The sequence below is a fragment of the Rattus norvegicus genome, chromosome 15, assembly GCF_021556685.1.
Source record: "Rattus norvegicus strain SHRSP/BbbUtx chromosome 15, alternate assembly SHRSP_T2T, whole genome shotgun sequence".
Taxonomy (NCBI): domain Eukaryota; kingdom Metazoa; phylum Chordata; class Mammalia; order Rodentia; family Muridae; genus Rattus; species Rattus norvegicus.
This window is the reverse complement of record NC_141548.1, coordinates 43732112-43876290: the sequence shown is the minus strand read 5'-3', so window position 1 is coordinate 43876290 and position 144179 is coordinate 43732112. Positions and strand designations below refer to the sequence as shown.

The following is a 144179-nucleotide window of genomic DNA, read 5'->3' as shown; positions in this document are numbered from 1 at the left end:
AGATAGGCACTTCAGGCTTGTGGTTCGGCTTCCAGGGCTGTGACGATAAGCCTCCTCCATGCTGTAATCCCACCACCTGTCAGCTGTCAGAGGGCTCCACTTGCTCCACCGGAAGTTGCTGCGACGCTTCGTGCAATGTAAGAGCCTTTTCCTTTCTTTATTTTTTCGTTTTTAAAACCACGTTTTCTCCATTCTTATGTGTATGGGTGTTTTGTCAGAGGCCAGAAGGCAGTGTCAGATCCCTTAAGACAGGAGTTACAGACAGTCGTAGAGTGTGCCATGTGGGTGCCGACACTAAGCTTGGGTTCTCTAAACAACCAGTGCTTGTAGCCACAACCACTGGGCCAAAGAGTACTGACATGTCTACTCTTTTTTTTCACATTTGTCAGTGATTTATTTTGATATCACAAGTATTACTACATTGTCCTTTTCAAAATTAATGTGTAATTCCTTTTTCCAAATTTATTATATTATATTATTATATTTCTTCCTTTTAAATTTTTCTCTATACAGTACATCCTAACCACAGTTTTTCCTCCCTCCACTCCTCCCAGTGTGTTGACACCCCCTCCATACACACACACACACACACACACACACACACACACACACACACATGCACGCATGCACGCACGCACACAGAAAAGAGCAGGCTTCCCAGGGATATGAACCAAAGGCAGTGTAACAGGATACAACAAAATTAAGGACAAACCCTCTTATCGGGGTTGGACAAGGCAGCCCTGTTGGAAGGAAAAGGGTCTTAAGAATAGACGAAAGAGTCAGAGACACCCACTCCCACTGTTGGGAGTCCCACAGAACCACTGTGCTACTCAACCATAACCTATATGGGCGGACCTAGTGCAGACCCATGCAGACTCTGTGATCGCTGCTTCAGTCTCTATGAGCTCTGCTTAGTTGATTCTGTGGGCTGAGCTTTCCTAGTGTCCTCTAACCCTCTGGCTCCTACAGTCACCCTCCCCTCACACACACACCTCTTCCAAGGGCTCCATAAGCTCCAAGGGGAGGGATCCAATGGAGGTTTTCAGACATTTCTACTCTTAAGAAAATAATTTGGGGCTGAAGAGATGACTCATTGGTTAAGAGCATTGACTGCTTTTCCAGAGGTCCTGAGTTCAAATCCCAGCAACCACATGGTAGCTCACAACCATCTGTAATGGGATCTGATGCCCTCTTCTGGTGTGTCTGAACAGCTACAGTGTACTCATATACATAAAACAAATATATTTTAAAGATATATTTATCTTTAAAAAAAGAAAAGAATTTAAAAATCTTTCAATCTACATCTTCTACCTAAAATATCAGAGTGTTATTGACAAAAGTCTCTCAGCCATGAAACTTTAATTTTCTTCAGCATTTTTATAATATTCCCAAAATTCCTTCCTTAAAAGTTGAAACAAGAATATATGGGCTGTGTGAATGGCTGAAATGAAAATATTGTTCCTATTACATGCCATATAAAGATAAAATGTGCTACAAGCAACACATATTTTCATTTAATAATATATTTTGTTTTAATATAATTTTGTTTAAGTTGTATATATGTACAAGATATGTTGATTATTTCATCATCCTCCCTCCAACTCCTCCCACAACCCTTCCACTCTCTTTCTAATCCATGGCTTCTTTTTAATTATTATTCACTCACACACACACACACACACATACACACACACACACACACACATACACACACACACACTTACATTAGGCTGACCCCTTCGGATGAAACTGCATAACCTATCAGGGGGCTCACCCATTGGGAGACTCATTCTCCCTCTCTCAACAGTCATTAATTACCTGTAGCTCTCATCTGGGGTGGGGCCTTGTGAGATTACCAGTCCCAACTGGCATAGGTCAGAGTGTTTGTTTCTATATGACCTCCTATACAGTGCCCTTCAGGGACAAATATCCCTACTTCTCTGCTGCCTTATTCACTGTGATTCACTTTACCCACCAGCTGAAGGCAAAAGGGGAACTTTGCAGGCCTGCCAATCAGGAATGTGACGTCACAGAGTACTGCAACGGCACTTCCGAAGTGTGTGAAGAAGACTTCTTTGTTCAAGACGGTCACCCATGTGCAGAACAGAAGTGGATCTGTATTAATGGCACCTGTCAGAGTGGAGCACAGCAGTGCCGGGATCTGTTTGGCACTGGTACTTTAATCATGTTTTCCATATGGGTGCAGATATAAATAGACAGATCTGTTTGGTTCAGTACTGAGAATCGATCCAAGGCCACGCCTTACACACACACACACACACACACACACACACACACACACACACACACGCCTGAAGGATGGATGAGAGGTAGAGATGGAGAGAGGAAAACAGCTGTTCAGGGTCAGTCTCAGAGGTTTAATCCTTGTCCCCTGTCCCTGATACTTTCAGCACACCATGGGTGGGTGAAATGACAATGGCATTGTAAGATTAGGTGGTAGAGGAAACTGCCCATACTTAATGTTAGCCAGGAAGCAGAGGAACAAGTAGGCCAGGGGTCTGAGTGTCCCCTTAAAGAGCACCTCTCACCTCACGCCTCCTACCTCACACCTCACACCTCACACCTCACACCTCACACCTCACACCTCACACCTCACACCTCACACCTCACACCTCACGACTCACGACTCACGACTCACGACTCACGACTCATGACTCACGACTCACACCTCACACCTCACACCTCACACCTCACACCTCACACCTCACACCTCACACCTCACGACTCACGACTCACGACTCATGACTCATGACTCACACCTCACACCTCACACCTCACGACTCACACCTCACACCTCACACCTCACGACTCACGACTCACGACTCACGACTCACGACTCATGACTCACGACTCACACCTCACACCTCACACCTCACGCCTCCTACCTCACACCTCACACCTCACACCTCACGACTCACGACTCACGACTCACGACTCACACCTCACACCTCACGACTCACGACTCACACCTCACACCTCACGACTCACGACTCACACCTCACACCTCACGACTCACACCTCACACCTCACACCTCACACCTCACACCTCATGACTCACGACTCACACCTCTCACCTCACACCTCTCACCTCACACCTTCCACCTCACACCTCACACCTCATGACTCACACCTCACACCTCACACCTCACACCTCACACCTCACACCTCTCACCTCACACCTTCCACCTCCCACCCCACACTCCACATTCCCCCACCATGGCTATACTTCCATGAAAACCAAACGTTTAGTCCAGCACCAAGCATTTAACACTGAGTCTTTGGGAATATTCAGAATCCAAACAATAGCTCTGAGTGCTTACTTCTTTTTTTTCTTTTTAAGTGTATTTATTATTGTTATTGGTGTGTGAGCCTGTGTGTGTGTGTGTGTGTGTGTGTGTGTGTATGAGAGAGAGAGAGAGAGAGAGAGAGAGAGAGAGAGAGAGAGAGATGCATCATGTGCACAGGTGTGTACATATCATGGCACATGTGTAGAGGTCAGAGGTCAGCTTTCAAGACCCTTTTCCCTCCTCCCCCTGGAGGTTCCCAGGACTGAGAATGAATCTGGTTTGCATGGGAATCACCTTTAACTGCTGAGCCATCATGCCGGCCCAACTGTGAACTTCTGCTTAGAGTTCTCTGAGTTTCTTGCAACATGAACTATGTGTTACAGTATCACGCAAACCTCAAAAAAATCAAATATAAATTTATACCTAATCATCTACTTCCATTTCTATTTTTTATATGATTGGGAATTTATTTTATTTTTATTTTATGACTGTGGGTGTTGGGAATCAAACTGGGTTCCTCTGATAGAGCAGTCAAAATTCTTAACCATCTCTCCAACCCACCTATTTCTGATAGTTTTTCTTTCTTGTAGATTGTGTCCTTTTGGGATTTTTTTCCATGAAAATGTTAAGATACTTGTTCAGTCATTTTAACTCAGCTGACAAACTTCATTCTGTTTAATCCTGAGTGAAACTACAGATAGAGGCACAGCTTTAGTTAGAAGTTGTTGCCCCATCTTCCCTCTTCCGTGGTTGATGTTAACGAGGCCTGTGTGTAGACTGTGCATCCTGCAGACCCTGCCAGTCAGTGTTCTGTCGAACCTAAAGATCGAGGGCAGTCGTCTGGATTCATTTGACATTTGTTGATAGCTGATATCCATCGGGCATCAGTTAGAATTTGAAGGTTGTTTCTGTGGTGTGATCCACCAGCGGGTCTCCAGGGCTTCCAGTCCATGCTTGGATGGATACTTACGCAAACAGGGAGCTGGCGCAATCGAAGCCGCCTTTTGGACTCCATAGCCTATTCTGCCCCTGTTTACTCTCCAGAGGAAGCTGGAAAAGAGCCAACAGTGTCTGAGGGATCAAACATTGTCCTGGAGGCTATGAAATACCCCGATTCTGCCTGGTGTTTTTCTGGTCCACAAAGAACAGTTTGATGTCCTCGCTGAGCTCAAAATCTTTACTTCTTACCCACAACCAATTTGGCAAATGGTTTCCGAGACATAATGAACCATTACCTTTGGGTTTGCTGGTGTCTCTAGGCAACTTAACTGGGCACCTGGTGTCTGTACAGGGATGCTGTTGTGACAGGTCACTTTCCTCCAGTTCAGCAATGTAGGTGCCAAATGTCCCCGTCAGAGGCTTCAACAAGAGTAGAATGGATGGAGGTTGAAAACAGAAACTGTTCTCTAAGTAGTTTGGATCTTGGAAAAACTGAAGCTAGGAAAAATCAGAGACAAAACAAAATTGGTAATGGTTTGATTAAGAAGACAGGTATGCAAAAAATAAAAGCCCATCTTTATTCACCAGAACATCAATTATTGTTTTTAAAAACTAGCTTTTTGTTAGTCATGGGGATTATTGACATTACATATTGGGCACTGTGGCAGATACATGAAGTTGGAGGTCAATCACTGAGGTGGGTTGAGTCATCAATTTTCAGTTCTATGTGATGCTTGCCTTTTGTGCAAACCATTTCAGAACTGTATAGGTCTTCATTCCTTATTTTAATTCCAGGTATTAAAACCCTCAGCACAACTGACACTGTTTCATTTGCCTGACTTCCAGATGCAGACTATGGTACAAAAGAATGTTACGCGGAGCTGAATTCCAAAAGTGACATATCTGGGAGCTGCGGTATCACTCCTACGGGGTACAAGGACTGCGCACCTAAGTATGCCTTAGGAAATGTGACCAGACTCTGTCACTTTACACTTGAAAATGTCACCAGTCACTTTCATACTTCAGCAAACTAACCCCCTACCATGAAGCCTGACGTTAAATCAAGTGGTAGATGTCAGAGGTGCAGAAAGGGATTCCCTGTCATTTCCAACACACCTGGGCTGTTGTCCCACTTGAACTACTTTGGCCTGAATTTTTAGCCTGTCTTTTTCCACTCGGGGTTTTATTTCAACAAAGGTGTACTTGTCACCCATAAGCATTCAATTTTAAAAATTCTGTATGCTATCTCCATAATTTAACGAAGAATGAGCAATCCTGACTTGGGAAAATGGCTCAGTGTGTGAAGCACTTCCTGCTTAGCCACAAGGACCTGAATTCAGATCCCTAGTACCCACATAAAAGCCAGATGTGCTGGCATAGTTTGGTAGCCCTGCTAGGGAGAACAGTGGCAGGTGAGCCCAGGAACTCCTGACCAGCCAGTCTAGCTGAAATGGTGAGCCCCAGGTTCATTGGGTGCCCCTGTCTTAAAAAAATAAGGTGGAGAGGAATAGAAAAATACCTGTCATTGACCTACGGTCTGATACACATGTGCACAAGCAAATAGACTCTCATATGCACCTTGCCACAAAGGCTTACACAAGGGGTTGGGGATTTAGCTCAGTGGTAGAGTGCTTGCCTAGGAAGCTCAAGGCCCTGGGTTCGGTCCCCAGCTCTGAAAAAAAAAAAAAAAAGGCTTATACAACACACATACACACACGAAGAGTGGATATTCTTTTTTTGTGAATTTCTGTTTATTTGTTCTATTTGTATGGATTTTTGCCTGAATACATGTCTGTGCACCACTTGCATGTCTGATGCCCGAGGAGGCTAGACGAAGGTGTCCCAGCCTCTGTGGCAGGGGTTGTGTGCTACCCACCTGGGTGATGGGAATCAAACTTGGGTCTTCTGCAAGAGCAGCCAGTGCTCTTAGAGGTCAATTCTCCAGCCCCAAGAGTGGACATTCTTTATAGAGTACAAGAAATATACTATACCTGGGACAAATATAATAATGAAAGACCTATAAGGCCGTGACCCAGGGTGCATCAGCCCTTACACACATGGCATTTCTGACATATGGCAGTGAGCTGTAGACATACTTCAAGCACCTGAGTTTTGGTTCCTAGAATTTGGGCTTGTGTTGGGGGCTCTTTGCAAGTGTTCCAGAAGACCTTTGCTGTAAAAATGTTTTCATGAGGCAGCGTGTTTCAATAAATACATGAAGAGAGAATATGAAAGTGTTAAGGCGAAGAGGCTATGGGTAGCAGAAAAGCAGCAGTCTGTCACACTAGCTGTGTGATGGTGTGATTGTTGAATGTGTGGCATAGACATACTGTGTGTGTGTATGTGTGTGTGTGTGTGTGTGTGTGTGTGTGTGTGCGTGCATATGCATGTGTGTAGTTTGCAGTAACAGTTTGCTGAAGGTGCCAGTGTTCTGTCTGCGTCTTTTGTGGTTACAGAAATCTACTCTGTAGACCCCATGTCTCACCAGCCTCTCTAGCATAGTTGTGCTTCTCCCTGAGGAACCTCCCCTGGGTCGTTTGGGTGACTCCCTTCAGTCATTATCATCTGCCTCACTGAGGCTGCTGGTCTCAGTGTTACACACTGAGGGATGTTTGCAATGTACTTCAAAGAAAGGAAGGCATCCGGGTTACTGGTTCTCATCCCTCCGAGGCTAAAAGAATAAATAACCATTAGCTAAAGAAGGGACCAACAGCACGCCCAAGAGACAGAACCTCCCAGGTTTTTTCTTTTCTGGGTCTTCATTCTTCTTGTGACTAAATGTGAATCTGTCTACTGTTCACGGCCCCAGTCCCATCATACACAGAAGTCAGCTAGTTCAGAGACAAAGAGATGCGAGAAAGTGAGCCTCTATGATGAGGAGCTAGCTGCCTGGAGAGTGGAAGGACCATCTTGCCAGGAAGTTGGTTAGAAAGACATTTATACAGGAGATGACCTTTCACACTGTCAAGTAGTCTCTGCATGTGGACCAGGGAGAAGGCACACTTCTTTCCCCTATTGACCAGACCATTCCCAAGTTTTCTGGTCTACATTCCTGTTGTCTGCCCATCAGTCTTCATTTTCACTATGTTCTTCTGCAGCTAATGTCCCTTTACTGTCTGGCTGTGCTTATGCTTTTGGGGTTTTTTTTTCTATATTTTTCTGCACTCGCATTTAGAGTATATATGGTTTATTGTTTTAATAATATGCATGGTGTATGATGACCTTTTAATATGGAATTCAATATCTTATCAGTTGTTAAACTCAAAAAGGAAACCCAGTGGAGCTGGCAACAAGGCCAAGTGCCCATTTATAAAGTTGGAATAAGCTTAGATTTGATTGTGACCAAATACAAGTGAAAAAGTCACAAACAGTAATCCAGCTAATGGAGGAGCCCATAGTTAAGTAGTTCATTATTGTGAGCGATTCAGGAGGGACTCTGTATGCATTATTCAAAACCAATTGTCTATATCTTATTTGCCAACTCCAATGTTTAAATCTATTTGTTTTTGGAAATTATATTCAAATACTTCTCTGTTAAAATAATGGCTTACATTTATTTGTAAATTATAGTGACCGGATGTGTGGAAAACTAATATGTATATACCAAAGTGAAGACATACTTAAAATGAGGTCTGCCATTGTTATCTATGCCAATATAAGCGGGCAAATCTGCATCTCCCTGGAATACCCCCCAGGTCACAAAGAGAGCAAGAAGATGTGGGTGAGAGATGGAACTGTCTGCGGGTCAGGGAAGGTAGGTCACCTCCTCTCCCCTAACTCCCCAGGGCCCTGTCCTGTGCCCTCCTCTCCCAGTAACTCCCAGTGTTGTGCCTTATGTCCTTATTGGTACACATGCCTATGGAGAGCATTAGCTGCTTTATACTTTTTGTGGAAGTTGCACAAATCCTCCAAAGAAACAATCTTACGGTTCACCCATTGCATTTTGTTACATTTTCAGAATGTGTGTGTGAGAGAGAGAGAAAGCCAGCCTTCTGATGTGGTGAATTATCTTTTGATGTAATTATTCTTAAATAATAGTGAAAATTAAAGAGGTCACAGAGTAAGGCAAAATCAATTATATTCAAAATTTTCTCTATTAAAATAATGGCTTACATGTATTTGGAATGGTTAGTTTTAGCTGTCAACTTGCTACCTGGGAAGAAAGTCTCAACTGAGGAATTATCTAGATCAGGTTGGTCCAAGAGCAGGGAGGTCGTTCTTTTGATTGTTAATTGATGTAGGAAGGCACAACAGCCCCTTGTGGGAAGCACCATTCCCTAGCAGGGGATCCTGAATATTATAAAGTGGAGAAACCTAGCTGAGTAGAGAAGCAATTAAGCACATGGGCCTGCATGGGTTAATTTCTCTCTGCTTGTGCTTATGAATGAGATGAGACCAGCTGCATCCTCAGTCATTGATCATAACAGGGAAATGTAAGCCTGACAACTTCTCCCTGTCCTGAGTTGTTTCTGGTCAAGGCATTTTAATCACAACAACAGAAATGAAATTAGTACACCATGTGTCTGATACATGCCTGTGATTCCCATTCTCGAGAACATTAATTACCCTAGTGCATATGGTATGGCAAACACCTCAGGCCTGTTCTCTCGTCACACTTTAGGCACACACTATCAACTGCCATCCCCATGCTGTTGGTCATATTCCTAGATGTACTCATCCTCCGTCATCCTTCACAACTGCAATATTACATGACTTCTCTGCATTCTCTTCTGTCACCGCTGGCCTTCTGACAGTTTCTACAGGCCTCCCAGGTTCCATACATAACTAAGGTCATGACATATGTGTCCTTCTGTGTCTGTGTGATGTCACTCAATATGTAGTTCGGCCATCTCTCTGAAGTCAGAATTGCCTTCCTTTAAAGGCTTGAATAATATTCCATTTCATGGGTAGAAGGAAGATAACATATACATGGATAGAACCACAACTTTGTTTTCCAGATGAACTGTTTAAAATTCCACCTGTACACCAAAACAGTATATGCATACAAGATGAAGATTAAACCATTAACTTCGAGTAAAACCCAAGAGAAAGAAATCTGACAAAAGTGGCTCAGTGGCCGCTCAGTTTGCTTGTGACAATGGGCTGGTGTCACTGGTACTGCCTGGATCATGAACTCTGCAGTTGCACAGTCCGGTTAGAATCTTTAGGTTTATGTCATAGCTTTTTTTATGGCAGTATCTGAAGAAATGAGAGGACAGGGTCTTCCCTGTCTGTGAGTACATTAACACAGTGAGTGGGTATGAGGATGTGAGTCCCCTCATGTAATAGCAAAGATGAGATAAACAAACAAAAAACTCATTGTGCACAATCACAGCCCAAACCTTGGCCAGCTTGAGGGTGATCCTTCCATTCACTTCTCTGGAAGTCCACCCCATAGACTCTTCCACTTCAAACACCCGTCTTCAGCTTCCTCCATGCCTTTCTCCCATGCCCACACCTGCTGTTCTGCCCATGCATGAAGCTTAGGAATCATTGTCTAGAACGGGAATCTCCGTGTGGTGCCCTTTACAATCAATTAATCGATCAATAAATCGATCAATGTTCTTTACATGCTCTCATTCTTACGCCACCGTCCCAGTATGCTCCAGCTTTTCATGTGTGCCGCTTCCTGAAAGGGATTTTTGAGGATGTTAACTGTGGCCACCTAAAGTTAAATAACAATGCTGTTCATCTGTCCCTTTATCCCTGGTCAGTTTAACTAGGATGAGGTGATACTTCAGGGTGGTTTTGATCTTAAGAGGGTACGGATTGGTTTTAATTAAGGGATGAGTCTGGCTAGCATCTCAGTTACCTTTTCTGTTCTAGGTTTGCTTGAATCAAGAGTGTGTAGAAGATACTTTCTTGAACTATGATTGCACCCCAGAAAAATGCAACCACCATGGGGTAAGTAGCAGACCTGTGAGTGAAAAAAGGGAAAGCCACTGAACCTGCTCTGGAGAGCAAGGCTTAAGTCCCTCTCCTTTCTCCTCCTCCCCTTCCCTCTCCTCCTCCCCCTCCCTGCCTCCCCCACCCCTTCCCAATAATGGATGTGATCTTAAATAGTCATTACTCTACAGACTTCTTGGGTGTGACTGAGGCCGGCTGCCTGTCTCAGCCTGTGACTTTATGGTGTTTTCAGGTATGTAATAACAAGAAGCATTGCCACTGTGAGCCCACATACTTACCTCCGGATTGTAAAAATACGGAGGATACATGGCCTGGTGGGAGCGTTGACAGTGGCAACCAGCAACGGGCTGAATCCATCCCTGGTAAGTCTTACTAACAAGTAGAAAACGTAACTAGAGTGATGTGGAATAGGGGAAGTGAAATGTTTGCCTCACAAATGTGACGACCTGAGTTTGATTCACACAAACACACACACACACACATACACACACACACACACACACATACACACACATATACACACACACACACACACACTAACAAAAACTGAGGGGGGCTACTAAGAATGTTAAGTAGGTCCATCTACAGTAGCCACAGCAAGGTCCAAAAGAGAGAAAAGTTTCTGCTGAAGAGATCCATGACTGTGACCTTACTAGATTTTTTTTAAATCCAACACTCGGAAACACATATTGAAAGTATCCTGTCCTTGTGAACTGGATGTGGTCGGGAGAAGTGTGTATAGTTTGAGCTCCTGTCCACTACCAACAAGAAACAGGCTGACAAAGCCACCCAGCTGTGATGAGGAATTGTCAACCAAAAGGTAGAGCCAAGAAGCTAGAGTCAAAAATTCTCTTATTTGTGATTTGTGGCTAAGAAAGCTACCAGAAAAAAAGAAAAGAAGGAAGGAAGGAAGGAAGGAAGGAAGGAAGGAAGGAAGGAAGGAAGGAGGGAGGGAGGGAGGGAGGGAGGGAGGGAAGGAGGGAGGGAGAGAGGGAGGGAGGGAGGGAGGAAAGAAGGAAGGAAGGAAGGAAGGAAGGAAGGAAGGAAGGAAGGAAGGAAGGAAGGAAGGAAGGGGAAGAAACAATTTTTTTGCCAGGAAGAAGTAGCACTTAAAGAAGAGTGGTAGGCTAAGCCCTCCCAACTAATTTATCATTGGAGGAAAACTTGCCCCTGATGCCACATGTGCAAACTAACAAACAAAATTTGCAAAGCAGCATTCTTAAAAACGCACAAGTAAAATTTTTTAACACGCTACTAGCTCATAGTATATCCTTATCTGTATTAAAGTTTAAAATTTCATATCGGGTAGGGAGCTTAGACAGCACATACCAGGCCCTGAGTTCAAACCCAGGTACCACCACGAAGGGAAGAAAAAGAATCCATACAATGGGTGTCTCCTGTAAGACTGCGATCCGCACAAAATACACCAAACGAAATTCAACACCCACTCCTGAGCAGCTCATCACTCTTACTGCTGTTTTGTCTTGAGGCACTCTTTATTCCAGAAGGATATGTTTGAAGGCATGATTTCCTCATGGCTCCTGCCTTCCCTGTGAAAAGTGTGGTATCTTTTCCAATAAACTCTGTGCGTGACAGTTGTACAACAGGACCATAGTTCAGATTTCCCTCTCATTTTTTCAGTTTGTTTGCTGCAGTTTTAGGGACTGCTGTGGGTCACTGAGTTCTCAAATGGAGACTCACAGATGCCTGATCTTTCTAGAATGACTCATACTCCCTCCAAAGTGAGGCCCTTGTCCTGATGTTTTCACGGAGTTACATAAAGGCCAACAACAGCATTGGAGAAGTTTCTGAAGGTGTCCAAACCCACTTTTAGAAAGACACAGCACCCTACACTAGCCATGTGAAGGAAACATACAATGTAAATCACATACTTTGAAGACCAAATCACCCCCCAATAAAGCCAATTTTCTGACTAAAACATAGGAAGGGTTCTTCCTGTAACCACACTAACCTGACCTAGAGGTTAGCACAGCCAGTGTTTCCATGAGGGCCGCCTGGCAGCCTTTTCCATGACACACAGAGATCAAGATCCCTTGTCTCCAAGATCCCTTGTTATTCCTAATCATTTTGTCCCTTCAACAGCACCTTGCCAGGTGCTCTATCATTGACTTTGGCCCTTTAGTCACAGACCTCAGCCTCTCAGACTAAGAACCCTTATCAGCAATGGGGACCCACAAAAGAAGGTCAATACCCCACCCCAATAGACAGAATGCTTGACCACCAATAAAAACCTGAGGGATTTGTTACCTCAAGGACAGCAGTCATTGCCTCTGTCCAAGTTCAGGGCCCAGAGTTATGTGTGGACCAGGAGCTGGGAGCAGAAATACAGAGGAGTCAAAATGCCTGACTCTGTTACCGCAGACAGCTAGTACCATTCCATAGACCCTGAGGAGATACCGGCAGTAAAGAGACACCCCAGGCCTCAAGAGGAAGTAAGATGGGACAAGATGAGGGAAAGGCCTTTTCTCTGTAGGTCCAAGAGAAAGAGCAGAGAACCCAGGCTGTCTGCCCTCCCCCCACTCATCAGAAAAGGAATGGCCTCATCTTTTGTGCCTGGACCTGGGAAAGCGAAAGCAGCTTGAAGGTGTACGTCCTGTTGGAAGAGTGCATGGCTTGTCTGCCTCCGAGTGTGGGATTGCAGATGTCCTCCAACATCAACCAGTCCAGTGCAGCACTTGGAACCGAAAAAATAAAATCAAAGGAGAGAGAGAGATTGAGGCTCCTCACCCACCACAAAGTAGCCACAGACAAAGAAAGGATGACCTGGCCAGATTGAAAAAGGAGGTCAAGTATTGGAACCAGCACATCATGGGATAAGCAATATCTATTTCCCCAAAAAATTAGGAGCAAAACTGAAGCTGAAGAGGTGGCCCAACAGTTAAGACCACTGACTGCTCTTCCAGAGGACCTGGTTTCAGTTCCCAACACCTACATAACAGCTCACTCTAGACTGCCATCTGTAACTACAGCTCCAAGGGATCCTCATACAGACATGCATGTAGACCAAACACCAATACACATAAAACAAGCAAACAAAGACACATAACAAGAAAAGCCAAGACAGGATGCACAAGGATTCAAAGAGCTTGAGGGCAGGGACTCCAGTGCCATTGTGGTAGCTACACCATATGCAAATGTGTTACACAGTTTTTAAATAGTATAATGTGTGTCTCAAAAGTCACAACAAGCACACAACAGTATCACTGTTCTATTCCTGGTGATTGTGTCCTAACCCCTGGTACTTTCCTTTGCTAGCACGGTCCTATGTTGCAAGTGCCTACCGCTCCAAGTCTGCACGGTGGCCATTTTTCCTGATCATCCCTTTCTACGTGGTGATCCTTGTCCTGATCGGCATGCTGGTAAAAGTCTATTCCCAAAGAAAAAAATGGAGAATGGATGACTTCTCAAGTGAAGAGTGAGTAAACTTCATACTAGCTTTCTTTCATAATTAGTCAGCGCAATGGGTTATTAACAACATCAAGACAGACACAGTTCATGACTCAGACTTAACAGTTTTTTTTATATAGAAATTGAGTGGTTAATATATTGATTAATTTAGTTGGTATGAAAATACCACATCAAGATCTGGGTTTTTTGTTTGTTTGTTTTTTGGGGGTTTTTTTTTGTTTGGTTTTTTTTGGGGGGGGTGGTGCTGCTAAGAAAAAATCGGCGGGGGTTGGGAGGAGGTGTGAGGACCAAAAACTCCTTGGTCTTCCTTAGGGGTAAAAGTCAATGTAAGTTGCTATCTTCTGATTATTAATTTTAATTGTTAAATATGTATTAAGCACTCCTTATTCTTTACTGTTTCCCCATTGTAGAGTTTTGATATGCTGTTTTGAAAAAGATGACTGAGGCTGAGGAAATTCACTTTTCCTTTTATTCAGTGTTTCAGTTAGGGTTTTCCTGCTGTGAACAAACAGCCATGACCAAGGCAACTCTTTTAAAGATAGCATTTAATTGGGGCTGGTTTACAGGTTCAGAGCTTCAGTCCATTGTCATCAAGGCAGGAGCATGGAAGCATCCAGGCAGGCCTGGTGCAGGCAGAGCTGAGAGTTCTGTCTTCATCTGAAGGCTGATAACAGAACACTGGCTCCCAGGCAGCTAGGATGAGGGTCTTAAAGCCCACACTCACAGTGACACACCCACTCCAACAGAGCCACACCCACTCCAACAAGGCCACACCCACTCCAACAGAGCCATGCTTTCTAATGGTGCCACTTCTGGGCTGAGCATACACAAACCATCACATTCAGTTTTACCTCTTTTTTTTAAACAAAATTGGGAGCTAAGCAGCCAAAGGTAAGACTAAAAGACATGGCCACAGCACGGGACTGCACATTTGTGGCAGTCAGATTATGAGTTCAGGCCAGCCAGGTAGCAAGTCCCAGCCCAGCTCTGAGCTACACAGTGAGACTCTGTCTCAGAAAGGAAACACTTGATGCTGCAGCTCCGGGATAGAGACTGGCTCACTCTAGTTAGCTGACTTTCTTACTCAGCCCAGGCCCAGGGGCCCAGAGCTGCCTTTCACAGTGGGCTGGCCCCTCCCACATCAATCCAGCTGCTCTCTCACAGGCTATAGGCCAATCTGATACAGGCAGTTCTTCAAGTGGGATTCCCTTTCCTTAGGTGACTCCGGGTTATTTCAAGTTGACAATAGAAACCAAGCTGGCCAAACGATGGGGTTGGGGTGGGAGGAGAATCTATGAAATTTACAGCAATGGATAGAGCCCCTGGAAGTCGAGCTTCCTCTTAAAGCAATGGGTAAAGGTGAAGGTGAATGGTCTCAAAACCTTAAAGGCAGTTTAAGCCAAAAATGCTAAGAATCTGGGAATGCGCTCAACCTTGCACCACTGTCTCTAAGGAATTGCCTCTGTCTCTATCCAGACAATTTGAAAGTGAAAGTGAATCCAAAGACTAGTCTGGACAGCAAAGATTCCAGTGTCATGGTGAGCCTCCAATATTCCAAGGGAAAGGGAGGGAGGAAGGGAAATGTATGAGACATAATATAACGTATGATGGTCATAGAGTTCTATATAATACAAACGACTACTGAATAATTCGCAGTATTCTCATATCGATAACATGAGAGTGTTACAAATGATACCACAATTTGTCATTGAATTACATCAGTCTCAAAGAAATCATTCTGCTTTCAATTACACCCTTTTAGAATTATTGAGTTCAAATGTTGGTTAACGCTAAGTAAAGAGCCTTGAGTTGCCCTTCCCCATGAGGTTCTCCCAGGGTCTTCGTTGCAGCCAGCATGGTTTAGCCTGGCTCACTCTACAAGTGACGCTTCTCCTTTGTGTGCTCTTTTACAGTAATTCTCTTCAGTGGACAGAAAAAAAAGTGGAAAAGAAAAACCTATGCATCATCTGTTTGCCTGAAAGTCAAGCCTGCATATTGTGGTTTCCATCTGGCCAGAAATCATATCTCTCCATACACATGTGTGATACATATATGTGTATATAATTCCATAAATGATTTACTTGTAAGAAATGAATGATTATGAATTTTATATTATGCTTTGATATTTTACCCTACTTCTGGTAGTCGGTAGGCACAAATTGTATTATCTAGTAGGCACATTACAGGAGAGGCTGTAAGAAAATAAATGTGGTACCATGACTCAAGTACAATGGATATTCTGTCATGCTATAGTCAAATAGTTCATAACCAGCCAGAAGACAATGAGTCTAGGACTCAGAAGATGCTCTAACACGTGGTGTTATAATACATGGTGTTTATAAAAGGTACACATTTAAGAACACGCAGACTCAAAGTGAAGGATGAGAACACACACACACACACACACACACACACACACACACACACACAGAGGAACCTATGCAAGAGAAGAGAATGGGCTCAAACCTAGAAGCCTGCATGGAGGTGAAAGACAAAAATTCAATATTTCCTGGCTGTTCTCACAATCCTGGGATTGAAGCCCAAGGCGCTTCCTATGTGCAAGGCAAATACTGTGCCACCCAGCCCTTGTTGGTTTTAATCTACCTTTGCCATACACAAAGCACATTTTAGCCAGATAATTAGGAAAATCACTATATTTAGTAAGGGATTCAAACCATGTAATTAACAAATGTAGTCTACTTGACCTATGGGACTCTTGACAAAGCATGAAAACTTATACTACAAATTATGTATGTGTCTAGGTATATATGCAGGAATGTATATGTATATGTGTATATGTATTACAAAGAAATAAGGTTTGATTATCATGTAGAATATTCTAGATTATGTTTTTAAGCTAAACTCCTGGGGGTACCAGTCAATTGACAGGAGCTAGTCTATCATGCCCTTGTCTGAGCTCTGAAATTACTGGGCATAGCCACACTTTCCCATGGTCCAAGCACCAGGGAAGTGGAAGCAGGAGGATTAGAAGTTCTAGGCCATTTTTGGTGAGTTTGAGGCTACCCTGGGCTACGTGAAATCCTATTCCCTCATGGAGGTGGGGGGAGAAAGAGAGAGTGTGGGAGATTTAAAGTAAATATATGGTAAAATGCTTAAATCTCCTAAGTATTTGATCCAGGCAATACATTTATAAATGTATGAATTAAGAAATACTTAGTGGGACTTTACACATATTTTGAATTATGTCTTTTTAAATATTATTGGGAAATGTGTGATACAGTTAGGTCTTAAGCTTAGAAAGTATCTAAGCTATTTGAAGATACTAGAAGAAAAGTTTTAAAGACTACTATTTTGTGTGCTTGTAAATGTGCACTATGCACCCATATATGTATGTGCACCTTTGTGGACATGTGTATTCAGGTACACATGCACATGCTGTCCACATGTGTACGGAAGCCAGAGACTGACAGAGGTGGGTATCTTCTTTGACTGCTTTCTGCATTATTTGCTGAGGCAGGGTCTCTCATAGGAGCTGGAGTCCTGGGACTACAGGTGAGCTGTCATATATACCCACCTGGCTTGTTTGTGGAGGCTGGGGATCCAGATTCCAGTCTCCACCTGCCGAAACTCATTCCTGGTCCCTAGTTTACTTTTTTTCTTTTTTTGGTAGGAAACAATGTAGAAATTAACAGAAAAGATTGGACCAAAAAATAGAAGAAATTACAATATTGAAAGTAAAGCCAAAATGGCTTATTAAAAAATGATAAAAATAATTAATTACCTTGTTTTTCTGAAGAGAGAGGAAGATTTTGAAGACAGATATTAGCATTATGTAGAATAAGACTCGTGCATCATAACAAATAAGAAAGCTATAATTTTTAGGTGAAATGGAAATCTTTTACTTAAAACAACACCTTGCAAAACTGATCAAAGCAGAATTTTAATATCTGCAAAGGACTACCATATTTTTCAAAGCAATCATAACCATAAGGAAAAGAAACATGAAATCGCAATCTGGACAGCTTCCCCCAAAGCCTCACATACCCTGGTGGCTTTCAGTAGGTCAGCAAACACTGATAGCAAAAGCACTCAAACTGTGGAATATCGTTTTCACCAAGTGCATAGGCTCTGAGCTACAAGGGTAGGCATGTAACTGAGTCAAGGTACCAACCCAAGCTCATTGACTCCAACCTGCACGATCCAGCCAAAACATGCTAAGAGAAGTGTGGGCTTTATTCCAAGTACTGCCAAGGAGAAAAGAGAGGCTGGCAAGACCAGTTCCCAGCCCACTTTGAAAAGTGACCTTAGAGAAGAGATGCTTGCTAATAACAGCCCTGAGAAGGACAAAGATCCTGTTGGAGGTAGTTACAATCAGTGTGAAAGAATCAGAGCGTCTATTGTCCTGGTGCAGCCGCTGAACTTTATCTGGGAGAAGATCTGGGTGATGGCTTTGTTCTCAAGCACAATGCTTCTTGGCAGAGACTGTGTTTGATACTCAAATGAGTAGACTGACTGCAGAAACGAGACTGGAGTGAATCCAGCCCCCAGCTGAGAATGGTCCTCGCAGCCTTGAACTGGACTGGGGAAGCTCACCCACAAGGCTTACTGCTGGTCTGCCCACTATCCTATCACTGAAGAGGTCAATAGAGGCTTGTCTTTCCTAACCTGCAAAAGCTCAGTGCCCTAGCATAGTCTGACTGATAAGAATCAACTATCAGCTGAGTTGACGTCACTAAATAACCCAGCCAGGTCCCCAGAACTCTCCCCTCCCGACAAGATGAAGTTGTGTTGAAACCCAAAGATGGAGAATTCCATCTGCAGATCCTGCTGTGGTTTGCTGGGACAAGAGTAAGATCAGACTTGAGCACAGCTCAGTAATTGCCCTTGTAGCCCTTGACCAGAGAATTTACTGTCTTAGACTACAAAGTCACTTCATCGATAAACACAAAAATGGGACTGTTTTTCTTGTCGGGAAGAGAAAAACTTTATACACATACAGTGTCGGGAAGGGAAGCAGCAGAGGGGTTTGTATCTGCAAAACAAGTAAAATGCCTTTTTTTGAAAAAGCATAGCTGGTTCCATGACAACCGTTAGGATGTTTAATGTCCTTACTTGGCCTGGGATAGTTGCGAGTCCTTTGGAAGCCTGTCCTCTTCTGCCTCCCAACACCGCCCCTTCTTTATGCTTCAGATATGAGTATTTTTATTTCTGGGGGAGGAATGGGTACGCATGTTCAAGTGTGTGCATGTGTGTGGGTGCATGTGTCTGTGGATGTAGATGTCTGCAGCGTGTGTGTGTGTGTGTGTGTGTGTGTGTGTGAGAGAGAGAGAGAGAGAGAGAGAGAGAGAGAGAGAGAGAGAAGTCACATGGCACTTAAGGCATATTCTAAGCCTTGTAAGCCCACTTTTGTTTCCAAATTTAACCAGAAACTAAAGAATAGAGAAACAACTCAGGAAAGATTGTAGGCAGAGGCCACAGCAGAAAGCTTTACCTAACTGAAGGGAATCCCAACACCGGAAAGTGATTCCTTCTGTCTGGAAATGGCAAACCTTTTCTAATCTATGGAGCACAGCAGCTCCTTCAGGCTGCGTGGTTAGGTGGAAGAAGGGAGGGAGGGAAAAAGGGAGGGAGGGAGGGAGGGAGGGAGAGGGAGGGAGCTGAGCTTCCAAAGGGACAAGGTTAAATCTCTTCCCACCCGCCCAGGAGCTCTTCACAGATAGCTGCTAGCAATAGTTTGGGTGTTTTCCAGCATTTTCTCAAATTTGCTTTTAATTGAATATGTATGCCAATTAGATGAACGTGCATCTCTTTAACTATGATGCAATTTGGCTCACAAGGCTTTCTCATTTGATGGCTCTTGAGCAAACTTCTTTATAGGAGTACAGCTTTATCTTGTTCTTTTTAAAAGTTCATTAGCGTTTCCAGACAGATGAACATGATCTACTGTGTTGACCTTCTGCTGAGGTCATTTATTTCTACTGTACAGTACAGTTAAGACACGCCGTGCTGCTTGGTGCTCCCTACTCATCGTGCTGTATGTCTGTCTTACTCTCATAGTTTTAACTGTGGTGCAGGTACATTCCAGAGAAGGGAACCAAATATTGTGAGCTTGAAATCTGGTATTTTCACATCCATTTATACTCTACCTGACCTTGATAGGGGCACTTGACATATCTCAGTTTGAAAGTCTTTGCCTGGGAAATGGTCTGGTCAGCTCAGTTCTACTTCGAGGAGCAAGAGGCAATGCAGTCTGGAAGGGTAGGCAGCACCTGAGCACCTTGGGTACTCTCAGAGCCACTCTGAGCCTGTCTCTCCATGTCTCTTCCTCTGATTGGCTGAACAGCAGAGAGTCATGAGGGCCCACAAATACTGAGACCTCCACTGGATGGTATCACCTCAGCTGTGCCAGAGAAGTTCCAGAAAGGTAGTGCCACAGAGGTAGGAGAGCACACTCCTTGTGGGCAACACCATTCCCTAAGCTTGGGTGCTGGACTGTATACAGTAGAGAAGTCCAACAGAGCTCTAGAAAGCATGCAAGTGTTCGTGGGTCTCTGTTCTTGGCTCCAAGGTGATTAGCTGCTTCAAGTTACTGCTGCCTTGACTTCTGTGCAATGATGGGCTGTAACCTGGAATTGTGAGCCAAATAAACTTCTCTCCATTAATCCAGCTGCTCTCATTGGTGTTTTATCACAATAATAAGGAAACAAAACGTGACAAGACATATCCTTTTGAAGTCTGATTTCAGGTTGAAGAGAGGGCAAGAAGCAGGGGGGTGATCTGGATGTGCTGCATTCTGATGAGTCTATGGAGGGCTCCCGTCACACCGCCTCCATCTGAAGTTCTACCGTAGGGACTCTCGTTCCTCCAACACTTAAGAGAACATAGTGATGCCCCAACAAGCTTGGAATCCTTCCATGTACCCCCTGGAATGTCTTTGGGTACATGGATACAGCCGAGCAGATCTATTCCACAGGCTGTGAGCCAATGCTCAGTTCTCAGCTCATTTCAGAAGGGAATCTGCTGGGCTGGTGAGTGTGTGCCCTCACTGTGGGCAGAAAATTAAGTCCCTGATCCATGTGGTCATTCAGAGGCATGCTGCAGCCTTCACTACAGATTTCCTCCTCCTCCTCCTCCTCCTCCTCCTCCTCTTCCTCCTCCTCCTCCTTCCCCCCTTCCTCCTTCCCCCCTTCCTCCTCCTCCTCTTCCTCCCTTCCTCTTCCTCCTCCTCCTCCTCCTCCTCCTCCTCCTCCTCCTCCTCCTCCTCCCTTTCTCCTCTACATCTATCCAGCCTTGCTGAGTACCTTTGTTCACCCTGATTTGGCAGTAGGAACGAAAATAGAAACGGGATACAATATGAGTCTTTGAGGTGCTCACAGGATAGTGAGGGCTCCAGACCAGAACTAGACAATTATAGTGCAATGTGACGACAATGACGATGACCATCACCAGGGGTTGGCATGCCTAATGACAATCAAAAAAGAATGAACCATGGGAAAAAGCACGCAGAAGCCCTTTGAGTCCTCACATATCATCCTGTGGCAGATGATGAATCAACCCAGACCATGGAGAGCTAAGGTCAAGAGTCAGTACTGGAGCCTGAGCCATGTTGTGCTGGGTTCTAAAGGGCATCCTTTAGCTCTGGCTCAGGAGCACAGAAGGAGTGTCAGGAGACGTGTCATTGTGAAACGCAGCCTTCCCCTTGGCTAACGAGTCAGATAGCACAGCTGGCAGGCACCCAGGAGCACAGGCCCTTTCATCTTCGCCCACTCTGGCCCTCACCTTTATACCCTCTCCCTGGCGGCAGGATGGACTTTCATACAAGCAGGCAGAACTATTTACCAGTGTACACTCTCTGAGTCTCACCGACTGTTTACTCTTCTAAACACCATGTGAGATCAGAGCTCTGTGGAGGCCTCTGCATGGCCCAGACACTGACATGTGTCCCTGTGCTGCTGCTGAAGTGAACTCAGTTCTCCATAAATACGAATACGAATCCTGACTGAGGTCAACTCACAGGCTGGGCAGGCTCTCATCCATCAGTGTGGATCTACAGCCTTTCGCTGCTATTTTCTGCCTGGCATTCATCACCTTGCAGAAGGCGTCCATTGATTCTCCACTGTAACTGCATCCTACAAATGAGTGGCTCATAATTAACAGGCCCACATGGCTTTCATAAAAATCTCTAACTGCAGAGTCAGCAGGAACAATGATCAATGCCCCCACTCCTTCCCTGCTCCCATGGCACCAATCCCGAACTCTCAAGAGGCATGAGGTACAGACCTAAACAAGGTGACCTCTCTAGGTGCCCAAGACCTCAATCACTGTCACTGAACAGCTTTACCTATGTGGCTATAGTTTGCCTCTTAAATGTCTCCGCATGTTAAAGGCTTGGTTTCTACATTGGTATCATTTGGAGGTGGTGGAAAATTGAGATGTGGGCCCTAGTGGAAGTTCTCCTGGTCACAGGGGACAGGTTCTTAACATCAACCTACCCCTAGCACCTTGCATCATATCACCACCAACTCCTGAAGCAAAGGGACCAATTGATTATGAAGCAACTGAGTCTTACAACCTCCAAAGCTGTGAGCTGGAATGAACCTTTGTTCTTTTTAGGTTGATTATCTGGTCTATTTGTTATAGCAGTAGAATGCCAACACAATGTAGCTTCTATAGGATCCCCTCTCTATCCCAGGACCAGCTGAGATACTTGCCTTAAAATCCCCTACCTTTCAAGACCGTAATTATCCTTCTCCCATCAGGAGCATGGCTGGAGCATCTATAACAAAGGGCAGTCTAATAAGAGACAAAGTATGGTAGGTTTGTTTTATAAATTGTCAATACAATAAAAACACAACTACCACCTCAAAGAAAGAAAGCAAGAGGTCTATTCAGAAGTTAAATATGGGTGGCCCTAGCCTGGGAATATAAATTCAAGTTACCTTAAATACCAAATTCCAAATGCTTATAGTTTTGTTTTGGTTTTTGCTTGGGGCTGTTTTGTTTGGAATTTCTTGGCTGGCTGGCTGGCTGGCTGGCTGGCTGGCTGGCTGGCTGGCTGGCTGTCTTGACAGTGCTGATATGTAGCCTTGGATGGCCTAGAACTCACCACATCAACTGAGCTGGCTTAGAACTCATAGAGATTCTTCTGCCTCTATGTCCTGTACAAATACATATGACACATTGTGACATTCCAACTCTGTCATCAGTTAGAAAACCTTGTAGAATGTTTAAAAACAGGTATTATTTCTGGGAATGTCAATTCATGGTATCATGCTAGTCTTAAAGACCCACCACAGGGGCCCCAGCTGTTACGCTTAGACTCTCGGTATAGAATAGCAGTGCAGTAGAAATATGGTTGAACAGAAGGAACTGTGTAGAGGGCAGGAGGGCCTTGTACTCACAGAGAAGTGCTAAAAGAACCAGGAATGTTAATCATGACGTGGTGTCTTCTCAATGGAGGAGATAAAATCAAATACCTGCATTCCATCCAGAAAGCTGAGAGTTGGAGGTTGCTAACAACCTGGTGACCTTTGCTGTTTGAAGGGACAGACCTCACCCAAATTCTAATGATTATTCAAGTCTCTTCCCTCCCTAACGTTTTACTCTTACTTAGGAGAGATGTCACCATGCACTTTATGGCCTGCTGACCTCTATGCTATCAGTCAGGGACCACATTTGAGTCTAGGTCTTTTAGCTATAGAACCCACATGTAGATTGTAAAAGTTGCTATGCAATTGCACTTTAAGCTTTACTGTGCATACAGAACTGGAATTATAGGAATTATTGTTGCCTGGAGACCCTTTTCCAAATCCTGTTGTATTTAAATATGCCTACAATAAACTGGCTGGCGTCAGACTCCCAAAGTCTGATGCAAGTCAAGGAAGTCAATCTGCACTGAGTTTTCATTCCTCACACAGTTTGCTCCCTGCCTGGATACCTCAGGCAACCAACTGAGCAAGGTGGGAAGCCAGCAGATGTGTTTCTTCAGTCTTCTGCGCCATCCTTCCAGGATGGAGCTGGCATCTCTGGAGTGGAGGCTTTCCAGAGAGAAAGCGGAAGCGAGGCCTTTCCTATGGCTGCTTTGGAATAAGTGGGTTTCAGTGACAGAAAGGGAATTGTGGTTGTCATAACTCAGTAAGAGGCAGAGAGAAAGGATCAGTACGGGCGAGAGAGCCTTCATATCTGAGCTGTTTTCCATCAGTTCAAAGGGTTCATGCCAAGGATGGAATTCTGTGTCCTGAACCTCAAGAGCAGCAAACTTATCTTCTAATTAAGTAAAAACTAATGTTTTGTTTTTAGAGTTACTGGGTTAGGATTCAAATCCCTTTTCCTGAAGGAGCACTGTTTCCCTGACATTGCTAGTAAAGTAGGAGGGCAAAATCCATCAGCTTGCCATGGGGCTATTTTGAAATTCTCTTAGAATTTCAAAGAAGTGATTCTTTGTCCCTGGGATTCACAGGAAGCATTTCTGGGAAGCTCCATGTGTGCTCGTTACAATTTGGTGGCTCGGTGAGTGTGCATGTGTGCACGTGGTCTTCATCTGGCGTCCTAGATTCCGATGGAAATCAACTCTGAATGACACAGAATACTGTAGGAATCTCTTTCCTACTTCAGCCTGAGACCCAGGCAACCCAGAGCCTTACAACACAGTAAAGAGGATGATCTGACTGATGGAGGACAAGGAAGCAATAGTCAGACAATGCCAGGGTTGTTGAGGTCAAAGCTCCGGTTCTGGCAGATAGAGCAAGTCAGACTCTGCCACTTCCTCAAGAAGCCAATTAAAGAGACAGGGTAACAGTAAAAGGCAAGGGAACGAGATTTATTTAATATCACCACACTGGGACAAAACAAAAAACAAATAAAGATATTCACTGACCTCCCAAACCTGTCTTCTGGGTACTGACATAAGGAATTAAGTTTAGATAGAAGGCAAGAAGTCACATAACTAAGCCATCCTAGTCAAAGTGTATAGACCCTGCATAGCTTGGTCTCTCATAAGGTTGTCAATACACACCATGGTAGGAGGATACACAAACGTGTTAGTGTCTTTCCACAATGTCATAACACATAGAGTAACAATCAGGTCACAAGGAATATCACTTTGGTTGGCAGTCATTTTCTTTCTCTTAGTTGCAAATGCTAACTCACAGATTGTACATTTCATATTGCACAAATAGATAAATAGATAGGTGGATGCATAGATAGATAGATAGATATATAGATAGATAGAGACAGACAGACAGACAGACAGACAGACAATATCTGTACCTGTATAAATACACATATACTTAGTCTATTATGGCTATGGAGGGCTAAAAAGGCCCTAGTAGAGCCCAAGGAGTTTCAAAGAGGCCTGAGGATGCAGAAACTGATAGGAATGCCCAGAGTAAAAGGTAAAAAAAAAAAAAAAAAAAAAACAGACTTCAGGTCTGTGGTTGGAAGGTCAGAGTTGACCTGCAGAAACAGTGTGTGCTAGAGACTATAGAAGTAACAGACAGTGTTGAGGCCATATTAATGAACAGACAGCAAAGCAATTTGGCCATATCTTGGTGGGTACTGATCCAAGCTGAAGCCCTAGAACAGAGAGGAGTTGTGTGCCTATTAGTCCCTTGATGCATGCACTGGACCATCAGATGACAAGTCACTGGGGCTTGGCACCATGCCTGTGTTAAGTGTCCAGCTCCTTCCAGGCTCCAGGAAAACTACACCCTGTTCTCAGTCTGTTGTATTCTAAGGGCTCTTGGACTTACTTTTTCTAATTTGACTTCAAGAAACCCATGTGCTCAGCTGGTGCCAATCGACTTGGGAAAAAATGTTTAAGATGACAGCATTTCTGCTTTTAGGAATAAGTCGTGTCTGATGCTCCACCAGACCCAGACCCTTGGTGTTGTTTATAAGTCCACCATGGCACAGCCATCCTCCCCTCTCAAAATGGAGCCAACTGCTACTTACACAGCAGTGTCACTGAGGGCCAGGCACAACCCAAAAATCTACTGTGTCAGATGGTGTGGAGTAACAGCCCAATTTCAAGAAAGGCGGACTGACAAGCTGTCGGAGTGTGAAATCCCATTCTGGGAGACAAGTTCCCCTCTGGCTGGAACCTGAACTTTTCAGCCTTTCCTTTTCCCAAGCTTGGGATTCCTGGGGGATTCCAGTTCCTTGGGGCCCACTGAACCAATGACTTGATGGTCAAAAGGACAATAAAAGGATTTTTTTTTTAGAATAGTCTCATTCCTGCTGGGAATGCTACACATAGACATCCCAAAGCACCAAACTCCCTTCAGAATGTGCATGATGCAGGCATGGCTGTTCCAACAAGATGTGTTTGGACAGAGAGTACATATGGATTGAAAGATGCTGTTCTCTTGGGTAAGCAAGTCTAAGAGAGAGACATCATGACCCCAGATCTCTAGTAAACTCCGGATCATCAACATTGATTTTCTTGTCAATGAATATTTGGGAAGAATTAAGAATCATCAGCTATTATCGAGCTGAGTCCTACAGGAAGAAATAAACAATAAACCCTGGTTCTCAAGTACATGATGAGAACAACACGGATCGATTAAATAATGTATGCCATTTTTTGGCTGATCTTTATTTCTTCCAGTGCACTTTTATTTTATTTTTCAATAAAGGAAATGTATAGCATTGACGCGCTTGGCATCAGTTAGGGAGAGAGTGTCCCACTGTAGAGCATTAGCAATAAAGCCTCTGACCAAAGTCAGCTCCCGAGAGCCTAGGCAGAGGAGTCAAGAAGCCTGCAAACAGGTCTAGGCTGTGGGATTTCCCAGGCCTATGCCATCATAGTACCAGACTACAAAAACGCACAGTTCATCAAAAAGACGAATTAGACCTAACTCCAGCTGAACGGGAAATTGTGGAAGAGGAGGAAGGGCAGAATTGGCTTGAAGTTGGAGGAACCGGGTTTGGAGGGTAAATGATGTAACATGGGCTTTCAGAAACAACATCCTAGGATTGATTGTCTCTCCATCTTCAGGATTCCCCTCCCTCAGCAGCAGCCTACAAACCAAACTGCAGGGCTTTGATAACTGATCAAAAGAACGGAGCGTGAGTGTCTCTCTGGCTCTAGGTGGAAACACAACATTCCAAACCACCTGAAAGGTCATGAGAAGCCCATCTTCTCAGGGATTCCTAGTAAAGAACAAAGGTGTACCATTGCCTCTAACCTTAAGATTTGGTCCAGACGGGCCTGTCAATCAGTTGGGCAGAAAACCTTCTCTCAGGAAAGTTGTCTATCTTAGAAATCTTAAGAAATCATATCAACTACTGTCTTAGTCAGGGTTTCTATTCCTGCACAAACATCATGACCAAGAAGCAGATTGGGGAGGAAAGGGTTTATTCAGCTTACACTTCCACATTGCTGTTCATCACCAAAGGAAGTCAGGACTGGAACTGAAGCAGGTCAGGAAGCAGGAACTGATGCAGAGGCCATGGAGGGATGTTAATTACTGGCTTGCTTCCCCTGGCTTGCTCAGCTTGCTTTCTTATAGAACCTAAGACCACCAGCCCATGTACAGCACCACCCACAATGGGCTGGGTCCTCCCAACTCGATCATTAGTTGAGAAAATGCCTTACAGCTGGATCTCATGGAGGCATTTCCACAACTGAGGCTCCTTTTCTGTGATAACTCCAACTTGGGTCAAGTTGACACGCAAAACCAGTCAGTACAACTACCTAAGTAGTCAGCTCAATGGTGCCTTTGGCCACTGTTCATCACCCTAAGAGCATTTTCCTCATCTGCAATATGTCCTTGGCCATTGCCCGATCTCACCACATCATGTGATTTCTGCCTGTCTTCTGCGTTTTGTTCTGTGAGTCTTGTCTGAATTCACTTAACAGAAATCATGAAGATTGGGGATCCTTAGGCTAGAGTAAGATCCTGGTGTCATAGGGGTTCCAAGTCTGTCTTTTGGGGAACCTTGAAAACATATAGAATGCCAACAATTGTCTTTTTAAATGACTCGTGTTTGTACTTAGTATGACGACAAACTTAGTTTTGAGCACATCAAACAATTTGATCATCTGTAAGGACCATTAATTTGCATGTCTTAATTACCTTTAACAGTTTACAAGTTGGCAGCTTTTATAAGGTTAGGATTTTATAGTAGTAGACATACATACTAAGTCAATTTTTTTTTTGGTTCTTTTTTTCGAAGCTGGGGACCGAACCCAGGGCCTTGCGCTTCCTAGGCAAGCGCTCTACTACTGAGGTAAATCCCCAACCCCTCTAAGTCAATTTTTTAAAAAAGATTTATTTATTATATATAAGTACACTGTAGCTGTCTTTGGACACACCAGAAGAGGCCATCAGATCTCATTACAGATGGTTGTGAGCCACCATGTGGTTGCTGGGATTTGAACTCAGGATCTCTGGAAGAGCAGTCAGTGCTCTTAACCACTGAGCTCTCTCCAGCCCTCTAAGTTAATTTTTGTTAACCTGAGTTATACTTTTATAACCTTTAGGATTTATCAGACAAAAATCCATTCTAATCCAAAATATCTTGGAGACTTGCCGCTGTCTCTTGAGTCTAAAAAGAAGATAAAATAATAAACAGCAGGTTCGGGCTGGAGAGATGGCTCAGCGGTTAAGAGCACTGACTGCTCTTCCAAAGGGCCTGAGTTCAAATCCCAGCAACCACATGGTGGCTCACAACCATCTGTAATGGGATCCAATGCCCTCTTCTGGTGTGTCTGAGGACAGCTACAGTGTACTCACATACATAAAATAAATAAATCTTTAAAAAAAAGAAAGAAACTGCAAAACTATTTTAAAAAGTAAATAAATAAACAGCAGGCTCCTTGGGACTAAGAAATATTCCAGGTGCTGCCTTTTACCAACAACAGCCACAGCTGTCCCTGGCTTTCCTCCTAGGCAGATTTCTCTGGGTAGTGTTTTCTACAGACAGGAATGCCAGCAGTTTAGTATTACTGACATGTTTCAATATGATTGGATCGATTGATTAATTAGTCAATTAATTAGTTGCAAGGAAACGGAGCCGAAGAAGCCTATTAGGCCTTTCTTCCATTTTTGTCTCCTCTCCATGTCTATCTCCAAACTACTCCCATTGTCTGCTCCATTCCAACTTTGTGTACCCGGACTCCTTCCAGGGATTTCCTTCCGCCCCAGCCTTTCTACCTTCACAATCCTCCACACAGTTCTTTTTCTCTCGTCAGGTTAATTTCCATTCTCAGTGCACCTCCAGCCCCCCCCCCCCCATGCTAATTCTGTGTGTGAGGTGAGTTCCCGTTGGGCCTCCATCTTCCTTAGGATACCCATTTTGGGTGAATGTGTGCAAACTGGGTATCCCTCATGATGGGAAAACTGATCCTTTTTAACCCACCCAGTAAACTGCCATCCGCATTTAAATAAACAGCAGAGTCATTAAAACATCCAATAGCTGAGAAACATCCAGTACAAGCTGCCTGACCGTATATAGCAAGCTGGGGCTTTAGAGTTGTAGCATCTGGCATGGGCACCATCTTTGGAGACCACGTGGAATTTGTATAGAGAATATACGCTCCTTGTCCTTTCTATAAAAACATTAAAAACAATCTCTGCTACATTTTAAAATCAAACATCTATAGGATGTTTTAGATGTAATTTTAGGCAATACCCCTGGGGTATCTTTAAAAATCTTAGGAGGGAATATTTTGGATTATTATCTATACTGACACACTAATGCAACCTGCCAATTATAACCAGTGTGAAGCAAATAACAGATGTTTTATTTAATGGCACAATAATTTCTATATGCTCTTACCAGTGAGGGACTATTTCTGTGAGTTACCACCGCAACAGCTGTGCTATTTAATAAACTGATAACTGGCCCCCACCCCCGCTTTAGATGGTTCGTTTCTTGTAGAATTTAACTAAAAGTTTCCAAAAAGCAACTTAAAGCGCAGAGCCAAATCCTGGGCCATGGTAAACAGATAAGAGAACATCTGGTGGTGTGACCTAAAACTTTCAGTCAAGGTTAAGCATTTATTTAAGCATTGATTAGACACGCAGCAGAAAAGAACACACTCTACAGAATGAGTGGTTAATACCTCTGGCTTCATGCCCTGATTGCAATTGTTTCTGTACTAGAACTCGGACTTGCTTTAACTTTTCCCCCTGTGAAGGAACCATTGATATTGAGTTAGTCTCCATATTAGAGGGGAAAATTTTTCCCATAAAGGGACCTTCAATATTGAGTTATTCCCTCTATGGAGGAAAAGCAAAAACATTTAAACAAAAATCAAGCAAAACAAAAAAGGAAAAGTTAGTGCATGTTGCGATGGTGGAGTTCCACCGGTCATTCTTTGGACCGCTGCAAGCACTAGATCTGGTGCTCAAAAGAAGCTGCAAGCTAGAGGGCAGATCGCTCAGGAGCGTGAGAGCCTCAAAGTGGCTCTGTGACTCAGGGAAGCCTGAGCCACTGGTGTCCCGTACCCTGCCAAGACCTGCCAAGAAGTGTAGCGAAAAATATTCTCTCTCTCTCTCTCTCTCTCTCTCTCTCTCTCTCTCTCTCTCTCTCTCTCTCTCTCTCTCTCTCTCTCTCGTCCAGTCGATACATCACTGTACCCTGCTTCTAAAATAATTAACAGAGATTTTCATCCACCTTGAATGGGCTATAATGTTGCAGAGCTGCAGCTCTGAATATTTTGCTCCTTTGGATCTTAACAAGTTTCTCAATAATTGTACAAAATGCTGTGTATCAAAGGACTGAGAAGAGTCAACCTTTTATGGTTTGAAGGGCCGATGAGGCAGACTGTCCCAAAGCCAGACACGTAGGCAGCTAGCCTAGTTCTGAGCCTGAAAATAGGGCTTTAGCTCTGGACTCCCAAGGCTGGGCTCAGAACCCCAGCAATGGGTTTCAGAAGCACAGCAGCTGCTGTTGAATCTCCATCTTTCAAGCTTCCTTGGTGCTCACAGACAGAGGGCAGGGGGCGGGACCCAGCTCCTGTTTACAGGGATTGCCTGGGTCTTGCAGGGGGAGGAGCCTGTTCGACACTGTTTTCCTGCCTTTGTCCCAATGCCTTAGTATGGGTGGCTAAACACCCAGTCCTGTTCTGGCTGAGGTAACCCAGAGCTGAGGTTGCCTGACCACTGCTACCCAGGGCTTTGTCCGACTTTCCGTGGGAACGCTTCAAGTCAAGTCGTCTGATCCTCCTGATCACTGGAATCATGGTAGGAATGCTAGGGGTCCGTGAGACCGCCAGTGGATACAGTCAGCTGTGTCCAGGCTGAACCTGTGGGCCAAATGTGGGAGGGTAAAGTCAGGCCAAAGCTGGGGCCATCGGAGGGACCATAGGAGTTCCCCCAAATGAACTTGGAGAACCATTGGGGTGTTAGAAGAGGTATAAAAGAGGAAGGCCCAGGCTGAACTCTTAACACCTTCATTGGGCCTCTGTGAAAGCTTGGGGCAGACCCTTACTGCTCCAAGCCTTAACTTTGGGAGCTGAAAGAAGGCTAATGTCTTCTGATTCATGACATTAATTAAGATCTAATAAGATAGGACACACAGAAGACCCACGGTGTCTGGCTGGCTATACAGTGGTGCACAGGAGAAACAATGCTGATGCCCAGGCTGGAACACCTAAGAGATAACCCCTTCCTGCCTGGGAAGCCAGACCCCAACCCTTGCCTGCAGGGCTGTTTCCTCCAGCTCTTTCTCAGACCGCCCTACTGGGCTTATCTGCTGGGCCATCAACAATGTACCTGGAGCAGCGATTGACCTGAGCCCTGGCTTATCAGGATTCATGCTTATCTTTGATCCCCTCTATCCCTTTGGCCTCAGAATGGGCAGAATTCCCTTCAGTCTGACCAGGACTGATCAAAGATAACATTAGGAGGCAGGGTGTGGCCTGCCAGTTTCACAGCAGCCGGTCCTGTTTGATCTTCTAGTGGCCCTGACCTAAGAATTCTAGTGGCCAAAGAGAGCTGGGGCTCTGTGCTGTGGCCATGTCCTCTCCTCTTTGTGACTATGGGGTGTGGGGTTGGCATTGTGACATACAGTGAGGACAGTGACTGCTAGCCTGCTGAGACCTGGTTTTCTTCCTGGTACAGGTCCATGGGTACAAAGGGGTCCAGTTCCAAAATTGGGCAAAGACCTATGGTTGCAGTCCAGAGGTGTACTACCAGCCCACCTCCGTGGAGGAGGTCAGAGAGGTAGGTGTCCATGAACACCCCATGGCCTGCCCAGCCTGCAGCCACAGCCCTGGCTCTGGAAGAGGCCAGATGTGGGGCTTTCTGCTGGCCTGGTCAGGTAAATGCAAAGCACTTCTTCCTGCTTTCCCCAGCTCCAGGTCTGCTCAGCAGCCTGCTGTAATGTTCTATGCTCACTCCAAGCCTGTACAGCTGTATGCCAGGGGCAGCCATATCTATGCATATTTGTGCACATGCAGATGCATAGACATACATGCCTGCAGACCTATGCACAGACACACTCATGTACGCACCCATGTATATATGCATACACATTCACACATGCACATATACCTATGCACAGGTGCATTTATAGGCCAGAGTGCTCAGATACCTGTGCAAATACACATCTATGCACACACACACACACACACACACACACACACACTTAAAGCCTGTGCACTTGCTCACATAAGCCTGTGCACACACATATGTACACAGACTTGTGCACAACTACATAGATGCCTGAATGTTTATGCACACATGCACAGACATACTCATGCTTACATCTGAGAAGAATCAGAGCTGCTGGGGAAGGAAATCGTGAGTGTAGAGACTGAGGACTATACTCTAAGAGACAAGAAAGAAGCATCAGGAGAAGGTGAGAAGCTGGAAGGCAAAATGGCTTTGATGGAGCTGGGGCTATTAGTGGATAAGGGAAGGAGCCAGGAGTGTGCTTCTGGTAGCGCTACCCTACAGTTTTTGGGATGTCCTGGTGAAAGATCCCCGAAGGAAGACCCTTACTCAAGTCTTGGGAAGTCTCGGACCCCAGACACATGAGAGACCATCTTGATGTAATACACAAAGGCAGGGTTTATTACGGAGATCTCCGGGCTGACACATATCCCATGCAGGGGACAGAGGTGTCAACCCTGAGCAGCTGGAAGAAGGGCTATTTAAAGGAAGAAGTCACAAGCTCCAGGAGATGAGGGGATGTCAAAAAGAAATACCAAAAATGTCACAAGGGGAAACTCTCAAAGTCACAAGATTGTTCTTAAGACTCTAGGGTTTAAATCCAGGGAAAGGTCAAGCCCTCATTTTTCTGAGAACAGATCTTGATTCCTGTCCTTTAGGGTAAATGTTTGTCAGAGTTGACAAGGCATCTGCATCTGAAACACATCTGGTTAGGCTTCGGCCCGGTTTCCTGGAATACTATCTGCAGGACACAATGGCTGGAACATTATCTGTAGGGCACAATGGGGGCTTGAACAAACTTCACAGGGGCAGACCAGAACCCGTTACTCATTTACTCACATCCGGTGACATGTGGAGGGTCCATGAGTCTGTACCAGTCCTCCTGCATTTTTAACAATCTGTCTTCCTGCGTCAGATCCTGTTGCTGAGTTTTGAGCTAATTTAAAACTCTATCTCTCACTGGCAGCCCATGGGACCTTGTGGTACTAACACGGTAAGGCATAGTGTTTCCATGGAGAACCAGCAGAATCCACTGAAGATTAAAAAAATAATAATAATTGTGTGACCAAGCAGCACCAGGATTGTGGTAGGACACAATGTCTTGCTTAGCCTCAGAGAAAAGTGTACTGTGTGGGGAGCAGGCGGTGCAGCCAGCATTGCCAATGGAACACTTTGTGATACGTTTGTAAACTGCGTCCCGAGGGACCTGGATGAGGGTGCTTGACACGAAGGGGAAAGGAAGTGGATTCCTTGAGGCAACGTCATGGATCCACATGTTTTCTGCCAAGTATCTCTAGACACAATCTACATGAGCCAGCCCTCGGGTCCCAGCCATGCGTCCTGTCCTCTAGGAGCCTTTACTGCAGCGTGGGGGTAGAGTAAGACTTCTTGCAGTCAAGATGAAGCACTTGGGGGTTTATCCTTCATCACTAGGATGGTGTTGGAAGGTTTTGTATGGTCAAGGAGTGCAGTAGGGCTTGTCTTTTTAAAACCTTTAAGCTGGGGTTGGAGATACAGCTCAGTCAGGAGAGTGCTTGCCTATCATGCACAAAAGGCCTGGTTCCATCCCTAACACTGCACACACTGGTGTGGTGATATACACTGTAATCCCAGCACTTAGGAGGCAGAAAGATCAGGAGTTCAAGGCCAGCCTTGGCTACTTGGTGAATATGAGGCCAGCCTGGGCTACGTGAGTCTCAAAAGAGAAGGGCTTTCAAACTAGCTCATGTGGAGGCTCAGATTCCAGCATTAGGGAGGCAAGAAGACCACTAATTAGGGAACGGACTGGGCTACATATCAAGACCTTGGCTCAAAACACCAGAACCAAATAGAAAGGATGCCCGGGGCTGGAGAGATGACTCAGTGGGTAAGAGCACTGGCTACTTTTCCAGAAGTCCTGAGTTCAAATCCCAGCAACCACGGGGTGGCTCACAACCATCTGTAATGAGATCCAATGCCCTCTTCTGGTGTGTCTGAACAGCTACAGTGTACTTACATGTACTAAATCTTTAGAAAGAAAGAAAAAAAGAAAGCCAGGCAGCCAGCCAGCCTGGGGCTATAGAGGGAAGAGGGGCAAGAGCTGCAAACTAACAGTGACTCTGTCCTAGCTTACCTCACTTACCTCGCACCCCATCTCTCTGGCTCTCTTTCTAGTGTCAGGCAGGGTCCACTAATGCCAAAGGCACTGCCTCCTCCCCCAACAATCTTTGCAGACTACCCCAGGCCCTGAAAGCCCCCTGGCTTGCTCTCTGAACAGGACCTTACTGGTATTGTCATGGCAGGTGCTGGCCCTGGCCCGGGAGCAGAAGAAGAAAGTGAAGGTGGTGGGTGGTGGCCACTCGCCTTCAGACATTGCCTGCACTGACGGTTTCATGATCCACATGGGCAAGATGAACCGGGTTCTCCAGGTACTGGGGCCCCTAGTGCCCTCCCCAGCTCATTCCCAAGTTGAAGAGATTCAGTCTATGTCCCAGAACCCATGCATGAAATCTCCAACCTTTGCCTCAGTCCTCAGCTTCTCCCTTTTCTGTGTCCTCAGGGTGACACCCTGATCCCTGGCCTTCCTCCTGAACAACTGTCACCTGAGCCTTCCCTTGGATTTCCCAGGCCACTTGTCAAGTCTACCTGATCCATTGGGGCCACAGAGAGGATGTCCCCAATCTCCTGCTGTAGCTTCCATTCCTCCTCATTTAAAGAGTTATGGAGAGATAGGCTCCCAAAGAGTAAACTAATCCAGCAGAACCCAAAGTGGCACTGAGCTAGGCTTACAAATAGGGAAATGAAGATCAGAGATAGGCAGTGACTTGCCTGTGGTCACACAGCAAACAACAACAAAGCTGGCCCCAGACTCAGGATTGCCACTAGCTTCCTATTGGAATACTATTCATGCAGTTCAGCCAGCACCCGCTTGCCTACCAGGAACTCAGGAACCCCGAGATGTGTGCTTAGGACTCCAGCCCTCACCTTCAGGGGCTGGCTCCCCTAAGCTGAGTTACATAGAATGCTCTCCCCTCCCCGCAGCCAACTAGCAATACCTAGGTTGCTCTACTGTGCCGGTGTTTACTCAAACTGACAGGCTGCTTCTTAGCAAGCATGGGTCATGGCAGTAATTAACTCTGATAGCTAATTAGTGAGGACTGGGCTCTGGCAATTGATTTTCCAAGCTCTGTGCCCCAGGTGGCTGAATGAACTAGTGCTTTGTACTCAGGTGGATGTGGCTTCTGGTCTCAGCTTTGCCACCGACTTCTCTGTTTACATGACCTTGACCTTGGCATAGCCCCTGTGCTGAGGTCAGATCTCAGGGTACAGTATCTGTATTCAACACAGACACCCAGCAGAAAGTTGTGCTTAGACATGTCTCCTCCCTTCCCAGTTCATAGCCTTTGCTCAGGTCTTGAGGGTGAGAGCAGGCAGAGAATCTCCTCCAAATAGCAAGGCCAGGCCGTGTGGCAACAGAGTCTATCCCACTTTCCCAATGTGGATAGGGTGCAGAAGCATGGGTGTGACCTAGTCCCCATCCTAGCCCAAGTGTCCCTGGGCAAAGCTGTTTACTTTCTCTGACTCTCATTTCCTTCCCCTGGGAAAAGAGATATTGCATGGAATATTCTGAAGGGCTCAGTAGAGAGATTTGCTCAATAGGTGAGAAGACCCGGGTTCATTTATAGTACTAAAGAACTGACTTGATGAGACAGTAACCAAGGAGCTGAGACACACTTCTGTAACCCCTCCACTTGGAAGGTGGATGCAGAAGGGATTGTGCATTTGAGGCTAGTCTGGGCTACATACTCAAACTCTGTTTCAACCCCTGCAACATCCCTGCATCCCTGGGCTCTCTGTTCCCCTCTAGACTGAAAAGTACCTCAGGCTGTCCACGGGCTGATAAAGCTGTACTCACATCCCAGAGAGGGGGGCTGGGAAGCAGGGACCCAGGTGTGGCCTCTTCCCAGCCTGTGCTGACTCTTCCAGGTGGACAAGGAGAAGAAGCAGGTAACAGTGGAAGCCGGTATCCTCCTGGCTGACCTGCACCCACAGCTGGATGAGCATGGCCTGGCCATGTCCAAGTAAGAGTCCCTCCACCAGTCCCACCTGGGGAAGCAGCCACCTCTTCCCTCCTTGCTCTGTGCTATACTCTCAAGGACCTGTCACACTTCTTGGTGTCCATCCCTTCTTCAGAGCTCTGCCTTTCCTACTCAGGTTGCCTTCCTTATCATGCCCCATGGATTAAGGGGGAAACAGAGCCAAGTTTAACAGAGTTATAAGCAGTGGTCTTGAACAAGGATGAGACAATTTTAAGGACAGAGTCTTTCCAAAAGGACTCAGCTTGTACTGGGTAATATACATCTCCAGAGCCTGACACACGAACATAAGCAAAAACAGCTCCGTATGGGGTGGAAGAGCAAGGTGGTCCTTCCTGCGATGATTTTCTTGTCCCTCCATCCAAGTGCATTTGTCATTGCCCACCTTAGTGCTAGGGTCTACCATCCACAAAACAGTCAAGGGCAGCTAACGAGGTGACTCTGTCTGGATTTTACCCAGAAGAAAGTGCTACCTGATGTTTGAACCTGGGTGTAGAAATCTCACTGCTGCTGGAGTTAACTCTGGAATTCTATGATTTGAGTGTAGATGCTTGGCCTGCCTCAGCCTGCCTAGCATAAGCCCCACAATTCTGCACTATGAGGACCATTGTCCCTACCTCTCTGAAGATGAGAATGACATGTATAGACCTTGCTCAGGTACTGGAGAAGGCAAGGACAAACAAAACCCCACCTTCATGGAGCTCCAGCAGGGGGCAGGTGGATACAGACACTGACCAGCACCAAGCAGGAAACAGGTTCAACCTCAGTGACAGGTTGAGTGTACCAAAAGGTTTCAGAGGACCCCAAGTTCAACATTATTCATTCTGGGCTTGGTCCCCGTCTAAGGAGCTTAGCTTTCTCCTAGGGCCCTGAGGAAGCTGTCCAAGTGGGACAGCTCTCTCTCTCTCTCTCTCTCTCTCTCTCTCTCTCTCTCTCCCTCCCTCCCTCCCTCCCTCCCTCCCTCCCTCTCTTCTAGCTCAGGGAGGGTCACCTACAGACCTGTGCTGGGATATTTGTGTGTTTAGGACCAGGACAGTACCATGAGTCTTGGTGGCTTGGGAGCAGAGGAATTTCAGCCAGACCATGTGGCTGTGTTTGGAGAAGATGCCTTCGGTAGAGAGAAAAAAGGTGGGGGTGGGGAGGTGGAGGAGTAGAGGGGTAGGGGAGTGGGGGGTAGGGGAGGCTGTTAAGTTGTAGAAACCTCAAAGATTAAACATATAGGCCCCTCTGCAAACTTGCCTATGTCCCAACCAACTAATCTGATGATCCATGGAGATCAGAAAACAGGGACCAAAAGACATGGGCTGATCACAAGCTAAGCTATCAAAGGTAAAGGGGAATTCTCAGACAGAAAGAGAGCCTTTTGCCCCTAGGAGCACCTATGTCATCTTTGGTTCCCATTGTCCTGAGAAGCCTAACTGATCTGTGATGTCCCTTTTGCTCCATCTGTGAGCCCAGTCTGGGAGCAGTGTCTGATGTGACAGTTGCTGGTGTCATTGGATCCGGAACACATAACACAGGGATCAAGCACGGCATCCTGGCCACTCAGGTAAGTCTCCTATGTTCATGTTGGGTAGGTACAACTCCATAGAGGTCTCAGATAGATGCCCCCAGAAATACCACTTCCTTCCCTAAACCTTATCAGGCCCGAAGGAGCCCCAGGTTTATCAATGCTTTAGCTATTCCAAGGGACACCATCATCCCCACCTCTGCATATCCTTATAGACAGCACAAGGCAAGGGGTAGGCAGGTTCAACACCATTGGAAGTTATAACCAGAAACCAGGTGGGAGATGAGACAACCCCAGAGTAGCAGAGGGGGCAGAGCCTAGAGAAGGCATAGGGGCAATCTGTGGCAGAGTCTACATGTCCTTCAACAAAAATCACATCTTAAACTTTGTTCCATGAGAATCCAGTTTGGGGGACTGTTTAAGAGTACTAATTTGAAGATTCAATTCCTGAATCTTAACCTATATCCCACTCCTTGGGTATGTGCACACACCAGTAGACTCCCTTAGCTTCTGGGTGCATTGCTGTCAAAATCCTCAGATAAAATGAAGAATTTCAGCCCAATCCACAGGGAGAGAACATAAAGAGTTAAGGTCACAAATTAGCACTCATTAAATGGCTTCTGGCCACATGGCAATTCAGAGGCACCTTCATGAGGAACAGCCTGGCATTGGCAGTTGGCACTGGTAACTTGGAGGCCTTCAGGGCTTTTGCCATCTCAAAGCTGTGCTTACTGCCCAAGGGGCCCAGTGGTAACTGGGGATAGAGAGAGCCTAACAGTACCCCTAAGATATGAGAACCCAGCTCTTCCCGCTGTCTAGGACTGATGTTCAGCTGGTCATGTCAGTTGCTACACACTGGTCATCAGGGAATAAAATTAAATTGGCCACCCATAAAAATGCACATGGGGGTTTGGGGATTTAGCTCAGTGGTAGAGTGCTTGCCTAGCAAGCGCAAGGTCCTGGGTTCGGTCCCCAGCTCTGGAAAAAAAGAAAAGAAAAAAAATGCACATAGGATTTACTGGTTACTTTTCTTTGGACTCCCCATTGAGCAGGCCTAGAAATGCAGGGGAGGGCTTATTCTGTTATGGCCATGCAGGTGACAATTATAGTGACCATTTTTTGGCCCTGTAACAAAATGTCTGAGGAAATCAGCTTCAAAAAGGAAAAGTATATTTTTACTCATGGTTTAAGAGGTTTTGGAAGAAGACATTTCTTCCAGCAAAGTCACTTACCACATAGCAGCCAGGAAAGGACCACAGACATGAGAGGTCTTTCCGGGGCATGTCCCCAAAAGTATATTTATTCCAGTTAGATCCCAAATCTTGATTTTTCACAACCTCCATCAAATTATAGTCCACCCATAGGTCAGGTGTTAGGTGTGTTGTGAGCTAATGGCTTCCCCCAGACCCATCTGCTGACAACCAACACAAGTACCTTGGGGAGACATTTCAGATTCAGGCGAACTGCAGAAGCAAAGTGAAAAGGGGTGGACAGCTTTCAAATCAGCTTACAGCAGGAGGCTAATCACAGGCTTCACACTCCATTCATCTACGATCATCTGTCAAGGTCACATGAGCAGTTAATACAGCGCCCGCCCTTCACAGGCCTTTAGCTGCCTATGAAGTGTCTCACAGGCAAGCTATCTTTCAAGATCCTGAATCTTCAGCAGGGTCCAGGCTTCCGGAACAATCACCCTCTCACCACAGCTGACCACAGTGTCCCATTTCTGTCAGTTTCTCCTCTCTGCTCTCTGGTCACTGTTAATCAGGATTAGTTCAGCTGTAGCTGCCCTCTCTCCCTGAGCAACCAACCACCAACTGCCCATGTCAGAAGCAATTTCCATCCAAATTAGCAGGTAGCTAGTCTTCAACAGCCATGAGAGAGAGCCCTTCTGCAAGTGGGTACCATGGAGACCCTTGCAACCGAGCACCTCAGTACCTCAGTACACTCAGAAACCCTACGTTTCTGGTTAGATGAGGCTAGCCAGGATTTCCTGGGGTGTGGGATGGAGAAGACTACACATGGGGAAGGCTGTTGGAACCCCACTCCATCCACTGTCCCATCTCAGGGCACACGTCTACTCACTTTGCCTTGTCAGGCATCTTCCCTGGGGATCTGTGCCCTCAAAGCATCTCCAGGCAGAGGAGGCTAGCTGCTTCTTGACTGTGAGGTCAGAGAATGAGGTAGGACATGCCGAACCAGCAGCATCCCCATTGGACATCACAAGACCATGGACTCTGCTCTACGAAGAGCTGATGCCAGATGTGGTTCTCCTCTCACCCATTCTTCCCCACCACTACCCCCATTCCCAAAATGCCCTCTAGGTAGACCTGGTTAGGAAGCTCTGTGGTTGGCCATGGTGGTCCCTGGTGGTAGATGTTATCTGGCTTCTATCGTAAGGACAAGCCAGAAAGTGGGGTGATGACTGAACAGGCTCTAAAGTGTGACACCTCTCCATGGCTAGGTGGTGGCCCTGACCCTGATGACAGCTGATGGAGAAGTTCTGGAATGTTCTGAGTCAAGAAATGCAGATGTGTTCCAGGCTGCACGGGTGCACCTGGGTTGCCTGGGCATCATCCTCACCGTCACCCTGCAGTGTGTGCCTCAGTTTCACCTTCAGGAGACATCCTTCCCTTCGACCCTCAAAGAGGTAGTCATGTTTGGCTCTCCATGGACCAGCCTCAGAAAACAAATCCTGACAAAGGACCCCAGCCCTCAGTTACCACAGACCTCTGGTGCCCTGAGGGGGTGGGGATCAGGGGCATAGATCTTACTTCACCAGACCTTCCTTGGCCCAAGAGAGACTGTGGTCAGAACCCTGGTGGGCTGTAAAACCCAGAACATCTCAGAGCTTACTGACATGTGCGTGTGGAAGAGTTTGGGTAGAGAACTGCTTCAGGAAAAGTGTGGATTGGCTGCTCTTAGGGCATTGACTCCCACCTGTCTGGTAAAGAATGTTCCTTACCATGGAAGGCACCAACAGGCTTAGGTCTGGTCCTAATCTCTAAATAGGAACATGTTTTAAGGAAAACTGGCAGAGTTTTCCTTAAACTTAAATCTTTAACTCCCTAGGCAGTTGATCTCCCACTCCATTACCCCCAAATGGTGGGCTTTTGTAAAAGAAATGGGCCTTTGAAGACAGGGCATTTGGATGTCAAGAGAACACAGAGAGGCCTCAAGGCAAACAGAGGGGTTAGCTAGGCAGGAATGAAGATGGGGAGGAGAGAGTGGTGTTCCCAAAACAATAGGTAATGGGTACCAGTGGTCATTACCCAGGTCATATCCATCTCAGGAGGTCACTGCTGGCCTCCATGAGGACAGCTGTAAAGGAGGTCTTATAGATTAAGGAGGAAGGGTCATCATAGTCTCGGAAGGGATGGGCAGCTAGGACCATGTTCCATCAGAAAGAGGTGATCTTGCACACTGCACTGTTCAGTCTTTTGTCTTGCTGACAACATACTGATGCTCAAGCTGGAGCTTTTGATCAACAGATAAAAGGTTTGATTCTTCCTGCCAAAGAAGGCTTTAGCTCCCATGTTTCCACTAGAGAACCGGATCTGGGTGGACAGATTGTCTCCTGACTACTGCCTGTTCCATCTCCTTTGACCTAATTCAGTAGCACTAAAGTCAATTACAGACAAGTCTTAGGTCTATTAGAGCTTCATTTTAGGCTGTCTCCCCGACTCCGACATGCACACAAATGCACGCATGTTGCACTATATACATACTGATGCACACGTAGGCATGCCCATTCACCCTTGCGTGTGAAATGTACACGTGATCATACAGAAGCACAAATATACATATGCACACTCATATCAACAGATACACACAAATCAGTGTCAAAGACCAGCTCCGATAGATAATGTGCTCAGCAATCCAGGGAGGGGAGTAAAGCAGGCACACACACATTCACACACTTGGTAGATGAAGTGAGCTTCAACAAGCTCCAACCATTTTACCAACAATATATACATACATACACATATTTGGTGGATAGAGCAAAGCTCCAATAACTTTATTTTTTTTCTCCAATGGCTTATATATACCAGAAAAAATTTTCAAGTCGCATAAAAATTACAATGTGGGGTTGGGGGTTTAGCTCAGTGGTAGAGCGCTTGCCTAGCAAGCACAAGGCCCTGGGTTCGGTCCCCAGCTCCAAAAAAAAAAAAAAAAAAAGAAAAGAAAAAAATTACAATGTGATTATATTCTATTTTTCTTCTAGTGAATGATTATAATGACTAAATGTAAGAAAAAGACACGTTTCCCAATTTCCTCCCATGAATAAACCTTTTTACATGTTACAAGCAGAAAGGAAAAAAAAAAAAAACAAGTTATTCCTAAGAACCCACGTACATTCGTAACTAAGCAACTTGTTATACATTAACAAAGTGTAAGCAAGCAAGGGGGTTTTCTCAGCCAGTTGCTCCTACTGGCAGGCTGCAATCTATGGGTACAAAGAAAGGATCGATTATTTTATTATTTATCTTAAAAACTAAACTTTTAAAAATCTTAAAAGAATCGCAAATCCAAGCTTTTATGTGAAAACCAATTAGTCATATCTACTGTAAATCATCAGGGTGCTCACCTAATCAGTAACAATTTTTTTTATTAAATTATATCAGGAAACTGAGGGCAAAAATGGGTACAAGAAGTTATTCACGGGGGATGTTTGCCTGGAAACTGGGAAAGGTAATAACAATTGAAATGTAAATAAGAAATACCCAATTTAATAAAGATGGAGAAGAAAAAAAAAGAAGTTATCCACAACAACCTTGTTTATCAGCCCATCTTTAGCAAGAGAGGCCTTTCAGAGCTGATCAGGCTGCCATTGTTCCTGTGCCCCTAACTTCAAAAAGATCCCTGGCTCAACTATGGAAAGTGTGACTTTCTGAATTTCAAGTTGTTCCCTTAGATTTTCTGCATCAAAGTCACTAGCGAACACATCTTAACCTAACTTTACTAACCATCCACATCTCCAAATTCTTTCTAGGGGTGGTGGACATCACTAACATCTCCATCTCTAAGTTCTCTCTGGGGGTGGTGGTTCAATCATAAACCTATTGCAGCAGTCATGCTGGAAAAAGACCAATCACTGTTATTGTAAGTGCCAACGACACTGCCCAGGAGGGACCAGAGACCCCCTTAGAGTTTTCATACAACTCATCGATTAGGAAGGACATGATGACTCGGGTGCGGGGGGTTGGGGGAGGCAACAAGCAGAGTGAAACTCCACAACAGCTCTAAGTCCTCAGCACCCTGCCTCTCTGAGGTGCATTGTGGTTGTACTGACTGGTGGGCCATGTTCCATGAATCCTAAAGCTGTTTGCTGTTCTTCTTGCATGACCCCCAAGAAGTCAGACCATCACATTCCGTACAAGACAGTCTGTGAGCCTGGATGGGAGAGGGCTGTCTTCCTAATGGTTCCATTCGGCAACCATTCAGTGTCATGAAGGGCACCGCCTGGTACCATTTTAAGTACTTTGTGGTCATATCTCATTTGATCTTAATAACAATCCCACTTGCTGCTGACATTGACCCCAGTTTCTCCACACCATTATAATTCTTTAAGCTAGGATAAGAAGTCACTCATCTAAACTACTTGGGGAAGTCAAAAAGTACATGAGCAATTTTAACACCCAGCATATTTTAAGACCTAAACCATGCTATTGGGTAATATTAAGGCAACTTAAATATTTTCTCCTATTGGAAACAAGCCAAGGCACAACTAAGCCTTGACTTCCAGGCTTTCCTGACTTCTTCCTGAGACTAACAGCCTCTCCCTAAAGGGTTTCTTTGAGTTCACGGTTTCAGGACATTCTGCCCATCATGGGAGAACTCGGGAGACAGAGCAGGAAACAGAAGAAAGGAAGTACAGGGAGGGGCCAGGGCAAATTATCTGCTTCCTTCAACTGTGCCCTACCTTTGACCTACTACCACTTCCAACAATGCCTTCACAGTATGAGTCCATCAAGAGATTGGCTTGCTGATTCGGTCAGAGCCCTCATGATGTCATGGTCTCTGGAGACATGCCCACAGACCCACCCAGGCAGGCTTCACTAACCTAGGTGTTAAATTAGGTTGGCAGTCAACATCACTCTCCTGCTTCCCTTCCCTCTTGTACCAGGTCCTTGACAACCTAGACAGCCACCTGAAGAGGTCTGAGTACTTCCGCTTCCTCTGGTTTCCTCACACTGAGAACGTCAGCATCATCTACCAAGACCACACCAACAAGGTAACTGCAGTGTGGTCTCAACCTTGCCAGCATGCTGGAGCAGGGGGCTGCCAGTCACTAGCACACACTCTCCATCCTCACTGCATCCCAAACACACCACCCATCCCAGAGTGGCTGACATTTGTCGTACTGATGGCCAGGGACATGGGATTGATCAAACGATTACAGTTTTGACGCAGCAGCAGAAATAATGTTATGGTTGGGGGTCACCACAACATGAGGAACTGTATTAAGGGGTCACAGCGCTGGGAAGCTTGAGAAAGACAGGTGTAGAATGACTTTGTAGGGTTTGTGAAGGGTGGCTGATGGACATCTAGACCACAGGATCTCAGAAGGAGGGACAGATGACATCTTTGTCTTGTGACAAGTAAATGCAGGCCAGAAACCTAGCTCACCTGGAAAGGGGATTTACTGCCAACCTTGATGACCTAAGTTCAGTTCCTCAAACCCACATGGTGGAAATTATATCCACCATGCAGAAATAAGGCTTCAAACTGTCCCGATAGGTGGGTCATCTCACTTTTCTCCCTCCTCATCTAATGTGTCACTCCTGGGACATTCCTTCTAATCAGACATTATCATAAACAAGTCAGAATGCAGTTGAGCCCCAGGTATCTAACTCATGATGCATTATCCTTCCCAGGCCCCCTCCTCTGCATCTAACTGGTTTTGGGACTATGCCATCGGGTTCTACCTACTGGAGTTCTTGCTCTGGACCAGGTAGGAATGTCACGGTGCCTCTGTCCTTTCTCTGTGCTGTGGAGGATGCAGGCCATCAGAAGTGTCCTGCCTTTACACCTGCAATTGGGTCTGTCTCCTGGGTCTATCCCTGACTGCATGTTAGAATCACCTGAAGAGCTTGGGGTCATTCTAAGAGTGAGGAAAATCATTAGAAGGGTTTGAAGGAGTATTTTTATTTATTTTTTTTTTTGGTTCTTTTTTTTCGGAGCTGGGGACCGAACCCAGGGCCTTGTGCTTCCTAGGTAAGCGCTCTACCACTGAGCTAAATCCCCAGCCCCGAAGGAGTATTTTTAATAAGGCAGCTCAGGGGCTGTGAGCCAGTGGACTGGGAGAGTCAAGGGGAATGTGTATGGGTGTGGGTGTGGGTGTGGGTGTGGGTAAGTCCCCATGAGTCAGGAGTAGAGGAAAGAAAAGTGGATGAGTGGTTTGGTGGATGAGTGGTTTGGTGGATGGGTGGTTTGGTGGATGGGTGGTTTGGTGGGTGGGTGTTTTAGCGAATGGGTGGTTTGGTGGGTGGGTGTTTTAGCGAATGGGTGGTTTGGTGGGTGGATGGTTTGGTGGATGGGTGGTTTGGTGGATGTGTGATTTAGTGGATGGGTGGTTTGGTGGATGTGTGATTTAGTGGATGGGTGGTTTGGCGGGTGAGTGGTTTGGTGGATGGGTGGTTTGGTGGATGTGTGATTTAGTGGATGGGTGGTTTGGTGGGTGGGTGTTTTAATGGGTGGGTGGTTTGGTGGGTGGATGGTTTAGTAGATGGGTGGTTTGGCGGGTGAGTGGTTTGGTGGATGGGTGGTTTGGTGGATGTGTGATTTAGTGGATGGGTGGTTTGGTGGGTGGGTGTTTTAATGGGTGGGTGGTTTGGTGGGTGGATGGTTTAGTGGATGGGTGGTTTGGTGGGTGGATGGTTTAGTGGATGGGTGGTTTGGTGGATGGGTGGTTTGGTGGACATGTAGATGGACTCATTTATATTGCTGTGACAAAACACATGAGAAAGTCATTTTAAAGGGAGAAAGGGATATTTTGGTTCATGAGCTCAGAGGTTCCAGTCCACAGTCATTGATGCCTCTGCTGTGGGATGGAGGCAGAGACCCATGACAGTGAGGCACAGTGGTGAGGAACTGATCACCTCACAGTGAGAAGGGAGTAGAGAGACAGGAAAGGTCTGAGGATAGGTAGACATTCAGAGGCACACCACCAGTGACCTAATTCCTCCAACCAAGTCCTACTTCAAGTACCACCTGCTAAAGACTAAGCCTCTGTGTGTGTGTGTGTGTACATATATGTCTGTGTGTGTGCACGTGTACATGTGTGTGCATGTGTGTATGAATGTGTGCATGTGTGTATACATGTGCATGTGTTCATTGTACATATGTATACATGTGTGTATGTACATGTGTGTGTATGAATGTGTTCATGTGTGTATACATATGTATATATATGTGTGTGTGTGCGCGCACATACCTGTATGTGTGCTGTCAACACCAGGCATCCATTTTCCTCTAAGTTTTTAAGACAGGGTCTCACTGAGCTTATCGATTTAACTAGACTCTGGCCAACAAGCCCCAGGATATACTTGTCTCTACCTTACCAGCACAGAGTTACAGGCTAACACTGCTATCCTGGCTTTTTTTTTTTTCTTTCTACGTGGGTTCTAGAGAGTTGAACTTAGACCTTCATTCCTACCCAGAAAGATCCCTGAGCCATCTCCCTAGTCCCTGGGGTGAAGCTCTTAACACATGGGCTTTGGAGGGGAACACCACACCCAAACCATATCACTGGCTATCTCTGAGAGTAAAAAGTGTCAACCAAGAATGAATAGCAGGCATAGACTAAATGGCTCTGAGTACCTGCGGCTGGCCAGGTAGCCACTGTCAGAGTGAGTGTCCCAGCAGTCCTGAGACTGTAGATGCACCCATGGCATGCTGTTGGAAGTGGAGAGACATTGTCATTGACGGGGACACCCTTGAGTGGCCGGCCAGGTACTTTGTTCTGGGCCGACCTCCCAGTGGAAGGAGATGGAGAACAAGGATTTCCCCTCCCAGAAGTCTTTCTCATTGCTTTCCAGATCAGCTATAGAGCTTGCTCTCTGGCAAGTTTGTAACCTCTCCATGCCTCGGTTTCCTTGTCTGAGGAGAGAAGGCAGTGATGGCTTCTGTGTCAGGGCATACCGAGATGGTTCAAGCCCTTCACTCAACCATCGGAAGGAGGATAGTGTGTAAGGCAGGCTATCACCCTTTGCTTTTCACACGTCTCTCATTCTGCACTCTTGACGCTCCAAGTCTCCTGTCTCGGGGAAGCTCTGCCTGGGGGCTACAGGCCCAGGTGGGACATGATGGAACGCTGGTTGGTTCTGGTCCAGCCTGACCACTGGGCCACCCTCAGCTGCATTAATTCTCTTCTTTCCTGTTCCATGCTGGCTCCTTCCTCTCAGCACCACTGCAGCTAACTCTGTCCCAAGCCTTCCACCCCCCAGCCCTCCACCCCCCACCCTTCATCCCCCACCCCCCACCCCCTACCCTCCTCCCTCTACCCCTCACCAAGCAGTCAAGTTTACCACTATAAATGATAAAAACCACTCTGTTACTTCTGACCAATGGTAAATGAGACCTTCTTTAAGGTGTAATTTATATTTCAGGCAGTGTACCTTTAAGTGAACCATCAACTGGCTCTTGTGTGTCCAGTCTCCCACAACTGTCCCCTCCTCTATGCCTTAACCAGGCCAAGAAAGCCACCATTAAGATGGAGCCTTATTTCTGTGAGCCGTCAGTGGGAGATGTTAAGAACCAAGTCAGCTAAGGGGGATTCTGAAGTTTTCTTCATTCTGGTGACCAACTTGGTCCAGGGTCCAGAGTCCCAATACACTTCGGTATTTAAGCCCCAGAGCCTGGCTCCAGCCAGGACTCTGGAGCTGCCCCTGCTGATGCTGTTTACTCCTTGCAACCAAGGTTCCCAAAAGGCACAGTTTTGCATCCATCACCTCCTGGAGTAGATCCCCAGCCTTTCCAGGTCCTTGAGCCATCAGTGAGATGTCACAGTGGGATACCCTCAGCTCTGGGGCCTCAGACAGACCCAGCTGTGATGTGTGCCCTGGAGGCCCAGCCACAGAGGGCACACAGGAATGTCCGTTGGATATATAGCATGTGACTTTGTCCCTTCCAGGCAGGCACCACCAGTGTTGGGGCCATCCTGCACTACCCTGAGCAATCCTGTGTTTTTGACTCTGCAGTATGCCTACAAGAACAACTATGGTTTTCATAAAGAAAAAGAATCCTGTGACTACTTGTGTGTGTGCACATGCATGTATATGAATGTCTCTGCATGCTTATGTAAATGCCTATGCATTTGCATGTGTATCTATGTGTATGTATGTCTATGCATGTTTCTATGTGTATTGTGTGTATGCAAGTACGTTCATGGATGTACGCGTGTGTGTGTGTGTAGATTTTTAAAACAATGGCATGGTGAACATTTTAGAGCAAAAGCGAGGAGGCAGCTGTGTCTTGGCCCAAGAAGCACTGAGCTCTCTTTTCATAGTTCCCCAGGGAGCTCCCAGCATTGTTTCTAGGGACAAGAGTCTAAACCAAGACCCTCTCCCAGGACACTGGACCATTTAGCTGTTTACTCTTGGAAGCATTGAATCAAGGATGTAGAAGATATCTTAGTTAGGGTTTTACTGCTATGAACAGACACTGTGATCAAGGCAACTCTTTTTAAAGATAACATTTAATTGGGGCTGGCTTACAGGTTCAGAGGTTCAGTCCATTATCATCAAAGTGGGAACATGGTGGCATCCAGGCAGGCGTGGTACAGGAGGAGCTAAAAGTTCTACATCTTCAGTGAAGGCTGCTAGCAGAATACTGGCTTTCAGGCATCAAGGATAAGGGTCTTAAAGCCCACACCCACACCTACTCCAAAAAGGCCACACGTTCTAATAGTGCCACTCCCCGGGCCAAGAATATACAAACCATCCCAGAAGGAGAGTGAATGGCATGTTTCTTTATGGAGCTAAACCTGGCAGGCACCTGCTCAAATTAAAATTCCACTGACCCTTGCCCTAGCTAGCCAGTAAGGTCTTGAGACATGGACATGTGTTTCTGTGTAGTGTGAAGTGACAAGACACTGCGTAGAGTCTTAAGGGCTTTTGGTAAAAAAAAAAAAGTGAGATGTGGGACAGGGGTGGGGGGGTGGGAGGGGGCTGTCCCTACCTAGACCAACACCACACTGGCCCAGCCTGGATAGGAGACAAGGAGTGAGGAGTGAGGGCCTGGTTCGAAAAGAACTCACTCCACGCCTGCACACAGCCGGCACAGTAAATGCTGGGTCCCCTAAACCCTCTTCCTTGTCACCGGCAGCACCTACCTGCCATGCCTCGTGGGCTGGATCAACCGCTTCTTCTTCTGGATGCTGTTCAACTGCAAGAAGGAGAGCAGCAACCTCAGTCACAAGATCTTCACCTACGAGTGTCGCTTCAAGCAGCATGTACAAGACTGGGCCATCCCTAGGTAGGAGCACCCCCCAGGTAGGACATTCCCCAGATAGGGCCACCCCCAGGTAAATAGGGCACTCCCCCAGACCTACCATGAAAAAATGTGTTCCTCTAGAGCTGGGAGTCCCTGATGCCATGAGCATCCCAGGCTCAGTTCTCTTGAGGCTAGGAGCCCTATATAAACCCATGGTGGAGGATTGGGGTAGTCCCTTCATACTCTGAAGTCTCTCCTGGGCTGAGGGCAGGGAGAAGACCAAGGAGGCCCTACTGGAGCTAAAGGCCATGCTGGAGGCCCACCCCAAAGTGGTAGCCCACTACCCCGTAGAGGTGCGCTTCACCCGAGGCGATGACATTCTGCTGAGCCCCTGCTTCCAGAGGGACAGCTGCTACATGAACATCATTATGTACAGGTAAAAGCTCACCACAGGGTTGCGGTGTAGGGAGCAAAGGGATTCCCAACCTTCCAGTGCCATTTTCTGAGGCCACCTTCTCTATTGGGAGATTACACAGACCTTAGCCAGGGACGGCATCTCACTCCTTTGAATTCTTAGAATGCTTCCTCCTGTAGAATCTTGGGACATATACCACTTATAGGCTATGCTCCATCACTATATTCTAGTGTCAATAGTGAATTAATGCCAATGAGGAATATTTGCTATTTGTGAGGATTATATAATGAAATGAGCAATGTATTCTTGCTCAGGTGCCCAGCCCAGTGACATGTCCGCTGGCCTGGAAGCCATGCTATGCTGGCATGGGTTCCAAGGCTAGTTTAAGTTCAGTGGAAGAGGGGGTGGACACCTGATGTTGGGTCCCTGCCTGTGTCGATTAGCTTGTCAATCCCAGGGACTGAACCCAAGCCTGTGGCTGGCCTTCTTTTCTCTCTTTTCAGCCTTCATGGGTCACCTGAAGGAGTCAGTCTTTTCTGGTTTCTTGCTAAGATGCATCCCTCATCTACCACCCAACCCATCTCCAGTCTCCATTCATGCTCCATGAGGCACAGGCTTTCTCTGGCTTTAAAAAAAAAAGTGGTCACCTTGATCCTTCTAGGGCATTCCTCCCCCATGTGTAAGGCCCCAAATCCTTGCAAAGCCAGGGACAACTGAATTCAGTTTTTAGGGGGGTGCTCAAAGAGCCACAAACATTTTTCTGAAAGCCTAGTCACCTCGTTCACAGAGGGGTAGCTATGGTGAGGCTCGTGTGTCAGCTGTCTGCATGTCTCAGCTTCTCGCTCCTCCAATGCAAATGAAGAAGTAAGAGTTGCCACCAGATGCATCTGAACATGTTTGAAATGTTAGCATTGACGTCATCTTTGGCGATCAGTTGCTTTGAGGCTGAGTAGCTAGGCAAGAGACCGACTGGAAACCTCCATTAGGTTACACAGCCTTGCTTTCTAGACATGAATGAAGTCATCTGCAGATTCCACAGCCAAAGTACTATATGTGTGTGATACATGTAAGGACTGTATGTGATTAGTATGTGTGGGTGTAATGCAAATTTCATGTGCATTATATATGCATATCATGTGTGAATACTAGATGGGCAACTATTGTGTGTGTTGTATTTATATATTAAGTATTGTATATAATTATTATTTAAGAATTTGTGTGTTATGTGTATATTATATGAATACTGTATGAATGAACAGTGTGTGTGTGTATATTGTGTGACAGTCATGAATTGCTTGCAGAGGGGAATTATTCTACCAAACACACCATTAGCAATTTTATCACAATGAGCATCATCCTGTACAGATCTTGGTGGCACACCCTTCTGCACACCCCTGCTCTTCCTAGGCTGCATGGCTGTGCAATACATTGCATCTGTTGTATACTATTGTATACTATTGTATACTATTGTGGCTAACCTGTGTAAAGCAATGGCCTGGGCAAGAGAACTTTTCAGTTCCATTACCCTAGGGTCAGTCTTTGGCCAAGATTAAACTCACAGTCATGTCCAGGTACCAACTGATGAATACAAGAGGGGACAAAGTCTTGGGGAACCCGTGGGGATGCGCAGTGAGCAGGCACCTGTCCTGGCTGTGCTGTTCTGCAGGGAGCCAGCCTGATGTCCAGTCACCTGCCAGATTAGGGGCAGGTCAGAGAAGGCACCTGAGACAGTGGTAGCACATCATGGGACAGAGCCAGATAACCACCTTCTTCCTCTCTACGCTAGGCCCTATGGAAAGGACGTGCCTCGGCTAGACTACTGGCTGGCCTATGAGACCATCATGAAGAAGTTTGGAGGAAGACCCCACTGGGCAAAGGTAAACATTCAGACATTTCCCCTACAACCAAAGCCAACTACTATGTGCCTTGTGTCCACAAGAGGGCGCACTCCTCCTGTTATCTGAGGAATCCTAGCCTCTTAACCTGCTAGTGAAAGGGCACCAGAATATGCCTCTCATGCACTCTGGCTCCTGAAGTCCAGACCCCTTGGGAATCTTCCTAGAAACTTCTTTCCTTTTATTCGATTTTCCTATGGAGCTTGGCAGCAGGATAAGGTAGACATCAGCGTGCCCACTTAACAAATAGAAAGTGAAGGCCTGTGTAGTGGTGGGACCTGAGCTGGACCCTCATTGGTATCACAGGGTGCATTCCAAGGCCTTTTAGCTTTGCTTTCCAGACCTTTGTCTGAGAGTCTGATTGTGTGAAGTGGTACGGAGCAGTGCCAGTGTAGGCTCAAGGCCTGCAGCCTCGCTTAACTTAGCCCTGTGAGGACAAAACCCGGTGCTTCTGATTGCTTCCACAGGCCCACAATTGCACCCAGAAGGACTTTGAGGAAATGTACCCCACCTTTCACAAGTTCTGTGACATCCGTGAGAAGCTGGACCCCACTGGAATGTTCTTGAATTCGTACCTGGAGAAAGTCTTCTACTAAAGCAGGAGTGGAAACAAACCACCCTGACCCCTCACACTTCTGCTGCCCCCGGGGGTCTGGGGAGCAGAGAAGTGCCTCACAAGCACAATGGGAACTGACCTCTCCTCCTGACCACAAAGAAAGGCTGGGCTCTGGGCGGGTCCTCTCTGCCTTCGGCATCATTTCCCTTACATCCAGGCAAGAAGTGGCCTCTCACTCAAATTCCTGTTAGCATTTCCATGGGTCACACATAAACTGCAATCCTCTCAGGAGAAGGGGGATCCCTGATACATCATATCTATCCAGACTAAGGATGTGGTTCTTCCTAGATTCTATGGCTCCACCAGGTATAGAGAGATTCCTGGGGCCTGCAGTTCTCCATCCCTCTTCAGAAGGGAGGGATCCCTTGGCGAGAGTTTGGCTCAGAGGTGGCATGAAGCATGCTCTGCTCTCTCTTACCCTTGAAGGTCCTTCGGATGCCCAGAGATGTCTGCTGGTCCTGGGCAAGCCATCATTCAAACGGGTCCAACCTGGCCTTCTGTCTGCCATGGCCTGACCCTCGCAGTGTCTCTTCCAGAGGTGTTTAGAGTGGAACTCGCTTCAACCTCTTAACCAGTTGCTGATCCCTGTGTTTCTCTCCCTTCTCCTTGGAGACTACTCTTGGAGGGGGATCCCACCATGTCCTTGGCTTTCCCTGGGTATTGTTCTCCTCTTCCTCTTCACAAATATGATTTCAGTTTGATTTGTGGCCTTTCTGGAGTGTTCCTTGGAGAACCAAGATGTTCCAGCTACTTTGTAAGAATTAAAAGGCACTGAAGATGTTTTTCTGCCCTTGAGAAATTCATATTTTAATTCTTTATCTCATAGAGAGTTAAAGTGCAAAATGTACTTACCAACAGAATTGCCAGATCAGCATAGGGGCAAAGGACTTGGATAGATATTTCTCTACAGCAGAGAGAAATGAACAAGGCCAGTGAACACATAAAGACACGTTCAATATCATTGCATCTTAGGGAATGATCAGTGCATCAATGATCAATATCATTGCATTAAGGAAGGGCAAATAAAGCCACCACAATGACACAGTACTATTAGCACCAAGAATAACGAACAGTTAAGTGTAGACGCTTAAAATATGAAGAGTTTTGAAATTAGTTTTATAACTCAACTGCCTATTTCTTGTGTGTGAACTTTTGTAGATAGCAGTGCCATGTTGACAAGCCAAAAGTTTAGACATGCCCACTGGGAGAAGCTTTGGGGCCACAAGAGTCCACACTGACTCCAGCCAGAGTTTGCAGCCTTCGGGCTGCCTTGCAGACTGGGGCTTGTGAAATCACAAGTACCTAAGTCCAACACTGAATCCCTTGCTGTAGATGTAGCCATTGGTTGTTTTTCTCTAGGGCACTCTGAAACAGATTGGTGCAGCTAACAAGAGTAAATGTGTGGCTGGAGAGAGGGCTCAGACGTAAGAGTATGTGTTACTCTTGTAGAGGACATGTGTTTGATTCCCAGCACAGGATCAGAAGGTTTACAGCCACTGAAACTCTAGCTATCTCTTCTAGACTCTGAGTGTCTGCACTTATGTGCACAAACCCATAGGCATGCATACATACACAATAAATCTTTGGTGTGTTGAGGGGGGATAATAGCAAACTAAACCCCAAAGCATTGAAAGTCTCCAGGTCTAACTTACCCCACCCCTGACCTTCCACACAAGAAGAAATTGAGGCCCAGGGAAGTAAAGAAATGTGTCAATATCTCAAAGCGAGCTACCAAAGCAAATGTCTTTAAACTCTTCAACCAGAGTGAGGGGGGAGATGAGACAGGCTGCATAGCATGGGGAGAAAGGTTGACTACTTGCTGCTTAAAGAAAAGGGAAACCACAGAGCTGTCTGATATCAGGATGTTGTGTATCATTCAATCAGTGAAGAACTTGGCCACCCAAACCCAGCTAGGACCAGCATACCTCCTGACTGTCCTTAGCTTCGTTATAATGGTACCTTCCACCACTGGGCTTGTAAGACTGCCTTTCCCATTATCCATCTGATGCCATAACATATCTGGAAAATCCCGTAAAAGGACAAAAAGAGGTGACCCCTATTCTGGGAAAATCCACACATGGGACCGCCCACCCCGTTTTAACTCACGAATAACCTCCATTCCATTAAGTTTGCTCATAAAGGGATTATCCAAAGTGACTCCACTCTTGAAAAGTCCTCCCTTCCTCAAATATCCTTTTGTCCTTTCCTTGACTGTGTGTCTCTCCCATGCTTAAACAAGCATGGATTTTTCTTTTTTAATTAATTATTTTATTTATTTACATCCCAAATGTTGCAATCCCCCTCCTAGTCCCCCCTCGCTTCTTAACAAGCCCTGGACTTTCCTTCTATACTTACTGGACTCCACTTCACTTCATACTGACTCATCCTGAAAGAAAATGGTAGTTTTGCAGCAGAAGGCTGGACCTGAGCAGCAGCCTGGGAAGGGCATCTCCTACTGCTGGAGACAGAGCTCCTCTTCCAGTGTTTATTTTAGATCTACATTTCAATTCTTAAATGCCACCAACAGAGCACACTATGGAAGACATATAGGCAGTAAGGGACTTGGTCCAATGACAGATCTAAAACTTCCAAGTTCCTTAATTCTTCAATTCCTAGATTTCTTGGCCAACCCAGTGTTCTGGAAATACACATTCTGATTGCCAGAATACCTGTGTGTCCTTAGGGGTTTTGGCTTCTGATGAATGTGATTTATTCTTTCTTTGGACTGGTGTCCTGACGACTCTCATGGTGCCACCCTTTTGACCCCGAGTGATATGTGCTGAGCCCCTACATTGTGCTCTGGAGGGCATTGTTCATCTAAATCCATCTTCTCTCCTTCCTTCCATTTTTCTCCTCTTACTCCTGTACCAAGTTCCCATTGGCTAGTCTCCATCTTGGCGGCAGCTTCCCAATCAGCTGAACCTGAAACCTGAGGAACCAGCTCTTCTACCTCCTGGTGGCAAACACTAGCCTCCTCTCTAGCTGTGGGAACTTGTGGGTATTGAGGTGTGTGCCTGTCTGCCAAGCCTGGACTCTAATAAAGTGGGCAGTAATCCTTAGAGCATGCAAGAATTTAAAATTAAATTGACCGATGAGGCCCAGTGGGTGCTCCACCATGGATGGAGAAGGGAAGGGAGAGTTACCAGAATCACAGTACAGCATCAGCTCTCCAAGCTGAATTTGGTTAAGAAGTAACCAACTACACTTCTCTCCAGATGCCCACTGGTCCCCATACTCCTCAGGCAGGTCTGCAGATGAGGAAAAGAGGGACCAGGTGAGCTCTGAGCCTCCCACGGGATGCAGTCACCTGTTCCTCACTCTGAGGTTTCTACCAAACCTGAACACAGGAGCACTGAGAGGCTGAAGACATTTGGTCCTTATGCCCTGGAGTACTGGCTCAAGATAGGACAAACTTAGACAAACTGACCAGGCCACCTATTTGGTGGCCCAAATGTGCATGTCCCCACAGGCTCACGGGCCTGACCATTTGGTCTCCAGGTGGTGGAGATGTTTGGGGGAGGTTGTGGAACTATTAGGGGACGAAGCTCTCGGGGATGTGTCTGGAACTACCAACCAGAATAAGATCTTTTCTCCCTTCAGTTGCTTTCATTAGGGTCTTTTTGTCACAGCAATAGGAGATAACCAAAACCAGAGAATGGATTAACTGTCACCTGGGAGCCTTAACTAAGACATTGTATGTGACCTTCCAGGAAGGCAGACTGGTAGAGGTGACTGGTGAAAGTCACTGAAACTCACCAACAGAGGGAAGGAACACAGTAGTCAGGGGATGGGATCTCTCTAGTCATTCCATGGTAGCCTCTTACAGATCTCTGAACTAGGCCTCAAGCTGTCCCCTAGAGGGGGACAAGCTATACACAGGAGAAAATCTAACCCTAATGTATGCCTACCATGGTCCAGACAATAAACTGACCTTGAATATCTCAGAGAAGGGAGCAGACACTGAACTCAACAGACCATGGCTGGCTTCAGATTTGCAAGTGAGGTCCCCTGGTCCTTGCAAGGTCCCTGCCTGTGGTTTTGCCCAAGACAAATTCTATCATAAGAATGGGAGATTGGGGGGCTGGGGATTTAGCTCAGTGGTAGAGCGCTTACCTAGGAAGCGCAAGGCCCTGGGTTCGGTCCCCAGCTCCGAAAAAAAGAACCAAAAAAAAAAAAAAAAAAAAAGAATGGGAGATTGGAAGCTAGAAATAAAATTCCAAAGAGACTAATCACACAGGCCAAGGGGGGCTTGGAAAGGGAATCCACAAAGAGACATGACATCACCAGGCAATGGGACGCAGAGGTCACTAAAAGCTGATGATGTCTTCTCTATGAGACAAGGCCTTTTAGAGACTAAGAAAAGTCCAGACATTTCCAGAAATTTTCAAAAAGGAGCCACCTATGTGTGTTGTTGGTTTCATGTCCTTGACATTATAGACATAAGATATCTTTACGTAGCCAGAGAAAGGCAGTAGCGTGTTATGGTGAAGGCCTTCAAGTGTCAAAGAACTAAGTCTTTCTATCTTTAGGACCTGTTGGTCGCTGTGGCCTTACACATATGACATCATTGGCAAAGTTGTCATGGCACCTAGTGAGTGTGAGCTGGGAAAAAATGGCCCTTCAGTCACCCCCACCTGTGATGTGCCCTTGGACACTCAGAAAAGCTAGAGACAAAATGGAGTCACAGAGGGCGCCCAGTGCCAACTCACGACATAGTCTTTGTTCCCTTGAGTACTGTTCAAGTGAGGGCAGTCAGATCGTGGTCCCCAACCTATAGTAACTCCATTCCGAGCCTAGATGAATCCTTATCCACTTCAACGCGGGTCAGAGATGGTCAGAGCCGCTGCTGGACCATCAGTCACTGAGCCTGGGCAACATCTGTGCAAACACTGACGCTGCTTGGCCATCATGGAGTAAAGTCAGTGAGGAGCATAACAGGAATATGAGGATCAGAGGTGAAACGGAACCTCTGCAGAGGCAAACCGTTCATTCTGAACCTTGAGCCTCTCACTGACAGGCTCGGTGCTCACTGGTTCTACACTGTCTCTTCATTTTCCTCGTGAATACCGGATTGACCAAGCTCTTCCAGAAAATACCTGGCAAGACTAGGTCTGGAGAGGACACTGAGCTAGAAGCCTTGGCCTCTATAAGGCCACGGTGAATTCCTTGGGTTTTCTGGATCTGTTATTTACTAGCTTCATGACTAGCCAATAAATGGCCTCTGTCATTTCTGCAGTGTCACTCACCATGGCTCCTCTCAACTCCTGCAGATAACACATTAGATGTGCTCAAAAGAGATGTAGACTACGGCCTGTCACCGTCACCTGCTGGCAGCACCTGGTACTGCAGCTAAGCCAACAGCTCTGACTGATCAATGGATGAATGAACTTAAAACCATGTGAGCAGAGAAATAAACAACCAACAGAGAAGTAAAGATTGTATGGAGGGACAGTGATGGGAGACGCCATGGTCCGGAAGGTGTCCCAGGTTCCCATGTTCTTACAAACAACAAGAAAACTGCCTCTTCATTTGGCTTCTGCTGAGCAGTTTCCACAGGAAATTGTCAGTTACACATTAACCCATGTGTCCCACTAGCAGCTCTTCCTGCCTTAATTTCAGTGCATTCTCTGGGAGACTGCCCCACTTTGTCAGAACTCGTGGACAGTGTTGTGGTGGGAGGGAAAAGTTTCTGGCTTCAGGAACTTGCCTCAGCAGCTTATTGGAACAAACCTCTCCCCCAAAGCCAGAGGTCCCCCCAGTTGTCATGAGTACTCTTTACTCTCCAGTATATGGAGACTCTTACACAGTCTCAGCTGTTAACTTCGAGATTTCTTCTACATGTGTGGCCTTGTGTCATTCTTTGGTCTCCTCATACCTGTGTTCTGAGACAAGATCTCTCACTGGGGCCTGACGCTCACCGACCACCCACCAGCTCCAGGGACCCTCTGCTCTGAGAGCGCTGAGGTGCCGAGATTAAGTTACAAGAGGGTGCCACCATGCCTGACTTTACCAAACTCATGTCTATGTGGCAAGTGCTTTAGCAACTGACCCAGCTACTTCCTTGTTTTCTCTCCATATCAAATGAAGATGTGCGGCCTGCAGGAGAATCAAGTATGAAAATATGAAAGCGGGCCCAAGGCACACATATCGCAAGGTGGCTTTATTGGATTAGTTGCGTGGGGGAAGCAGTTCTTCCCGAGAGCATCAAGTGCAGGCATTAGAGTACAGAACCCAGAGGAAGGAGAGGCTGCTGGGGTGGAGGCCTAGGCGCTGGAGACATGTGGAGTTCTCTAGGGGTCTGCAGCAACCTCGGAAAGCTGGGAGATTCCCTCCTTGAGACTCCTACATATAGAAAACTGATGCTTCTGTCTCATTCCATGCTGGAAAAAAAAAGGAGAGTAGAGAAGAGAATCAATATCCCCCAAGAAGCAGCCACCAACACCCACATCCTTGCCACTGAGGAAAAATATTTCCCAGAGCAAAGAAAATAAAATCCCCAGGGGGTTTTCCTAGCTCACCCGTGGGGTCTGGCCTCAGGGATAGGCCCTGCATCCAGAATGCATATTTTGCTCCTTCTCTGGGCTCCTTCGGACTTTCCAGTCCTCCAGGGTCTTGTTTAGAAAGACTTGTTTATCAGCCCTCAGGGTCACAGAAAGGCTGCCCGCTTACCGGCTTTTCCTGCGGTATTCCTGTAGCGCTTTCTCTGCCACTGTGTCCATAAACTTAGGGTTATCCTTGGAGACTTCTTCTGGTAACACCACTGTGATGGGGTCAGAGTCAAACAGCTTCACCACCACCTCAGTGACACGAGAGGGGACTTCTGAGTCAGAAGAATGGGTTGTCACCTAGAAGAAGGCAGGAGAAGTGTCTCTGCACAATGTCTACAGAGCGTGCCCTTCTCTTTGCCCCTGCAACCGAGTATGGAGCTCCAGGTTACCTGTTGCTACTCAAGATGTTCAGAGAATTCTGAGCAAAACTATCTCGATTTGAAGGGACAGATGTTATTTGAAAACTGACTAGCCAAGTAGGCACCCCAGAAACTTGAAATGATTGTCAAATGTTTTCTTCTTGTTTTGCCTTGTTTGAGAGAGGCCTTCACTGTATAGTCCAGCCCGGGCTCAAGATCTCCACTTTCCTGCCTCAGTTTCTTTGGTGCCGGCTTACAGACACTCACCACAACACCTGACCCCAACATTTGCTTTGTACAAATGCTAGCCAGTCTATGGTGGAAAGAGGACGAGGGGGGCTGTGAGCACTAAAGGAAGCCGATCTCACTGGCTAACACTAATTCATGCGGCACTCAGCATGGCCCTGGGCAGAAAGCAGCAGCTGACAGGCTGACTCAGGGAAGCTGCCCAAAGTTCCGTCTACTTAGCAAGCCACAGAACCTCTCTCTTTCCTCATCTTGGAAATAAGACTTGGATATCTGACCTCGAGGGGTGAAGGCATTTCAATGCTACAACGCGAGTATGGTTTTCCCAGTTCCTGATGGTGTAAACCTTTGTCCCACGGCACCTCTAAGAGGCATCCATCACCTCTGGATCACACGTGGGCCTTAGCCTCATCAAATAACTGGGATACTACTCACTGTGGAGACCCGAAGGTACTGGTCATCGCCCTGTGTGAGGTTAGCCAGCTGGGACACCCAGCTGAACTGGTCGTTCAGCTGTTCCAGCAGGGATGAGGTGTTGAGCATCTTGGACTGGAGGGAATGAAGCAGCTCGTTGTACTGCTGGGTCAGCCTCTCAGCCACCTGGAGCGAGTCGTTTAGCTCCTGGCGCAGGTTAGCCTGGGCAGGATTGTTGGTCGAACAGTCTGGCCAGGGAAGAAAGAAGCAGAAGGCAGAAGCATGAGAGAGATGTTAAGGGGGATGGCTCCAGCCTCTGGGATCTGAAGCAGAGGAGCTCTTCAATGGAAGTCTACAAACCAGTTCTTACAGTTCCCACAGAACAGTCCCCCTGACATGGAAATCAAGGGGCTGCTCCCTTCACGCTTTGGGAGGCAATAGTGCCCATGCTAGGCTGTGTTGGAGCAGTGTGGTTGAATCCTCTCTGGGTGGTAGGCATGACCAATCTCGATGACCTGTCACAATGCCACTGACCATGTTCTGGAGAGTACTGACACCAACTACTCCATGTTCTCAGACCTGGAGTTATTCTCATTCCCTTAGCTCCCCACTTAGCTCATTTCCAAGTAGAAGGAAGCTACTGTTGCACTGGACACTCCACAGAGAAGAGGAGCATTATTCCCTTAGGTGGACCTACTGTGTGCCTCAAAGTATGCTGGGCTTGACACAAGCATCAACACTCCTGATTTACCAGTCATGAAACAGGGTTTTGGAAGTAAGGAACTTGCCCAGATCTAGAGGGGAAGCAATCTCTGGAACCAGGACTGAACCCGCATCTTCAGCTCCTCAACCTGAGCTCTTCCTCCCCTGAGACCATGGTTCTAGAACATTCTCCAAGCTTATTTTGGAACATATTTGAGAAATTCCACAATACCATTTTCCCAGAACCCAAGCTGCAGAAGAGACAGCCAGGTTCCTAGGCTACAAAACACAGGCATCCGGTGCCTGAGGGTCGGTCCTTGCCTGCCCTTGTCCACCCACAGCTGGCCAGGAAGGCTCCTACAGAAAACAGGAAAACTGGTGTCTTCCCTCTGGTCCATGAGTACATTGCAGGTATCAGGCATCTGGGTCCTACAAAATGCCCATGTTTTCTGAAAACCATTTTTTCTGAAAACCCCCTCCTCTACTATTTTTAAAACATCTAGGAGAGTCTGTGTATCAAAACTAAGCAAGACAAGGGAGCCTCTGTGCCCCACGTGACAGCTGCAATCATTCATACTAAATAAGATAAAATGTTGCATGGGGCAAGAAAGAGGATTAAAGACAAGCAGCACAGATGAGAAGAAATCTTTGAGGAATAGCCTGAGTACCCTTACTCTTAGCCCAAACAAGGAAGAGTCCTGGAGGGGACCGATGGTGTAGAACTGTGGTTCTCAACCTGGGACCACACTACCCACCAGGGGACATTCCACACGTTCTGAAGATATTTCTGATTGTCACTTGGCACATGGCAGGTAGAAGCCAAAAACGTTAAATGCTCAGCCATGTTCGGGTCCACCCGCAGGGCTGAGTCAAGTTGTCCCAGATGAGAGGTCCCTGTGGAGCCTCCCTGTCATTGTAAGCACCGTACACAGGAGCTAGCAGGTGACAGAAACGGTGACTGTTGAGAGGGTCACTAAGCCTGATGGAAGAGATCCCTGACGGTTTCCTGGGGGTCGGCCTGCTGGTGTGGGTACATATTTGTTTATAATTTCACACTATAACCTTTGAAAGCAGTAATGTATCTTTCCTGGGCTCCTAACATTGCAGGAGTGAGGCTGGGAATATTTAACCAGACTCTGAACGTCTGTCCCTGCCAACTACACATATGACAAAACAACAAAGAGGACGATTAACTCCTTGTGATCTGAGCAGGAAGCGCTGTATACCGTGAGCCACTGTGAAGACCGGACTGAAAGCAGAAACATTTGATTGACCGCCAGACCTGACAAATCTGTGGGGAACGGTTCTGGGTTTGCTGTACTTTGTTTTCACTGAGACAGAACCTTGCTATGCAGCCAAGACTGGCCTCAGATTCACCACCCTCCTTCCTCAGCCTCCCAGATGTTGGTACTATAGGGATGTGCCGCCGCCATACCCAGACTGCCTGGGAAGCCGATGAAGGAAAACAGTTCCTTTCTGAGGGACTAATCAACCAAAAGGAATGTGGCCAGGATATCAAGGACCACCATCGCAAGGACATAGCTCAGGGTTCCCAGGGAGAAACCCCAGCAGGCTGTTCCTGAGCACAGCCTAAGTGAGATGTCTCATGTCATGTAATCTTAGATAAGTCATGTAGCCATTCTGCAAAATGTAAAGAAAGCTGAACCAGGCTCACAAGATCATTCTGAGAACAAACACCTGTGACATGTTCGCAACAGTGCCAGGCATGTGGAACACTGATTAAACAAAATGCATGCTGTCAAAGATTTCATAATCTAAAGTTAAAAAGCAGGGTCTACTGTACTTGGCACTGTGGAACAAAGCAACCAGGGGAATGAGCTGCAGATTGCTGGTGGCTACGGTTAAATTCTATGGAGATATCCACCGCGGGTTGCAGGTTTGCCATGAGCCACCAGGGTGGTGGTGGGTGCTTTAGACAGACCTCATCTACTTGAGAAAAATCTGCCCCTGGATTTGATTCTAAGTAAAATTGGCGTGGCTCAACGGTAGAGCACTCACCCAGCATGCATGAGGCACGGGTTCTACCCCAGCTCCCAAATAACGAAGCTGTAGGTATGAGCATAGTAAGCTATGCACCAGGGAGGAGTCTCCCAGGGACTACAGATCACAGGCAGAGAACTAGTCTCTGAAGGACAGTACCAGTTAGTCACTGGTGACCCTTAGTCAGATGCCCAGATTATAGACTGGTTCCCGACTCACCCACAGACAAGATCTCTTGGCACTTCTCACACTGGCCCTTCATCTTCAGGCATCCTGTGGAGTTATGGCGGATCTCCTTGCACACTGTGCGGTCATCTTCACCTTCTGGACACATGAGGAGAAAGGGGCGCAGAATGAGGCACGTGTCACATTGGAAAGACACCCACCCCCGAGTCCCCACACCTCTGCTCAGCGCTGTGGTCAGGCAAGACGAAGCTTAGTCGTTCGCTTGCAGACATGCGATTTCCCTGGGGCTCCCTAGCCATATTCCCATGGCTCTTAGCAGGTACTGCCTGCCTTCTCACCATCTCCCTCTGAGAGATCTCACACATTCCCTCAGCTGTGTGCCTTCTGGCATCGTGGCTGTTCTTCATTCTCCTTGGCTGGCGGTACTCCCTAACTGGCCATCAAGCCCCAGAAAGCACAAGTGTGTCCTGACAACATACACCATCCTTAGATAACAGAGCTACAAGAGACGTGAATTGGGTGCCAGGCCTTCCTATGTTTCTCGTGCAAACCATACCGTGAAGGACACGGCATTAGGACACACACTGATGAAGAAAATCACTCCTCAGACACGGGTTTCTCGTGTCCACATCACATTTCATCCTTACAGGTGTTACATGCTTAGGCCGCAGTCATGACCATCTTCTTTAAGATGACGCAGACCTGTTGCCTGGAAAGGCAGGCCTCCAACACCACATCCTCAAAAGTTCCCAAGAAAGAAAAGCCAGGGTCCTAGAGGAGGTACAGCTGGATCACACCCTGAGCTGGCTGTAAAGAACACAGGCTCCAAGCTCTACAAGTGTGAGATTGAACTGGGTCCCAGTTTGCCTTCTGCATTGCTTTACCCCCATCCTAGCTCCTTTACCCTGCAAATGGGGGAAAATACCAGCCTCAGGGGCTGCTGGGAACATAAAACACATGTCAAGCCCTAGCAGAGCCTAAACATCTTGGAGACTCCCATTCCGTCTTGGAAAGACAACGAATGCTTTCTGACCTTTTAAGAAATCCACATCCGGGAACTGTAAAGCTGGGCTATGGAGCTGGACGTCCATGGCCTGTTGAGCCTGGTGTATCATATCAAAGAAAGGCTGGAACATGTTGTGGAAGCTCAGAGGCCCGTAGTGGGAGAGAGGCATGAGGCTGCGGACCAAGCGGGACTTGGGGTACAAGAAATGAGGCCGCTTGTGTGGGAAGCCCATGGGGGAGAAATGGTGGATGTCCTGGGGCTCATGGGTGAAGAACCGGTCCTGGAAAAGCGTATCTATGATGCCAGACGCCCGAGTGAAGCTGTCCTGCATAGCATCTAGGACTTGGCTCTGCTGCCGGTCACTCTCCAGCAGGGAGTCGATGCGGTCCCCGTTCATCCAGAAGTAGAAGGGTGAGCTCTGGTTCAGAAACTCCTCTAGCTGGGACCCAGAGAAGTACAGTAAGGCCTTGTGCACCCCAGCCTGCCTCACCCTGTGACCACACAGCAGCTCACCCAAGTTCCCGCTGTTCTGCCTCCTGAATACCCTGTCAGGCCCTGCAGCCACCTCTCACGGTGAAACTCAGAGGGCTCATCTTTGGTCATGAAGGACAGCGGCTCCCACTTGGCTGCTCAGCCTTCAGGAAACAGTGAGTTTCACTGAGTCCCAACCAGTGAAGCTCACAGGTAGGGATAGAATTGATGCAAATATACTAAATATTCTTAGCCCCCCTTTCCTATATGAGCATGGGGTTCTACCATACCATGAGGCCATTTTACCCAGCTGGTTAAAGGTCTTGTAAGACTGTCATGCATACCCATGATGATTGGCTACATGTGTACTCGTGTCAGACATCACCAATCGACCACGACACTAGAAAGGCATGCAGTCAAGCAACGCTAATCAACTGTACCCAGTATATGGAGTGAGGCCTATTTCGTGGATTCTCCACACTCCCCATCCAGAACCCAGGCCATGGACATGTCTCCTTCTCACCTGGCGACCAACCAGCCCCGAGCCGCTCCTGCAGACGCGTGCGTAGAACTTCATGCAGGTGTGCTTCAGGCAGGGCTTACACTCTTCCCAGAGGGCCATCATGGTCTCGTTACACACTTCCGGGAAAGCCTTCAGCTTCATTTCAGAATCCCTGGTGTCATCTAGAGCACCCTTCATGGAGATGACAAGGTGAGGTGACCCACACAGAGACCCAGCCGATCTCTCCCATCTGTGTACAAGGTGCTACTCAGCCCACAGCTTTGCTCTAGCCCATCCGTCATGGCGTCCCCACACCGCTCACAGGGGCCTCTCATCCTTCAAGGCCCAGCTGTTCTCTAAGTTTTCCCTGTCCGCTCTGATTTGCTGCTCTGACTGTCTCTTCTTCAGGACCCATCTCTCCCTTATGCCACCTCACTGTCTCTTCTCATCTCCCCAAAGAGGCCAGTCTTCTCTTTCTATTAGAACCGTGGCCCCTGATGTGCAAATCAAAGCTATCCAACCTGAAGTCAAATCGACCACAACCTCATTACCATGCCCCCTGACCCAATTATTGGCTCCAGGGATCACCAAAATAAAAAATTTAAATTCTCCACCTGAAGAGATATTAGTTTACAGCAAATGTGTACGTCTACATAAAGATATGGAAAATAAATGAGTGGATGGATCTGTGTATAAGTTCTAGTATGTGTGTTCGTGTGTGTGTGTGTGTGTGTGTGTGTGTGTGTGTGTGTGTGTGTGTGTACCAGGGTCAACATAGACGTCCACATGTAGAAAAGGCAAGTTAAACAAATGGTAACAGGGCAGTCCCCTGTTATCAGTTCTCAGCTACCCATGGTCAACCACAGTCTAAAAATAGTGTTGCTGAGGCTGAGGAACTGAGATATTCTGAGAGTGGGAGAAATTGCATCTGCATAACCTTTTGTTTGGTGTAACATTGTAACTATTCTACGTCATCGTTGCTGCTCCTACCCTACTGTCTGTAATTTATAAAGTAAGCATTATCACAGGTAGGGACAATCTATAGAGGGCCTGGTTCTACCCATAACCTCAGCCTCTGCTAAGGGCTTTGAAAACGGTCCCCAACCCCACACCCGAAGCTGAGTGGGGATGAATGGATGTCTAAGGATAGATCATGAGGATTTTACGTTAACTTTAAAATATTGCCATTCATGTTAAAAATAAGCACATTCATGTTAAGAGCCACTTTGAATACAGAAGAAAAGAGTGGTGGGAAGTGGCCAGGTGCTGCCATGACCCCTCTCCCGAGTCCTGCACCATGCCCTGCACACAGCAAGGGTTAGAAAAACCTATTGAAATGAATCTTGGCTTCAGGCCCTGGGCCAGACTTGCAAGGAAACCAGATCCAAGACCTCAGCCCTGAGGCTCCACAAGCGAATGTGCTTTTCCTGGCTCCTTAGTCTGGCCCAGTATTAGCAAAGCCCTGCAAAGACTGCACCAGGACACCATGGCAACCCAGCAAGGCACCTGCCCACCGTGTTCCAGCAGGGAGAGCCAGGGCTCAGTCAAGGCTGGGCCCTACCTCTTTCTTCTTCTTGGCTTCCTCTAAACTGTTGAGCAGGGACTTGCGCTCTGCGTTGGTTTTTTCTATGAGGGTCTTTATGTGCTTCACCCCCTGGACGGCGTTCTGAATCTCCTTATTAACATACCTACTTCCTTGAGTGGACAGTTCTGTGAGAGACAGGAAGGTACAGTGAGTTGAGAAGGGAAGAAATGGCTGGAGAAATAGCCTGGAAGCCGGCGGGACGGTGAGAAAGCCATGCTCTGATGGGAGTGCTGGAGGCTGTCAAGCTGAGATGCTGTCACTACTACCCCCAGCCTGTGGCAGTCCTGTGGCCTCAGTCCTGTCCCTTGGTCTCATCAAAGGGTCCATGGTAGACCCTGCGTCACAGCTCAGAAGCACAGGAGTGGTGCAAAGAGGGCAGCCATACTATGTATGACTGACCCCACCATGCCACCCTGGGGAGCCAACAGCCACAGAGGATATTTCAAGGAAAACAGAAAAAAAAAGATAGTTAACCTAAGCATCAAAATATAATAAAAGTGCCATTTTGGACACGATCTTTGTGACATTCAGGTTAACCCAGTCTTGGCACTTCTTTGCTGCAATGCACAGTGTCAGGTGATGGTGACCGGAAGATGAGTGACTTGGCACCAAACACCATGGAGACGGGGAGATAAATGAAGAGCTGCATTCACCATAGAGACCGTAACCAAGACTCAGCCCTGGTGACAAGGCAGTGACACATTATGTCACGGGGTACCACTTACTTATCCTGTGTCAAGTGCCATTTCCCACACCTCTGCTGTGTTCTACCTGATGCCACTGCCAAACACTTCCAAACAGAAGGGCATGGGGGCGGGGGGGGCTGCCGAGCCAAGGGCAAGAGTCTCAATGCATGACTAAGCCTGAAGGTCCACGGTCCAAGCAGAGCTCGTGGTTGATAATGTGTTCTACCCTTGAAGTGCGCTAAGTCGGGTTGGGGATTTAGCTCAGTGGTAGAACGCTTGCCTAGCAAGCACAAGGCCCTGGGTTCGGTCCCCAGCTCCAAAAAAAAAAAAAAAAAAGTGCACTAAGTGAATAATGCATCTCACGTGTCTGAACCCAACAATAAGTTGAGGTGATGGGCAGCTAAGCGCTTGACCACAGCAGTCATTTCACCAAGCATATCCATATCAGAGAGTCAGATCATATTATTTTTAATGAAATTCTCACAGAACTGGTCAGCTATGAGCGGGAGATTAGGAGAGAAGGAGGGAGGAAAGGCGGGTTTCCAGAAAAGCATTAGAAGATGGGGAGGAAGGGAGAGAACGCTCTCAGTTGACTACTTCATGTTGAACTGTGCTGCCCTTTTCCAGAGAAGGAAACTGGTAGAGCAAGGTTTCCAGGGGGAAATCAGCTTGGAGACACATTGGTAAGAACTCTGGTTGTCACACAAAGGGGAGACTGACAAACTTTCAAAGGGTCCGGACACAGCTTTGAGAGAAGAATAGGAGAGCCAGGTAAGGGGACCTAGAGGAAACAAAGGTATGGCATGCAGCCAACAGAGAAGCTTGAGACAGAGGCCAATGTCTAGAAGGCATCTGACCACAAAAACACCAAGGCAAGAGCTAGAGCTTAGAGACTCTGAGAGTGCAGAGGACATGGACAGTCCCAGGTGCAGTATGCAAACAGCCCTCAGCACTTAGGGACTGAACTTTGAGGGGTGGCTCTGCCCAGACCCACCAGAGGGACAGCAGTTTAGTCTACCTTGGAGCTCATTGTCAGAGAACTCCTGCTCTCCCAGGACCATGCCATTGTCCCAGGTCAGCAGCAGTGCCACACACAGCAGGAGAATCTTCATGGTGTGGCCTCTTTGGAGTCTGGAGTCCTGCAAAGAACAGCAGAATGTCATGGTAACCTCTGGGCAGCTTAGGGGTTTTCTGCTCCTGAGAGGGGAGGTGGGATGGGATTGGAACTCATGGCCCTCATCTGTTTCCCCATCTGGCATCACTGCAGTTTACTTCTGAAGAACGTGGGGACAAAAACAAGATTAAATTCATGCCTTCAAAAGACAATGGAAGCAGTGGGGCCCTGGGAAGAACCATGGTTCAGCCGCACAGAGGACCCAGGCTATCTGGAGTTGGAAGGGACAAGCTCCAAGCAGAGTCCTTTCTTCCCATAAATCCCCGAGGCAGGGCAGATAAGTTTCCTGCATCCAGACCTCTTTGTCTCCAAAGCATATTTAACATGCCAAATGCTAAAGATGCCTCTCCTGAAGCGTGCAAACATGCCTCGCCAATCCCTTCCATGGGACTGAACCTCACTCACAACACAGTCCTGGGCTCCCCTTAGGGGAGCCCTCAGCCTCCCGAGGCTGTCTAAGTGTGCTTTTCAGGAGTCCGTGGTAATATGCACGCCCTTCCATCAGCACAGGAAATTCAACCCAATGCACCATCTCTGGGTGAAGCTTGTGCCAGGCTGAGTATGGACTGGGGAGGGGAGTTGGGTAAAATCAAAAAGGGAAGGGAGGGACTGTTTAGGACTGTAGAGAAGGCAGCACTAGAAAAGGGAAGGACAAAGCCAGAGATTAGCAGTGAGCCCCCAGGAAAGCCCCTTCAGGAGGACAAGCCCATTGGCTCCAGCAAATCCCTTTCACATGCCTGCTCCCTCTAAGCCTGAACTAGCATGCTCTGCCAAGGTGCCCCAGCCACCACTGGGCCGGCTGCCCTGAGCCAGGGGACACAGGCCGAAGCCCCAGTATTACACAATGGATCCTTTCCCAGAAGCTGGATTGGTTGCATAAAGAGCACACACACACACACACACACACACACACACACCCATCTTGCATCTCTAACCCTGCCCAGAATGGCTTATCTGGGCTCACCAGCTTCCTACAGCCACAAGAACAGGGAAAGGGGAGCGATCTGTCTTCCTGAAATGCCTTGCTCTTAAAACCTGCTCCCAGCTAGGCAGGCCCATCAGGACACTGGGCAGATCATTAATAGGCAAGGCCTTTCCTGAGGCATAATTATGCACACAGAGCAGAGGAGTGGTGTGGGAGAAGAGACAAGCACTTTCCCAGAGATGGGTGGGTGGCTGGGCCACCCTGGTTCATGATCCACCAGGATGGCCCTGATCTCATAGACCTCCCAGGTGCTCACTGAGGCCTGAAATGCCCCAGGCAGGGACAGACCCCTTGCCACATCAGAGACAAAGCCACAGAGATATCTGTAGGTGGGAGAGGCCTTAAGTGTGACCATTTTTGGAAAAACCATTTAACTGCCTTGGAAATAACTTCTGATGTGAGGACAGTACAATGCCCAGAAGAGGAAGCAGGCAGCAAGGAAGGTCACTGAATGGGAGGGGAAGCAGTAGCAAGATGAGCTGTAAGGAGCCTGGGGTCTAGAGAGACAGCCTCAGCACTTCTAAGACACCTGTTGGGCTTCTCAAGACACACTGCAAGCCAGTGGTCACCCCAGGAAAGAATGCAGCCCTCCAAAACCTCATTTTAATATTCTTTCTTTGACAACAAAAGTCATTCGCCTCCCAGGTTATTTCCTTGACAACAAAAGTCTCACAGCTTCTGTTTCTTTATCTGTAAAATGGGCCTGATATCTCAAAGAAGCGATCCTCTATTCTGTAAATCTAAGAATAGACTCCCCTGAGGTCTGCCAGTAATACTGTCTCTGGTCAGAATCTGTTTGTCTCCCAAGCTTCTAGGTGCTGTGGTGCTGTTGGTCCGAGGACAACACAGCTCAGCCTGCTGCCTTTCCTCTACACTGACTCACTTCCTGTCATCATTTGGAGGCTGGCCTACTGCCTGGCTGCCAACTACCCTGGTACAACAGCCCCACCAGGGCCAAGGACCACCTTATCTAGTAAGAAAACACAGTCTCTTCCATTGTGGCATATTTTCTCCTTTTCTTTCAATGCATTTTTATAAACAATGCCATCATAGGTCCTGTTTTCAAATATTTTTAAAGTCACACATTTGCTGCTGCCTAATATTCCACCAACTACCATTTGTGGTTTGTTTTCTTATTCTCACAAGGTCAGGCACTAAATGGTATTGTCCCAAGACCTTCCTGTTAGAGAACTTGTATGAACTCTTGAATTCCTAACTTTGTCCTTTAAAAACAGCACCAGCACCGTTTTTTAAAACTGGGTCTAGAAATTCTGGAAAGCCAAAGGGCTTCAGTTTCTCATTCATAGAACGTTTGGAGGCTGAACCTCTTATCGTCTCCAGTCCTCAGATTACCATCTATAAAATGATCCGGTAGGATCAGACATCTCAGGCCTGGGGAAGCATTTCTCTAAAGAACTGAATGCATGCATTCTGTTCAGTAAAGCAGGTCTCGATGGCTGCAGCACGTCCTTTTAAATACACAACATCTTATTTATTATGCGCTGTCCCAGGAGCTGGAGGGAAGGTCCAAATGCAATGACTCATGCCGGTAAGACAACAGCCACTACAGAGATCCGCACCTACTCGCGGCGTTCAGCCACTAGCGCCCTGCGCCATCCGCATCTCACTGCAGGCTTCACGTCTCAGTTTCCCCATTTTTGCAAAAGGAAGATCTTTGCATGTGGCCTATTGAACAGCCTTGGAATTGTGATGCGGGTTAAAGAACACGGGGCGGGGGGGTGGCTCCTGAATCTGAGCCAGCGTGCACCCCCTACCCCAAGCTCGACTGCCTGGTGATGGGGCTCTAGCCACCTCCCACTTACCCACGGCAGCTCTCTACCTGGCTCCTACCCTTGCCCTCCCATCCCTGCCGGTGTGCCTTCGGTGTTGGGGTAGAAAAGGTGCAGCTGTCTCACCCGTCTGCGGCTTGGCTCCAGTGCGCTCCTCCTGGTGACGCGGGTGGTGAGCACCGGGGAAGCGCCCTATTTATAGCGCTCTGCTCAAGTACACCCCCTTTGGGGCTGGCTGCAAACCTGCGTGACTCACGCCCAGAGAATGCCGGGGAATGCACTAGGAGCTTTCTGGAAGCCTGGTGGGGGGGTCGGGAGGGGACGAGAGGCGCAGCACCCAGCGGGGGGCACCAGGGGGCGCAGGGGCATCACAAATGACCGCGCTGGTTGCCTGAGGGCCCCTAGCTAGATTGATGGCTGTTCTATTCTCTGCTAGGTACCTAAGGGCTCAGCCAGGCCCCAACAGAAGAGCCTTAAGGGAAGAGGAATCCACACTCTACTCTGGACCGCTCCTAGCCCCAAACAGGTTCAGGATTTCACCGCCCGACGCCCACGTTCATCTTTCACATTAACCCATTACTGCACTCCTTTTCTTTGTTCCTATTTTAATGGAAGAGTAAAAGAAACTGAAGATGGTACAGGCATCTTGCTAGGGAAGAGCATACATGAAGTACCTGGCTCCCTAAATGCTGCACTGGGCTGCCGGTCCCTTGGCAGACAGATGAAGGAATCAGAAACGGGTTAAGAATGAGATAACCGGGGCTGGGGATTTAGTTCAGTGGTAGAGCGCTTACCTAGGAAGCACAAGGCCCTGGGTTCGGTCCCCAGCTCCGAAAAAAAAGAACCAAAAAAAAAAAAAAAAAAAAAAAGAATGAGATAACGTAGAAGGCCTCCCCTGTCTCTGAGATGCATAAAACCTAAACATGGTTCTTACCCACTTGGAACCCAGTCAGGCAGGGTGGGCTTCACTGGCACTGGACCTAGGAACCTCACACCTATTTTCAAGTACACTACCCAACTGTCTTCAGTAGTATAGTCCCTGGTAAGGTGTCCATGTTCCTGTGAATAACCCTCCTCTCCATGCTCCTGTGAGCAACCCTAAAGAAATTCATGAGAGGAACAGAGAGAAGAGATTATGGGAGGAGAAAGGGAAATGGGGGGGGGGAGGCTGAATATATATACACACACACACACATATATATATATACTCATTGTGTATAATTAATATATAATAATACAAATTTTTAGACAAAAACTACTTGTCTCACACTTGGCCTTCACATTGGTTCCTGAACAAGAAGCTATAGTGGAAGTTCTCCATGGAGCCCTGCTGATTAAGTAGCTGTGTCCAGAGGTGCTAAGAGGATTCCTAGCTGCTTTTGGCTAAGAGCAGAAACATCTGTTACAGGCATCTCTGGAAAGGAGAAACAACCTAGAAGCCCCCACCATGCTACTTCTTGGGGGAGAAGCCAAGCTTCCCACTCTGGACCCTGGAACATTTGTGTATCAAGAGTCAGGCAATAGCGAGGAACCCATGTAGGCAGCGCCGCAGTTTGGGCGGCAGACCTTGAAAACGATGTAAATAAAAGAAAACTGGCTTGAAGGAGAAACGTGTGGTCGAGGGCCGAGCTTCCCTCTCACATCTTTAAAGGAACAGCCATGAGGCCAGATTTCCATTTGTCCAAGGCCCAGAGGCTATGGTGATTTGGTCCTTTCCCAAAAGGCAGCCTACTGGAAATGTCTAGGCTTGGTCAGAAGTGGGCTAAGGCTGGCTTCAGTCCCAGCTGTGCCCCGAGGCATCCAGTGCCTTTAGACAAACCACTCTGCCCTCTGGCCTTAGTTTCTTCAGTCTGGGGCAGATGAATCTGAAATGAGCCCTCTCTAAGACTTTCTTTAGCCTAATCTGGTTCAGTGCCAAGTTTGGGAAGATAACTAACCAGAAAAGCAGAGTCAACAGAAACTTGGAGGAATGCCCCTCCCCCCGAAACTTCTCTTTGTTTTCTTTATAAAGAAAAATAAAAAGAAAGAATTATCAGTAACAGCTACATTTTCCATGGACACTGATGTCCTTGTAACTTTTTTTGATCAGCAGCTCCCTCCCGTTGTGTGTAGTAGGGACAGGGTACAATAGCAGTGTCTATAAAAGTCGTCCTTTGGTAATCAGGCAGGGAGATATGCCTTAGCAGAGGGAGATCTGGGGAGAGGGAGATAAGGATGTCCCCGACACAATTACAAGTGGTCACTTTTCTCCTGTTCCCAAACCTTGTAAGCTTGGGAATTCAGCTTTAAGCAAACTGACACAAATCTTGAATGCACTTCTTGATTTGTGTGTGTGTGTGTGCGTGCGTGCGCGCGCGCGCGCGCGCAAATGCATACACGTGCATGTGTGAGACCACAGGATGACCTCAGATGTTACACCATCCAACTGTTTGTACCTTAGGCAGGCTCGCTTACTGGTATGGAACTCACCAGCTGCCCAACAATCTGTAGGATCCCAACTCTACCCTCCCAGCTCTGGGTTTATGAGTATGGGCCATGTTGTACACAGGTACCAGGGATCCAATTCAGATCCTCATGCTTCTGTCTTACCAACTACCTCATCTCTCAAGCCCTAGGATTTCAGTATTCTAGGGAAACTGCAGAAGGCCACCACTCTGCCCTTCACCCAAGATCCTCTTCCTACTTGTCTCTCAGGGTCCCCGCCAGGGGTTTTCCTGCTTTTATTTTTGGATGCTCCCAACCTGAGAACTGGCTACCTCCCTTGCAAGCAATTCATTCTTTAGGAAAGCCATTTTTGATGGAGCTCCCTGCTCCTGTAAGGGCTGACCCTGAGCTCAATTCTGTCCTCAGAACCACACAAAGAAATACTAGTTATATCTCCCGAAGTCCATCTTATGGTTGAAGCCTCAGTCGGCTTCCCCTGGAGACCTGGAACCGGAAGCTCCTTGCTTATCTTCATCTGCGGACTCTTCCAGGCTTTGACCTTCTGACCTTGCCGCTCTTGAAATCCCCAAACCCAGCTCTGAGTTTATCAATGCCGAGTGAGTGACCTGACCATGCAGAGCAGACTAGGACCACCCACTTCCTTACCCTAAAGACTCCACATTAGCCTCGAGCGAGGTGCTGAGTCACGGGACATGTGCAGCTGTGACGGAGGACTCAGGCTTGGCTTCTTCCCTCTGTGGTCGTGGGGAAGAGGGCTGGAGTGAGCAAAGAGCTTTGTGGTGATCTATTTTTTCTCTTTAAGCTTTGCTCAGCATCTCTGGCTGCCCAAATGTCTTTGCATCTGACTGTCTACCTGGTGCCCTTCCTGCACATCCTACAGCCCTGCCATTAGCCGGCTCAGTGAGCTCAGCATGCGACCAGGCAGCTTCAGTTACCAAGAAAAGAAAGTAGAAGTGGGCATGAGCAGAGTCCCGTGACCCACACTAAGAACCAGTCTCTAGGCAGCACTTCTTTAAGGGTACATCAAGTCAACCACATGACGAAGCCATGGCTAATAAAATCATAAGTGGTTGAATCTGCCAAGGGTTGAGAAAGTTTCCTTAGCACCTTTTCTTGGGCATCCGTGAGGGCCAGAAATGCTTTGTGGGTTGATCCTTCCCATCTGGGATTTCCCAGGAGAAAGGACAGTGGCTACTCAGTCCTAGACTGCTTAGCACGTGCCTGGAGAAAGATGATGTTCCTTAAGCCATCTTTAGCTTTCCTCATGCTGCAGACGGGCCACGCTTTCTGAATTTCATTTCGAAACTTCCCAGTCACAGCCTTTATCACAGCCTTTATCTATGAATGTAAGCTAATGAGCCCCAAGACAATTGGCCAAAAGAATCGGCTTCAAATCAAGATTTCTTCTACAATCACCCTGACCCCAATTATTACTTCACAGCTGTGATTTCTGTAGAACCAGTCAATGGCTAACCAAAAGAACTACTTGGTAATTCTAAATATTACCAATGAGGCCCAGGGACAAAGCTTAGTTGGTAGGCTTACCTAAGGCTGCATGAGGATCTTGGTACAATTCCCAGAACCACATACTCCAGTTGTGATGGCGCATGCCTGAAACCCAGCTCTCAGGGGGCAAAGGCAAGAGAATCCAGATGTCAAGATCATCTTTGGCTATATAACGAGTTTGAAGCCAGCTTGAGATATGTAAGATCCTGTCTAAAAAATTCAATTAAATTATACTAAAATTACCAATAGCTGAGTTCTCCCTATCAGAGAGAATGGTTTAACCTGTCACAGCATCTGAATAGATAAATAGTTAATATATTCTGTCTTACTTAGGGTCTTATTGCTGGGAAGAGACACCATGACCAAGGCAACTCTTACAAAGGACACCATTTAATTGGGGCTGGCTTACAGGTTCAAAGGTTCAGTCCATTACCATCAAGGGAGGAGCATGGCAGCATCCAGGAAGACCTGGTGCTGGAGAAGGAGCTGAGAGCTCTACATCTTGATCCAAGGTAGCCAGGAGAAGACTGTCTTCCAGACAGCTAGGAGGAGGGTCTCAAAGTTCACAACCAGTGACACATTTCTTCCAACAAGGTCACACTTCCTGATAGTGCCACTCCCTGGTCCAAGCATATTCAAACACCACATATACATAATATATCTTGTCTTATTATATATGTAATTTATTAATACATTAATATGCTATGTATATGCATATATAAACACACAGAGAGCATGGGGACTCAGAAGACCTCTAGCAGGTCTTTGCTCACTCTGGCTGAAGCCCCTGCATTTTCCTCCATACAACGGCCTCCTGTGTCTTATTCCTAAGACAGTGCACAATATAGTGTCCTTTCCTCTACAAGCCAATTCTTCAAACAGCTGAAAACCCAACTTGTATCCAATCTTACCCATGTTTCCTTCAATCCCCTTCGCACGTGGGCTGCCAATACCTCACTCTCTTCGCCCCACCCCAAACATACTCCATTTTGTCTTTCTGTGTGGCTTTTAGACACACAGGACACCTGGTTGGGTGACCAGGTGGAACAGTAACAAACACTTTCTACTTGTGATTTCATGGGCCCTGTCTCTGCTCACTTTTGTATGGTGTTATACAATACTGTGTTCCTCACACCAATGTAAGCTAACCTGTGGGCTAGGCTTGGAGACACAAACACACAGTCATTGCTGGCTCCACATTCCCTCAGAGATTTAAGGTGAATACACAGTCAGTAACCAACCTCCCTATCCATCTTACTGTCAGCTTCTTTCTGAATTTCATGCTTCTAGTACAGTGTGTGTATTTACAAACAAACATAAGTAAAACAGACTGCTGACCTTTTTCTCTTCTTTTTAAAAAGAAATGCCAAGGAGCCAAGACAGCAGCTGTCAACGGCAACGATTCGCTCTACCCCACCATGGTGCTCATAGATGAACTGTGTGATGAGGACACTCAGCTCTGTCTCAACTGTATCAAGATGCTCTCCACCATGGCCTTTGCCTTTGTCATTGAATGAACCAGAAGTTAGCTCCTGCCCTTCCTTACAGATGCCATCTGTGACACCAAGGTCCTCTTGGCCTTGGCTGAATAGCTGGGAGCCTCCACCACTTTGGTGGGAGGTCCTGAGTATGTGACACTGTCTGCTGCCACCTCTTGAGTCACTGGCCACAGTGGAAGAGACAGTAGTAAAGTCCGTGTGGGGCATCTCACATGAGCACCCACCTTCCGTTTTAGAGGCTCACTTGGTGCCTCTGATGAAGTGGCTGGTGGGTAGAGACTGGTTCACCTCCCACACCTTGGCCTGTGGTCTCTTCTCAGTTTGCTACCCCTGAGTACCCCTGCCTATTAAGGCAGAACTTTGACAGTCCTTCCGGAACCTGTGCTCAGACGACACCTCCATGATGTGGTGGGCCACTGCCTCCAAGCTGGGGGAGTTTGCTAAGGTGCTGGCACTGGACAGTCAAGAGTGAGATCATCCCCATGTTCTCTAACCTGACCTCTGACGAGCAGGACTCGGTGTGACCACTGGCAGCGGAAGCATGTGTGAACATCGCTCAGCTTCTGCCCCAGGAGAACCTGAAGGCCTTAGTGATACCCACCTTGAGACAGGCTACTGAGGAACAGGTGTTCACTGCATGGTAGCTGGTAAGTTCACAGGACTCCAGAAAGCAGTGGGACCCAAGATCACCAAGACAGACCTGGTGCCTGCCTTCCAGAACCTGGTGAAGGACTGTGAAGCCGAGGTAAGGGCTGTAGTCTCCTGTAAAGTCAAAGTGTTCTGTGAAAATCTCTCAGCTGACTGCCAGGAGAATGTGGCCATGACCCAGATCTTACCCTGCATCAAGGAGCTCATATCAGATGCCACCCACATGTCAAGTCAGCACTGGGCTTTGGTCCTCTCTCCCATTCTGGGTAAAGACACCACCATCAAACACCTCTTGCGCCTTTTCTTGGCTCAGCTGAAGGACCGTGTCCTGAGGTGCTTGTGAACATCATCTCCAACCTGGACAGCTTGAACAAGAAGGTTGGCATCTGGCAGCTCACTCAGCGCCTGTTTCCTGTCATTGTGGAACTAGCTGAGGATGCCAAGTGGCAAGTGTGACTGTGGAATTTTTCTTTGTTTTGATGAGAAACTCAACTCTTTGTGTATAGCCTGACTAGTAGATCATGTCTAAGCTATCAGAGAGGCTACCACCAGCAACCTCAAGGAGCTAGTAGAGAAGTTCGGGAAGGAGTGGGCCCATGCCACCATTGTCCCCAAGGCCATGCTTTGAGACCCTAACTATCCACACCACATGACTACACTCCACTGCATTGATGTGCTGTCTGAAGTCTGTGGGCAGGGTATCACCACTAAACATATTTTGCCCAGCTCTTTGTATGACTGGGGACCCAGTCACCAATGTCTACTTGGTCAATGTGACCAAGTCACTACAAAAGATAGGACCTATTCTTGACAACAGCACCCTGCTGAGTGAAGTCAATTCCATCCTGAAGAAGCTGACACAGGACCAGGATATGGATGTCACGTACTTCTCCCAGGAGGCCCTGACTATTCTGTCTTTTGCCTGATGCTGGAAAAAGAAACATTTCAGGCCTCTGGTGTCCGCCTCCCAACCCCCACAAAGCTACCTCCCTTAGGGAGGTGGTGGGACCGATGACTGCCAGCGCCTGTGCATGAACTGACCCTCCTCTAGCACAGTTCAGTTCCTCCTCTCTGTAGCCTGGGAAGATTTCTCTATCTACCTCCCAAGGAGCTGGGGCAGTACAAGTTGGGCAGGACAGCAGCCTACAAGGAAGGGCTGGTTGTTCCTGCCCATTCTGGGAGAGGTGGGAGCATCCTAAGTCACTAGCTCCTGCTGCTGTAATGGGGACCCCTCCCCCATCTATTTACCAGCCCCCTTTCCTAACCCCAGCCATGTTTTTGTGTGCGTGTCAATTGTGCCATTTTTATTTTATTCCTTTTCTTACTCTTTACACGGAGAAATAAAGGTGTAGAAATAAAAAGATTAAAAGTTAATATTAAAGGCACTGACAAGATTGCTCGGCAGTCCCTGCTCTTGCCAAGGACCTAGGTTCAGTTTCTAGCACTCAGGATGGCTCACAGCCTGTAACTCCAGTTCCAGGTAATCCAATCTTCTCTTCTGGTCTCCTCGGGCACTGCACACATGTGGTACATGTACATAAATGCAGACAAACATAAGATAAAAATAAATATATATTTATTAAATCATAAGCAACTGTTCTCATCCACCTAATATCAGGTCACAGACATCTCTCTGAATCAATACATAGGAAGACCTAGCCCATACTTCCGGGAGACTGCATAGCATCCATGGTAAACCTCAATATATTTTTTCAATCATTCTCTTAATCTAACTACGGTTGTTGGAACCAATGGTTCTCAACCTTCCCAATCCTCCAACAATTTAATACAGTTCTTCATGTTATGGTGACCACTCCCCAAACATAAAATTATTTTCATTGCTAATTCATAACTGCAATTTTACTACCATTGTGGTTTATAATGCAAATATCTGATATGCATAATAGCCAATATTTGACTCTCCAAGGGGTCATGACCCACAGGTTGAGAACCACTGGCCTAAGCAGTGTCAAAAATCATGACCTTCTCTGTGTCTCTGAATTTCTTGATGCCCTTATTGCTTCCAGTAAGGTGAAGTTACTGACAGATAGAACATGCAGTTCATTCTCTCCCTTGTTTTTTAATCTCCGGGCGTGAGATATGTGCATGTATTCACCTATGTGTGTGGTTGTTGTGGCACATGAGTGGAGGGCAGAGAACAAGGCTGGGTGTCAGTGCTCACCAACCACCTTGTTTAAGGCAAGATCTCTTGTTCCCTGCTGTATACACTAGGCTATCCACTCCTGTATCTCTCAGATGGGCATGACCACATCCAGGTGTGGGTTCTGGCCATTCAAGCTCTGACCCTTGTGCTTGGACAGCAAGTACTTTACGCATTGGAGAGGGCTCATTCTTAAGGCTTAGAAGCACTGTCTTTGAATTTCTGTGACTTTAGCTCCTCTAAAAATGTTCCTTCCCACATGACCATGATGTGAGTTACTGTTCTTTGGATGTTCCAACTTGGTGAGCTAAAAACTAACATCTTCTACCAAGAGTAGTGGTACCTGCTAGTATCATGAGTTTGAGGCCAGCCTGGGCTACACAGCAAGTCCAGGCCAGCCTGGGTTACACAGCAAGTTCAGGCCAGCCTGGGCTTTTAAATGAAGCCCTGCCTCATGAAAACAAAACAAAACAAAAACAAAAACAAAAACAGAAAACAATAAAACAAAAAACAGAGGAGACAGAGAGACAGAAAGTCAGAGACAGACAGAGAGACAAAAAGTCAGAGACAGAGAGACAGAAAGTCAGAGACAGACTAAGAGAAAGAGATAGAGAGACACACATAGACACACACACAGAGAGAGAGAGAGAGAGAGAGAGAGAGAGAGAGAGAGAGAAACAGAGACAGACAGAGACATAGACAAAGAGGTAGGCATTTTCTGTTTCTTGGCTGTCCATTTATTTCAACAAGTTATTTGTGGTTTTCTATCAATTTTAAGAGTTTTTTAATAAACAAAGTAATCTTTTGTGCATTCTAAGTTTTCATTCTTTTAAAAATTATTTGTAAGCTTTATTTACTTGTCTTACATTTTTGAGCATGTGTCCTGTACATAGAGGTGGAGGAGGGTGTTAGGGGTCCTGGAGATGGATAACTGGGTGGTTGTCAGCTGCTTGACATGAGTTCTGAGATCCAAACTTGAATCAGGAAAAGCAACAAGTGCTTTTAACCCCTGAGCCATGGCTTTAGACTCCCCCCCCCCTTTCCAGCAAACTGTCATTTATTTGTTTTTTTCCTTTGGATGTGGAGGTTTTCTCAAATTTTCATGCAAGTAAACATGTTTATCTTTTTCTTTAGTCCCCATGTTTCCTGTCTTGAGAATTTCTTCCTTCAGCTCAGAGACTTCTTCAGCTTTTACTGTGTTATGTTTGTATATCTACATGATGAAATATGAGGTATATTAATATACAAAATGAAATATTTGCATCTGACTGTGTATGAGTGTGTGGTGGGAGTGGGGGCAGGGATGAGGGAGTGGTCTAGCTTTATTTATTCTAGACTAGAAACCTACTACGTAACATTATTATCAGAGAAAGAATGTTTGTCTTAGTCAGGGTTTCTATTCCTGCACAAACATCATGACCAAGAAGCAGGTTGGGGAGGAAAGGGTTTATTCAGCTTACACATTCACACTGCTGTTCATCACCAAAGGAAGTCAGGACTGGAACTCACACAGGGCAGGAAGCAGGAGCTGATGCAGAAGCCGTGGAGGGATGTCACTTACTGGTTTGTTTCCCCTGGCTTGCTCAGCTTGCTCTCTTATAGAACCCAAGACCACCAGCCCAGGGATGGCACCACTCACCATGGGCTGGGTCCTTCCCCTTGATCACTACTTGAGAAAATGCATTATAGCTGGGTCTCATGAAGGCTTTTCCACAACTAAGGCTCCTTTTTCTGTGATAACTCCAGCTTGTGTCAAGTTGACACAGAAAACCAGCCAGTACACTGTTGTTGTCACTTTTCCATTTGTTATGGTAAAATACCCTGACAAAAGCAACTTAAGGGAGGAAGGGCTTGCCTTGCTCACAGCTTGAGGGTATGGTCTCTTGTGGTGGAGAAGTCACAGCAGCAGGAGCTTAAAGCAATTTTACATCCCAGTCCTGAAGCAGAAAGCTAAAGGCCAGTGCTCAAACTCACTTGCTTAATTTATTTAATGTAATATTTTTATTGCTTTTTGGGAATCTTATGTCATGTACCCCAACGGTACTCACCTCCCAGCCCTCCCATATCTGCCCTCCCTACCCATCACACACACACACACACACACACACACACACACACACACACACATACACACACACACACACACACACACACATACACACGGAAGAGGAGGAGGGGGAGGAAGAGGGGGAGGAGGAGGAGGAGGAAGAGGGAGAAACGGGATTAATTTTGTGTTGTCCATAAACTCATTAAAGCACTGTCAAACTCCTAGTGGTCAGCCTTTCTAGGGAAGCTGACTCCTTCTCTGCCTCTGTCCCCCATCTCAGGCTTTTTGTTTGTTTGTTGTTGGGTTTGTTTTGTTGTTTTTTTTTTAATTCTTCTTGATGGTTTCCTCTCTATGCTATTACTTTGGGGAGGTAGGGGTTGTCAGAGAAGCCTTTTTGGTTCCCTTTTTTTCAACTGTGTGTCTGCAGTTATCAATAGCACTTCAGGAATAGCTTCCTTGCCCTTCACAGTCAGTGAAGCACAGACCCCGGAGTTCCTCATGGCTTCTGGCAACAGCACAGGCCATGAACATCCACTTGTCTCCAGCTTCAGAATGAACCTGACCTGACCTGAACTCTGCCTGGTCTCTGGTCGTGTGTGTGTGTGTGTGTGTGTGTGTGTGTGTGTTTCTTTTTTTTTTTTAACTTGTGTGGAATACATTGTTTTAATTACGCAGACTTTTCCTTTAAAAGATTTTTGGTTCTTGCATATGAAATTGTTGTATGAATTTAAAAATGACGTTGCCCAGTTGAAAAAGATAAGTATAATTGCCTTTAGTCTACACTTTATTTTGGAGATAACTACATTTTTATAATCTCTTCTCCTGTTTAGGTGTGTAATGTGTGTGCAAGAATCCTAAACTATTATTTTTATTATTTGCTTTTAGCTAACAGACTAGTGAATTTATGGCATTTTTCCGGGCTTAGGCCTTCGTCCAGCACATCTATGGTGCACATCTTACAGACCCATTAGTGGGCACACAGTGCCATCAGGTATCCTGAGCAGAACTAGCCACACTCACACAGCTTTAAACACAGCATTTTAAACGTTTGTTGCACTTTACTGTACTTATTGTTAGTCTCTTACTATGTCTAACTTATGAGTTAAACTTTATCATAAGTCTGTGTTTAGGAACAAACATAGTATATCTGTGGTTTCAGGCATTCACAGAGGACCTGGGGACCCATTCCCTGAGCATAAAAGGGGGCAGCTAGATGTGTGTCCTACTGATTCCCTGCAGAGTTCTGAGTAACATCCATTGACTGTGTTCGTTGCACACGCTAAAGAGGCTGTGCATGTGGGAACACTGCTCCATCTGGTAATCAGGAGGAAGGGAGAGATTCCTGACTGCTGAGGCTTCCTCGTCAGGTAGCAGGAAAAGTGGAAATGCTTACAGAGTGCCCCTCCTCAAGTAGAGTGGGAGGTGTGCAAAAGAGGGGTGAGCACTGGGATCTGGGTGACCCAGGGGCTGTGGAAGAGCACAGAAGCTTGCAGGAAAACTCAAGATAGGCTTTTGCCTCAAACAGAAGAAAACTGGAGCCTGTGGAACTCCCTGAAAGACTTGAAAGCTGGGTTGGGGGTGGGGCAGATGGATTGGGGATTGGCAACACTTCTCAGGGGCACTGGGCTCCCTGTCTTCATAAATCCCTGGCACGTCTACCATCGTGGTCATATTATTCCTGGAGAGGACTTTTGCCTTTAGCCATCTCCTTTGACTTTCAACACAGGTATGGCCCGCGTGCGCACACAGCCATCCTCCTCAGCTTGCCACAGCTAGAATGAAAATGGTACCAAATGGTCCTCCCACCACTCTCTAGAAGCTGCAGGCCTCTGCTCTTGCCTCTGAGCTTTCACCATCCCCCGATGACCTTGAAGCCTCATCTTTGGTGGGAGGAGCTTCAGCTGACCCAGGAGCACCCCTCTAGTTGTGAGTAGAAAGGGTCACCCAAAGGCTGGCACGCACTCTATCAGACCCCATGCTCCTCCCCTCTTGCTGTGTGTCAAGGCTCTGCTCCTTCTGGGTTTCCTCTCTTTCTCACTCTCAACCACACAGATCTTCAGCTCCTGCTCTTTGCTAACTCTGCATCACTCCACAAAGCCCAGTTCTTCTTCCCAGAGTCCTTTTGGAGCATGGAGTATCTTCTGCATCCTCCGGGCTGACCCGAGTCCTTCTCTGCTCATCATAGTCCATCTGCCACCGGAAGCAAGCATCAGCTCTCGTGGGTGATGACTGTTGTCTTTGAATGATGGGAACAAAAGAGGCTCCCTGCTCCCTCATGCAAGGGTGAGGCCATCCCCCAGCCAGTTACAGAAAACATGGATAAAATGAAGGGCTCCTTTTAAAACTCATTCCATCCACAAATATCTAAGCACTTCCCACCGCACTTTAACAAGTATTGGACTTAACTGGCACGAGTTCAAATACCATGATTCCCACCTTACTAGCAAGCCGTAGTTAAGCATTTCCATGGAGACAACGGTGGTGTTTACTTCACCCGATTGCTGAGAGCGTGATGGTCAATCTTGTCAACTCCACAGGACCTAGAATCATCTAGGGAACAAACTTCTGTGGGTGTCTGTGATGGTGCTCCCAGAGAGGTTTAACTGAGGCGAGAAGAACCACCCCAAATGTAGGTGGTATCATCCCTGGGATCCTGGATGGAACAAAAAGGAAAAGAGAAACTGAGTCGGCTCTCCCTACTTCTTGATTGTAGACACAAAGCTTATATGTGGTGTGATGCTTCCAACCATGCCTCGACTTTCAGTGGCCTCAGCTGGAGAAGCCGCTGCTCTTTGCCTCTCTGTGGTAGACTGAGTGCTCACCAGGAGCCCAAACAAGCCCCCCTTTTCCTTTAGCTGTTTAATCCCGATTTCACCATAGCAACAAGGAAAGTAATTAATACAGAGGGTCAAGCGAGTTAAGAAAAGGCGATCGATCGCCAAGATGAGTTTCTTTTGACAGATATGAACGTCTACTTGGTGCCTTCAAAGAGGTGCCCTGATATAGGCTATGACTCTCAGAAACCCAGACTCACATAGCAGACTTAGTGCCCTGGCCTTCCTCCCTGCAGGTAGTGTGTTTCCACTGATAAACTTGGGGTACACATTTCGCAAACTGTGAACTTCCCAGGGCAAGGCCAAGCAGACTGCAGGCACCAGAGCTGTCTCTGGTCTGCAGGGTTAACAGCAGCCCCCTCCCTGCCCCCTCAGTGCTTAATTCCAGCCTTAACTGAGGGGGACATGCAGGGGCCCAGTAGACAGCAGGGCTGTTAGCAATCAGAGTGTTACAGGGGTGGGTGTGAGTCCTGCGGCCATGAAGAACAGCCACAGGACACATGTTAGAAATCAAGCTTATTTTTTAAGAAAAGGAAAAGCTCCCACCACCCACTCACACCCCCAACCCCAACCAAGAATGAGAGTGAGGTAGTAAGATGAGGGAAATCCCCCAAAAGCATTGGGCCAGGAGGTCATTTACATAACACAATTTCTCCCTGTGTCATGGATGTCCAGATGGTGGTCAGGGGATGGGGGGATGGGAACAGGAGATTGTGAGGAACGGAGGTGGGGGGTTCCAGCTCTCCTCCACCAATTGGCTTCCCTTATGCTAATCCTTATGTCACTGGCTCCAGTCTTAAGGAGCCCAGACTGGGTTGTTCTCCCTCTGGAGTTCCTGCTCTTTGCTGTCATAATGTCTGCCACATATCATTGCTGGCTTTCTGGTCCTTACTGACAGGTGTTCCTCACCTTCTCCCAGAGCTTAGGGCAAGATCTGGAAGTTGGGAGGTGGCCTGTGAATGTGTGGTTAACACGTACCGTTTAATACGAAATAGCACACCAAGAGGGTTTTATGACAACAGTCGACTTCATGTCTGAGGTGGCCTTCCCTCTAGTGTCCTTTACACCAGTGGCCCAGCCACATGTAGCAGGATTTGGGAGTGCTCAGGGCCCAGTTCTCCCTTGCAGACAAGAAATTCAACATTACTGAGCTTGGAGGTGGCAGAACCACAGCAAGCAAGAATTGTCAACTAGAGTCGACCAGGGAAAGAGACAGCTTGGAGTGCAGGGGTGTATGGATGTGAACAGCACAGACCAGAGCAAAACCAACAGTTGGCAGAAGGCTGATGCCCAAGAATTCTTTTTCCTCCTGGTCCAAGGGAACTATGCAGGACTGAAATCCAGGGTCCTGGTCCCCGCCCACCACAACGGTAACCACGCTATCCCCCGGGGTGGTGAACCCTTCCACGCACCCTTCGCCGCCCACCAGGGGCACAAAGGGTCCCGGCAGCGGCAGTTTTGAAAATATCAAGGAAGTTGATCTGGGCCGGGGCCCAAGCGGTGACGACGACGAGGGAGGGCAGGAGGCGGAGAGAGGGATGCGCGCGAGGCCAGGACTGCGGGCGCGGGGCAACACAGCTCGCCGGGCTCCGGCGGGCAGCGTGGCGTCCCCAGCCTGCGACCCCCCGGACCTTCCTCCTGCTACGCTGTCTAAGCAGGGGCACAGAGCCGCATGTGTCCCCACGCAAATCCCAGACACGCGGGCCGCACCTAGGGGCGGCGGTCGGTGCCTGGGGAGGACCCCGGCTTCCCGCTCCATCCAAGGCTACTCGAGCACCGCGGGGCCCTGCAGAGGCCCGCGCAGGAGGGACCATGAAAGGTAAGCAGACTTCCTAGGAGCATAGAGAACATCCATCCTTCCTCCCAAGACATGGGCCGAGCCAGGGTACCCTGCCGCCTGGGCTGCAGGAGGGCTGAAAGTCCCCAGAGCTAGGGGAGATATTGCAGGTCAGGGGACCTGCCTTTAAAAAAAAGAAAGGAAGGAAGGAAGAAACAACAACAAATTATCCCTGAAGAGGTAGTAGGGAGGGATGGGGTGGGATCGGAGTGGGACAGGAAGAACCCTAAGTGCGGGGAAAAGAGTAGAGAGGAAGGAAAGAGATGAGAAGAAGAGTGAAGCATCACACAAGGCCCTTGCAGTGCCGGCCTCACCGCCATTGCTCACCCCTCAAAACAAATTTAAAGTCCAGAGAAGATTCTGATCCGGTTCCCCAGTGAGCACAGAAGGATGCTTGGTGTGGATCACAGCTGAGGTCCCACCCCAGAGGCTCCTGCAGACCCTACCCAAGTGTAAGCTGCATCTCCTCCACCAACTCTGTCCCCTAAGACAGTCATGCCAGTCAGAGCCCCCCTGAGTCCTTCCCTTCCCAATGTCTGACCCTGTCTGACCCTTCCCGACCTCTGACTTGGAAACAGAGCAACTGAGCAGGCAAGCCATGAGGGCCAGACTTGGAATGGAAGTAAAAACCCTTCTTGACTCTAAGCTGCTCGTCCTGGGTCCTACAGAGTTCCCTTCCAGGTCATGAGGTTGGGGGTACTCTCTGGGGCCTTTTGGTAACCCTCCTCTAGCAGCCCAGGGGATGCTTGGGTTCCTACAGGGAGAACTTCCTCCAACTTCCTAAGAGGACCTTTGGGATGGTGTTCAGGGTTCCAAAGTTGCACTCTCAACTCTCAAAGTTGCTGCTGAGAAGAGACAGTGGTGACAGGAGGCCAGGCCCCATTTGTCAAGCCCGCTTCAACTGGAGCAGTGGTGGTTTGTCTCTTTGGTATCCAAGGACTGGGTATTCAAGAAGTAAGAGCCTTGCAGACAAACCTCTGACTCATTCCAACCTCTGCATTGTAGACTGGGAGAAGTGCAGGCTCAGAGAGTAGGGGCTCTGAATGTGCTGCCTGTTCAGTACTCCCATAGGGCTCACACTTGTCCCAGGACGGTGCCACTGAGAGTATCTTGAAATGCATAATGTTTTAAACAAGGATTCCCCCCACCCCCTTTCATTTTGCATTGAGTCCCAGGAACTCCATAGCTAGTAAAATGGAGTAGCACCTGTTATAATTCATTGCCAGCCAAAGGGTCTAGAACTCTGGCTCTGTCCTCTAGTACAGAAGAGACCCGTGCTTTTCTGTCTCCATCCCTCCAGCCTCTGGTACCTTCTGCCCATGCTTTCTGATGGCCCCGCAGGTTGGCCAGGGTGAACCAAGCAGTTTTAACCAGCCCTGGGGTGTTTCCTTGGCAGATGAGGCAGAGCCTTGCCCATGGGCTCCTGCTTCTAGCTGCTGCATCCCTGAAGCTCTGTCCTCCTGCAGTTCTGGGACAGGCCATTTTCTGAGACCAACTGAGGACACATCTTATTGTAGTCCACAGGGCCACAGGTTGCCGCGAACCTTGCGGGTGATGCCAAGATGCTGCCCTTTTCAGAGTGCTTTGACCCATCCCGCTGCAGATAAAATAAACAGAGGCAAAGGTGGGGCTGAAAACCTGTGCTGGGGACGAAAGAGCTAGTGTGGATGAACATGTCTTAGGACGTACCCAGGATAGGACTCAGGCAACTATGGCTCCTTTCTGCTCCCTCCTGCTCCAATCTTGCTGCTTCCCCAGATTCCAGGAAAACGTCTCTCCACAAACCTCTGGGTAGCTCTTCAGAAAACCCTCAATGGTTTCCTGTGACACCCCCACCCCCACCCCAGGGCCTCAAGGGGTGGCAGAGCTGCCAGGGGGGAAAATGGTTGATTCCCAGCATGCCCCTCTCCTATGATGCAGGGTTGATCTGAACAATGGCTTCAGAGAGAAGCTTTCTCTTCACTGAAGTGTGAAGAGCATGGTGCCCCTCAGATCTGAAGGGGAAGGGAGGGCCTTTCCAGAGAGGCCCTTCCCCAAGGGAGGCTGGTTTTTCTGGCTCTAAGGCCCACCAATCTTCCAATTACATCTGCTGCCAAAAAAAAAAAAAAAACCAAAAAAAACAAAAACAAAAAAAAAACACAGTCCCTTGCTCAAAGCAATCAGTGATGTGATGTTTTGTGGAGAGAGGGAGCCTCGATGGGGACAGTATTTAAACCAGAAGGCAGGCCTGTTGAGCACCCCAGTGTCAAGTCCCTGCTCTGGCCACCAAGATGTTTCTGCTGAGAGTGGATGGGGAGCGGGGCTCCTGCCTTCCTGACTGGCTGGCCAGGCCTCCCAGCTAGCCATGACTTTTTATGTAAGCTGGCACCTGGCCTCTCTCATACATAAGCCTAGGAGCAAACAGCTGTCACCAGTCTCTTGGTGACAAGCCCACCTCAGAGTTTCCCACTGACTTGTGAGCCATTAACAGCCACCTGTGACAGGGCTTAAAAGCAAAGCTCTCCAGCCTCCGGAAGTAGCCTGGCTGGCTGTGAAGGTGAAAACAAGACTCCAAATCTGTAACCCACTTCAGTTCTCCAGTTCTGGTCCTGTCATTTCCATCCCTGAGTCCCCTCTCTCCCTGAGGACAGGAGCTGTGGGTCCCAGTACCACTTGGTGAGCAGAAGTGACATGGTGGATGGTGGTGGGAAGCATGTGATCAGTGTGGATCTCTGTCCCTCAGAGACTGGGTCAGGCAGAGCCAGGCTCCACCACTCCCCAGTACTAGAGGAGCAAGCTGTTCCCCCAAATGGAGAGAGGATCCTGAAACACAGAGCAAGGGCAGCCTGGGAGGAAAGAAGACTGCAGAAACTCGGCCTATGGGGCTGGAGAGACAGTTAAGAATGATGGCTGCCCTTCCAGAGTACCGGGCTTTGATTCCTAGCACCCACGTGGTGACTCGGCTGTCTGTAACTCCAGTTTCAGATTTGATGCTCTCTTCTCTTCTGCGTGCACCAAGCACACACGGTATACATGTGGGCTGTTTTGCCTACATGTATAAAATATAAAGAAATTAGTAAAAACAAAAATACAGTTCTGTGACTGACATTTGATTTTGGCCAAAAGGCTGAGAAATGATCTGCACTGTGGAGGCCACTCCTCAGCTAGACTTGGAAAAGGTTGTTTATTCGTGAGGCAGCAGGCTACGCCCTCCATCCTCAGAACTCTGGGCTCAGAAAGGGTCAAAAACAAGGAGCTAACTGCACAAAGAAGCCACAGAGGTCAGCTCCAAACCATCACAGATCGTCGCCCTGGTATCCATCTGGGGTAACTTTAAGACCAAAGATAAGGTCACATCTCTGAGCTAATGTGTGAAAGAGGAAAAAGCATTCTGCTTTACAATGAGCGCTGTGGGTGCCTTAGTAGTTTCCATGGACCTACAGCTGGCCTGGGTGTTAGAGTTGGCAGCCGGGGTGGTCTGACTAAACTATTGCACATACTCCATCTGCATTCAATTATGTTGTGCCCTCTATGTGTGTTCTGTGTATGTGTGTGTCTGTGTATGTGTATGTGCATGCATATGTGTATATTGTATATGTATGTGTGCATCTGTGTATGTGTTGTGCGTGTATTGTGTGTATATATGTATGTGCAGTGTGTGCATATGTGCATCTGTTGTATGTGTGTGTGAATGTGTATGTCTGTATGTGTGTGTGTTTGTGTGTGTGTAAGTATGTGTGTATGTGTGTATGTATGTGTTGTGGGTGTGTGTGTGTATATTGTGTGCGTATACATGTGTTTGTGTGTGTGTACATTGTATATGTGTGTGAATGTGTATGTCTGTATGTGTATATCTGTGTGTATGTGATTATGAGTGTGTATATGTGTGTATGCATGTGTGTGTACATGCATGTATGTATGTGTGTATTGTGTGTATGTGCATATATGTATATGTGTGTATGATGTGTCTGTGTATGTGTGTATGTTGTGTGTGTGTGAATGTGTGTATGTCTGTATGTGTATATCTGTGTGTTTGTGTGTGTGTGTACGTGTGTGTGTGCGAGAAAGAGAGAGAGAGAGCGCTTACGTGCATGCATATGTGCATGTGTGTTAAGGTCTAGCACAGATCAGCTTCACCACTGCACACTCTACAGCCTCAGTCTCCTCATCAAATGACCTGGAAGATACCTGAGAGAGGTATCAGAATATGGGGTTTCAGAAGCATTTCTCTCTGTCCATTCCCTGGCACTCAAAGGAGCTCTCAATACATGTTTATTGTATATGTGTTAACCCTCAACACACACTGGACTGAGAGCTTTTAAATCAAGAATCACACCATGGTATCCTCAGAACTGAGCCCAAGAAGCTCATAAAAATGCATGCTTCCATTTAGTGAACATGTATTGATCCGATGTTAGATGCCAGGGTTCTTGGTTTGTCAAGAAAAGGCGAATTTGACAGGTCTCACTAGACTCATCCTCTTACAACTTGATCCTGTGTTGGGAAATCTCTACTTTTAGAGGTCAAGAAGAAGCAAGCTTATGATGGAGCCTCGGGGCTTAGCTCAGAACACAGGCAAAGAACTAGGCATGAACTTTGGGAGGAAGAAGCCATGGGAGCTGAGAGGATCGGTAGGCTATGAGAAGGCCGGGCTGTGATGTAATAATGTTACCAGGCCCAGTCATAGGCTCTAGTCTTTTACTCCCCAGTCAGAGCTTATTGGGGGCATTCTTTACAGCACCATGGTCAATACAACGTCTATGTAGAGACTGCAACCTGGTCTTGGGGCATAGACCTCACCATATGAATACACAGCGCACAAGACTGACCCCATCAGGGCATTGAGGAGAGTGAGGGGAAGGTGCAGAGACCTCAGTGTGAGAGTGTCAGGCGGAGCAATGAAGCTGGGTCTGAAGAGGTGGCCAGCCGTCATTGGAAGACAGAGGGCAGACAGAAAGGGGAAAGGGCAGGAACAAGGTGATGAAGGAAGAGTGGGAGACCCTGTCAACTGTGTGAAGAAGCGCCCAGAAGACTGGGACATTATGCTTAGTTAGTTCATAAATTCAAAAACTTCAGAAGAGGGGAGGGGAGCGCAGCACTTAGGAAATCCAACACCCCAGAGCCGACAGGTAGCCAGACATACTGGACGTATCCTGTACAATTTTGTATGTGCACATCGACCTTTCCCCAACAAAGATAAATAGATGCTGTCCATATTCCTCTGTCTTGCACAGTTTTGTTATCTTTATGTTGTAAACTTCATTTTTTGGTGGGGCAAGCAGAGTGTTTTACAGTCTGCATACCATAGCTCAGGTAGACGGTAGAGGACAACGTTTGGGAGTCGGTTCTCTCTATCAGGTGGGTTCCAGAGATTAAACTCGGGGTTATCAGGATTGGCAGCAAGCGCCTTTAACCACTGAGCCATCTCACCAGCTCTTGATGTAGTTTGTTAAATTATCAAAAGGTAATGGGAGGTGAACGTGTGCTTGATATTTGTCAAGCTCTGGATTCAATCTCCAACATTAAATTATTTTTAAAGAATTTTTTTAAAGGATGCAAAATGGGGCCTGGGTGCTGGGGACTTAGCTTAGTGGTAGAATGCTTACTCAGAAGGGGCAAGACCCTGGGTTCCAGCCTCAGCTCCTGGAATGGGATGTATGTGTGTGGGAGGGGTAGAGGTTACATACATTTCCCCGAGGCAATAAACATAAATCTACGTATTTCATTGTTTGTAATATTCTATAGTATAATTCTACAATAGTTTAATCAAACTCTTACTCAAGGGTATTTGAGGCCATCCACATTTCTATTCAGGTTTATTATAGCATGTTGCAGTCAACACCATGGTCACTGTTGCTGGCTGTGTACCTACCCTCTAAGGACAGTTCCTAGAAGGGACACATGGTCAAAGGGGATACTCATTTACATGTGGCTAACTGAACACTGTCTGCTTGCTCTAAATATACATGCCCCACCCCCCTGTCCTGCTCACTTGTGCTTGAATGAGATACAGATGTTTAAAGGGAGCCAGTGACAGACAAAGGAGTTTGGAATTCAAGTGTTGGTCTTTTCAGAACCTCTGCTGCCAGGGTGAAGTCTTCCACAGTGCCAAGAAAACGGGCTGAGCACCAACGGTCTCCCCAGGAGAGAGCTATGGTCTCTCTGACCCTGTGCTGAGCTGCTGAATGGGTTGTGGGTGGGTAGAGAACAGGTGTACAGGGTTAGCGTAGCGGGGTTGGGGGAAGCATGGGTGCAAAGAGAGAAGCTGGAGGCCATTCATGCAGGAGGAATGGCAGTCATGCCCCAGACAGCGGGCAGGCTGAGCTGTATGCAGCCAGCCTGGAGCTTGAGACAGGTAGATTTCAACTAAGAAGCTTCAACATCAGTGTCACTGCATTCACAGGCATGGCAGAGTGTGAAGGAGTCACCTGGCCCAGCACTGGTATTACTCAGAACATCGCCTGGGACACCTCCGAGTCCCCACTGCATAGGAATAGTCAATGCATGTTTTTTCCAGATTAACCGGAAGTTCTGAGGTCAAGTCAGTCTGAGAAACACAAAATTAAACATACATTTAAAGGCCGTTCTTTTTCCCTCAAGCCTTTTTGAAATATTTGCTAAGGGCTTCCCCCCCACCCCCACAAAGGATGTTTTGGAACCAGGTTCTGTGGACACACTTTGTAAAAAGGATTTCTTGGAAGTTGGAAATTAGTCCTCAGGGTGATGGGGGTTGGGATGTGGTAATAGATGACAGCTGCGATTGAGTTTGGGAAAATAACACCACTCAGAATGGCTGCCACCCTTAATCTATGTGTGTGCCTTGTGCTATCCACCTCCTTGACGTTTCACGGCATCCCCGGCACACAGGGGGCACTGCCACTGTGTTACACACAAGACAAGTGCCCCAAGAAGGACAGTGTCACGGGAAAGGCACCAGGGACTTTGAGAAGTAGGAAATGGTAGCGTTTCACAGACCAGAGAGGCAACAAGAAACATGAAGACTGCTGGCCCCCATTTCTCCAATCCCTCTAAATTCTTGAGGCTTCAGGGAGTGGAGGAGGAGCTGTTTGCACTTATGAGACAGGAGCTTCGGGGCAATAGGAACGGGTGCAGTGTGTTCTTCAAATAGAAGTGATGGCACTCGGGGTTGGGGATTTAGCTCAGTGGTAGAGCGCTTGCCTAGGAAGTGAAGGTCCCCAACTCCGGAAAAAAAAGAAGCAAAAAAAAAAAAAAAAAGAAGTCATAGCACTCATTGAGGAGCTGCTTAGAAAAGGGATAGACATTTGGGGTTCTCGGAGGGTTGGAGTTCAGTTAGGCTAGGTTAGGGTTAGGATTACAATGAAAATCGTTGTTACCCGAAATGCCCATAGTGGGTAACAAAGGAGAGGGAGTATATTATTGAGAGAGATGAAGACTTAGAATAAAGCAAGATGGAACTCAGAACTTCTACAGTCACCAAGAACACTATGAGTGCTCACTGAGGGGGTTCCCGAGGGAGGAGGCAGGGACAGACAGGGCATACAGTACTAGCAACAGACAACTGTAATGGTGGAGACCAGCACTCCAGAGGCAACTGCAGAAGTAGAAAGGCTGTTGGTGTTAACATGCTGAGCTGAGTCTGAGGATCTGAACAAGGAGAGGCCTGGCTTCCTCAGAGCTGAGAGGGACAGAAGATTCCCACCAGGCTTCAGAGGAACCCACAAAGCCACGGAGAGGGGCAGTAGCAGAAGGCTTTTGAAGAAAACAACCCTGAGAGCTTAATTATAGCGTTCCCCGACCTTAAACTACAGCCGTCCTGAAACTTTAAATATAGCATTGGCTCCTGAGAAACCTCTCCAGATCCTTATTTTTTTTTCCTGTCCCAATTGGCTGTTTGGAAAACCCACTATGAACTCGGCTGAAGATAATTATCACAATATGTCCCTTGGAGTGCTCAAAGAAAGACCTTTTATTCAGTTCCTCGAATCTCCCCCCTCCTGACTCCTGTCGAAGAATACAGTCTCAGGAAGAAGAGGAGGAGGAAGAGGAGGAGGAAGAAGAGGAGGAGGAGGAAGAAAAGGATGAGGAAGAAGAGGAGGAGGAGTGAACAACGGAAGATGACTCAATCACACATTTCCTGGTCAATGGTGGTGGCTGGGTTAGCAGATGGTTAACAAAGTTGTTTTCTACCCTCAGAAGGAAAGGTTGACCCAGGCTCAACCCCAAGAAAGTCAGCAGCTATTGCAACCAGGTGCCAAGACATGCACCTACCAATCCAATGTTCTACCTGGCTCTTGCAAGCAAAAGCTTAAAAACAAGGAACCCCCTCCTCTCTGGCTTTCCGTCTGACACCTAAGTTGGAGATTACACGGTCAGGTACCAGCTGAACAGAGGCCCTTTCAACCTGCAGTGTTTGCTGTTACGTTTTGGAGCTGGCATGCAATGCTGGCCTTTAAAGCCTGTTTGATGTTTTTTGTTTTCCTTTTTTTCCCAAGCATGTGGCCAGCAATGTGGGCCACATGAAGAGTAGCACCTGGCTAGTCTCCTCTAGCTAAGAGCACTCCATGGTCTCAGCTCAGATCCCTATGGCCTTCGGACAAGGGAGGCAGTGACTGGGTCCTAGAGCCTTGGATGCTTGCCCCTTCATGATTCCCAGAGCACCTAACTGTCCTAGGTGTCCCTCAGAGGGGCTTCATGAAAAATTTAGGTCTGGACATGTTCCGTCTGATCCTGTGCCCTCTTCCAAGCCCAGCCCCACCAACTCCAGATGCTGAAAGCAGCAAGAGGGGAAAGAAAGCACACACAGACCTGTAGAGAAGCTACTCCTTCCTAGAAGCTTAGCCTGCTCCAGATGTCTCCATCCCGTGAGAAAAGGTTCTCCTTGCTCTTCCAGATGCCCAACAACTTTTACATTTTGCATTGAGGTCACCCTAACTTTGGGCAAATCCAAAGTCCTAAATGTCACATATATTCATGTCCCCACCCCTGCCACTCCACCCAAACAGGAATCCTTTCCGTTTAAAGAAAAGAATGTGAAAGGGACGGAAGCCTCACCTGGACTCTGCTGCCTCCCTCCGCCCTCCTCCCGGTCTTCCATTTCCTGGCAGTTTAAGCCTCGTGTCCCACCCTCACCCCTAATATGTCTCTGCTGCCTTGAGCTCCTGCAAACCCCATGTGTCAACACTCCCTTGGCCATAGAGAATACCAAGAATAAAATAGATTGAAACCATATTTTAAATGATTACCCTTCATTTGTTTTTAAATTAAAACGAGCTCGTGGTTAAAACAACAGGAAACATTCAGGTCTTCACCAAAAGCCCACAAGCTACCTTTACTGTCACCCACTACAGCATATGCCCTGGGCTGACAGGAGCCTAGGGGAATGGGGAATGGGGACTGACCTGAAGGAGGTGACACCCTGCAGGGAGTTCTGATGGGTAAACAGATGGCAGGCCTGGGTAGAAGGGTCCTATCCCAGTTCTCCTGGTGATTCTGTGGATGGCCCATGTGTGCTGGGGTCTAGCTCTGGACCCCTGGACACTAAGAAGTCATTACTACTATCCTTTGGTCTTTGTAATGGGATAGCAGTGACTCTGACTCGTAAGCCCTCTTCGGAGAGCTATATCTGCAACACTGAGTCAGCATGCCCCAGAAGGCGGGAAAATGGGGAGACGAAGGAGAGCGCTTCCCCTGCGGAAGGGGAGCATGTCTGGCTCAGCACCAGGGCTGTGCCCTGGCTCTCACCTAATCCCCATTCATCTTCTCACCAGCCTTAACTCTCTCCCAGCTTTACTCACTGTCTGTATGTTCATCTGGTCTCCAACCAGAACCAAGCTCAATGACACATAAACAGCTTGGCTTGAGGGAGCCCCACAAATGCTTTGGATTATGTTCTCATTAAAGTGAGAGAGGCTAATGTGGCAAGCCGCCGAAGAGTTCCAGATATAGGCCAATCAGAGTCCCCAAGGGCAGGACTCTAGGCTGGACAGCAGGAAGTCAGGGGATTAGGAAAAGGAGAAACCCTCCTTGGGGACTGGAGAGGACTATGAGTTACAGAAATGAGATGTCATCACCAGGAAAAGGGCCAACACTCAGGAAGCATTGGTCGAGAGAGGACTGGACTATGGGCAGGCAGCTGTCCTTCCCCTCCGTGGGCCAATTCTCACAGCTCTGGAAAGTGGTGGTCCCTATTGGCTCCCTTTGTTAATGGCAAGCAATTTAAGGGGCTCTCACCAGGGGAGTAAGGGTGTGGCGAAGCTGCTATGGGAGGGGTGTTTGCTGAAGGCTGGTGTCAGCCAGGCTTCATTTAAATCATCCCAGATTCCTTGCAAAGGCTATAAACAGTGAAGTGATGAAATTGCCTTTGGAGCCAAAACAGGGAGGAGGCCCTGTCCCAAGGGAAGGCCAAGAAGCGCCACTAAAGAGTGGTGAGGAATGAGGAGCAAGGACAGGAAGGAAGGGATATCTCTCTGAGGGGCTCAAATGAAGCCTGAAGACCAGAGCCCCCCTACCATGCAGTGTTCTGCAGAGTTCTTGGGGGTGGGCCTTCCTAGATAGATGCTGAAGTTTCCGTTTAGACAAGCACAGAACGGTCCAGAGAATTCTAGTCCACCCAGCCTGAAGCTTTTGGGAAAGAGATCATCACCCTATAAAGTGCCTGGGCAAAGCAGTCCTTGTAAACAGCTGGCAGATTGACCGAGGGATCCCAGACTGAATGGCAAAGCAGGGCTGCAAAGGTTGATATACATGTAACAAGATGGGCTGCACCTCACACACCACCCAGCTGCTCCCTGTCTCCCTCTCCCACTAGCTCTTCTTTACAGTGCTTACCAGCAGGCAGGCAGGCAGGCAGACAGACAGACAGACAGACACACACACACACACGCGCGCGCCCCATTTCCCCATCCATCTGTCAAATCCAGAGACTTAACTTCTCTAATTTCTTATACCATCTCCTTTTCAGGCTACTTTTAGGGATCCATCAGGACAGGAGAGATAGGAGCACTTTTAAGCCCTAATATGTTCTCATCTTCAGCCTCTCTCAACTCAGACTTCCCCTGGAGGTGGGACTCTGAATCCTGGGGCCATAAGGCACTCAGACATGTTCCAGTGTAGCTATAGGACCACTTAGCAGAAAGCATAATGAAAACTCAGGCAAAGGTTTCAAGGCACTCTTCCCCGAGCCAGCCACTGTGCTAGACACGGTGCCTGCCCCTGCCCTCTGAGCATGAGAGCTGGCTGTCAAATTCCACAGAGATGAATCCATGACCCTGGAGAACATGCAGCAAGGGCCTTACTCCAGTGTTGGTTGAATTGTGACAGACCTTGGAGCTAAGCAGAGGGGCTGTATGGGAGTTTCGAGAATCCTCCTCAGTTCCTTCCCTGATGCGCCCACTCAAGGTTGCCATTGCTTCTCAAGTGTTCTTGCCCACCATCTTTGTTTCTTTTCCTGTTGCTATGATAAATACTAACAAAAGCAACTTCAGGGAGAAAGTCTTTTGACTCACAGTTAGAGGTACAGACTGTCATGGCGAGGAAGTCCAGCCAGTGTGAGCTTGAGCCAGCAGGCCATGCCCATCTGCAATCAGGAAACAGACAGTAATGCATGCTTGCTGCTGCTCATCTCCTTTTCTCCACATACACACTCCAGAATCCCAGCCATGGAATGCTGCCACCCACCACAGACAGGTCTTCCCACCTTGGGTAATTCTACTCGAGATACTGCTCCCTAGGCATGGCCAGAAACCCATTCCCAGGTGACTGTAGATTCTGCTAAGTTGGCGTTGAACATTGACCGTCAAATCCACACTGCGTCTCATCTTCCCAGTTGATCACAGAAGACACAAAGCAACATTTGGAACATGAGGTTAAGGAATCAATGGTGTACAAAACCCTAGAGGGCTGTTGGTCATTGTCACAGCCCTGACGTTCCGCCTGCTCAGTCAAGTTATTGTCCCTTCTCCTTCTCCCCTGGTCTTGTAGTTGCAGGAGAAATAGCTCTTAGAACTGTGAAGGATTTCTGTTCCTCCCTCCTAGTGGTAGTACACAAGCCAAGGAGAGAAGATTTTTTTGAGTGCAAATCTTGGCTTCTCCACTTGTATTGTGTGTACCGTTAGTAACATTCTTAAATGTCTTTGGCCCTCAGTCTATTTGACCATAAAACTGATACTTTAGACTGTAAAATTTATATGATTGTCAAAATGATTGCCTTGAGGCCAGACCCAACACTTCGGCCACATTTCAAAAATGAAATGGAAGAAAACAGAGAGGACTGGCTGCTTCCAGCACGTTTTGGGGCTTTAAATTTTTAGGTAAAAGGTAAAAAACAAACATCTGACCAAATGCATAGGTGGAGTTGAAAGAAAAAAGAGATTTCCAGGGACCAAGCAAAACAAGCCCCAACGAAGAGGAATTCTTGGAGGAGGAACAAGAGGAGGAGGACAGGGAGAAGGAAACGGAGGTGGCATTAAACTGGGAACTCAAGCCGGAGGGGACACAAATATAGGGCCAAGTGGCAATATCCTGAGCATGGAGTCTGCAGTGTGTACAATGATGGGAACAAGTGACTGTGAGTCCCAAGGGACAACTAGGTCACTGCTCCCACAGCAATGCCGGGACCACACCTGTCCTTCCTCAGGACTACTGTCTGTCACTGTGTCTCACTAGGGACAGTCCAAGACCTTTCCGATTGGTCATGACACTCACTCTAACTGGTTGGTGCCTGATTATACCTGTCAGGAAAGATCCTAACTTGTATCTCAGCTGGTTCCTCTGAAAATAAGGAAGGAGAGGAACAAAAGGCTAAGGGAAAAGGGCCATTTGGCTGAGAGCTGACCAGAGAACAACTCGACATCTCCAGACTCCAGGTAGGGTCTCCTGTGTGTGTGTGTGTATGAGTGTGTGTGTGTGTGTGTGTGTGTGTGTGTATGAGAATGTATGTGTGTGTGTGAGAGAGAGAGAAAAAGAGAGAAAGAATATATGTGAGTGTGTGTGTATGTGTGTGTGTGTATGTGTGTGTATAAGTGTGTGTGTGTGTGTATGTGTGTGTATGTGTGTGTGTGTGTTAGGGATAGAACCAGGCTCTCATACATGGTAAGTACTTTTTTAGTCCTTAGGGCCAATGTTCCTCCACAAGCGTTTCACCAACAATGTTTTAGAATACAAGATAAAATATGGGGGTAATTTGAGTTAAACTCATAAATACGTTTGTCTTTATAATGAGCCTCACTGGGGTATGCCAGCAAATCAATATATGCCATGCAGTTAAAAGTATGATTTTAATATCCTTCTTTGCGGATAACTTGCCAATTATCTTATTAAAATATCCTTATGGTCCAGGCCCTCCTCTGGCCTCTGTGGACATTGCAACCACATACACATACCTCATACAGTTGCACACACATGCACATAATTAAAAACAAAATAAAGGGGTTGGGGATTTAGCTCAGTGGTAGAGCGCTTGCCTAGCAAGCTCAAGGCCCTGGGTTCAGTCCTCAGCTCTGAAAAATAAATAAATAAATAAAATGGCTTAATGGTGCATATATATATATACATATATATATATGTATATATATATATATATATATATATATATATATATGGCTGGTGTTAAGACACATAAGCAGCTTTCTCTTGAGAAGCCCACAGTCACACTGGGGCATGCTCTGTTCTTCCTGAGTGTCTCTCTATTGACATCCGAACTAAAAGGGTCAAAGATGCTTCTCCTAAGGAGTTGAGGTTCTGTCCTTGACTTTATCCCCATTTCCCAGAGCAAAGTAAGTCCTAGTGGGCTCAATGGCTTGCTCTGCCTCTTTATTTTTTAAATTAGTTAACTAATTAATTAATTTACAGTCCAACTGCCATTTCCCCTCCCTCCTCTGCTCCCTGTCTCTCCTCCTACCTCCCCCTCCCCATTCACTCCTCCTCCTCTTCTCTTCAGCAAAGGGCAGGCCTCCCACAGATATCAACTATCTGTGGCCTATCAGTAAGTCTAGGTGTATTGTCTTCTATTAAGATTAGACAAGACAACCCAGAAGGAGGAAGGGTCCCAAAGGCAGGTCAACAAAGTAAGAGACAGCCCCTGCTCCTGCTGATAGGAAGACCAAACTTCTACTATATGTGAGTGGAGGACCTATGTCAGTCCCGTGCAGACTCCCTGGTTGGTGGTTCAGTCTTTGTGGGCCTCGATGGACTCAGGTTGGTTGGTTCTGTGGATTTTCTTGTGGTGTCCTTGACCCCTCTGCCTCCTACAATCTTCCCTCCTCTTCCTCCCCAGGCAGAAGCTCCACCTAATGTTTGGCTGTGGGTCTCTGCATCTGTTTCTGTCCAATGCTGGAGTCTTTCTGATGACAGTTGGGTTAAAGCACCTTCCTCATTATTTTCTCAGGAAGGAGGCAGGGAGGGGGTGGGGAGGGAGAACAGTTTTCTCGATAATGACACACATCATTTTAGGTCTTATTGAGAAATCACCTGGTCCTGGACCCCTTCTCCTCCATGCTTCCTTTGACAGCTTGGCAGGACAGCAGAGACATGCAGGAAGTAGAATGTGCTCATCCCGTATCTACCCACCTCCGGATTCCTGCTTCCTCCTTCCCAGCTGGGCTGGACACAGTCCTGGAGCCCAATGCAGTGGCAGTTTCAGAGCTGTGCCTAGGGCAGGAAAATTCAGCTTCTGCTCCATGTGTTGGACCAGCCAACACAATTTTATGCCTCTTTGCTGCACCCCCCAGGAGTCTGAGTGAAGTGCAGAGTAGGTCCTCCTAGCCTGTGGGACATGGGCACATCTCTTTACCAGGTGGGTGGGATGTCTCAATAACTTGGCCTTCTGCATCTTACCTCTACTCCCATCCCCCTTTTCAGCTTATATCAGCTCACCTGGGGCTCAGGTGGACTGAATTGGACCTAGAACTAGGTGGGCTTGGGATGCGAACCTCGATATTAGATGGGAAGCTGGAAAGGGAAGGATGTGGCTTGAGGACAAGCTGGAGTCTGAGCCAACTGGTTCCATTGCAGTGAGATCAGCTGGCAGTGACAGGGATGTACTGTGTGTCACTGAAGAGGACCTGGCTGGTGAAGACGAGGATATGTCATCCTTCCCATGCTCCCAAGAGGGTAAGTGCTAGGGAACCCCTAGCTCCTCTGTGAGCCGAGAGTTCTTGCCTTCATCTAGACTGATGCGCAGTGTGTCCAAGTACATAGCTTCAGAATTCCGGCTCTCATTTTCCTACAGTCCCTTGGAGAGTGAATGACAAGCTGTGTAGCTTGAGGCTGCACAGCATGGATGAAACTGGCATTTGTCATAAGTGTCAAGTCTCCCGGGCTCCACCTGAGCCCTGGCAGAAACCCATGCCATCTTTCCTAGCCACTCACTGTGCCCAAGGTCTGTCCTCCACTTTGCTGATTACACTGTTTAAGTCTCTGGTTGGACTAGGACGCTCTGTGGCATTTGGTATAGGTTACAGCTTGTGTTCTTTACCTTGACTGGATGCCACACTCACCCGGGGGTGCCCCAGGCCTGCCCTCAGGATTGTGGATTTATTCTAGTATGCCATGTGGAGCAGGCACCATGATTTTAATTGCTGCTGGTCCTCACCATTTGCAGCTAAGCTGATCTCATCCTGAGGGACATCTTACATCCTCAGTGGGCACTGATCACCTCCCAGAGTTGCCAGAACAGCCTGCTCCCTCTTCCCTTCATGCAGCAGCACCCTGACTGGTAGACATTAACTCTTTGCTTGGTCTCCAGAAGAACTATTCTTATTTGCCCAGTTTGAAAACTGCTTACCAACTCCTGGCATGTCTGGGGCTGAGGGGGTCCTCAGGTGTGAGATTTTATGCCTTAAAATGGAAACTCTGTAAAACCTTATGATTTACCCCTACTGAGGAACCCTCATTGCAGGAGGTTTTCAGTGCTGTAACTGAGAACGTTAAGGGCAAACTGAGTTGTGTTGAGTGCATGATAAAGCATTGCACTGGCCAGTGGGTGAGCAGGCTGCTGGGATTGTGGGTCATCGGAAGGGCCACTGTAGAGAGGAATGGTGTCTTCTCACTCTGTGGGATGAATAAAGATACTGCCAAGGAATAATGACTGGGAAGGAGGTATGGGGTGGTTTCTGTCTCCTCTCTTCCAGAAAGTTCTAGAAAACTCAGCCTAGGCAGCAGAACAAGTAAGGGAGACAAGCAGAAAACTCCCCCTTGTGAGCAAGTGATGGGGCAAGACAGACCAGAAACATAGAACTGAGCGTCCCACCCCAGCCTCTTCACTGACCCAAGCCACTGCCGTCTTCTTGTCCTCCACAGGCCGGGCAGGACCCCGTTGCAACCGCTGCCAGAAGAACCTATCTTTACACACATCAGTGCGGATTTTGTACCTCTTCCTGGCTCTGCTCCTGGTGGCCGTGGCTGTGCTGGCCTCTCTAGGTGAGATCAGAGTTTTCAGGTCCTGGCTGCAGGGGGATAGCTGATTAGGTTTCTATACCAAAGGCACTCCCATGGAGAAAAGCACTCCACTTTTGTCACCTGTCACCCAGACTAGCATCTTCTTGGCTCAGACATCATTATGGCTAATCCACTAAAAAAAATTAGACCTGCTTCTAAGTTAAAATTTAGCTCTAGGAGCCAGGCGGTGTTGGTACAGCACTCGGGGGTTGGGGAGCAGAAGCAGGTGGATCTCTGAGTTCAAGACCAGCCTGATCTACAGAGGAAGCTCTAGGACAGCCAGGACTACAGAAAGAAACTGTCTCAAACGAACAAAGATAGCTGTGGGGCTTTGAGTGGAAGAAGATAACCAGATGAGTTTGGGAGGTCTGTGATAGAATCCTGTGGAAGTTTTCAGAACTACTCAATGGACACCCCTATTCCCAGGGTCAGAGAGTGAACCCTGTAACTTTCAGCACTCCAGGTGAAGGTCTTCTAAGACTTTCCATGGTCTCTGTGTGTACTGTTCAAGCTAAGACTGGGTACCACCTGCATCAAAATTACCTTCCATAGTCATTAAAATGTAAATTTCCAGGTTAACTAAGACCTGTAAAGTCAGAGTCCTGCAGGTGAGGCCAGGAGACCTGAGTTTTGGTGCTTCTCATCCACAGTGTGGTCAGTGTGACCATGGTGATGGTGTATGGCCAGGTTCAGGTAGCTGCTACCTTCTAGATTCTAAGAGTTCAAGATGACTTGTGTAAAATCAGTTTGGTCACCTTCAGGCTAAAATCTGTCTGTTCCAACCTGCTTGGTATCAAAGACAAGACTTGGAGAAACAACAGAGGCCTGAACAATGTTTACTGGAGTACAGGCTCTGAGAGTGAACACCCTCCTGGAGAGGCCCTTGATCCTGCTCCTGGTTGAAGGTGGGGAACCAACACCCCTGGCTGTACTCATCATGTTTCTTTTTGCTATGACAAGAAGCAACTTAAGGAATGGAGGATTTGTTTTGGCTTATCATTTGAGAACAGTCCATCATGGTGGGTTAGGCATAGTAGGAGGAGGAGATAACAAGACACATGGCCTCTGCGGTCAGGGCCCAGCTAGAAAATCTCAAGGCTCACCCCTGTGACCCACTATCACCTCCCCACTCCTGTGACCCACTACCACCTCCCCACCCCTGTGACACACTATCACCTCCCCACTCCTGTAACCCACTACCTCCTCCCCACCCCTGTAACACACTATCACCTCCCCACTCCTGTAACACACTACCTCCTCCCCACTCCTGTACCCACTACCTCCTCCCCACTCCTGTAACACACTACCTCCTCCCCACTCCTGTGACACACTACCGCCTCCCCACTCCTGTGACACACTACCTCCTCCCCACTCCTGTAACCCACTACCTCCTCCCCACTCCTGTGACACACTACCACCTCCCCACTCCTGTGACACACTACCACCTCCCCACCCCTGTGACACACTATCACCTCCCCACTCCTGTAACCCACTACCTCCTCCCCACTCCTGTGACACACTACCACCTCCCCACCCCTGTGACACACTATCACCTCCCCACTCCTGTGACACACTACCTCCTCCCCACTCCTGTGACACACTACCTCCTCCCCACCCCTGTGACACACTACCACCTCCCCACCCCTGTGACACACTACCACCTCCCCACCCCTGTGACACACTACCACCTCCCCACCCCTGTGACACACTACCACCTCCCCACCCCTGTGACACACTATCACCTCCCCACTCCTGTAACCCACTACCTCCTCCCCACCCCTGTGACACACTATCACCTCCCCACTCCTGTGACACACTATCACCTCCCCACTCCTGTGACACACTACCACCTCCCCACCCCTGTGACACACTATCACCTCCCCACTCCTGTGACACACTACCACCTCCCCACCCCTGTGACACACTATCACCTCCCCACTCCTGTAACCCACTACCTCCTCCCCACCCCTGTGACACACTATCACCTCCCCACCCCTGTGACACACTATCACCTCCCCACTCCTGTGACACACTACCTCCTCCCCACTCCTGTGACCCACTACCACCTCCCCACTCCTGTAACACACTACCTCCTCCCCACTCCTGTGACACACTATCACCTCCCCACTCCTGTAACCCACCACCGCCTCCCCACTCCTGTGACACACTACCGCCTCCCCACTCCTGTGACACACTACCTCCTCCCCACTCCTGTAACCCACTACCACCTCCCCACCCCTGTGACACACTATCACCTCCCCACTCCTGTGACACACTATCACCTCCCCACTCCTGTAACCCACCACCGCCTCCCCACTCCTGTGACACACTACCGCCTCCCCACTCCTGTAACCCACTACCACCTCCCCACCCCTGTGACACACTACCACCTCCCCACCCCTGTGACACACTATCACCTCCCCACTCCTGTAACCCACTACCTCCTCCCCACTCCTGTGACACACTACCACCTCCCCACCCCTGTGACACACTATCACCTCCCCACTCCTGTAACACACTACCACCTCCCCACTCCTGTGACACACTATCACCTCCCCACTCCTGTGACACACTACCACCTCCCCACTCCTGTAACACACTACCTCCTCCCCACTCCTGTGACACACTACCTCCTCCCCACTCCTGTAACACACTACCTCCTCCCCACCCCTGTAACCCACTACCACCTCCCCACTCCTGTGACACACTACCACCTCCCCACTCCTGTGACCCACTACCTCCTCCCCACTCCTGTGACACACTATCACCTCCCCACTCCTGTAACACACTACCTCCTCCCCACTCCTGTGACACACTATCACCTCCCCACCCCTGTAACACACTATCACCTCCCCACTCCTGTGACACACTACCTCCTCCCCACTCCTGTGACACACTACCTCCTCCCCACCCCTGTAACCCACTACCTCCTCCCCACTCCTGTGACACACTATCACCTCCCCACTCCTGTAACACACTACCTCCTCCCCACTCCTGTGACACACTATCACCTCCCCACTCCTGTAACACACTACCACCTCCCCACCCCTGTGACAAACTACCTCCTCCCCACTCCTGTAACACACTATGACCAGCAAAGCTCCACCTCCGAAAGGTATGCCTTCCACAACAGCACCGTAGCTACAGACCGAGTGCTCAAAACCATGAGCCCATGGGGCACATTTCACTGAAACCATAACAAGACAAGAAGGCAGGATAAATTAGGGAAACGCCCAAACAAACAAATTAATATTTAATTACAAGACGGGAAATATGCATTGAAGAGGGAGAAGTGCGTGGAAGGAGCCCTTGGCCAAGTAGGCATTACAAAGCACTGGAGTCAAAATAGCAATTATCAGCCCCCATTTCTTCTCCTTTACCTATGTATGGGCTCCGAACCGAGAGAAGGCTCAAACCAAATAACTGTCCAACTGTAAAGCGCTCCCCCAACCCAACTGTGACATGGTCCTTGGGCTCTCTCAAACGTGTTACTGTTACTAGTTAATTTGATCTCTTGACAAATCTGAGGTATAAAATGTGCACTAGAAGCCTGGGGATTCTAAGTCACTTGAAGGCATAATGGTTTGGAGGTGGTAAGAATGCTACGTCTATGTTTTCGTTTGGTAGATGGCTATTCTTTCTGGAAAGGTTCATTGACCTGCCAGAGTCACCCAACAGACTTTATATCAACCAGTCGCTTTGAGCGATTGTAATTCCATTCTGTCAGATGTGGCCTTCAGGGGAGCTGTATCAGTCATCAGTCCAACCTGTACCCTCTCACCACTGCCAGGGCCATCCATGCTTCTGCTGGATTAACCCAGATACCCTGCTTCTGCTGCAACGTGCTGTAAACCCTGCTGACACAACAGCTTTTTTCAGGGTCCCCGACTGCAGTGAACTGTGAGGTAGTATGGGCTTCTCTAGAGGAAACTTGGTACCAAAGATTTGTACAAATCAAAGAATTGTGCTTTAAGTGTTTATCCCAAGGGAAAAAATCATATCCTCAAGCCATCACAGATGGGCTTATTTCTAAGTTGGAATGCTAGCTATATCTACAGGTCAGACTCTGTTTATAAGCTTAGGAGAGGAGGCACCTTGAGTGTTCAGTGAGGGAGGATTTTTTTTGATAACCCTGATATACTTCTATATAGAGCATGTTATAGACACCAAAGCTCATGATTTTAAAGTGATTTTAAAGCCTCAATAGAAAAATGTTCCTAAAAACCAACCTAGGTGCCTGACCACAGAAGAAGGGGTAAAAAAAAAATGGTGTGTATTTATATAATGGAATTTTTTTAACCATGAAGAAGAGGATATGATGTTTGCTAGAAAATAAATAAACACAAATATTACATTTTTCTCTAATTTATAGTCTCTAGATTGTATAGAGGGATATAAAATCTCATGTGTGTATATGCCATGAAAGGAGAAATAAAACTGTGTGGGGAACCAAGTGCAGGGGAAGGAAGCAGGGGCTTGGGATGGGAGGACAATGATGATTATACACTATATTCGTGTATGGAAATGTCTGTGTATGACACAGTGCCATACATAGTGAATACACACTCTGAAATGGTTTTATAAAAAAATTTAAATTTAAAAAAGTATTTTAAAGTTAAATCTTTCAAAGAAAGAATGGTAAGATTGTAGGAAGAAGAAAAATGCCCATGATGCTATACCTATAAGAAAAATAGCTGGGATGATCAGGGTAACACAGTTTTGCATATTATTTTCTAAAGTGTGCATCTGTGTGACTGTCAAGTGGCTATCCATGTGCTCATGATTAGAAGAAATAGATACTTGAAGGTATTGACAAGGGCAAACACTCTCTGGGTGATGGAATTAAGAATAACTTTTTCTGTATGTTTGTGAATTTTTACTATCCTGACTTATGAGGAGGTCTTGTTTCTAAAACTCTGGTTGGGAGGTGAATTATGATTCTTGTTAAGGGACATGTGCTGAACTTGGGCAGTAAGAAATATCTTGGCTTGGCCATTAGAGAGCCTTTCTCCTGGGAGAATTGTGGATGTTTCAGTGGCAGATCGATGGAAATGATCTCACCAATGGTGGCTATTTCTAACCATGACCCCAGTCTCTTCTCTTTCCCCAGTTTTTAGAAAGGTGGACTCTCTCTCAGAAGACATCTCCTTGGCCCAGTCCATCTATAATAAGAAGCTTGTGTCAATGCAAGAAAATCTTCAAGGACTGGGTAAGATTCTAGTGTCCAGAAGCACACAAGCTCCTCTATCCCTTGTTATCCAGAGATGGACAAGTACCGCCTACTTCCTAAGACCAGCAGTGGTCCCCACTCCCCTCTCTGGCTGAGCATCATTCATTGAGGAGGGCTGGGATGCTCAGATGCAACAAGGCCTGAGGTGAGAGTTTTCTATATGGGCTGTTGATCTAGCCAGAGGCCATATGCAGAGAAGGAAAGTAAGCATGTCCATTCTCAAAAATCATTATCTGTCTCAAATGATTTCTAAGGCCTCCTATTTCAAGTCACTTGCTTCAGTCACAGCACAGTTCACAATGCTCTCTAGCCTCTTAGAACATACTAAGAGAGCGTGAGTCAGAAGGAGCCATCGCAGATGTGGGGTTAAAAGTCATTATCTCTGTTGCAAATAGAAAGTGTTGGCCCGACACCTAATAACACAGTTCTATTTGGCAGGCTAATTCTCTATGCCTTGTTCTCCAGGAGTCACAAGGGAAAAAAGTTCCCAGGGCTACCTTCCCTGCAAGTATATTATAAGATATCAATCAAGACAACAAATATTAAAATGTGTATAGAATTTTTAAACGAGTGTACAACAAGGTTCTTGGCTTCCTCAGAACAGTTAGTTACTAAGATCTACTCTTGAGAATGCGCTGATACTATGGGATAAATATCCAAAGTCTTGCATTTCTGTTGCACAGTAAAGATGGAATTCCCCAGGGAATGGTGAGGCTTTTCTCAGGGCTGGAGAGGGGTCTTCATAGCAAGAAAGTGAGCAAGGTACAGGAGCCACTTGCCAGTTCCCTGTGCCTGCATTTCAAGAAGGGCCTCTGGGGCAAGGGAGATAACTCAGCCATATGAGCTTTGTAACCTGAGTCTAGTCCCAAGAAACCATATGGAATAGGTGGGTGCGGTGGTGGCAGCAGCTTCTGATCCCAGTGCCCGGGTGGTGGAAACAGGTGGATTCTAGGCGTTCACTTACCAGCCAGCCTAGCCTGATTGACAAGTTCCAGGCCAGCAAGAAGACCTATCTCAAAACTCAAGATAAACAATTCCTCAGGTTATCCTCAGACCTCCACGAGTGAGAATGTATTCATTCACACAGACACACACACACACACACACACACACACACACACACACACACACCATTACCTTTGTCCCATTTAACTAAAAATGTCCCCTTTTCTCCTGAAGACCCAAAAGCCCTGATCAATTGTTCCTTTTGCCGTGAGGCTGAGCAGCTGGGGCAAGAGATCAGGAAGCTCCAGGAGGAGCTGGAGGGGCTTCAGAAGATGCTGCTGGCCCAGGAGGTCCAGCTGGACCAGACTTCCCAGGCCCATGAGCTGCTCTCCACCACAAGCAGTCAAATCTCCCAGGAGATGGGCACTTGTTCCTTCTCCATTCACCAGGTCAATCAATCCCTGGGACTCTTCCTGGCACAAGTGAGGGGTTGGCAGGCCACCACAGCAGGTATGGACATCAGCCTGAAGGACCTCACCCAGGAGTGCTATGACGTCAAGGCTGCTGTACACCAGATCAACTTCACGGTGGGCCAGACTGCTGAGTGGATCCACGGGATCCAGAGGAAGACAGACGAGGAGACCCTGACCCTGCAGAAGATAGTCACTGACTGGCAGAACTACACCAGGCTCTTTGGAGGTTTGCGAAGCACCTCTGCCAAGACTGGAGAAATAGTCAAGACTATTCAAGCCACCCTGGGGGCCTCCTCTCAGCGCATTAGCCAGAATTCTGAGAGCATGCATGACCTGGTGCTACAGGTCATGGGCCTACAGCTACAACTGGACAATATCTCTTCCTTTTTGGATGACCATGAGGAAAACATGCATGACCTCCAATACCACACCCGATATGCCCAGAATCGCACAGTGGAAAGGTTCGAGTCTCTGGAAGGACGCATGGCTTCTCACGAGATTGAAATTGGCACCATCTTCACCAATATCAATGCCACTGACAACCACGTGCACAGCATGCTCAAGTACCTGGACGATGTACGGCTGTCTTGCACACTAGGCTTCCACACCCATGCCGAGGAGCTCTACTACCTGAATAAGTCTGTCTCCCTCATGCTGGGCACCACAGATCTGCTCAGGGAGCGCTTCAGTCTCCTCAGTGCTCGGTTAGACTTCAATGTCCGAAACCTCTCCATGATCATGGAGGAAATGAAGGCTGTGGACACACATCACGGAGAAATCCTTCGCAATGTCACCATCATCCGAGGTAAGGATGGGTGGGCAGACCTCTCTCGGGACTCAGGTCATTGTTGTACACAGAAGCACCTGATTTTAGGGAAATCTCCAATTCTGTGTACATAGAGGATGCTAGATATAAGATGCTAGATAGGAAAATAGATTGCCGAAATCATCCTGTAACCAATTCCCAGGGCATCAGGCAACTTTAAGAAATGGCTTTGAGGACTGGGAGCGATGGCTCAGTGAGTAAGCATACATGCTGCTCTTTTAGAGGCCCTGGTTCAGTTCCCTGCACCCACATAAGGAGGCTGACATTTGTCATGCTAACTTCAGGGGCTCTAAAGCCCTCTTCTGGACTCCACAGGTACATGCACACATATTCTATACACAAATAAAAATAAATAACTTTTAATGTTTGAAAAAGTCTGCCTTTGAGAGCTAGGCTTAGTGGTACACACCTATAATCCCAACACTCAGGAAGCTAAGGCAGGAGAATTAGAAACTCGAGGTCAGCTTGGGCTATACAATAAGTCAGAGATATGAAGTGAAATCTTATCTCAACAAAGGAGTAAAGCCAAGAAGAAAGGAAGGAAGGGAGTCAGGGAGGTTCTTATAAACCTCATGGTGAAAGTGAGAAAATTCTATTTTACCCATGACTTTCTTTTAGTCCCCATAGGAAAGTTTGCAGACCTTGTCTTTTTGAAACCATCTAAGTTCACTTTCTCCCTTTATGCCCCCTCATTAATACTTTTTTCTGCCTGTCCAACTATTTGTCACTCATAGACCGATTACCCTAATGGATTCTTCTTCTATATCCTATATCTCCCTAAGTTCTCTTGCTCACCAGAATTCTACAAAACAAACAAACAAATTAGAACTAGTAGAATGGAGGTATATAAATGATAGCCAAGCGACAGACGGACAGATACATAGATAGATAGATGATAGGAAGATAGATAGATAGATAGATAGATAGATAGATAGATAGATAGATAGATACATAGATAGATACTAGATAGATACATAGATAGATACATAGATAGATACATAGCTACATAGATAGATACATAGATACATAGATAGATACATAGATACATAGATATCATAAGGAATCGGTTTGTGTGACTGGCAAGTCCAATCTGCAGAGACCTAATGGGAAGAATACCAGGCAGGAAGAATTCTCTTATTCAGGAGAACCTGAGCTTTATGTTTTATTCTGGCCTTCAACTGATTAGACGAGGCTAACCCTACATTAGAGAGGATAATCAACTTTGTTCAGCCTACCAATCCATATGTCGACCTCAACAAAAATCACCCTCACAGAAACACTCAAAATGAAGCTTGATCAATTATGTAGGAGCCTCATGGCCCCTTTAAGTTGATACATAAAATTAAACATCTTGGATCTACCTCTTGTCCACTTGTTGCCCATACACAGTTCCTTGTTCCATACTCTTATTAATCTCCAAATGAAACTCTTAATCTCCAAATGAAGTTGCTAGTAAGGCCATGTTTTGAGCTACCACAAGATACAATGAATTGTCCTGTGTAAAATCAAAGCACACATACTAAAATTTCCCACAGAAGAAGGGTTATAGAACAATTTTCTCTCTCTTCCTTTCTCAGAACTCAAATACTGGGAGGTCAATGTAGTCCATGTGTCCTATGTTTTAATGGACATATGACAAAGGACTGATTGAGAGAGGAGATGAAACAAAGTTTTAATGTGCACACAGATCTGGTCATAGTGGCAAGGAGGACATGCTCATGACATACACACCTTATTTTTGTCATCAATCTAGTGGACATAGCTAGGATTTATAACGCTATCTTCTCTCTCTCTCTCTCTCTCTCTCTCTCTCTCTCTCTCTCTCTCTCTCCCACCTCTCCTCCCTCCCTCCCTCTCTCTCCTCCCCCACTCCCTCCCGCTGGCCCTACTTTAGTTCTTCAAAATGTGTCTACTGTCCACTCATAAAAGGAGATGCTCAGAGTATAAGCTTGCAGGCATCTCAGACATTTCTACTTAGATTTTGCCTCACTACTGGGCAAGAGATGGAGATGGGGGAGACAGTAACTGGAGAAGTTCTTGGAGATTGACATTTGCCAGTGCCGTGATCATCACAGAGTTCTTATCACAAAACCTCATCTTTAGCACTGTGGACCATCTGCTTGAGTCCATGGGACCCTCAGTTCAATGTCTTCACGTTTCTGATACCCCTGAGCTCATTTTCTCTTGGATATAGATTGGTGAGGTATGGTAGGGGAGAACACATTTAATTGCTGTTTGATTTTATGTTTATACAACAAAATCAGGCATTGAGTGTTTCCATGGGAATGGAAAGCTTCCCATACCACTTCACTGAGAAGATGCCATGTGTGTGGCCTCTAAGGCACAAGTCTAAGTTATGTCTGTTGGCCATATTCCTCCTGATCTTTCAGTCATCACATCCACAGCTTCTCCTATCTGAAAGAACTTTCCAGGTAAATTGAACACCCCACCCAAGAAGGAACTTGTCACCCACCCTCAAACATGCACTGAGGCTCAAAAACTGGAGCTGGCATTAAAGGATTGCCTGGCTGGTGTAGAGCTGGTAAGCAGAGGAACACAGGTGGGGAGATGGTAGTAACACAAGAGTGAAGAGGCTTGCCCAGCATCTACTGAAGAAAATGAGGCTCGGTTATAATTTGCTCTGGGACTTCGGGCAGAATTGTTTCATCTCTGCAACTGTGCTCTGTCATCTGTAAATGAAGGGGTAGGACCAGCCCCTTCCAGCTCTAATTCCAAGCCTCCATTTACGAAACAGAAATCCTGTGGTGTATCCATGCTGGCTACACCTCTCCTAGAATCTTTATCTCTTCTTAGTCTCTGGGATAATTTTTATGTCTGTGGTAGAAATGTCTGTGCTAGACAGTGTCTCTGCTAGGACTATCTTTTGGGAATTAGAGGCCAAGAAATCACCACTCATTAGCTGAGTGATGGTAGGGCTCTTCGCCACTTTCAGCTCTGTCTCGTCACCCACTGTGTTCTACTTTCATTTCTGTTGCTGTGACAAAAAGCAACTTGAGAAAGAAAAGGCTTATTCAGCGTTCAATTCCAGATTCCAGCTCATCACTGAGGGGAAGTAGAGGCAGGAACTCAAGCAACTAGTCACATCCTACCAACAGGCAAAAGCAGAGAGAAATGAGTTCATGCAAGCCTGCCTGCTCAATTGCTTGTCTACTCTCAGCTAGGTTCCTCCTCTCTTCTACTGTTCAGAGACCCCCAGCTTAGGGAATGGGGCTGCCTACAGGGAACTCTGACTTCCTACATCAATTAACAAATCAAAACAACTCCCTATAGACATGCCCCCAGGCCATCCTGATCAAGATAATTCCTGATTAAAACTCTCTTTAGAGGTAATTCTAGGTTGTGTCACATTGACAATTAAAACTAACCAGCATAAACAAGATCATTAATACCTGCCCTGCCTATACCACAGGGGTAAGTTGTGAGGATCAGTGCCAACAATAATGTCAACCTAAAAAGGCTATGTTAACATAAGGCATCCTTCCAAAGTGAAATTATTGATGACACAGGCTCATCGCCCAATTCACAAATGTCTAACCATTCACTGCAAGGCTCAGTGAACGAATAAATGAAAGTATGAACAGAGGGGAGATGCCAAGTGTGCAGAGGAATTAACCTTGCAGACTTGTTCCATAAGTACCACCTGCTATATCCTGCTGTGACCCATAAGGATTCAGACATACTAAGAAGGGAACAGCAAGGCTGGCGAGTTGGCTTACCAGGTTAAGGTGCCTGCTGCCAACTCTGATAACTTGAGTTCAACTGCTAGGGCCTGAAAGAAAGGAGGAAAAACTGACTCCAGCAGTTGTCCTCTGACCTCCAACCACATGCTCAGACACATAATGCAAATACTACACTATACATACAAATAAATAGAATGATAGATGCATAGATAGAAACATAGATAGATGAATAGATGGTAGATAGATAGACAGACAGATAGATACATACATTGATACATAGATAGGTACATGCATAGATACATACATATATACATACATGATAGATAAATAGATACATAGGTAGATAGATACTGATTGATAGACAGGCTGTTCTGTTTGGCACAGGGGTTTTGCATGCAGTTGGCAGTGAAGAGGCATCAGTAGCTGGGAGCCTCATTTTTGTCTGCCCAGCCTTGAAAATATGCCGAGAGTCTTCTTTGGTGCCCTGGCTGCACTCTTCCATTTGGTCTCCCAGCCTCTCTTATATAGAGGCTCACTCTATATAGAACGATCACTCCCCACAGTGCCTTGAGAAGCAGCAGAAGTTGGCAGGCTGGCATCAGGGAGCCGCTTCTCCTAGGATCTCAGGACTTGGCATCACTCCCGAGCTCCCAGGAAGACATTTTGCCTCATCTCTAACAGTTCTCTTACCCTTGGTTGGCAGTGTAGGCTGATTTACACCAGCCCATCCTCAGCAGACACACAAGTCCATGAGCATTTTCTCACTGTTCTTTGAGTGATTATAGCTACCACTGAAACTCCCCTGGCCGAGGTCAATGACGTCGTTGAACAGAGAGGGTGGGGGGGTTGGGGAGGTCAGGCCCAGCCACCTAACATGCTAATGCCAGAGCTGGCATTCCAACCTGGGTCTCAGGGTACAGGACAGGGCATCTTCCATTGGGCTAACCACTCAAGGAATATCTCTTGTATTTCTAGTTCCTTCTTTCTTAATGAGCAGACTATGAGAGGCATCATGGATGTCTCCTACCAAGGGCTCACTAGCCCATGGATGGGTAGTATCATGTCTTAAGATACTAGATTTTTCTGGCCACTCCCATTTCTTTCATCTTCCCTAATCCTGGGTATGGACCACAGAGCCACCACCCACTCTACTTACCTCAGACATACAGTCAGTTGTGGTCGGCTCCTAATGAGCCCAAGAGCCTAATTATAGTCTGTAGCTTCCTGAATAATGACTGGCCTCCCTGAACTCCTTACCTCAGCTACCATGCTGGCGTTTGCTTCTTGGCTGCTCAGAGCAGTTTTGAGCGCCTCCCCCTCCCTGCCCTGTACTCTGTCCTCATCAATGTCTTATTATTGACAGGTCATTGAAACCCCATCCTGGTGGGAGCCTTGGTTTTAGCCTTGAGTCATCCCACTGTGCTAACAACTGGTTGTTGACTTTGTCCCTGGATAGACTGGGCTCCTCCAGCTCACAAGTCTTATGATCACCTGAGAATCTAAGAAAAGAGCCTTTCATCCCCCTCCCCCTTTTTAAGTGTAAGTACCAAAGATAGAACCCAGGACCTTGCACACACTGGGCAAGTGCTGTTTCTCAAGTCAGGGTCTTGTTGTCTAGCTATCCAGACTCTATGTCGTCCAGGATGGCCCAGAACTCCCAATCCTCCTGTCTCTGCTTCTCAAATGCTCAGCTTACAGCCATCATGCCTGGCTCGTCCTACTCTTTATGGACCTCTCGGCGGTCTTCGGAGAAGGGTTCTAGAGCCCCTTCCCTTCCCCAGACAGCTCCAAACTGGATGCAAAAGACTCAGAAATACATTTTGGAGGGTGCTGGGGGCAGAGGTGGTGTCTGTGGGATGAAGCCAAGGAGAGAGGCCCATCATTTATTCTGATGATACCTAGGATTCATCTGGGTTCTCGGGGCTGGGAACAGCAGTGTTGGCCACAAGAGTGTGCACAGAGAAAGAGACGGCCTTTCTCTTCTGCGTCTTCCTTGCACTCATGCTTGGGACAACCAAATGGGGGTGTGACAGAGGCTGAGACTTCTCCTCAAATGTCTACCCTAAGGATGATGGGCACATACTACCTTCCTAGAGAAAGAAAGCTCAGATCTGCCCTGGAAAGACCCAGGGAATGATTGGTGGTGCCTTGGACCTAGCAGGCTTTTGGCTCTGTTTTTTTCCTTTGCTGGCATGGACAGCCTAGATACCCTTCCAGTGGCTTCTGTGCTCCTCTAGGTCAAGGAAGAGAAGCTGTTTCCAGAAGACAGTGGCAATAGAAAAGACAGACCCCAAGGAGAAAGCGGGGCCATAGCAGATGCCCTGGGGGCAGGGCAGAGCACTTTTGTTGTGATGAGATTTCTGAGAGTGGACATGGGTTGTATCCCCTCCCTCCTGAAGTAAAAAAGAGTGGTGAACCAGGGGACTTGGAGATGTCTCTGGGGCAGCCTCTCTTCCCATGGCAGGTGGAAGAAGAAACTTCCAAGCAGGAACAGGCAAGGAGGCATAAAGCAAGTGCCCATCTAGTCATGGGGGTGGGGTGGGGTTCAAGACAAGGGGCTGTGGAACCGCAGGGCGCTTTGGTGTTCAGTTGTGAATGTTACATCAAGAATAGCCTAAGCTGTACATGTTAAAATCAATTCAGCTGTATTGCAGATGATACTTAGTAAGCTAGGATTTCTCAGCACTGCCCCATCAGCCGCACAGCCTCAAGGGTTTCTCCACTGTTCAATGGCCCTCTGCTTCTCCAAATCTCAGCTGGTCCAGATGCCAGGAGCAGCATAAGGACAGGCACTGTGATTTTGCCAGTTCCCAGAGAGACCTGCCAGGCTGGGGGAGGTAGACCCTGTGTGGGCATTAGCTTGGGCCTGTGCTGTGCTGGTAACTTCGGTGAGGGACTCTCTGGGAATAAAGGGGCAGGCCCTATCTCTTGGGTTTTCTAGTGCCAGCCTGCTTCTCTGACCCATCAGCTGTCCTCAGCCCGAAACCACCTCTGCTGGCATGCCACGTGAGCTGAGGTGGAGCAGTGTCCCATGGCAGGCAGTGGCAGGAGCTGACTGGAAGATTTTTATTGGCTCTAGTGGGACTGACTGGTCAGACTCTGGTTTCCAGTTTGGGCTGTAATAGATATTCACTGACCTGGTTCCACTTCCACATAGAAACACTTTTTGAGAAGGAGATGCGAGGGACTGCAGAAGGTAAGGAGCTTGGGTCAGCAGGTCACATTAGCCAGCCTGAAGGTGACCCAGAGCCACAGAATAAGAGTCTGGCAACTTAGAGAGCTCTCAGGTCTCAACATTCATCACCCCTTCCCTCAAAGAACCCACTCAGTTCTAGTCTTCACTTGAGAAGTCTGTAGAATTGATCGTGTACACACACACACACACACACACACACGTTGGGGGGGAGGAGAGGCAGAAGGAGAGGGACAGGAACAGGGACCAGGAGAGGGACAGGGAGAGATATCCTTGAAGTCCTTGCGGATCCATCTGTGTATACAGGTATATGTAGACCTAAGGTTTTGGGCTTTGGGAGACTTCTTTTTTCTAGATCTCATTAACCTGGAGTTTGACGGTAAGGCTAGGCTGGCTATCCAAAAAGACCCAACAGCTCCACCATCCCTCATCCGGGACTCCCCAGCTTACCAATGGGATTTTACTTCCCTATCCAGATCTTAGTTGAAGGAATAGGACTAGATCCCACCTAGCTCAAAACCTTTTGACACTGCATCGCTAAGGGTTCACGGAGTCAGCAGAGTTCTCATGGAGATCTGAGCCAGGCTCTGGGACTCGCAGTTCCCATCAACCCTGACACTCACCCCCACAGAGACCACAGAAGAAAACCGGGTCTGCACCAAGCCTTGCCTCCACACTGGTGAGAGCTCTTTTCTCCACAACCGTTCTCCTCATCTCAGATCACGCTCTGTCGCCTGTGGTCTTAAAGCATTCTGCACACCCTGGCAGAGGGGCAGCTACTCTCTGCCACGTGCCCTCAGGGTTGGTACTGATCTGAGAGGTGATGACTCTCAGCCTTACACAGAAAGATAGGAGGAAGGGAGGTCAATCAACTCCTGATGTGACCTCCATGCTGAAAGTCACGTCTCTTCCACACCATCATCATCAGGCCTAAAATAAAGTTCCAGGGCTTGAGAAATGGCCTCTTCTAACAATCTCTGAGCTTTCTCAGCTGCACGGCAGACTCTGTGTCCAGTGCTAAGATGGTGAGAAATGGCTCTTGCTGTCTCCCGAGGACTCTGTGGTTTACCAGCATCCATAAGATACACATCTACTGCTGACTTTCCCTACTGATTTCTCCGTGTGTCAGTAAAGGACTCCGAAAGCAGCAGCCTCAAGGGCTCATAGATGAGGCTGGAATGGACGGAGTAGGTTTTCCGGAGAGGTAGCCTTTCTTAGGGATGCTTCTATGAGTTAGGTCTCACCTTACTGTCTTCCCTTTTTCCTCTGTGTCCCTGACTGCATACACCTGATCCCAGAGGCCCAGCAGTTCAAGGATGTATGGCAGGGAGTGGATCTAGATGACCAGGCTGCCCTGGGGCAGGATGGGAGCATCCTAGATTACTGTGGCCTTTCCTCAATACGGCTATGCTCTCAGTCCTGCTTGGTGTGTGTGAAGCTGCAGGAGAGCCTGGAAGTCAGAACTGGGAGTGTTAGCAGTACACCAGACCCAGTGCAAGACACTGATACATGCTCTTGCATAGAACACACTGGTCTAACCCCCAATTCAGCAACAGTAAAGCAGTCACCTAATAGCCCAGAGGTGGCAGCTCTAAGTCAAGTGTCTGTCTAAATCTCAGCTATCCCTGTACCCATTCTGCTCACAGAAAGTCTGGAGAGTGACCAGTCTCTTCTTCTATCTGATCCTAGGTGTCCCCGGCCCTCCCGGACCAAGAGGATTCAAAGGAGATACAGGCATGAAAGGACCTGTTGGTAACAAAGGACCTAAAGGGGATCCTGGCAGTCTGGGACCCCCCGGACCTCAGGGTCCTCAGGGACAACCTGGGGAACCAGGACCTGTGGGAGAAAGAGGGCCAGCTGGCCCCCGAGGCTTTCCAGGCCTCAAAGGCTCAAAGGGCAGCTTTGGCACTGGAGGGCCAAGGGGGCAGCCAGGCCCCAAAGGGGATGTGGGACCCCCAGGGCCAGAGGGGCCCCCAGGGTCTCAAGGACCGTCAGGGCCTCAGGGAAAGCCAGGGATTTCAGGAAAGGCAGGGTCACCAGGCCAGCGAGGGGCCACAGGGCCTAAGGGTGAACCCGGCATCCAAGGTCCCCCTGGACTACCTGGACCTCCAGGTCCACCAGGGAACCAGAGCCCCTACTGAAGAGTCTTTGGCCTGATGCTGCCATGCAGGTTAGAGAGGGGGGTCAGAGAAAGCAGCCAGAATCTACAATCCTTGTTCTTTAATCCTAATATGAGGGTGTCTCTTAGATCTGAGGTCTCTTAGAGTCTTAGGCCTCTCAGTAATGACTGTACCATAGGAAAACAGCTCATCCTCCTCCCCTTTTCTCTGCTGGCCAAAGGGAGACCTACTGGGTTTCTATGGCTAGTTAGAAGGAAAGGCTGTGAGAGCCTGCTGGTGGGGAGGGATAACTACCTGGGGTAACTAGCTCTGGTCTCTGCAATAACCCACTCAACACAGGTCTTGAAAAAAAATCCAGGGAAATGTTTGGGGCATTCTAGATGACTAATGTATATCCAGGGATAGCAGCAGCCCCAACTTCCACCCCACACATAACTAAGTCATGGTACAGTCATGTGGAGCTGCCTTGACCCACACAGGGCAGGAAAAAAAAATCTGCCTGGCTGGCATTCCCAGGCTTCATGCGTGGATGGTGACCCTGACAAGTTCGGAGGGTTTTTAGCCACACATCCAGAAAATTCCTCTCTTCAGTCTTACCTCTGTATCTCGAGAGTGGCCTGGAAGGAACCCAAGCAGAGTTTTATCAGCAGGCAGAGAGCCTACAGGTTCCAGAACATTCTGCTTGACTGCTCCCAGGAAGACCACAGGGCCGGAGGTGGAAGGACAAGTCAGGGGTAAACTCCTCCCTCCAAAGCCACCCCTTGTTCATCCTAGTCTGCCATGCCTTGTTTCCAGTAATAGCCAAGGAGGAAGAAGCTAATAACATGGCCGCTCTTGCCTCTTCCTCTTGGTTGACCTGACACAGATGCACACTGACCTCACCCTACTATGACCTAAGATGGCTAGAGTTCTTCCCACATAATAGCAAGCTGGACAAGGCATGTGAAAAGCTGGACATGCACAAGGAACTTTTGATGAACTTCTTTCATGAACTTCTTGCATACACTGGCAGAAAGGGATGCTGGGAATGACTTGCATCGTCTTGACTCACTTTCTATAGAGCTGCCCTGCTCCTTCCACTCCAGCAGACTCAGACACTCCTGAGCAGGGGCTAGAGCTGTCTCCTCCCTTGCCCTGCCTCAGAGACCTGGATGTCATCTTCTTCCTGTTCAAAGCCTTTTTGCCACCTTCCTTGGCAACATCGTGTGCAACTGGCTTGCACTACCCATCCATCCCTGCTATACAATTGTCCCGTCAACATACGGTAATATCATGCAACACAGTATCACTGGCCCAGTAAAGAGCTGTTTCCATAGGAACGTGTCTTCTAGTGTTTGTTCCCAACCTGAGGATGTGACCCCTTCAGGGATCCATTTCATATTGACCTACAGAGAGGTATCCCTGTCAATGGTTCCGTTGCAGAATCTGAGAACTGAGAGGTCTTCTTGGAGTTCCTAGTGGTTGGCAGTGAAGCCCAAATAAAAGTCTAAGGAATTACCCCCAATGGCAAAGCCATGCTGGAAACAATATGATCCCTAAAGCTTGCATCTGGACTCTGTAGGTATTTGGCTCAAATGAAACTGGAAAACAGGAGAGGCCCAGACACTAGAGAGATGCTTCTACTTGTACTCTTTAAGTCAAAGCAACAGAACACAAAGGAGGAAAAGACCAGGCTAGTCTTGCCCCACAGGGGAAAGACCAAAGGTCAACTAGGTTCCCTGGAAATGAGTCAGGGTCTGCTCCACTAGGGGTTTTAAGGGAGAGTGGGTTCGTTTGCTAAGTCAAGTGTGAGCTGGTGTGCAGCCTGCTCTTGGTTTGATGTAGGGTGTGTATGGATCGGGAGTGCTCGGGAGGAGTAAAAAAACGTGGAAGAACTGCCCTGAGACTCCCACACACGAGCCTTGCCCATCCATGTGGTACTAAGATACATCCTTCCCATAGCACCTGTCCTATGTGGGTCACTGACTTCACTGCTTAAGGGTCATGAGAGTAAGCAAAGCCTAAAGCCCACTGTGGTCACCTTTCCTAGTGAAGGCAGACATGGCTATAGCCTTGCATGAAACCAGGCAGGGAAAGGAGGAAGAAGTCTGGGGGGGGGGCCCAGGAGGTGGTAACTCTCAGTAATAGGAACTCTGGGGGTGGGGTGGGGCCAGTCAAGGTGATAAGTCAGGACATGTTCAGAAGGGTGACACCCAGGTAAGTAGCTCAAGGAGGACGGGAAAGACATGTCAGTGGAATCACCTCACACTCTGGATTACAAGCAAACCTCCTGCCTGGAAACTTGAACTACTGGTTGACACACTAGTGGTAGGGGAAGAATTAGGCCAGGCTCTGGGATAAAGGAAAGCCCAAGAAAGAGAATCAGCCAGTGTCTTGGAGTTAAAGTCTAACAAAGCTAGATCTGGGACCAATTCTAAGGGATGGGCTTAGGAGACAAAATGAGAGACAAGACACAGGAATAAAAAAAATCAATCTAAAACCATAAGAGCAAAGATATAAAAAGTCCTAAGTTATAAACCAGCCCCTGACTGTGTGGCTCAAGGAACCACTTGATGTAAGAGCACAGACAGAAGTCAGAAACCACTGAGCCCATACATGCATTCACAGGGTCGCCCCCATGGAAGGGTTCTGTGGGTAAGCAAGGAGCTATGGAACCAGAAGGCTAGCAAATCCTGGGATTACTGGGAGAAGACATGAAACACTCCCCAACCCCCCTCAGGTAACTGGCCACTCGCTCATCTCTCCATCGCTCAGTGGCTACTGATTTCTCTTCTCTAAGCTTGTCTCCTTTTTCTGACCAACATCTTCTGTTTACATGAGGCCCAGCAAAAGAGGACTAAGATTGGCCACCCATGGGTTCACCCACGCCTTTCAGCTATAATTCCTAGATTCTAGGTGAAAGTCCCATTGCTAACCCTTGAGTCAAGGGTTCACCTGACCCAGAGAGCTGCACCAGCAGATGGGTGGAGGGATGGAGCAGGGATGAGTAGCAATAGGATTCACAGTGAGATGAACTACAGGCTAGCTAGCAGCCAAACCCAGTGGGTACTCTAGCAGCAGGAGAGTGTTGCATGGCTTTATCTGAGAAGCCCATCGCTGTTCCCCACATAGAGGGCAATACCAGAACAAAGCAACCGCTCCATCCAAGCCTAACTTGGAGACGCAAGGAGTTAAATTGAGACTACTGACAGGAAAAAGCCAACTTACAGGCAAATGCACCGCCAAGAAACATTCTTTCTCTCTCTCTCTCTCTCTCTCTCTCTCTCTCTCTCTCTCTCTCTCTCTCTCTCTCCCCAGCAGTTGCTAAGTTGCTCTCCACTTACATATCGTCTAGGAAGGACTGAGTCCTCAGGAACTCTCTGAGTCCTCCTGCCCTTCCCTTCCATAAGAGAATATTATGTGGGCCCAATCTTGTCACTTAGGAGTCATCATAGTTGCTCTGATGACAAGGTGGTAGTGGCCATATCAAGCCCAGAGGCAGAGGTCAACACCAGACAACAGCAATGGTGGAGTCAGGCAGAGGCTACATACGATCCTGGTCACTTCACAAACAGTAACTCACTGTGGATAATAGTAGTCTTTACTTCCATTCCTAATGTATAATGTTCAAGCTCTGCCCCGGAGGTGGGTGAACTGAGTTTTGAAGCAGTGCATTGACTTCCCTGGGCCACAGACAGACATAACTGGGTTTTTAGACATTATCCAAGTTGAGACAGACTTGGGCAAGGTGTTTAACTGCTCTCTCATTTCCTCCCACGAGATTGCTGAGGAGATCTTCTGACCAGTTACTCAGAGTATTTGGTCTGCTCAAATGCCACTAGAAAACACCTCAGATTGCATGGTTCCAGTAACAGAAATTTATTTTCTCACAATTCAAGAGGCTGGGAAGGTTCCAGCTCATCCTGGTTTGCAGATGGCCACCACTGTAATGCGTACTTACATGGCAGATAAGGACTCACACTTATGCAAACAGTCTTAAACCCAACCCTGTGGTTTCACACAAGCTTAGCGATTTCACTGAGGTGACAGCTGCATAAGTCAGTCAGGGTACCCAGCAACTGTCAGTCAATCAATCAGGGTACCCAGCAACTGTCAGTCAATCAATCAATCAGAGTACCTAGCAGTCAGTCCTCCAAAGACATCAGACTCCACCCAGGTGGTGACCATTACACAGAATTTAAGCTTTGTAAGTGTCACTAGATGCTCACCTCTCTGCCAATGAACACTTAGAGCAGGTGGCCAGCATGCTTCTTGCATTGTGAGAGGCCAGCCCTTCAGCCCTTTCTTCCTCTCATCCCTCTGTCCCATGTCATCCATCACACAATCCTTTAGAGGATCTGAACAATTTTTAAATTCTATTGGGATTCCAAAGAGCTGCCTGGGGGTTTAGGAGTGGGTGATCAGAACCACAAAGCCTGAAATAAATGGTACGACTCATGAGATCTGGTGAGATGAGTGTCACTTGTCTGAGAGTAGGGTGGGCTACCTGACAGGGTTCACCAGTGGACCTAGAGCTTGGACAGGTCGCACTCCAGCCCCGCTGGATCTTTCTTTCTTGTAGGCCCATAACTGACCTCTTGGACCATGAGGTTTTTCTTCAGAAAACAGAGTGGGTGGTCTTGATTGCCCTGGGCCTGGACTCTCACATTTATCTGGCCTAATCAAGCTGTCTTCCTCCCCTCCCCTACCCTACCTGCCTCCCATTATGCTCAGTCACTTCACTGGATCTCACTAGAGGTGAGATAAAAGTTTGTAGACAATGATAGCCTGTGAGATTTCAGCTACTAGATCCAAAGCACAGGCTTTGGTGTTGATGTGCCTTTAATTCCAAAGTTTACAAAGCTCAGAAATTATTCCTGGGTTTCCTAAGGAGATCGTGGGCCTTCCTGGAGGCCACATGCCTGAGCCACGGTCTCTCAGTACCTCTGAAAACTCCAGGCTCAGATCATGCTGGCAACCCCTCCCTCCTTCCTGCAGAACAGGACAGGGCTGGGCAAACCTCCTGCCCTGCCCCCAGCTTTTCTCTCCAAGCCAGGGCTGAGCTGGCAATGCTACACCAACCCTGGGTACACCTGTCAAAACAGAACCTCTGGAGAGTCAAGCAAGAGCTGAAAAACATAATCTGACCACACCGAACTTTCCACCAGGGCCAGGCTGCCAAGGGCTGGCTTTTCCCGAAAGCCTTACCCCCATGGGTGACTGAGCAGCCTTTTTGGGGGCTGCTTGACTGCAGAAGCACAGGCCATTTGGTTTGCTAGCCTTTCACCTGTCTACTCCTTTTGTTTTCTTTTAAATTTCCAAGTGCAAGAGCAGCACCTGATGCATCAGAAGACGTTCAGAGGCTTATGCAATGTCTTCCAGTGGGGCCCACCTACCATGGGACAAACAACCACCCAAAGCCCCCTAAAAATGCACATCCCGTGCTCGAACCCTAAACCCACTGGTTTAGAGCTGTGGGAACGCTGGGAAGCTGGGAGTGGGAGGGAATGTTCTCTACAGACCAAGACCCAGGAGGTTATGATGCCTAATAAATTTGAGATCCCCAGGTGTAGGAGATAAAGAAAGGAACACACTGTGTTTCAGTTTCTGCTTATTATCTTGTTTCCTCTTCATGAGCCTAGCACTCTGGCATGTTATAGGTCAGGAAGCAGGCTCTAAAATGATGAGTAACATAATCTAAAGATGTTAAATGGGGCCTGGAGAGATGGCTCAGTAGTTAAGAATTTATACTGTTCCTGCAGGGGGCATCCAGTTCCCAGCACTCATGTCGGGGGTTGACAACTGCCAGTAACTCCAGCTCCAGGTGATCTGATGCCCGCTTCTGACCTCTACGGGCACCTGCCCTTATGTGCATGTATTCCCACGTAGATGCATATGCATAAGCATAATGTTAAAATAAGTAAATAAATTTGGTGGTTTTGAAAAGATGTTCAGGGCTGGAGAGATGGCTCAGCGGTTAAGAGCACTGACTGCTCTTCCAGAGGTCCTGAGTTCAAATCCCAGCAACCACATGGTGGCTCACAACCATCTGTAATGGGGATCTGATGCTCTCTTCTGGTGTGTCTGAAGACAGCCACAGTGCACTCACATATATGAAAAGATGTTCAATCAGATGGATGGAGGTTTTACTGAAATCTCTGTTCTGCTGAAATTATCTCTTCCAGAGTGGCGGGGTCAGGAGGTCAGTGAACTATGTGTTTTGGAGAAGGATTAAGTCCACAGAAAGGGGCGTCCTCTCAATCTCAGAGCAAGCTAGTGACAAAGGTGGGCCAAGACCCCAAATAAAGGGCTGCCAGCCTCTGCAGTTCCAACTGCTGTGTTCTAATTACCAAGAGCAGGAGCCTTGCAGGAGCTAGACCTGGGAGGGTGCGTCTACCATGAGAACTGGAAAGCTTCTCAAAGGAAGTCATGTGCTCTCCTCCAGGAAAGCCAGCACCCAACTTTGTGAGAGTGCAGACCCAGCTCCATCACCGAGAAGCTTGTATCAAATATTGAAACTTATCCTTATAGCATTTCCTTGACTTCATGCCAACCTTTTAAAGGATCAGGTCATTTGAACACCAAAGACTGAAGTTATTTCTGCTTCTGATGGGAAGAATCTCCATGTGATGGTTTTACTCGGACTTTGACCTATGGCCACCTCTGCACAAGAAACTCCAGGTTCTCTTCATGCCCCAGACAAGCCTGCCCTACCCCTAAGTTGTAACCTGGAACTCACTTGCTCCCCATCATCCACCACTGACCTTACTCAAAGAACTCCCTTCTTCTAGACATAGAAACATCTCAAAGTTTAGTAGGGAGGGCGAGGACCCCACTGAATGTGTTACTCATCCATCACATGGTCAGCTGCCAACAGTTGTTATTATATATGCAGTAGGAATGTGAGAGGCAAACATCAGGTCCCCTTCAGCCTTTTGCCCAAGGCTTCTCCCTAAACCTCTGTACAGAGAACAAGGGTCTCTAGCAGGTTCAACCTTCCTAATGCTGTGGCCCCTTAATACAGATCCTCATGCTGTGGTGACCCCCAACCATAACACTATTTCATTGCTACTTCATAACTGTAGTTTTGCTACTGTTGTGAATCATAATGTAAATATCTGATGTGCAGGATATCTGATATGCGACCCTCAGAAGGATTGAGACACACAGGTTGAGAATCACTACAAAAAGTACTGTCCTCACAGTAGGAAAAAAGAGAAGTCAGGTTGGGGAACTGGGTACTGGACAATGCACTGGGCAGGAAGAGTCTATGTAGAGAAGGAGCCCCCAATTCTGTGCAGACCTCATGGAGCAGTTGATGCTGCAAGGCATGAACTGAGAGAGAACTGAGCATGCACAGCGGTGAGGAGCTGTTGGAAATCTGACCAACTCTGCTTTGTGAGCCACACCAGTTGACACGGTGGAAAAGCTAAAATAAACCCATAGCAGGCAGCTCACCACCACCACTGACTCCAGTTCCAGGGGATCAGACACCTTCTTCTGGCCTCTTTGGGCTCCTGCATGCATATATGTGTGCATATATGTGTGCATGTGAACCTGTCCCAGCAGGTCTATCATCTGTGCATTCCCCTGAATACAAGATAAAACTCACTGTTCAAGAAGAATCATAAGGCAGTAATTTATTTCCAAAAAGAAATTAGAATAGGAATTAGCTTAAATAAATATAGAATACATCTTTGAACTGTTTTTATAATGAGGAGATTATGTCAGAAGTTTAGGAATGCAGCTGAAGCAAGACTTAAAAATAAAATTTAGTACCCATGAAATATTATTTTAGACAAAGAAGAAAAGCTAGGATGGCAGCTTCAGAGTATGGAAAAGTAAACCAGAACACGGTAAATCAGAAAGAAGAAACTAATCAGACTAAAAACATAAAGAAAAAAATTTGGAATTTAGAGTTGGTTTTCTGGATTTCGGGTTGGCTTTGAGCTAACTTTTTAGTGGAGGGTGGTCTCTAGCTGGGATCCTCCTGCCTCCACATCCCAAGTGCTAGGATTACAAGCATGTGCCACCAAGCATGGTTCATAAAAAGAAAGTCTGGAATAAAAAGGGTCGACAAAATCAAAGACCATGAAAACTGAGATACCCTAGAGCAGTGATTCTCAGCCTTCCTAATGCTGAGACCCTTTAATACAGTTCCTATGCTGTGCTGACCCCAACTATAAAATTACTTTTGTTGCTACTTCATAACTAAGTTTGTTACTGTTTTGAATCAGAATGTAATCATCTGTATTTTCCAATGGTGTTAGGTGATCCCTGTAAAAGGGTCATTTGACCCCAAAGAGGTCGTGACCCACAGGTTGGGAACTGCTTCCGTAAGGAATGTTGACCAGAAAGAGTTCATGAAGGTATAAATAGTGTTAGCATGAGAAAGGTGGAATTAAAAGTTATTATGAAAAGCCAATGCCAATAACTTTGAAAACTCAGATGAAATAAACAAATTTGTAGGAAAATATAATTCACCAAGAAACTCAAGAAGGAAAAAAATCCTAAAAGGTCTGAAACCACGTAAGTGGTTGAAAATGCTCCCACAAGAAAAACATCAGGTCCATGGAGAAAGACTTACAGGCAAGCCCTACAGATCACTCAGAGACAATGTTCCCATCCAACACAAACTCCTCCAAAGAACAGGAAAAGTGGGGCGCAGTTTCCTGTCTTGTTCTATGGGGACAGAAAGAAAACATTTTTCAAAATCAGAAAATAAAATAGATACAGAAGCAAGGCTCAGTCCTGAAAGCAAGTTTTACAAAATGTTATCAAATAAGAATAAATATATTAGGCCTAATACTTCATATCTATGAAAAAATATCCCACAACAAGTATCTTTCCTAAAGATGAAAAATTGGAAGTGTTCCCTTTAGAAGAGCCAGACGCTGAATGTTTCCTGGTAGGACGCCACAGCAAACTTGTCACTAAGAAGGTGTCTTGCCAAAACAAGAAAGAAAAGAGAACAGACTGAAAATATAATGCAGCATCTACACCCCCCTCCAGTTTACAGTTAACATCCAAAGATGGAAATATGGTAAGCCATGTTTTCATGATATTGAGGTGATAGCCAATCAAACCCAGTTTCTTTGACAAATAAGTAGCATGGAAAGTCAGAGAGAATGTTATACACTAAATAGACTTGAAATTAGTCTTCAAATAGAAGTCTACTAAAGGAGGCTGGAGAGATGGCTCAGTGGTTAAGAGCACGGACTGCTCTTCCAGAGGTCCTGAGTTCAAGTCCCAGTAACCACATGGCGGCTCACAACCATCTGTAATGGGATCTGTGCCCTTCTTGTGTGTCTGAAGACAGTGACAGTGTACTCATATAAATAAAAGTTAATAAAAAAAACTTTTTTAAAAAAGAAGTCTACTGAAAAGAATTTAAAAAAAAATCTCAATGAATACAAGATGTGGCCAGGGTTTGGACCTTACCTCAAACAAAACAACTTAAGAAAGTATTTTGAAAAAAAAATGAAATAAATTTGAACCCAAATTTATTATGAGATCACATTAAAAGTAGTGTTAAATGTGGTGGTGCATCATGACTCTAAATTTTAAGTGTCTGTGTTTTAGAGAGACATTTGTTGACAGAGGAGTTGGATGCACAGATGGAGCTTTGGAAAAGTGATTGGATCATGAGGGCTCTGCCTTTGTTGATGGATTATGGGTTAATTTATTTATTTAAATATTTTATATATTTTGATCATCTTCTTCTCCTTCCCAACTTGTCTCAGACTGTCCTCACCTCTTTATCCACCCAACTTCAAGTTCTTTCTCTCTTTCTCAAAAATAAAACAAAACAAAAGAGGAAAATCAAGGCTAACAAAACCAAAATATAGAAAACTAATAAGAAGAAGAGGAAGAGGAGGAAGAGGAGAAGGAAGAAAAACACAACCAAAACAAACAAAAAACTCACACACACATACATTAAAAACATGGAGTCTATTTTGTGCTGGCAAACTATTCCTGGGTGTGGAGGCTTCTCTTGAGTGTGGGTCATGTAACCAGTGAGACACTGATTTTTTTTTCCTTTCTCATCAGATGTTAACTGTAAAAAGTTCTTGGTTGGGGTGGGGCTTTGTGTCCCTCTTCTCTGTGCTGGGACTTTGTCAGGTTTGAACCTGTGCAGGTCTCGTGTGCCGTCAACATCACCGAGTTCATATGTGTGTCAGTCCTGTTGTATCTAAAAGACTCTTTCTTTGGAGCCATCCACCATTGGAGTTCTTATGGTCCTTCCACCTACTGTAGAGAGAATTCTAGAATTTTTGTTTCATTTAAAAAAAAACCCACAGAAATATTATAAGAATATGTCTTTGTTTTAATCCCAGGTGTGGGGATATGGGGCTGCTTCACAGCAGGTGACTATGATTTGCCTCATGCTCTAGCAGGGGTATGATTTTGCCAGCTACAGATAGTTCTGTGATTGTGTGACATTTGTAAATCTGGGGACCTTTCAGAAGGTGTATAAGTTCTAGGGCCTCGAGAGGTATGGTGGGTTGCTGGTTGGTTGTTGTTGGTCGCAGTTTGTTAAGTCGTCATGCACAAAGAAGAAACAACAAGAAGAAATTAGATATTCCGATAGCAATGATCAGATTTGTCCCAAGGGACTGGATGGCCCTAATCAGCAGGAAGTAGTCTAATGATAACAGCACCCCCTTTCTGACACCTGGCTTTATTCAGGTAGCTCTTTCCTTTTCCCTCTATCCTCTTCTCTCTTACCTAGTGTGAGAGGGTAGAAAGGATGGAAGAAAAGGCATGGAGAAGGGTGGAAGAAAAAAGAACCCACAAAGAAGCCAAAAACCAGCTACAACCTACTCTTCCACATAGATCCCTGAGTTGAAAAGAGAGATTTGAAAAAGGCATCCCATAGGACTGAGTTTATCCAAAGTCTCTTACTCTCTGTCCATTGTCCAGTTGTGGATCTCTGTGTTGATTACCTTTTACTGCTAGAAGAAGCTTCTCTGATGAGAGGGGTGTGCCTATGCAGTATATGCCATTAGGAGTAATCTTATTGCTGTGTTTCTTTATCAGAACAATAGTAGTAGGCTTCCCCTAGCCTGTGACATGTCTTGTCTCAGGTTTTGGCCACTTTAGCAGTGTAGCACTACTACGTTTAGCTCTTTAACGGAGATGGGCACCATCCCATGGCGTGGACCTTACATCCGATTCTTATAAAAGCAGCTGGTTACCCATATAACATGTGTACCACTGCTGCACCAGAGTATCTTTCAGAAAGCTCTCTGTTTAGGCCACAGAGTTTGTAGCTGGGTGATATTGACATTTCTTTTTCTCCTTCATTAATGTACAGTGCACTCTTAAATGCTAGTCAGCAGGGGTGAAGCTTCTAGCTGGGCACCAGCTCGGTTTCACCATGTTCAAAAACATAAGTTCTGTCTTCAGCAACAGAGCGTTACCATCAGGTTATGAAGAATGACAAACACCCTTGACAATAGCCTTGATATTTGAGGGGTCTATGGGACACAAGATGTAAATTGATGCTGTTTTGTTTTGTTTTGTTTTGTTTTGTTTTTGACACAGTTCTCACTATGTCATTCTGCAGTGTCCTGGAATTCACTATCTAGACCAGGCTGGTCTCAAAATCACAGAGATCCACCTGATTCTGATTCACAGTGCTGGGATTAAATGTATAAGCTACTATGGAGTAACTATGTATGGAATTAATATGGAATTAATATGTTTTAAACTTGAATAGACTATGCTATGTAGGGGTGATAAAACTATGAGACACAGGGTCTCACTGGAAGAAGTGGGTGACGGGGTCATCCCCTATGTAAAGGTTAATCTTCATTTTCAACTTGATTAGATTTGGAATTATTTAGGAGATACACATCTTGGTCTGTGAGGGTGTTTTCCAGTGAGGATAGAAAACTTGCCTGAATATGGACAGTGCCATATGGGATCCTTTGCAAATAACAAAGAGAAGAAGAGGAAGGAAAACGGCTGAATGTGAGTATCCGTACTCTTGGCTTCCTGACTGTAGCTGCCTCGTCTTCCCCCACGCCCCCCATACCCCCTACCCCTGGCTTTCTTATGGCACTCCCAAACTGTAAGCCGGAAGAAACTCTTCACAGCAATGGGAAAAGTAATATGTCCTAGAAAGACGTATTTGTCCCTGACCGCTTCATGCTGCTTTCTGGCCTCCAGGAGGGAAGAAGCTTTCCATTGATACCCTTCAACCAGCCTGGAAGCACACTGCCAGGTGACCATGAACAGAAACCTCTGGATCTGTAAGGCAGAACAAAGTTCTCTTTCTTTAAACTGTTTGTCTCCAGTATTACATCTCAGCAATGAACAGCTGACTTACGTAATGCAGAACAGGGTTTGAGGAAACCTGACGTGGTGTCTGGGGTTTGTCTTTAGGGCACTCCACTAGGGAAGGTCAATAACCTAAAATTGGCAGAACATTCATAACTGGGAAGCGGGGTGGCAAGCCCACATGGGTTGGTTATCTGGTCTGTTTTGTCTTTGGGTTTGTTTAAATTCTTCCTTTATGGAACTCAAAAGATGGGAACAACAGGTGTAACAGTAAGAGCTGCAGCAGGCTCTTCTGAAAAGAAGAGACAGCCCCTCCTCCCTTGTGGTCTTGAAGCCCCGCCCCCGGGCACCAGGCTGCTTCCTGGTTAACTATCTCCAGTCCGCACCTTGGGCTTGACCTCATCCCCTCCCAGAAAGCTCTTCCAGCTTATTACTGAAGCCCTCTTCAAACGCTGCCTACAGCAGATAATTGTTGTACCAGTTTGCCAAGCGTCCTTCCCCTACACTGCAGATATCAACATCGCTGTTCTACGGATAAACACTTTAAAGAGAGCACCATGTGGTTCACACAGGGCTGACCTCAGCACCCACATTCCCTCCAGAGGATAACAAGTGACTCAGGTCAGGCTGGTGATAGCGCCTCAATGACTGCAGCATTGGGCATGAGCCCAAGGCTGTCAGTGAGCAGCAGATTATCTCCCAGACTTACTGGAAGGATCAGATAAGAGACACTTTTTCCCCCACTGGTTTGTCAACTCAGGTGAGATCCTGGATTTCTTGAGGCTATTTGCTTCAGTGTGTAAGCAGAGTCTGCCCAGGACAGGAGCCACCATGCAGAACAGAGACACAGATGTTGGTGCTTAGTGTGATCATAAACACAACCAAACAGGTCTCCACCTCAGTCTTCCAGTATATTAGTTAATAAACAACCCCTTTGCCTGAGAAAGGACAGACAGAGGTAGGACAACTAAGATGGGGTAGAGAAGAGGGATTAAAAGATAGTGGAGGTGACGATGACGATGATGGTGGTGGTGATGGTGATGGTGGTGGTGATGAAGATGGTGATGATGATGACCACAACAACAACAGTGTTGTTGATTACAGAAAGAGAAAGGAAATGACAGATGGACTGACAGAGGAGGAGATGGAGGAAGAGGGAGAATTTACTCGTTGGGACCAAACACAAGACAAGGAGAGAACCCGACACCAATGCGGCATGCATTACTGGAAGGGATGCTCATCAAATTTCAGAGAAGAGGAAGAAAGAAGTTGTCAAGGAGACCAAGGGGCCTGCTGCTGTGTGAGCTGTTTCTCACCTCTTGTTTTCTGCAGAGCTGTGTTAATTCAGTCAATAACTTCCCATTGCAATGTCTCTTTATCAGGAACTGGATGCATCTGGTCTCTGTGTGGTTGCTACTTCCCGTTCGTCAGGGGATCTCATCCCTCTCTGTCTTACTTACTTTAGTTTCACAGTGAGAAAATACCTGAGAGGAGCCACCCCCAGGAAGACTGGTTTATTTTAGTTTCAAGGGTCTTCATCAACCATTGTTTGGCAGTGCAGCTCAGCTCTTGGTGTGGGAACTGTGTGGGAGACATCCCAGAAGACAGTGAAGCAGACTAGTGATCAGTTATAACCTTCTAATCCCGCCCTCCTGGTGATCTAGTTGTACCAGCGTGGCCCCTCCTCCTAGAAGTTCCAAAGCCTTCAGAAGAGCGAAGCATTCAAGTCAGGAACCTGTGGGGGCATTTTAGACCTAAACCATTGTTTTGCTATTCTCGAAGTCTAGCTGGCTCCTCGTTAGCTCATGGGAGTGCCAGCAAGATGGCTTATCAGGCAGAAGTGCTTGCAGTAAAGGCTGATGACCTGAATTCGATCCTCAGAACTCATACAAGGTGGAAGGAGAGAACTCCGACAAGTTGTCCTCTGACCTCCACACATGCACCACCGTAATCACATGAGCACCTAGAGTGGATGGATGGATGGATGGATGGATGGATGGATGGATGGATGGATAGATGAATGGATGAATAGATGAATGGCTGATGGATGGACTGATGGATAGACAGATGGATGGATGGATTTTTTTTTTAGAATGATTTAGACAGCTCTGGGGAGAGGTGCCCTCTTCCCTTCTAGAACCGGAAGCAGAATTACAGATGTGCAAACACTTCTGAGTCTTGCTCTTTACATCCCCAATTTAGTTCTCTGTGGAGCAACTGTCTTGTTTGTTTGTTTTAAGTTTTATCTGTTTCTGCATTTGTTAGCATAAATCAGATCACTTCTGCTCTGCCTAAAACCTTTGCATTGTTTCTCATCCCACTTGGAAAAAAATATAAATTTATAGTGTGTGTGTGTGTGTGTGTGTGTGTGTGTGTGTGTGTGTGTGTGTGTGTGTGTATGCCATGGCATGCATGTAGAGACCAAAAGACAACTATCAGGAGTTGGTCCATGCTTCTGTTGCAAGTTCCATGGGTCAAACTGAGACCACAGGCTTGTGTGTAAATTGTTTTTTTTCCACCAAGCCATCTTGCCACCTCAAATCCATACATTTTACAAGGCTCCTGGGCTGTGCTTGCTTAGGACTTGCTGACCTGCTGACTTCATTCTCTCTGTTCTTCAGCCTCTCTCTTGTTTTCTCAAACATATCACCTTCCTGAGCTTCTAACATGGGCCTAGCAGGTCCCATTCTCAGGGAATAAACATGTGAATGTCATAGTCAACTATTCTCCCTCATAACCTTTGTATGACTGATTCCTTCCTAGCCTTCAGAACTATTCAAAACTCAGTTTCTCCTCTGAAGGAGGCCCCGTGATTACTCTCTCTAAAATAGAGAAATTATTTAGTGTGGGGGTGGGGGTGGATGACTTTAAATTGAGCATATTTCACATGAATGAGGTGCATTTTTCGTATGCACCTGGCACCATAGTTATCTGAGTACATGTGTGTTCAGCTGACGAGCTGTAATATGTCCCAGGAGCATCTCTCCCTCACTAATCTCAGAGATGATGTTTGCTCTGTGTGAGTCAAAACAGGAAAGATCTGAGCTAGTGGTCTAAGGGAGTTCTTGTGTTACTCTGCTACTCACTTAGCGCGTCAATAAACTCTGATCCTCAGACCCCGATTCAGTCCTGTGCCCTGTGCCCACTTTACCATGCTGTGCAAGAACTCTTCCCTTGCCCAACCGCATCCCTCTGCCTAGTTAGCTCTGCCCTTAAAGTACAGAGCACAGTCCTGGAGTTCAGAAGGAGATTCACCTCTTCTCCTATCTGCTTGCTGCTTGCCACAGGACAGGGTTCCCATCCAGTGAGCAATGCCCAGTTGAACTTCAGTCCATAATCACAGTAGCAATTCCTTCCCGTGGCAGCCAATGAACCTGGCTTAGTTTCCCCAAGATATGCATCCTCCCTGTGTTGAAAACCCTAACACCAGCCTGTTTTCAGATGTCTAGAACGCCTTCTCCGAGATCAGAGACACCAGAACTGAGTTCCCTCCTCAGATCGCTCTCCTTCAGCTCTGTGGGCTGCTCCTCAATGTTTGTGAGTTTTGACAATGCAGACATTCCTCCTTGTTCTCTAGCTTAGAGGAGTGATGGCTTCCTAGGATTGCAACTTCTGCAACCTTGTAGGATTTTTCCCCTTGCCTTTTCTCTAGGGCATAAGTCTCTGTCACTAAGTCTGTGTCAAATTCTCTCACTACCTGCTATGGCTTCTGCTCCCAACTGCACTATATATTGTACACCCACCCAGAAAGGCCAAGGAAGACAGAGGATGTATGAGTCAGACAAGGGGAAGCTAGGGAGCTGACCGGCCTCCTAAGGGTCCGTGGGAAGAGAATTCTAGGCCAGAGTAATAGGATGAACCCAAGAAGTTCATTCATCCGAAAGTCCGTATTGAATGCCTCCTGTATCTCGTGGATTCTGGTATTTGGTAACTGGCCTTTGTGTCTATAATTAATGGCACATTTGGGGTTTGTCCTCTGTAATTGCTTCCATCTACAGGAGAGAATGTGCTGCACTCATGCCTGGTGGTGAGCGGTGACTAATGGTGAGGAAGGAAAGGGTAAAGGGGCCAAAAGGAACACAGATGTGAGAGCATGGTTTTAGGGACTCAGAAAGAAGACAAGACAAGCCATGCCTGAATGCGGAGAGGGCTTCTATGGATGTGTCAGGAAAAAACACACTTGAATGAACAGTTTCCAGATTAGCTTAGGAACCTGCAACTCCCACACAGAAAGTGACTGGAGAGGATGGCACAGGGAGGGATTAGGGGCTTTAGGGGCTGGCAGTCTCCTACTTCTTCAAGGGTTCAAGTATTGGCCTTACAATTTCTTTTTTTTTTTTTTCGGAGCTGGGGACCGAACCCAGGGCCTTGCACTTGCTAGGCAAGCGCTCTACCACTGAGCTAAATCCCCAACCCCTTACAATTTCTTTTAAAGGTATGTTTTTCTACTACTCTGAATAAATTATCTCACAATGTTTTTAAAAAGGAAGGAAGTAAAGGAGAGAGAGAGAGAATGGGCGTGGGGGTTCTGTGTTCCGAGATGCTTTCTGTAACAGCCTCCAGATAAGCCCCTCACATGCTGGAAGTCCATCAGAAACATTCTGAACACAATGCCAGACAAGTCATTAAGAAGAGGCCATACAAGCCAGAAGCAGTCTTGCAGAACATTCCAAATAATGTAAGAGGGACCCAAGAAGAACGACCTCCTAAATCACTTGCAGAAATAAAGTCACTCTCTGGGGCTAAGAATCTCTAGACCTGCTCTTAACCAAAGGATACCTGGGGGAGAGTAGAGGTTGCTGTTGTTCCCACCCAGCACATTAAGCAGAGCGGGACTTGTGCCTGGCTGGGACTGGAAGCCTCTGGGGAAGAAGGAAATTAAATAGGATCTGTTGCTAAAAACAAACTCCGATTAATCTATGACCTTCCAAGCTAAGCCAGTGCCAATCACGGCACTGATGCTATACACTGAGCTGTGGCATATTTGTCCCTCATAATCCTACCACAACACAGACAAGGTACTCAGGTGGGAAAACAGGATTCCCAAAGCCCTGTGCGTGGGAACAAAAGGCCTATTGTACTTGGATATAAAAGTGCAAAAGGCATCTGATCGACGTAGAATATGGAGGCCCCTGTGTCTGAAAGGGTGGCCCATCCAGGTCATCTCAGTCCCTGGGCCTCACAGAGGTTGGTAGCATAGAAGGAAGGACTTATGGGCTGTCTGGGCTCTAGTCATGCTGTGCTGGACCCAGCCGAGGACCCTTAGCCTATAAGAAAGCTGTGTACTTTCAGAAACTAAATAGATGGACCTGACAGCTCTACAGGCAGATCTAGTTTGAGGCCAGCCTGGTCTACAGAGTGAGTTCCGGGACAGCCAGGGCTACACAAAGAAACCCTGTCTTTACATAAATAAATAAATAAATAAATAAATAAATAAATAAATAAATAAATAAATAAATAAATCAAACAACTGTGTAAAGCAACTGTTTTAATTTTTAAACATTTTAAAAGTCAAGATGGAGCTAGGGGTGGAGCTCAGTTGGCAGAGGATGCACAAGGCCCTGGGTTCAATCCCCAGCACAACACAAACAGGACATGGTGATCTATCCCTGAGATGATTCCAAACATGAGAGGTGGAGGCAGGAGTAGTTAGATGGACAGGGGCATCCTTGGTTATGTAGGGAGCTTAAGGACAATAGGGATGCGTGACACCCTTTGTCTCCCCCACCTAAACACACACACACACACACACACACACACACACACACACACACACTCATGCACATACCTCTTTCCAAAAAAAAAAAAAGACAAAACAACAAAACAAAAAACAAACAAACATTAAATCAAACAAAAAGCCAGTTAAATGGGGGGGGGGGGGTGCCTTAACAAAACAGGAAGTGCTTGCTTTTAACCAGTTCAGTTTTCTCTCTCCCATCTGACACTTGTCATGACATCATGATTCATTTCAACACACTTTCACAGCCTCTGATACTTAGTGATTTCAGTATGGCAATGACTCAAGCTGGCGGCAAGCCCCCCACCCCCACACCCCCACCCCCACACCCCCAGCATCGAAGGGGAGGCTGGCTTCCCACTGTGCTGCCCTCTCTCTTGTAAGCTGCCTGTAGGAAGGCTCTTATCTGCTACATTAAGCCTGCCTCCCCATGCCCATCCCGCTGGGATTCCAGTAAGTTAAGTTTCAACGCACACATGACCCTGTGTCCTTCCTCTGATCTCATTCTCAACCACCATGCCCATTTCCTTGTTGGTCCTGGAATTCTCTTTCTGCCTTTTGCAGGTACTTAAATCTTTGCTCCCCTCAGCCAAGCTCTCCTACTCTATAGTTTTCCCACATCTGATCACAGATTCCCCTCTCTCCCCCAGGTCACTCAGCTTTCCGGTAGGGAATTGTAATGAAGGATTCCTAAAATAACTTCAATCCCAAGAAATCAGTGCTGGCCCATGAGTCTGCCTCCCACTCTCGTTTCTGACCTTCATGCCACAAGATCACTTTCCTCTGTCTCTCTGTCTCTCTGCCTCTCTTTCTCTGTCTCTCTCCATCACTCCTCTCCCATCCCCTCTCCCTCCTCCTCCTCAGTCTCCAGCAACATGCTGCCAGATTCATCCCCAGAGCCCATGTGAAAACACTGGGTATAGTGGTGTGTACTTGTGATCCCAGCACTGACAGAATAGGGACAGGAAGACTCCAGCCAGTCTAATCAATCCATTTGATGAACTCCAAGCCAATGAGAGCTCCTATCTCAACAGAGATGGGCAACAGTTTCTGAAGGAAACATTCTGGATTGTTTTCTGACCGCCACATGTACATGCAGGAATGTGTTTATGCACTCAAGCACACACACGCGCGCGCACGCACACAGAGAGAGAGAGAGAGAAAGAGAGAGAGAGAGAGAGAGAGAGAGAGAGAGAGAGAGAGAGAGAGAGAACACTCAGATTTACATATACACATCACACATATACACATGCTCATTTTTAAAGGTTGGGGGTTTGAGATGTTCTTTTAAATCTGATCCAATAGTAGTCTGGCAGGGTATTGTGGCAAACTCCTTCCTTTACTTCAGCACCTGGGAGGCAGAGGCAGGTAAATCTCTTAGTTTGAGGCCAGTCTGGGCTACGGAGTGAGTTCCAGGACATCCAGGCCAATGTAGAGAGACCCTGTCTCAAAAATAAGACATAACAGTCTTGCTCAGCTTAGGAGTAAGAGTCGAGAGTGTAAGGCAGCTACAGCAGTTGTGATCTGAAAGCAGGGCATGGGGAAGTAAAGGTTTGCAGAGAGGGAGTCAGGTTGTGTTTGGGCCATCGAGAGGCCTCAGGAAGTACGGAGCTTCACGTGTACAGGGAAGCACTGCTGGGGGTGGGCGGGGCAACAGAGAGGCTGTCAGTCAGTTAGGATTGGAGATCTGGAGCACAGAGGTGGGAGAGAGCGTCATCTGTGATTCATCAGCATCTCAAACCTCAGGCTGAGGTATGCAGAGGCGAGAGACTGCACATTAGAGTAAGGTCTGTGTCCACACAAAAGAAAGAACCCTAAAGACAAACCCGGAAAAAAAAAATCTAGATTTGAAGCGTGCATTTAGAGATCAGGAAAATATGTGGGTTTTCTCACACGTTTCTCACAGATTTGCCTAAACTGAGTCCAGGAGAATGGGTGGGACTAAGCTGGTGATTGAACACAAAGTAATGCTCTTAGGGGACAATAAGAGATCCCATGGTTCTAAAGGCACATCTTTTGCAGTGTCCAGTAAAAACTACAAGCATTCTCAATTTGAAAAAAAAAGTGAGCCTCTGGTTAAGAAAAAAATAGAAGGTAAAAAATGATAAAAATAGAAGTAAAGATTAAAAGGACACATGCTAGCAGGCAAAAACAAGAGACTTTGATAATAAATATGTTCAGAGAACTAAGGGAAAATATGGCCATAATGATGAACTAAATAAGGAATTTTAGCAAAGAACTAAAAAAATTTTAAAAGAAAAAATGGAATTTCTAAAAAAAAACATTAGAATAACTGATACACATACTGGATGTCTGCAGTGGTTCAGCAGAAGTGGACAAGGAGAATGTATATTTGAAGACAAATCAGTAGAAATTACTCTAACTAGAGAGCAAAAAGAGCAGCAAAAAACAGAACTTCAAGGGCAGTTGGGGAATTTCCAGATGGTCTAACACACATGAAGTTGGGCACACAGTGAAAAAAACTAAGAAGAAATAAAAATACACTCCTGTGCGGTGATATATTTTTTTGAAAATATCTTCAAAGAGACTAAGTTTTTCTGGACCTCATGGATAAGTTATTAACATGTTTTGATATCATTTAAGACTTGTGCTTAACATGATGTCCTACTGTGTGTGTGGCCTGTTTAAGTTTAACCTGCCTTTAAGAGAGGACTGGAACCAACCTTACTATCTATGCCTTAGATACCTTCTACCTCATCTGACACAGATTCTCTTGTTTGCCCTAATAAGAGAGTGTAATACAGGAAGTAGGACGCAGATAATAAAATGTAAAGGGAACAATGTGGACTCTAAACAGACGTTTCTAAGCTAAATGTAAAGGTAGCCTGTCAACTTGATCAAACATGGAATGACCTGGGAGTGAGGTCACTGAGGATGCCTGTGACATGATGCTTTGACTATGGTAAGTAAGGTAGGAAGAGCTACCTGGGGTGGGCGGCACCATTCCCTAGGCAGGGGATCCTGAAACTGTACAAGAATGGAAAAAGTGAACTGAGCACTAGCATACATTTATTGATCCCTTCTGACTGTAGGGGTAATGAGACTAGTTACCCAAGCTCCTTCTGCCATGATTTCCCCATCATGATGAGCTGTGAACTGAAATAAACTCTTTCTCCCTAAGTTGTTCTGTTAGAGTATTCTATTACGGCTACAGAAAAAGCAACTGAGACACTAAGGATTCACATTCCTAACTCTTGAACAAGCCCTAAAATAAAATATGTTGCTAATAAGCAAAAACAAAATAAAGGGGAATATTTAACACTATCCTGTTAACTCATGAAGAGGCAAAAATAGAGCCATAGATGAGTAGAAAGCAGAACAAATGGGGGAAAAAAGATGACAGCTGGGATCCCTACTTTATCCAAAGGCATGTTAAATGCTGAAGAACTAAATAACTAAAGTTCAGAGATTTCCATTTATGTAAGTATAAAGTAACCAGGGCTAGATGTCTTGGCAGCTAAGAGCGCTTGCTGTTGCAGAGGCCCTAGGTTTGATTCCCAGCACTCACATGGCAGTTCACAAACATCCATAACTCCAGTCCCAGGGGATCCAGGGCCCTCTTCTGACTTCTGTGGGTAACACACACACACACACACACACACACACACACACACACACACGGAGCACAGATGTAAATGCAAGGGAAACATTCATAAATAAATAAATCTTTAAAAAAAATTTAAATTAGCCAACCTGATGTTATCTACATTAGGTGCACTTTAATTACCAGGGTAATGGTTGGCAAAAGATACACCATGAAAATAATATGCATAAGGAGGCTGGCATGAGAGCTGGGGCTGGGACTCAGTTTGTAGCATGATTGCCTAGCGTGTGCAAAGCCCTGGGTTCAATCCCTGGCACTCCAGCTGGCATGTGCTCATAATTCCAACTTGCAGGAAATGGATGCAGAAAGAGCCAGGAGAGTTCAAGGCCAGCCTAAGCTGCTCAGAATGTTCCAGGCCACCTTGGGATACATGAGACCAGATCTCGATTAAATATTAAATATACTGAGAACAGAAAATTAGACTGAAAGTAAACAGAGGTAAAAAGAGCAAGAACTATGAGAATAAAAACCATCATTATCAGCAGCAGCAGCAGCAATAAATCTCTACAAGCAATAGAATGAGAAAATCCCATAGTTATTTGAAAGAATTAATAAAATTGATGTCTCCCCAAAAAAACTAATTGAACTTAACAGAAAAGCATAGGCCTCAATACTATAAAGAGGTAATGCTATTACATAGACCTATAGACATTAAAGGGAAGATAAGGAAATAGTTTGTACAAATAAGGGCCAATCTACTTGATAATACATGAGATGCAGATCATTGACTATTTATAGCTATCTCTTTCTTTATGTTGGTAAAGTTTTCTTCTATTATTTTGTTGAAAATATTTTCTGGTCTTTAGAGCTGGATTTTTTTACTTTCTTCTATTCCTATTATTCTTAGGAATATTCTTAGTCTTTTTCATTATATCCCAGATCTCCTGGCTGTTTATGTCAGGAATTTTTTAGAGTTAACTTTTTCTTTGAATGATATATCGATTTCTTCTGTTGTAGATTTTCTTTTCTGTCTCTTGAATTCTGTTGGTGATGCCTGCATCCGTTGTTCTTGTTCTCTTTCCTGGGTTTTCAATTTCTAGAATTCCCTCAGTTTGTGTTTTCTGTATTGCTTCTATTTCCATTTTCAGGTCTTGAACAATTTTATTCAACTTATTAAAAAAAAAACCTCAAAAAGCAGTAACATGTTGGGGATTTAGCTCAGTGGTAGAGCTCTTGCCTAGCAAGCACAAGGCCCTGGGTTCGGTCCCCAGCTCCGAAAAAAAAAAAAAAAAAAAAAAAAGCAGTAACACAGTTAAACCTTTTAAAGAAATTGAGTTTTTAAAACTAAAACAAAAAGTTCTCACAAAGAAAATATGGCTTTGGTGCTTCCACAGCTGCATTCTATAAAAGATTTAAGCATTATGTAATGCAATTATTATGCATGGTCAGAAAATAAAAAGTAATCTTGACTCATTTTATAAGGTCAGTATAAATCTGATAATAAAATCAGACAAAGGCAATAAAGAAGATTGTAGGGTGGAACTCCATTATTCTCTCACCTTTCTGCCCACCTTCATCAGACCTGCAGACCTGGAAACATACAGATTCATTTCCCTTCCTGCACCCTTCTTCCCTACACCCCCAGTGGCCCTGCACCCCCAGTGACCCTGAGCTGCCTGCACTCCCCGGTGAACCACCATTATCCCATTACCTCTCCTGCCCACCTTCATCCGCTGATCCAGAATCATACAGCCCAAAGATACCCATCAGAAGCCTGCCACACCATGATCATCAAGGTTAGGCCCCCTCCTAATATCTACTACAATAGGAACATCCAAGGACTGAAGCAATCCAGGTGGCTAAAGGCCCTTGAAAGAATACTATCAACAAACACCAGGGCATTGTGACACCTTCAGGGAACAGCTACCCTACTCCAGCAAGTCCTGGATATCCTAACACAACTGAAACACAAGAAAATGATCTGACTTTACAAAGATGATAAGGGCCTTTAAAGAGGAAATTAATAAATTCCTTAAAGAAATACAGGAAAATACAATCAAACAGTTAGATGCCTTAAAAGAGGAAACACATCCTTAAAGAAATCCAAGAAAATACAATTAAACAGGTGAATAAAACTGTTCAAGACCTGAAGATAAAAATTGAAGCAATAAAGAAAACACAAACTGAGGAAATCCTGGGGATGGAAAACCCAGGAAAGAGAACAGGAACAACAGAATACAAGAGATGGAAAAGAAAATCTCAAACATAGAACATACAACAGAAGAAATCAATACATCAGTCAAAGAAAATGTTAACTCTAAAAATTCCTGACACAACAGCTAGGAAATCTGGGACATAATGAAAAGAACTAACCTAAGAATTATAGGAATAGAAGGTGAGGAGCCCCAGATCCAAGGATCAGAAAATATTTTCAACAAAATCATAGGAGAAAACTTTACCAACCTAAAGAGATGCCTATAAATATACAAGAAACGTACAAGACACGAATTAAACTGGACCAGAAAAGAAAATCCTCCCATATAATAATTCACATAAAATCCACATTATAATCAAAACACAAAATCTATAGAACAAAGAAAGAATATTAAAAGCAAGCAAGGAAAAAAGGCAGACCTATCAGAATTACATCCGACTTCTCACAGAGACCCCAAAAGCTAGAAGGTCCTGAACAGATACCTTGCAATCTCAAAAAAAAAAAAAAAAGTAGATGTCAACCTAGACTACTATAGCCTCAACCTAGACTACTGTAGCCTCAACCTAGACTACTATAGCCTCAACCTAGACTACTATAGCCTCAACCTAGACTACTATAGCCTCAACCTAGACTACTATAGCCAGCAAAACTCTCAATCACCATAAATGGAGAAAATAAGATATTCAAGACGAATTCAAATTTAAACAATATTTATCTACAAACCCAGCCCTACAGAAAATACTAGAAGGAAAACTCCAACCCAAGGAGGATAACTACATCTAAGAAAACACAGAAAATAAGTAATCCCATACCAACAAAAACAAAGGATACACACACACACACACACACACACACACACACACACACACACTACCAACATCAATCCAATAACAATAACTAGTCACTAATATCTCTCAACATCAATGGACTCATTTCCCCAATTAAAAAGACACAGGCTAACAGAATGGATATGAAAACAGGATCCATCATTCTGCTGCATACAAGAAACACACCTCAGCAATAAAGATAGATATTACCTCAGAGTAAATTTCCAAACAAATGAATCCAAGAAGCAAGCTAGACTAGCCATTCTAATATCTTATCAAGTAGATTTTCAACCAAAATTAATCAAAAGAGACAGGGAAGAACACTTAATACTCAACAAAGGAAAAATCTACCAAGATGATATCTCAATTCTGAACATCTATGCCCCAAATGCAAGGGCACCCACATTTGTAAAAGGAACATTGCTAAAGCTTAAATCATACACTGAACCCCACATATTATTGTGGAAGACTTCAACACCCTACTCTCATCAATTGGCAGGTCATCCAGACAAAAATTAAACAGAGAAATAATGAAACTAACTAACAATATGAATCAAATGGACCCAACAGACACCTACAGAATACTTCACCCAAACACAAAAGAATATACCTTCTTCTCAGTACCCCATGGATTCTTCTCCGAAATTGACCAGATTGTTGTCATAAATCAAGCATCAATAGATACAAGAAATTAAAATAGCACTTTGTGTCTTATCAGATCACCATGGATTAAAGCTAGACTTCAATAACAGAAGCACTAGAAAGCCTACACACTCATGGAAACTGAACAACTCTCTACTCAATGATCTGTAAATCAGGGCAGAAATAAAGAAAGACGTTAAAGACCTTCTAGAATTCAGTGAAAATGAAGGTCGAACCTACCCAGATTAAAGGGACACAGTGAAAGTAGTGCTAAGGGAGAGTTCATAGTGCTAAGTAAG

General features: G+C 46.7%; 4 protein-coding genes, 1 long non-coding RNA gene and 1 pseudogene across 27 annotated transcripts in view; 4 read left to right on the top strand and 2 right to left on the bottom strand.

Moving 5' to 3' along the window:
* Positions 1 to 15808, top strand: part of Adam2 (ADAM metallopeptidase domain 2) — a 41052-nt gene extending 25244 nt beyond the window's left edge. For 6 of the 7 annotated variants that reach the window (XM_087586477.1, XM_087586474.1, XM_087586478.1 and 3 more), the window contains 9 exons: positions 36 to 137; positions 1979 to 2174; positions 5094 to 5199; positions 7818 to 8001; positions 10074 to 10151; positions 10387 to 10516; positions 13431 to 13590; positions 15060 to 15121; positions 15497 to 15808. In XM_087586477.1, the coding sequence (XP_087442603.1) occupies positions 36 to 137; positions 1979 to 2174; positions 5094 to 5199; positions 7818 to 8001; positions 10074 to 10151; positions 10387 to 10516; positions 13431 to 13590; positions 15060 to 15093 (990 nt within the window). In that variant the 3' untranslated portion in view covers positions 15094 to 15121; positions 15497 to 15808. 7 annotated transcript variants of the gene reach the window in all.
* Positions 1 to 22676, bottom strand: part of LOC102555773 (uncharacterized) — a 26721-nt gene extending 4045 nt beyond the window's left edge. Inside the window, exons 1-4 of one of the 4 annotated variants that reach the window (XR_015638886.1) lie at positions 22484 to 22676; positions 22271 to 22320; positions 4544 to 4745; positions 3741 to 4358 (exon numbers count right to left, since the gene is read on the bottom strand). This is a non-coding gene — a long non-coding RNA (uncharacterized LOC102555773). Of the gene's footprint in view, positions 1 to 3740; positions 4359 to 4543; positions 4746 to 22255; positions 22321 to 22483 lie in introns of those variants that run through there. The other 3 variants (XR_015638887.1, XR_015638885.1, XR_015638888.1) reach the window with 3 other exon arrangements.
* Positions 22677 to 30519: 7843 nt separating this feature from the next.
* On the top strand, positions 30520 to 52897 carry Gulo (gulonolactone (L-) oxidase). Of its 2 annotated transcripts, NM_022220.2 has the most exon segments (12): positions 30700 to 30736; positions 31616 to 31717; positions 34450 to 34575; positions 36134 to 36228; positions 37702 to 37792; positions 40218 to 40403; positions 43881 to 43988; positions 44632 to 44708; positions 49082 to 49231; positions 49461 to 49625; positions 51391 to 51481; positions 51967 to 52897. In NM_022220.2, coding segments are annotated over 12 exon segments (1323 nt in total). In that variant the 5' UTR covers positions 30700 to 30733; the 3' UTR covers positions 52096 to 52897.
* Positions 52898 to 58260: 5363 nt separating this feature from the next.
* Positions 58261 to 97265, bottom strand: Clu (clusterin). 13 transcript variants are annotated; one of them, NM_053021.3, is given in 10 exon segments: positions 58267 to 58495; positions 58785 to 58960; positions 59704 to 59930; positions 62605 to 62709; positions 63605 to 64016; positions 64572 to 64742; positions 66112 to 66260; positions 67840 to 67960; positions 83513 to 83729; positions 97213 to 97265. In NM_053021.3, coding segments are annotated over 8 exon segments (1344 nt in total). In that variant the 5' UTR covers positions 67934 to 67960; positions 83513 to 83729; positions 97213 to 97265; the 3' UTR covers positions 58267 to 58485.
* On the top strand, positions 76621 to 77794 carry Ppp2r1a-ps1 (protein phosphatase 2 scaffold subunit A alpha, pseudogene 1; annotated as a pseudogene).
* Scara3 (scavenger receptor class A, member 3) lies at positions 85480 to 119944 on the top strand. The gene is given in 6 exon segments (NM_001108870.1): positions 85480 to 85729; positions 100718 to 100816; positions 102005 to 102124; positions 107253 to 107351; positions 108552 to 109595; positions 118200 to 119944. Coding segments are annotated over 6 exon segments (1821 nt in total). The 5' UTR covers positions 85480 to 85722; the 3' UTR covers positions 118652 to 119944.
* Positions 119945 to 144179: the final 24235 nt, after the last annotated feature.

Coding starts and splice junctions, on each gene's coding strand:
- Clu (NM_001431374.1), bottom strand. CDS start 67,887: ATGGCATGGTCCTGGGAGAGCAGGAGTTCTCTGACAATGAGCTCCAAG. Junction 62,710..63,604: donor GGATGTGGATTTCTTAAAAG/GTCAGAAAGCAT, acceptor TCATGTGTCCAG/AAGGTGAAGATGACCGCACA. Junction 59,931..62,604: donor CCAAGAGATCTTGTCTGTGG/GTGAGTCGGGAA, acceptor TTCCCTGGCCAG/ACTGTTCGACCAACAATCCT.